The sequence below is a fragment of the Cibotium barometz genome, chromosome 1 (assembly GCF_041138505.1).
Source record: "Cibotium barometz isolate CiBa-2024 chromosome 1, ASM4113850v1, whole genome shotgun sequence".
In the NCBI taxonomy this organism is placed as follows: Eukaryota; Viridiplantae; Streptophyta; class Polypodiopsida; order Cyatheales; family Cibotiaceae; genus Cibotium; species Cibotium barometz.
The window spans coordinates 30,645,678-30,789,856 of NC_141046.1; positions in this window are offsets into that span (position 1 = coordinate 30,645,678).

The window sequence follows — 144,179 nt, forward strand, 5'->3', positions numbered from 1 at the left end:
GGAGAATCTTCTATTGTAAGATCAATAATGAGTTGCTTTGGTGTGCTTACTGTAGTGTTTCTTGACTCTTCTATTATTGGAACAACAAGGTATTTTGTTGTTTATATCTTTATCAAAGATATAACATGGTTTCCCTCGAGTAGGTCTAGCTGTTTGGTGTGCTTACTGTAGTGTTTCTTGACTCTTCTATTATTGGAACAACAAGGTATTTTGTTGTTTATATCTTTATCAAAGATATAACATGGTTTCTCTCGAGTGGGTCTAGCTGACTGGATAGATACAAAATGATCTACACCATCATCTTGTGGTTTGATTGCAAAAGTTTTCAATCCAAAATGAGGACATAACATTCCAAGAAAATCATCAGGTTTAGTAATATAAAAAGGTCCCTGCACAGTTCTAACATTAGGATCACTCTCTAAACCTGCTACAAAAAATGTGAAAAGTTGTGTTCTTCATGTTAATAAAGAAAAACACAGACTAAAAGAAGATAGGCAAGAAATAGATCTCTATTTGCAAAGTACTATATCTCACAAAACAACTCACAAACACACAACAAACTAATGAAAACAAATTCAAATTTTAAATGCTAAATCCATACATATTATAATAAATTTAAAAATATATTTATTTTTTTAAAAATATTTTTTTTTGATAATTATAAAAACATTCTTCAATCATTATAAATAGTGTCATTAATATACAAAATCTAAAATTTACTCTCAATAATAATATTTAATAATAAATGTTTACATAACTAACTCTCATAAATAAATTTTTGCTTAGCTATCTTGGATTTTCTTGAGTACATGTATTTTGTACGTCGTGGTCATATGTTTTGATTAAAATCATAATTCTTAGATGTGGGTAGCCCATTATTATACTTAATACTTAAAATTTTGAGTAATGATGTCTCCTCGTTTACGATCATTCTTACTGAATGCTATATGAAGCCTACTTCTATAAGAGTTTGATTTTTATTGGTTTAGATGCAACTATCTTCTAAATACATGAACTTACTATAGAAATCACACTTGCTACTTAGGAAATCATGTAATAAGTATTAAGAAGTGTCCACTCTTCACTCTTTAAGTGAGGTGTCCTTTCTCTCTCTCTCTCTCTCTCTCTCTCTCTCTCCTCACCCTTCTCCTCTCATTTTCCCTCGTCCTCTCTCACTGAATTAATCTCTCTCTCTCTCTCTCTCTCTCTCTCTCTCTCACACACACACACACACACACAATGTAGGATTCCTCCCTTCAGCTTTTGAGGTGTAAAGGTGTAAGAACCTCCCCTTCTGTTCTTGTAATTATTTCCCTCTCTGAAATAGAAGAAAGATCTTGTTTTACCCTATTTTGGCCTAGAGAGAGAAAATATCTAGAGAGAGATAATCCAAAATTAAGGTATCTTTGGATATAAAAATCCTCCTAGTGTCTAAAATGGATTCCCCTAAAATAGAAGTTCAAAATGAACTTTCCAAGGTGCATTAGGAATTAATTGAAAATGGTATAAGGGACCTTAGCCTAAGGGTCTACATTTTTAGAAATTTTTGGATTATGGTCCAATTAAGGTTCCAATGGATCAATTGGATTAATCCAAGTGTTGGGATGAGATAAATCCAAAGAATAAAAGAAAATACCCAAAAAGAGTAAATGGTTACATAAGATGAAGAGTTGACTGAGTACAAGGTTTATTAGTTAAAAAATATGAGATATTAATAAAAAAATGAGATATTTTGAAACAATGATGTATTTTTGACACCTTAGTAAGGAAAGGGAAAATATTGAGGTAGGCACCTATTTCACATGTGTGGAAGGGTTTTTAATTCAAAAAAATTGTGATATTTTTATCTCTCCTCTCTCTTGGATCCAACCAAGTCAAAAGAGAGCCAAACTGGTCCAAATCTTGTCCAAATTGAGTCAAACTGAACCTGAAAAATTCTAGAACCCAGCTGGACTTGGTTAGTGGCCTCCCTCACCTATGAATAGACCCTTAGTAATTTGTAATAAAATATGGAAGCTATACCATGCCAGTATTATACTAAAATAATCACTTTTTCTATTATCCCTTAAATTTTTCTCTCTTGGGAGCTTGGAGCTCTCTCTCTCTCTCTCTACAACAACTCTTGGAGTTGCTCTTCTCCTCTTGGTGGACCAATTGATTGGTCGGGGGCTTCATTGCAATTAGAGAATCAAGCCAAACGTGGAGGTAAAATCAAATTTTATGGTTTTTCTCAATAACTTTCTTCGTCTCAACCCCTCTCAAGCTTGAGAAGCTTTCAAAATGATTGTTTTAATTCAAATCAAGCTTTCCCTTAAAGTATTAATGCTTAATTAAGAGAAAGTTAATCTTTATGCTTATTTGTAATGCTTTCTTTAAGTAAATCTCTCTCTAAAAGAATAGCCATCTTTATGGCTAAATCCTTTGAAAAAGGATGCTTCTCAAATGATAGTCTCTTAATTCAAAGCTAAACTCTAGGCTTGATAAGCTAGAGATTAAGAAAATGATACTTTCATGATTTTGTGCTATTAAAATAATGGTAAAATTTTTTAGATTATTAATGAAAATGATACTTTCATGATTTTGTGCTATTAAAATAATGGTAAATTTTTTTAGATTATTTATGAGTAGTTAAAAACTACTCTAATTAATTCTAAATGAGAAATGGATTATCCTAACAAATCAAAAAAAGAGGAATGTTGAAATTAGATCAATCTAGTGGGATAATCATAGTTATGTTTAATTTTATGGTGGTTGAAATTATGATTTAAATTCATAGTTTGATTTTAAGCATAAAAGACAAACTACTATCATATTTTCATTACAAGCTTTTATTCTTTAGAAAGAAAGTTCAGAATTATTAGTAATAGCAGTGAAGCTATGGTAAATTTTTTAAAAATAATACATATATTATTTTTATGCATAATGCTAAAAGAGGACTTCCTACCATATTCTAGGATTGGACATCTTATGCAAAAAGAATGATTTTCATCATATTCACGAGAAATATTTTTTTTGTAATTATGCATAATTAGTTGATTATGAGAAAAGAGTAAATTTTGGTAAATTTATTTTTATGCAAAAAGAGGAATTCCCATGATATTTGAGATCCAAGTAATTAAATGGTAAAAGAGGAATGTGACGGGATGTAAATGGATGCGATGTGATTAGATGAGATGTGTGTGATAAGAGGAGATGTAAACATGATGTGATAAGATGTAAATATGATGTGATAAGATATGAATGGGTTGTGATAAGATGTGAATGCGATGTGATAAGATGTGAATGTGATGTGATGTAGTGTGAGTGGATGTGGATGAGATGTGATGTGATGTGATGTAAACGGATGTGGATGTGGATGTGATGAGATGTGATGTGATGTGATATGATGTAAATGGATGTGGATGTGATGAGATGTGATGTGATGTAAATGGATGTGGATGTGAATGTGATATGTGATGTAATGTAAATGGATGTGGATGTGAATGTGATGAGATGTGAATGGGTGTGATATGATGTAAATGGATGAGAATGAGATGTGAAGTGATAGATGTGCATGTGAATGAATGGATGAGAATGAGATGTGATGATATGTGAATGGGTGTGATATGATGTAAATGGATGAGAATGAGATATGAAGTGATAGATGTGCATGTGAATGAATGGATGGATGTGGATAGATGTGAATGTGAATGAATGGATGGATGGGGATGGAATGAATGTGATGTGATAAGGATAGATATGGATGGAATGTATGTGATGTGATGTAGATGCAATGAATGTGATGAGATGTGAGTGGATGTGATGAGATGTGAGTGCATGTGATGAGATGTGAATGGGTGTGATGGATGTGAATGGGTGTGATGAGATGTGAATGGATGCGATGAGATGTGATGAGATGTGAATGGATGCGATGAGATGTGAATGGATGAGATGTGAATGGATGCGATGAGATGTGATGAGATGTGAATGGATGAGATGTGATGTGAATGTGTGATGTGGATCTGGGTAGGTGTGAATGGATGTAATATGATGTGAATATGATATGATGAGATGTAAATGGATGTGAATATGATGTGATGAGATGTGAATGGATAAGACGTGATGTGGATGGATGTGATGTGATGTGATGTGGATGGATGTGATGTGATGAGATGTAGATCTGAATGAATATAAATGGATGTGATATAATGTGAATGGATGGATGAGATGTAAGGTGGATGAATGTAATGTGATGTGGATCTAGGTAGATGTGAATGGATGAGATGTGATGTGAATGGATGTGGATCTGAATGAATATAAATGGATGTGATGTGATGTGATGTGGATCGGGGTAGATATAAATGGATGAGATGTGATGAGGATGGATGTGACGTGATGTGATGAGGATCTGAATAGATGTAAATGGATGTGATGAGATGTGATATGGATGAATGTGATGTGATGTGGATAGATGTGATGAGATGTAATATGATGTGGATGAATGTGATGTGATGTGGATAGATGTAAATGGATGTGATGTGGATGAATGTGATGTGATGTGGATAGATGTGATGAGATGTGATGTGGATGAATGTGATGAGATGTGATGTGGATGAATGTGATGAGATGTAATATGATGTGGATGAGAATGGATGAACAATGATGGGAATAGATATAACTGGATGAGGAATAAGCAAAGTGAATTGATTTAGAAGAATGTGGAATAACGAGAAATGATGTGGAACAATGTGGAAAGATGAGAGTTCGTTAGAAACTGGAATTATGACGTGTTTTTAAATGATTGTTTTATGTTAAGAATGCTGGGGAAGAAATTTGACCATCTTGTGAATGAGGTCGTGGAGACCTAAGTGATAAAGTTGCAACACTTGACGGAGAGTCAATGGAGGATGTCTCACGTAGCAAGGTCGGCCGAGGTCTTGACCAGCCTCGATTTGATTTAAATGGTGAGCTTTCGGTACGGTGGATGAGGGACCAAGGAAGCGGCCTATGAGTGAAGCGCTAGTTGACCTGCGAGATGAAGGAGCCTAGAGGGTGCTGACCATACGGTGCTCGGGCTCTGGGTCGCCGAAGATACCCACGCGTGCGTCAAGGAAGAAAATGGAACAAGGAGTTAGAGTTGTTTTTTGAACGCGGGCATGGATCTGGTTGATTGGCCTTGCTGGTCCTCAATGGATGAGTCCATGGCTCTTTTATATGGATCTGGTTGATCTTGCTGATCTTCAATGGAGAGTCCATTTAGAATTTCTTATGTGATTATATTTCCATGTACTGTGAGCTAGGAACTATCGAAAAGCCCCCTGAGTGAGCAGGTGGTGAGCGTTTTGGTTGTTGCCAATGATGCCATACGTACGCTGGGAAAGAAATGAATGTAATACTTGATTATATTTCTAGGTACTCAGAGCTAGGAACTATCGAGAAGGCCCCTGATGAGTGAGCAGAAGGTGAGCATTCTTGTAAGATTCCTCCCTCCAGCTTTTGAGGTGTAAAGGTGTAAGAACCTCCCCTTCTGTTTTTGTAATTATTTCCCTCTCTGAAATAGAAGAAAGATCTTGTTTTACCCTGTTTTGGCCTAGAGAGAGAAAAACTCTAGAGAGAGATAATCCTAAATTAAGATATCTTTGGATATAAAAATCCTCCTAGTGTCTAAAATGGATTCTCCTAAAACAGAAATTCAAAAATAACTTTCCAATGCGCATTTGGAATTAATTGAAAATGTGTATAAAGAACCTTAGCCCAAGGGTCTACATTTTTAAAATTTTTTGGATTATGGTCCAATTAAGGTTCCAATGGGCCGATTGGATTAATCCAAGTGTTGGGATGAGATAAATCCAAAGAATAAAAGAAAATACCAAAAAATGAGTAAATGCTCACATAAGATAAAGAGTTGACTGAGTACAAGGTTTATTAGTTAAAAACTATGAGATATTACTAACAAAATGAGATATTTTGGAATAATGATGCATTTTTGACACCTTGGTAAGGAGAGGGGGACTCTTGAGGTAGGCGCCTAATTCACACATGTGGATGAGTTTTTAATTCAAAAAAATTGTGATATTTTTATCTCTCCTCTCTCCTGGATCAAACCAAATAAAAAAGGGAGCCAAACTGGTCCAAATCTTGTCCAAACTGAACCTGAAAAATTCTAGAACCCAGTTGGACTTGGTTAGTGGCCTCCCTCACCTATAAATAGATCCTTAGTCTTTTGTAAAAAAATTTGAGACCTATACCATGCCAGTATTACATTAAAATAATGATATTTTCTATTATCTCTTAAAAATCCTTTACTTTTGGAGAGCTTGGAGCTTCTCTCTCTCTTCAACAATCCTTGGAGCTTTCTTCTCAACATATTAAACCAATTGATTGGTTGAGGGCTTCCTTCTAAGATAAAGAAGCAAGTGAAATTTAGAGGAAAGAAGTAATTTCATGGTTTTCATTAATATTCTCAATGATTTCACTTCTCAACCCCTCTCAAGCTTGAGAAGTTTCTAATTAGTTGTTTTTAATGCAAATCGAGCTTTCTGTAAGAGTTTTAATGATTAATCATAAAAATATTAATCTTTATACTTAATTAGAATGCTTTTTATGTATAGCTCTCTCTCCCAAAAGAATAGTGATTCCTATGACTAATTCTTTAGCAAATGAATGCTTCTCATTGATAAATTCTTAATTCAAAATCAATCTCTAAGCTTGTAAAGTGAGAGGTTAAGAAAATGATTTTTAATGCTTTTATGATAATAAAATTATGGTAAATTCTTATAAGTAGTTAAAAAACTACTTTAAGTGATTCTAAATGTACAAGAGATATTCCTATCATTTTGGGAAAAGAAGAATAGTAGAAATAGCCTAATCTAGTAGATTACTCATAATTAAGATTATGATTATGGCTAAATTTATGTTTTAATTCCATAAATTGGATTTAAGTTTATGGATAGATCTTCTATCATATATTGCAATGTCTTATTCTTTTTAGAAAAAATTAAAAATTATCAGTAATAGTATCGAAGCTATGGTAAAATTTTTAGAAAATAATACATATCTTATTTTTATGCATAATGCTAAAAGAGGACTTCCTACCATATTCTAGGATTGAATATCCTATGCTAAAAGTGATTTTCATCATATTCATGGGAAACTAATTTTTAGTGTTTAAGAATTAATAATTAATTAAAGAAAAGAGAAATTTTTGGTAATTTTATTTTTATGCAAAAAGGAAAATTCCCATGATAATGGAGATCCATGTAATTCAATGGAAAAAGAGAAATTTTGGCATATTAAAATAATGAATATTTTTATTGAAAGAGGAATTTTAAATAAATTTATTTTATGTATGAGAAAATTTAAATGATAAAAGAGGAATTCCCATGACATTTGGAATTCAATCATTTAAATGGTAAAAGTGGAATTCTGGACATATTTGAAATAATGGATATTTTTATTAAAGAAAAGAGAAATTTTAGATAAATTTATTTTATGATAAAAGAGGAATTTTCATGACATTTGAAATTCAATCAATTAAATGCAAAAAGAGGAATTTTTTAGAATAATTCAAATTATGAGTATTTATCCGAAGAAAGGTCCTTTCCTCGGAACTCAATCCCCTGGAATTCAACTTCAGAAGTTCCACCCTTGAACAAGGAAGTGAAATGCTATAACTGTCAAGGATTTGGACATCACAGTATGGATTGCCTAACTCCTTTTGGATCAAGGTTTTCGGGGCGAAAAAATCTGTTAGAAAACATGGGAGCTCAAGGATGGATTGAGCACATGATTAGAGCAAGGATTAAGAACTAGGAAGCAAGACTATGCTTAAGCATGGCTAGATTAGCTAAAGACAAATCATATGAGCATAATGACAATGTGAATAAGGTAAAAACTAAAGTATCTTCTTCATCATTAGATGAGGAGCCTTTAAATAGGCTGAAATATAAAAGGATTAAGGAGGAGATTAGGATCTAATCCTAATCAAGATGCTTATCACTTGCCTAGAAGTGAGCACCCAAAGCCTAGAGTAGAGAGCAAGAAGTAGAGATTCTCCACTAAGGCATATAAAAAAGCTGAAAATAGGACCATCCAAAAAGGAGCTACTAACTCTTAGAGAAATAATATGCTAAGGTCCAAATCTAAAGCCAAGCTACTAAACCTTAGAGAAATAATCTACTAAGGTCCACTACTAAAGCCATGTAGAGGGGCTATAAATTCCAATAGCCTCCCTGGACCTCAACATGGCCTGAAAATATGGCAAGAGCGTCCAAGAAGTGTGAAAAGGAATACCAAAATACCCTCCCATGTTCCAAACACTAACTATGGGACTAACCAAAAAGATTTCCCCTCCCAGGAGGCAAATGTCTAAAACATTATATGAGCTACATCATGTGGTGCTTAGAGGTAACCATACAAAAGTCCCACTACTACTACTAAGAAAGTTACATGAGCTACATCATGTGGTGCTCAGAGGTAACATACATCAAAAAAGACTTCAAAAAGCCCAATCAGAATCAATAGAAGCAAAATTTGCTTCTTCTTCCTTTGTCAAAACTTCTTTTTCCTCAACCAAGTGTGCTTTATCCTTCTTTTTAAAGCAAAAATTCTCTGAATGACCTTTAAGACCACAAAAACTGCATATCATCTTCAACCTGCATGTGTCAACTTTGTGTCCTGACTTTCCACAATGGGAGTAGGATACTTTTGATTTGCCTACTACCATTGCATTGTCAACTTGAAAGAGACCTTCTTTGCCCATCTTTCTTTCCTCATCCAGGATAGAAGATTCTACCTTTTTCAAGGTTAGATCTGGTACATTTTTTAAAGTTGCTGTAAGTGGAAGGTAAACTTTTAAGCAAAACAGCAATGACTATTTCATCTTTCAAAACTTCTCCTTCACCGGCAAGCTGAGAGAGAAGGCTTTTAGCCTTATTGAGGTGAGTTGAGAAACTTTCATTAGCTTGCATCATTATCCCAAAAAATTCTATCATGAGGTTCATTAAGGTGCCTTTCCCTTTGGCTCCAAATAACTCCTCCAATGTATCCCATGCTACTTTGGAGGTGTTGCATGCACTAATATGATGAATGAAATTATCATCCATACTAAGCACTAGAAGGGCAAGTGCCTTTTCATCTTTAGTTATCCATTCTGCTTTCTCATCTTCTTTGTCTCTACCGTTTGGACATTTGTTCTTACCATTGACAATATTCCAAAGTCTCTTCTTTATGAGAAGGAATTTTGCCTTGACTGACCAAGTAAAGAAATTAGTGCCATCAAACCTAGTAAGCCCTTTATCCTTGTGTTCTGACATACCAAAAAACGACTCACATGAAGAAGGCATGTTGAGCTTACAAAAAAAATAGAATCCTAATCAAGATGCTTATCACTTGCCTAGAAGTGAGCACCCAAAGCCTAGAGTAGAGAGAAAGAAGTAGAAATTCTCCACTAAGGCATATAAAAAAGCTGAAAATAGGACCATCCAAAAAGGAGCTACTAACCCTTAGAGAAATAATATGCTAAGGTTTAAATCTAAAGCCAAGCTACTAAACCTTAGAGAAATAATCTACTAAGGTCCACTACTAAAGCCATGTAGAGGGGCCATAAATTCTAATAAAATCAGGGACCAAGATTCCAGACTCCAGCTCCTTCCTTCTAGAGTAATCAGGTTCCTTTTCAAAATTAGGGAAATCCCAGAGGTAACCAACCCTCAGTTTCAATCCAAAGTCATGCAAGACCTCTGCCTCAAAATAGGGGAAGTCAAAGAGAGATGTTCCCAAATCGGCCATCCACTTTCAAGGCAGTAACGTTGGAAGTGATTGAAAAAGAAGAAGATGAAAGAGATTATACTCCACCTTGCGAGATGATAACATCTCGCGTTTTTTAAGTGGGGTAGGATGTAAGATTCCTCCCTCCAGCTTTTGAGGTGTAAAGGTGTAAGAACCTCCCCTTCTGTTCTTGTAATTACTCCCCTCTCTGAAATAGAAGAAAGATCTTGTTTTACCCTGTTTTGGCCTAGAGAGAGCAAAAGTCTAGAGAGAGATAATCCTAAATTAAGATTTCTTTGGATATAAAAATCCTCCTAGTGTGTAAAATGGATTCACCTGAAGAAACAGAAATTCAGAAAGAACTTTCCAATGTGCATTTGGAATTAATTGAAAATGTGTATAAAGGACCTTAGCCTAGGGGTCTACATTTTCAGAAATTTTTGGATTATGGTCCAATTAAGGTTCCAATGGGCCAATTGGATTAATCCAAGTGTTGGGATGAGATAAATCCAAAGAATAAAAGAAAATACCCAAAAATGAGTAAATGCTCACATAAGATAAAGAGTTGACTGAGTACAAGGTTTATTAGTTAAAACTATGAGATATTACTAAAAAAAATGAGATATTTTGGAATAATGATGCATTTTTGACACCTTGGTAAGGAGAGGGGGACTCTTGAGGTAGGCGCCTAATTCACACATGTGGATGAGTTTTTAATTCAAAAAAATTGTGATATGTTTATCTCTCCTCTCTCCTGGATCAAACCAAATAAAAAAGGGAGCCAAATTGGTTCAAATCTTGTCCAAATTGAGTCAAACTGAACCTGAAAAATTCTAGAACCCAGTTGGACTTGGTTAGTGGCCTCCCTCACCTATAAATAGATCCTTAGTCTTTTGTAAAAGAATCTGTGAACTATACCATGCTAGTATTATACTAAAATAATGATATTTTCTATTATCCCTTAAAAATTCTCTACTTTTAAAGAGCTTGGAACTTCTCTTTCTTTTCAACAATCCTTGGAGCTTTCTTCTCAACATACTAAACCAATTGATTGGTTGGGGGCTTCCTTCTAAGATAAATAAGCAAGCCAAATCTAGAGGGAAGAAGTAATTTCATGGTTTTTATTAATATTCTCAATGATTTCACTTCTCAACCCCTCTCAAGCTTGAGAAGTTTCTAATTAGTTGTTTCTAATGAAAATCAAGCTTTCTGTAAGAGTTTTAATGATTAATCACAAAAAGGTTAATCTTTATGCTTAATTAGAATACTTTTTATGTATAGCTCTCTCTCCCAAAAGAATAGTCATTCCTATGACTAATTCTTTAGCAAATATGCTTATCATTGATAAGTTCTTAATTCAAAATCAATCTCTAAGCTTGTAAAGCTAGAGGTTAAGAAAATGGTTTTTTATGCTTTTATGATAAAATTATGGTAAATTCTTATAAGTAGTTAAAAAACTACTTTAAGTGATTCTAAATGTAAAAGAGATATTCCTATCATTTTGGGAAAAGAAGAATAGTAGAAATAGCCTAATCTAGTAGATTAATCATAATTAAGATTATGATTATGGCTAAATTTATGTTTTAATTTCATAAATTAGATTTAAGTTTATGGATAGATCTTCTATCATAATTATATTTCAATGTCTTATTCTTTTTAGAAAAAATTAAAAATTATCAGTAATAGCACCGAAGCTATGGTAAAATTTTTAGAAAATAATACATATCTTATTTTTATGCATAATGTTGAAAGAGGACTTCCTACCATATTCTAGGATTGAATATCCTATGCTAAAAGAATGATTTTCATCATATTCATGGATGGGAAACTAATTTTTAGTGTTTATGCATACACAATTAATTAAAGAAAAGAGAAATTTTTGGTAATTTTATTTTTATGCAAAAAGAGGGATTCCCATGATAATGGAGATCCATGTAATCAAATGGAAAAAGAGAACTTTTGGTATTATAAATTAATGAATATTTTTATTTAAAGAGAAATTTTAAATAAATTTATTTTATGTATGAGAAAATTTAAATGATAAAAGAGGAATTCCCATGACATTTGGAATTCAATCATTTAAATGGTAAAAGTGGAATTCTTGACATATTTGAAATAATGGATATTTTTATTAAAGAAAAGAGAAATGTAAGATAAATTTATTTTATGATAAAAGAGGAATTCCCATGACATTTGAAATTCAATCAATTAAATGCAAAAAGAGGAATTCCCATGATATTTGAGATCCAAGAAATTAAATAGAAAAAGAGGAATTTTTAGCATAATTCAAATTATGAGTATTTATCAAAAGTGGAATTTTGAGCATTAGTGGGAAATATGGGTAGAATTTATTTTTGTAAATCCCATGAATCTTTTAGAATATTGAATATACTTCACTTGAGAAATTTAAGAAAGAATATGAAAATATCTGTCGAGAAAAAGTACCTTTAGCTAGGCCAAGCAATTGGCAGAAACTTAGAAAAGTCCCATCGGTATCGAAAATAGAAAATGTTACTAAATGTGAATAAGATGTGAATGCAATGTGAATAAGATGTGAATGCGATGTGATAAGATGTGATGTGATGTAAATGGATGTGGATATGGATGTGATAAGATGTGGTGTGATGTAAATGAATGTGGATGGGATGTGAGGTGATGTAAATGGATGTGGATATGAATGAAGAGATGAGAATGAGAATGAGATGTGAGGATATGTGAAAGGATGTGATGTGATGTAAATGGATGTGGATGTTGATGTGATAAGATGTGATGTGATATAAATGGATGTGGATGTGGATGTGGATGAGATTTGATGTGATGTAAATGGATGTGGATGTGGATGTGATAAGATGTGATGTGTTATAAATGGATGTGGATGTGGATGTGGATGAGATGTGATGTGATGTAAAGGGATGTGGATGTGGATGTGATGTGATATAAATGGATGTGGATGTGGATGTGGATGAGATGTGATGTGATGTAAAGGGATGTGGATGTGAATGTGATGAGATGTGGATGAAATGTATTGTGATGTGAATATATGTGGATGTGAATGTTAATAGATGTGAATGAGATGTGATGATATGTATGGGTGTGATGTGATGTAAATGGATAAGAATAAGATGTGAAGTGATAGATGTGAATGTGAATGAATGGATGGATGTGGATAGACGTGCATGTGAATGACTAGATGGATGTGGATGAATGAGATGGGAAAGCTACTTCCGTTGCTAGCACCCTAGAATTCGATGCGCAGAGGGGGCAGGGATCTTTCACACACACACACACACACACCTCGAATTGTTATTTTTAACCATTTAAACGAAAAAAACCTTTAAAAAAACTAATTCTCCTTTTTCAAGGAAAATAAAAATATTTTTTAAATTTTAAAGAAGATAAAAATAATATTTTTTATTAATAAATTAATGAGAAGGTACACTCTTCGCACCAAGCCGGTCGCCTTTGCCTTTCTCACTAAGGTCGCCTTTAAAGAAGATAAAAATAATATTTTTTATTAATAAATTAATGAGAAGGGACACTCTTCGCACCAAGCTGGTCGCCTTTGCCTTTCTCACTAAGGTCGCCTTTAGTGAGAAGAGCAACCCCTTAGTGATGAGAAGGGTGATGAGGGTGGAGAAGAGGGTTGGGTTATTGTCTTGGTTTAATTAACAAGGTCGATGGGCCAAGCACACTTAGGAAGTTGGTGGCAAAGAGGTGCCGTGACATCAAAGCAAGAGACAACAGCAAGCGAGAGAGAGAGAGAGAGAGAGAGAGAGAGAGAGAGAGAGAGAGAGGTGGCGGTCACACTTCTCACTAAGGGTGATGTTACCCTTAGTGACCCTCACTAAGGGCGACTCTCTCTCTCTCTCTCTCTCTCTCTCTCTCCACCGCCTCACTTCCTCCTCCTCCTCTCTTGTGTCTCTCTCGTGCCCCTCCCCTCCTCCCCCCTCCTTCTTTCTTTCGCCTCGTTCTCGCTCTCTTTCAAATGCTTTCCCCCTGCTCGGGGGGGGAGGGCGGTTACTCATAAATATGTAAGCGTAGCATGTGGGTTCAATAGAAGGGATTTTTAAAATCCTCTTTTTACACATTTTTTACATACATATAAGGGTACCATTTAAAGGGGGTATTGAGAGGTTGCATAGAAAAAGGGCATGTTTTATTCATGAAAAGTTCACAGATAAGGGATTTTTAAAGTAGGTCTTGAACACACGTGATACATATGGTTTGCATATAGTGAACCCCCCGAGCCCCCCCCTCTCTCTCTCTCGAACACCTCTCTTTTTCCCCCCTCTCTCTCTAATGCCTCTTCTCTCTCTCTCTCTCTCTCTCTCTCTCTTACGCCTCCCCTCTCTCTCTAATGCCTCTCATATTCTCTCTTTTTCTCTTTCTCTTTCTCTCTTTTCTCTTTCTCTTTCTCTTTTTCTCTTTCTCTTTCTTTCTTTTTTTTTTTGGGGGTTTTTTTTTGTTTTTTTGTTTTTCTTCTTTGCTCTTTTCTATTTCTTGTATTTCTTGTATACTTTTCTCTATTTTTATCCAAAACCCTAAAAATTTGTTTCTTTTTTTTAAAATCTATTTTTATTGTAAAAGTTTATTTTGTTTCTCTATTTATATCTCTTTCTTTTTTAGTTTTGTTTGTCTTCTTTACCTTTTTTTTATCTCTCTATTATTGTTTACTTTGTTTTCTTGTTCTCTTTCCTTCCTCTTCCAACCTCCTTCCTTCCAGTCTTATTTAGCAATCTTTTACTTTTATCTCTCTCCTCTTGCTTGTCTACTTTCCTACATGGTGTTTCCCCAACTTGAAAAAGCGACACAAGCATTCTCAACATTCAAAGGAATAAAAGTAGCTCCTAGCACCATGTTGCATGTAAACCCCACTTTCGATACCATCCATGGATTTCTTTTGTCGCCCGAGTATGTTGGTATGTCGATTGAAGACATCGAAGTGGGAAAAGGGCCCCTTCCTTTTCCCCTTGAAGATGGTGATATCCTCATGTTAAATCAAACCAAAGTCTACGTCATTGTATGGCCAGTAAAGAGATTGCGTAAGTGTTGTTATATCTCTCTCACCCCTTTGCAATTATGCTCTTTTTTATAGTTTTATTGAGATTAATTTATCATGTATATGTCAATGTGTTTAGATTGATCCACATTCAATAGAAACCCAACCTGTAATTAAATCTCTAAAGCACGCACAATGCTTAAAGAGCACATTGTCCAGACAAGTAAGCCAAGAAGTAATAAGTAGGAAGAAGAGGAGGAAAACAATGCAAGAAGAAGAAGATGATGATTGGGATCCTCCACGAAGAAATCCAAGTCGATCTTCTAATTCTACAAAAAAAGGTGCTTCTTCAAAATCCATGAAAGAAACAAAGGAAGTTGGAGAGGTGGAAGAGGGAATTGAAAAAGAATCAAGATCACTACATGGTCACACATGCAACTCGTTTGCAGACTAGAACTCTTGTAGGACAATTTAAACAAAGTAAGATAATTTTTATCCACCTTTTACCAAATCTTGCATAAGGTATTTTTTTGATTGGTAAGAACAACCTGTGTGTGTACATTACAGGTGAAGAAATCTACTCCTTTGCCACTTATTCCCTTGTGTAGACTTGTGTAGGTTCCTCCCTTCCAAAATAGGGGAAACACTTAAGATAGTCTACTAAGTCTTAACTTGGAGAAACTTTCCTACTCGTTGATACCTTGACCATGCAAAGATTCAAGGATACGATTTGTAAGTAAGACCTAGTCCTATCCCACAGGGGGAGCATGGTCTTCTAAAAATTAAATCACCCATAGGGTAATTGATCATTATTTGGGCAACTACTAATCTTGATTCCCACTTTTTTCCTCATCCAAGCACCTTATCCAAGCAAGGCATAGCCGTTGGTCTAGTCTTCTAGAATATAGAGTTGCCTGAGAACCTATTTATCTAACAGAGGGCTTTCACTTAATCTGTTTGAAAGCTACCTGACTAATTAGGTCCATCCATCTATAGGATGGTGCCGTCGGGGCAATCCATCCTCCCACTTTCCACTCTACTCACGCGGTAATTTGTTTTCTAATTAATTCTACCAGACTGTTTGACATAAATAAACATGTTCCTTAATTAGGGCCATTTCACAAGGTTCGTTAAAACAATCTCTTTCCATAATATAATAATGCTAAAGACAAGATATATATATATATAAAGTTTACACAAGAATCAATTTCATACAAGCCAAACCGGCTCTCTTATTCTTTTCCTTTATACTGCTAATGATCTAGAATTCAGCCTTCCAGCCTCTACAGACTGGGAAAACCCTACGGGACCATACACCTCGTCATTGGTAGCTGGAGAGAACTCAAGCCGACAAACTGTCACTCCCTCAGGCTCCGTCGCTCGATCCTCCCGCCCCTCAGAGGGATGTCTACGCGCTAGGGTGGGCTTATTCACTGCACTAGCATGGGCCCTCAAAACTAGATAGCATCACAATTACTTGCCTCAATTAGCAAACCTCATTCTCCCAATGGTATGAGGGATACCATGGGCCGACTCCGGGCCTTGCTAAACAACCTCGCTCGGCTACACAAGCACAGAAATGGAGTTAGTGTGTCGAAGCAAGGAGAAAATACTTGTACTCTTTTTCTTAAAAATAGCAATTTCAATACTAACTATCGATTACAAAATACAACATCATTTCAAATAATAGCTTCATAGAATTTCTAACATTTTTCAATGGAAAAATTTACATCTTCTTTCTTGATTTATTGATATTAATATTAAAGAATAATTTAAAACTCCTTTTAAATGATGACCAAGTTAACCTAGCCACCATTCCCTTGTGGAGCTTGTAAAAATAGGAGTGTTGGAGCCACATTAGGAGCATTTTCTCTAGTCTCATCGTTGTGTGTGTCTCCCGAGGTGACATTTTGGCATTTCTAAGATGGGGCCATCTTGATCGCCACCTCATAGTGCTTGACACTGCGATTGCAGTGCTTAAGTCGGATCTTGATTCCGAGATCGTTTGCTCACTCTACGAGCAAAACATCGCAGTGTGTAAACCTCCTCTAAGCTCAAAAACCTCTTGTCCTAAAGAGCAAAAACGTTTTGCTTCAAGGGTTTGAGGGCTATAAGTCCTTTCACACGGGGGATGGGGGAGAGAAGAGTTAAGGACACCGTCTCCTCACAAGGGTGGGGTGACTAAAAAAGGGCTTATCTGAGAGATGCTGATTAGGGGGTGCTATGAGGAAGGCAATGAGGGCTATAAGGCATGACTGCAGGTATAGTAAGTACAGTCAGGCACGGTTGTAGGTACAACGAGTACAGTCGGGCAACAGATTCTACATAGTATGTAGGCCAATGCTAGGGTTGTAGCTACTGCATAGTCTTGCACAAAGTGGCAGTATGGACTTGCAGTACGACCTCCTGTGGGGTGTGGGGTGTAGCCTAGGGGTGTACTCTACGCAATGTGCTGCTAGCCATGGAGTACACGGGGGTTTATATAGGTGTAGGGTACGGTTGTGGGTACATAGCAAAGTAGGGGGGTGAAGGGACAGTGTACCATCAAAGTGCACCGGTCTCACTGGTTTGCATGAGCCTGGGGAAAGGTACGGTGGTGGTGCACATACAAAGGTGTGGTACGCATGTACCGTTTTGGCCAGAGGCAACATGGACGTCCACATGGCAGTACGTGTGGACCATATAATGGGTGGTCGGCCTTTGGTCCTTACGCAGCGAGTGTACGAGCGCCCTGGTGAGTGTGTACGATCTTTTTGGATGGGGTCTCTAAATTTGGTGTCTCGGCCTCGATTTGCATGCCGGAGCACCTGGGGAGCGATTTGTTTTCAATCAAAAATGTCCAAGATATTCCCCTAGTTGTTCAAGTGCAGACCATTCGTCAATCGGACATCCGGTCATGCATTTATTAAGGTTTAAAGGTCGTCGTTTTTTAAACTAAAATAACTAAAATTCGCGTATAAGCTTGATCCGGTGTCCATTTTGGATGCTATAAAATCCTATATTAGGGTAAAATTGCATGCATATTCTAAAATTTGACTCAAAATTTGAAGATTCTAAGTGGAAATGGTTTATTTAATAAAATCACTAATTTTTACACCACAGAAACTCATAAATTCATCTATTACGGGGATATTTTTTAATTAATGAAGATGGGCATGTTACATCCTTCCTCCCTTAAAGAAATCAAGATGTCGCCATCTTGTCATGAATTGGGGGTAATCCTTTAAGAGTGTAGCTTCATCTTCTCAAGTTGCATCCTCTTTAGGGTAGTCTTTCCACTGTACTAAATGTTCTACAAGAGTTTTATTACAGAGTTGCCTTTCTCTAGAATCAATGATCCTATGCGGCTGTAATTTACAACTTGATCATCATCAAGAATATGATCGAGACTGGGTACATAAGGCTTTAACAAACTTACATGAAATACATTGTGGACTTTGATATGGGCTGGGAGATGGAGTTTATAGGCACTTTTACCTAGACACTTGATAACTGTATAGGGACCACAATACCTTGGGATGAGCTTCTTATATTTCCCAAGTGACAAAGAACTACGTTTGGGTCGCACTCATAGAAGAACTTTGTCTCCTTCCTTGAAGATCCTTTCAGACCTCTTGGTGTCACCATAATGCTTTTGCCGATCTTGAGTAGCTTTAATATCCTTTTGGATTGCCTTGGTCTGTTCCTCTATCTCTTCGAGTATTTTCCTAGATGCCTCAACTCTTATGGTTGGATCAAAGAAATTTAGAGGAGAAAAGCATTCTTGCCCCCATAGAGTGCTTTGAATGGTAACATTCCTACGCTCTGATGATAAAATTATTGTACGCAAATTCTGCCAGAGGAAGGCATTGAATCCATCTTCTTGGTTCCCGTCCACAATATGTTATGAGAATGTCTTCAATTACCTGATTGACTCTCTCAGTCTGCTGGCCATTGGTCTCTAGATGATAAGCTGTGCTAAAGCAAAGTTGAGACCATGAAGTTTGAAGACTTCCTTGATGAATAATCGAGCAACATCAAAAGCTTTGAAGGTCTTCTTTGCTAGTATAAGATGAGCTACTTTGGTAAGCAAGTCCACTACTACCAAAATGGAGTCATATCCTCCTTGTACAATGGGGAGACTTGTGACAAAATCCATACTAATGCATTCCCACTTCATTTGGGGAATATCCAAGGGTTGAAGTTTCCCAGGCATCTTGACCCTTTCAGCTTTGATCCTTTGGCATAAGAGACATTGCTTCAAGTACTAAAGGACGTCATTTTTCAGGCTTGCCCAATGAAAGCTCCTCCTTACGGCATTTAATGTTTTCGCATAACTTGGGTGCCCTATAGGCGGCGGGACTATCATGAGCTTCATGGAGGATTAATTTCTTTAAAGCAGGATCCTTATTGATACATAGCCTGTGATTGAAGTAGAGGTTTCCTTCACGAGTGTAGTATCCCTTGATTAGATTCTTCTCCTTCTGTGAATTTTCCCCTTCTTCTACTAACTTCACCATCCTTTAATAATCTGGATCATGAGATGAGACTTCTTTTACTTTGACCAGTATGGGATCATTTGGCATCGAAATTTCACCTAAGAAAGATTTGCCGGCTAAGTGTATCTGCTACCACATTATCTTTCCCATGGCAGAATTTGATGTCAAAGTCATATTCTTGTAAGATTTCAATCCATCTCCTTTGCCACATGTTGAGGTTAGGCTGGGTGAAGATCCACTTTAGACTTTTGTGGTCAGTTTACAAGCTGGAATTTACTTCCCAAGAGATAATGTCTCTATAATTTGAGGCAATGAACAACTGCTAAGAGCTCCAAATCATGGGTGGCATAATTTTCTTCATATTGCTTCAGCTTGCAGGGAAAGTATAAGCAACTTGTCTTCCTTCTTGGCCTAAGACACCACCAAGTGCTAGACTACCGGCATCAGTAACCACTTCAAATTCCTTGGTGAAATCAGGAAGTTTTAGGATTGGGGTAGAAGTAATAATGGCCTTGAGCTGATCAAAATTGTTTTGATGTATTGGCAGCCACACTATTTTGCAATCCTTCTTAAGAAGATCCGTCAAGGGTGCAGCTACCACGGCATAATCTTTGATGAAAATCCTGTACCATCCTGTGATTCCCAAAAACCCACAAGCTTCACAAACTGATTTAGGGGGTGGCCACTTCAGTATCTCTTTAACCTTGGCAGGATCTACTCAGATACCATCTTTGGAGAGACGATGAATCCAAGATACTCAATTTGATGAGTAAAGAAGGTACATTTGCTCTTTTTAGCATAGAGTTTATGTCTGCGCAGCAATTGTAGAACCCTACTGTGAGACCCCCGCCCCCTTTGAGATGCCCCCTCCGAGGGCGCAGGCAGCGAAAGCAGCATCAGCCTCTCGCGTGGAGCCAGGATCCACACTTGGGGCCTCGCCCACGGATATCCGGACAAGAGACTAGCCCGATGGTTCCTCCGAAACCAAACCCAGAAAAACTTCCCTCGCCGAAGGCACGAGCAATTCCACCAGGAAAAACATTCTAACGGGAGAATTGATCTATCGAGTCAAAGTCTTAACTAACCAAACTGATCCGACCAAACCCGAAAGTCACATGGTCAGATCAAGGAAGAGACTTACGCTTGGTCCATAGAATCACTGCTTTTTTCCTCCTTTAGCGAGGCACAGCCGGCCGGCTGATTCCCTCCCACAAAACAAGGGCCTTCCTAGGACTGATTCTAACTAACGTAACTTAATCGTAACTATTTATATCGTAGGAATCCCCCAATCCAGCCTAACCCCAATTGTCCTATGGGTTACTGTATTGGTCGGTTTCCTTTATAAAAATTTGGTTCTGTTTTGCCCAAGTACCGAGGAAAAGAGTTCCTAGGCCCCCTAGCCGGCGTTTCAAGCAAAATTCAAGGTAGTCATACCACTTACATACCCGATATGAAATTGTCATTTTAACAGATTTAGTTGTCTTTAAAACAATCTTTCAATGAAATCATAGTATTATTGATCATAATCCTCCAAAATATTGAGTCCATTGTTTTACAAAATATATCATCCGGACTCTCCATTGAAGACCAGCTGTGCAACCAACGAGATCCAATATCAAAATTCAGTTCACAAAAATAATTCCTTTTAGTTCATCTGTATTTTCCTTGACGTACGCATGGGTGTCCTAGCAACTGCGAGCCTGTGCATCACCTGGTCAGAACCATCTAGGGTCCTACTAAAGGTGTCCTAGCACTTCACTCAGGGACCGCTTCATCAATCCTCGCCCATCATATCGGAAGCGCACCATTTTAACCATATCAAGGCTGGTCAAGACCTCGACAGGCTTCACTGCAAGCAACGTCCCTCGATGACTCCCCGCCGCCAGCTGTTGCAACGAGTCTCTCCTTAGTTAAACACATACCAAATGCTTCCTCCAGCATTCTGGCGTAAAACAGTCGTATAAAAGAAAACAGAGGTTCTATGCAAGTAGAATTCCCAGTTGGAGATTGGTTCCACAAAACCCTTTTTTCTTAATCTAGATTTTCTTAACGAGAATCATTGATCTCTCAGGGTAATCTACCCATCATTTGACTGAATTTCCAACTAGATTCTTGGTGATTTTGGTTAAGGGAAAACTATGCTAATTCAACGGCAGTCTATTCTTTGCGTCAAGAATTGGAATTGGTTTTTGCTTGATTCAGATTCGAGAGATGGGCAAGTAGTTTACTGGCCGCCCCTCTCACAGTCGTGGTCTAGCCAAAATTATTCGGTTTACTTCTAACTTTGATTCCTAAGGATTTTCTTTAGATAAAAATCTAATGAACTTCTAATCGTAAGGAAAATTCCAACTTTATGAATTTCATTCCTTCCTAACCATAATAGATTAAGAAATGATTCTATATGAGAATATCGGGTTTTTTATAAAAATACTCTTCTTCCATTAATCTAATTTTGGGTAAATATCAATTTGGTGATTTATCCACCTAAAATATCTAAGAATATTCTTTCTACCAATTTAATTATCAACCCTAAGTTTCTAGGTGAAATTATGGTGAAAATTTCTCTTTTGTCACCAAAATTTAATTTAAACCTTTCTCTACTTAAAATACCATAGTTATCAACCCTAAGTTTCTAGGTGAAATTATGGTGAAAATTCCTCTTTTGTCACCAAAATTTAATTTAAACCTTTCTCTACTTAAAATATCATAAAAATTATTCTTTTAATTAAATGCAATTATCTATTTTTTTGAATATACTTAAAATTCCTCTTTTTGCATTTAAATGATTGAATTCCAAATGTCATGGGAATTACTCTTTTATCATAAAATAAATTTATCTAAAATTTCTCTTTTTTAATAAAAATATCCATTATTTCAAATATGCCAAAAATTCCTCTTTTTGTATTTACATGACTGAATTCCAAATGTCATGGGAATTCCTCTTTTATCATTTCAAAATTTCTTATGGATAAAATAAATTTACCAAAAATTTCTCTTTTCTTTTAATTAAATATTTATTCATAAATACTAAAAATTTATTTCCCATGAATATCATGAAAATCATTCTTTTTGGATAGGATGTCCAATCCTAGAATATGGTAGGAAGTCCTCTTTTAGCATTATGCATAAAAATAAGATATGTATTATTTTTTGAAAAGTTTATCATAGCTTCACTTGCTATTACTGATAATTTTTAATTTTTTCTTAAAAGAATAAAACATTGTAATGAAAATATGATAGAAGATCTATTTTTAAGCTTAAATCTAAACTATGGATTTAAATCATAATTTAACCATAATTATAAACTTAATTATGATTATCCCATTAGATTAAGCTAATTCCATTATTTCTGTTTTTCCAAAATTGATAGGATAATCTATTTCTCATTTAGAATCAATCAAAGTAGTTTTTAACTACTTATAAATAATCTAAAAGAATTAACCATTATTTGTTAACACAAAATCATAAAAATATCATTTTTTAATTCTCTAGCTTAACAAGCCTAGAGTTTGGTTTTTGAATAAGAAATTATCAAAGAAAAGTATTCTTTTGCTAAAGAATTAGTCATAGAAATGACTATTCTTTTTGAGAGAGAGATATACATAAGAAAGCATTCTAAATAAGCATAAAGATTAACTTTTTCTTGATTACACATTAAGATTCTTAGGGAAAGCTTGATTTGAATTTCAAAAAACCATTTAGAAAACTTCTAAAGCTTGAGAGGGGTTGAGAAGAGAAGTCATTTGAGAAAATTAACAAAAAACCATAAAATTCATTCTTACCTCAAGGATTAGCTTGCTTCTTTTTCTAGAAGTGAAGCCCCCAACCAATCAATTGGTTTAGCAAGTGGAGAAGAGAGCTCCAAGAGTTGTTGAAGAGAGAGAGAAGCTCCAAGCTCCCCAAAAGTAGAGGAATTTTAAGGGATAATAGAAAATATGATTATTTTAATGTAATACTCGCATGGTATAGCTCATAGATGAGAATACAAAAGAATGAGGGTCTATTTATAGGTGAGGGAGGCCACTCACTGAGTCCAACTAGGTTCTAGAATTTTCTAGCTTTAGTTTGACTCAATTTGGACAAGATTTGGACGAGTTTGGGTCCCCTTTTGATCCAGTTTGATCCAGGAGAGAGGAGAGATAAAAATATCACAATTTTTTTGAATTAAAAACCCTCCCACACATGTGAAGGAGACGCCTACCTCAAAGGTCCCCCTCTCCTTACCAAGGTGTCAAAAATTCATCATTTTTCTAAAGTATCTCATTGTTTTAGTAATATCTCTTAATTTTTAACTAATAAACCTTGTACTCAGTCAAGTCTTCATCTTATGTGAGCATTTACTCATTTTTGGGTATTTTCTTTTATTCTTTGGATTTATCTCATCCCAACACTTGGATTAATCCTATTGGCCCATAGGAGCCTTAATTGGACCATAATTCAATTTTTTTTGAAAATCTAGACCCTTAGGTAAGGTCCCTTATATCATTTTTAATTAATTCCTAATGCACATTGGAGAATTTATTTTGAACTTCTGTTTCAGGGAAATATATTTTAGATATTAGGATAATTTTTATATCTAAAATTATATCAATATTGAATTACCTCTCTCTAGGAAAAAACAAGAAAAAATAATATTTTCTTGTATTCTGAAATAGGGAATGATTACAAGGGATTGAGGTAAAAGCTTATTCATTATTCAGGCTGAGGAGGAATCTTACACCTATGCACATGCTCCTCATGCTCTTCCACTGACTTGCATTAGGCACTTGAAGGTTGCAGGAGCATTGGTTAACCCGAATGACATAACAATAAACTCATAGTGGCCATAACGGATTGAAGGTTTTCTTGGGTATATCTACTTCCTTGACTCTGATCTGATAGTAGATCTGATAGTAACCAGACCACAAATCTTATTTTGAGAAAACCTTGGCCCCATGAAGCTTGTCAAGAAGCTCGTTGATGCAAGGGATATGATACTTATTCTTGATAGTGACTTGATTTAGCCCTTAATAATCTATGCAGAGGCAAAGAGTGTCGTCCTTCTTCTTTTGGAAAAGAACAGGGGCTCCCCAAGGAGAGCTACTGGGGCGTACAAATCCTTGCTCAATGAGTCGGGAAAGTTGCTCCTTAAGTTCAATGGCTTCAGGGAGGGATATTTTATAGGGCGTTTTAAAGATGGGTTGAGCTCCAAGGTTCACCTTGATTTCATGATGGACTTCTCGAGGAGGCGGTAGCCCTGTAAGCTTGTCAGGAAAGATGTTAGAGAATTCTTGGAGCCAAGAGGGTTCTGTCTCCTTACTAGGCTCAACGGTTTTATTGAGATTGACTAGGAAAACTTGCTGTCCCTTATGTGCTTCCTTGAGAAGATGCGATGAGGGCCAAGCCGTCCTGTCACCCCTCAGGTACTGACGCTTGTACCAAACCCTCTCGCTCTTCGGAGGGGACGTCTCCTCATGAGGTGGGGGTTAAGTCACCGCACTAGCCTGGACCCACAGAACTAGGCAGCATATATACATCACCCTGGTGGTGAAATCCAATTCCCAGTGGCATAGGAGGGGATTGGGCCGACTCCCGGCCTCGCTATATCCTCCACCCGGCTACACAGGCAAGCACGGAGTTAGCTAAGGGGGGGAGAAGCTGTACCTGCATGTTAGCAATAAACCAGCAGTATATCCAATAAAAGAGACATAGCCTTTATTCAATGAATTCACACATTAACAAAAAACATCGTTTCGAAAAGACAATGATTCAAAAGCAAGATTTTTTTTTCTAGAACTTCACTTAAGAGTAACCATAAGGTACTTTAAGCCATCTATACTAGGGGTTTAACCTTGGTTCCTTTCATACTATTTCGAATCTTTGCATTAAGCTTCATAAGAGAGAATTTTACTTAAACTTGTTAAATGACCAACCTGGTTATCGTTTTCGTGCCTATTCGCTTCAAGAGGGGCGAAGTCGATTGCAGGGACGCGATTCGCTTCATTCCCTCCTTGGGCAGCGCGTGGTTCTTCAATTCGGCGACGTTTTGGCGCCATAGGAGCACTAGAGTTTTAAGAGGATAGAGAGAGAACGGGGTGAATATAAGAGGTTGGGAACTTGGAGAGAAAAGAGATAATTCTACTGGCTCAAACGGATTCGAAAACGGAGTCCGTTTGGGATAGGAAAAGCTTGTTGGGCTTATGGGTAGGAACGACCTCTTAGCCTAAGTTTAAGTCGCCGCATATGGGGGGGGGGGAATTGAGAGGGTGTCCTTAACTTGGAGAGCTCTTGAGAAGAGTGTACGTCTAGGGAGGCCTAGGGAAGAGTAAGGCAAGGGTTGGGGGAGAAGCACACTTTAAGTCTATTCACACGGGGGGGGAGAAGAGTGTAGGACATGTCCTAGAGCTTGAGGGAGGGCTTGCGCGTAGGGCCTTGCTGGGGGCTTGTCTGGAGAAGGGGGCTGGGAGGGTCCTTTTATAGGTGCTGGAGGGTGGATGTTCGGGTGCGGGAAGGTGACACCTGGGTGGTGTAGGTGTCCGGGAGAGAGTGTGGGCGTGAGACACTTGGGGGTGGAGGTGTCTCGAGGAGAGAGAAAGTGTGACACATGGGGGGGTGGAGGTGTCCCCAAGAGAGAGAGAGCGCGACACCTGTGGATAGAGGGTTCTGGGAGGAGGGGGTACGTGTAGGGGTGTGCTGGAGGGTGCGTCTAGGTCGTGTACACGCTTGGGTGTCCCGGGTGGATTGTCGGTTTTTTTCACGGGCGGCGCCCGTGAAGGTGGGGCCCACGCCGGCCGGCCGCCGTCATCCCGAGGGGTCAAATTTTTTTTTGACGAAAATGTCCGGCCTTGCCCCGTGACCATGGGGGCGTGTTCCGTTCATTGATTAGACGCCTGGATAGTTACTATTTTAGGTCGGAAGTTCGCAGATTAAAGGCTTAAAAGCTTAATTAAACCCATTTCGGGTACCCGTTTTTTGTTCAGAAAAAACTATTTTAAGTGTAAAATTACGCGTAGATTCCAAATTTGGATTCAAAATTACAAATTTCTAAGCAAAAATGGCTCATTTTCCAAAAATAGAAGTTTTTTGATCGTAAAAATGACAAACTAAGTTATATTTTTCAACTCTGAAGCAAGTACATTGTTATTTACAATGGGTATGTTACATCCTTCCCTACTAAAAGAACTCGAGATGCCCTCATCTCGACACGAATTCTGGGTAATTCTTTTGGAGGGTTGACTCTTCCTCCCAAGTGGCATCCTCCTCAGGGTAATCTTTCCATTCCACTAAATGTTCCCTAAGGATTCTTTTGCGAAGCACTCTTTCTCTAGAGTCGATGATTCTACTAGGTCTCATTTCAAGGACTCCCTGAGTTGGCATTACAACTTGTTCATCATCAAGAACATGATTAGGATGAGGCACATATGGCTTTAGTAAGCTTACATGGAATACATCATGGATTTTGAGGTGGGTTGGAAGCCGAAGTTTGTAGGCATGTTTTCCCAAACATTTGATGACTTCATAAGGCCCACAATACCTTGGACTCAGCTTCCTAAATTTTCCAAGAGATAAAGAACTTCTCTTTGGCCGCACTCGAAGAAAAACTCTGTCTCCTTGCTGAAAAATTCTTTCAGATCTTTTGGTATCAGCATAATGCTTCTGTCGATCCTGGGCGGCTTTAATATCCTTTTACGAATAGCTTTGGTTTGTTCTTCCATTTCTTCAAGCATTATCCTGGAGGCTTCAACCTTTAGTGTGGGGTCAGAGAAATTTAAGGGAGACAAACATTCCTGACCATAAAGAGCTTTGAATGGTGACATCCCTATGCTTTGGTGATAGGATGTATTGTAAGAGAATTCCACTAGAGGGAGATACTGAATCCACTTCTTTGGTTCACGCCCACAATAGGCTCTCAGGATGTCTTCTATAACTTGATTAACTCTCTCAGTTTGACTATCTGTTTCTGGGTGGTAAGCTGTACTGAAACAAAGTTGTGTTCCAATAGCCTGGAATAATGATGTCCAGAACTTTGAAGTGAAGTCAGAGTCCCGGTCACACTGACTATTCTTTTTGGCAATCCATGAAGCCTAAAGATTTCCTTGATGAAAAGGCGGGCAATATCAGAAGATTTAAATGTCTTCTTTACTGGGATAATATGGGTCACTTTGGTAAGCATATCCACAACTACTAAAATAGAATCATACCCTCCTTGTGTTGTGGGAAGACTTGTGACAAAATCCATACTGATACATTCCCACTTCATCTGAGGAATGTCCAGAGGTTGGAGTTTCCCGGGCATTTTGATTCTTTCAGCTTTAATCCTTTGACATGAAAGGCATTGTCTGATGTATTGAAGGATATCTCTCTTCATTCCAGGCCAAAAGTAACTTCTCCTTAAGGCATTCAAGGTTTTTGCATAACCTGGGTGTCCTGCTCTACGGGGCTATCATGAGCTTCATACAAGATCATCTTCTTCAGTGCAAGATCTTTGGGAATACATAACCTATGCATGAAGTAGAGGCATTCATCATCGAGGGTGTATCCCTTGATCAATATATTTTCCTTTTCTGTGGGTGCCTCCTTGTGAACTAGGCTTACTAGCTTTTGGTAATCAGGGTCATGAAGTGAAACCTACTTTACCTTCTCTAGGATGGGGTTATTTGGCATAGAGATTGCACTTAGGAAGGACTTGCGACTGAGGGCATCTGCTACAACATTATCCTTTCCAGGATAAAATTTGATATCAAAATCAAACTCTTGCAGAATCTCAATCCACCTCCTTTGCCTCATGTTGAGATTGGGCTGGGTGAAGATCCACTTTAAACTCTGGTGGTCAGTTACAAGCAGAAACTTATGGCCTAGGAGATAGTGTCTCCATAACTTGAAACAATGAACAACTGCAAGGAGTTCCAAATCATGGGTGGCATAATTGACTTCATAGGATTTAAGCTTACGAGAAGTGTAAGCCACAGGCCTTCCTTCTTGAATTAAGGCACCACCAACCACTAGCATCAGTGACAACCTCAAACTCTTTGGTGAAGTCAGGGAGCTTCAGAAGTGGTGCTGAGGTGAGGATAGTCTTAAGTTGGCTAAAATTGATTTGGTGAATTGGTAACCATACTATCTTACATTCCTTCTTGAGGAGATTAGTTAAGGGTGCGGCTATCTTGGCATAATCCTTGATGAAGATCCTATACCATCCTGTGATGCCTAGAAACCCACGGATTTCTTTGACTGTCCTAGGGGGTGGCCATTCCAATATATCCTTGACTTTGGCAGGGTCTACTAAGATGCCCTTTGAGGAGACAATGAACCCTAGATATTCAATTTGGGAAGTGAAGAAGGTACATTTGCTTTTCTTGGCATAGAGCTTATGTTCGCGCAGTATTTGCAATACTTTGCGTACATGCTCCTCATGTTCCTCTTTTGACTGAGAATAGACCAAGATGTCATCAAAGAAGACAAGGACAAATTCATCCAAGTAGGGTCGGAAGATATCCTGCATCAGGCGGTTGAAGGTGGCGGGAGCATTGGTTAATCCGAATGGCATAACTGTAAATTCATAGTGGCCATAGCGGGTATTGAAAGCGGTTTTGGAGATATCTGATTCCTTGATCCTAATTTGATAGTAGCCAGACCTTAAATCCATCTTGGAGAAAACTTTGGATCCATAAAGTTTGTCAAGAAGTTCGTCGATGCGAGGAATGGAGTATTTGTTTTTGACAGTGACCTTGTTTAGGCCTCGGTAGTCAATACAAAGACGAAGCATGCCATCCTTCTTTCTCTGGAAAAGAACAGGCGCTCCCCATGGGGAATTACTAGGGCGAATGAATCCTTGCTCAATGAGCTGCCTAAGTTGTTCCTTGAGCTCTATGGCTTCAGGAAGAGACATTTTGTAAGGTCTCCTTGAAACTGATTCAGCCCGAGGGATTAACTCAATCCCATGATCTACTTCTCGAGATGGGGGTAGTTTTGTAAGTTCCTCTGGAAAGATATCTGAAAACTCCTGGAGCCAAGAGGGTTCTAAATCTGGGTTGCTTTCTTCTACCTTGTTGAGTTTTACAAGGAAGATCTGTTGGCCCTTGCGCACTCCCTTAAGAAGGCGATTAGCTTTGACCAAATGAAATTTGGGTTTACCTGTTTTTCCCTGGGCTGATACTACCTGTCGTTGACTATTCTTAAAGGTGATGCTTCCTTCAGCACAGTGAATGTCAGCATTGTTTGCAATTAACCAGTCCATACCAAGGATTCCATCATAAATCCCTAATGGTAAGCTTCTGAAATACCCATGGGTTGATTCACCACCTAATTCAAATTCAAGATCTCCCACACAATGTCGGGATACTTCTTCTTTTCCACTGGCTAACTCAACAATCATTGCTTGGGCTGGTTTTTGATCTAACTGTAACTTACGCAAGCATTTTGGAGAAAGAAATGAATGCGTACTACCACAATCAATCAAGAGCTGGAAAGATCTACCTTGATAAGTAGCCGGAGCTTGGATAACAGAAAACTGCTGATTAGGTCCTTGATGTTCTATAGCTGCATGAATGGTGGCTTGCTCTTCTTCTTCCATCTCTAAAGTCGGTTCACCAATCATAGAGCAGACACGGGCAGTCACTCCACGACCTCTACCACGTCCACCACCACCTCGTCCAGCCTGGCGGTTATTAGGAATCCCACGACCTTGAACTACCCGGCCGCCTTGTGGAGCAGCAGTGACACTAGGATTGAGAGAGGGTCTTACAAGTTTGGGGCATTCATTCCGGAAGTGGCCAACTTCATTGCAATAAAAGCACCTTTGGTCCCCATAAGATTCTGAAGTGGAATTAGCATAACTGCGGGGGATAAAATTATTGGGGTACTGACCAATAGTGTTGTGGCGGAAATTCGATTGGTAATTCCTCTGAAGGCGCCCCCTTGGGTTAGACTCAGGATAGACTCTCTTCTTTGCTTGACCACTCTTTACTTCTTTAGCCAGAGGTTTGGCTCGGGTAAGAGCATCTTGCAAGGTAGTTGGCCTCATTGCTTCAAGGCGAGAATCCAAAGGTTCATTCAGCCCTTGGCAAAATCGGGCCACTTGTTGAGTGATCGACATAGGTGGAGCATATTTGCCAAGTGTGACAAATTTTGAGTAGTATTCCTCCAAGGTTAAGCTAAGCTGCTTGAGGCTGAAGAACTCGTTCATCTTAATAGATTCATGAGATGGGGGAAGATAGCGGCCCTTCACAGCTTGCTTAATGTCACTCCAGGTTTGGGTATCTTCAGTGACGCCCTTATCTCGGCACCATTGCTTCCACCAAAGTTTGGCGTCCCCGGTAAGACGGAATCTGGCAAGCATGGATTAATTCCCAATTCCTGTACCAGCAGCCGAAAAGTAATCGTCCATGGCTTCTATCCAAACTTCTGCATCCCTTTCAATCTTTGAACCTGCCCCATTAAATGAGGGAGGTTGCATTTGTTTGAGGAGAAGCTTCTTCTCCTGTGTATCTGTATATAATGCATGGGAGCAAGAAGTTGACGATCCTGGTTATCAATATGAAGCTAAATTTAGAATCATGTCAATTAGGCGGTTTAATACACATAAGACAATGAGTGTGAAAATCAAAACCTTTTATTCCAAGCTTTAATATTTACAAGTAAACCAAGCCATTTACAAGGATTGGACTAAATCCAATCTTATTTATTTACATGGTAGTCCTCTAGGGAACCTAATAAAGATCTACGGTGGTAGCATTGAAAAAGTAGGGGGGTTCTCCCATGGTTTCAAGAACTCGATAAGTCTCTGGCAGGGGAGGTAAACCTCATCTAGAAAGACGGGTAACGGCTACTCTATCAGGGGATACAACTTGAGTCACCCTATCATAAACCCATCGATTCTGCAACATGCGATTCCCATTGATAGTGACATAGGTGTTACGAGGAGTGCCAATAAACCAGAACAGGCGAACCATCCGCAACATCTCGGCATATCGGATCCACCTCAAGTCGTTGCTGAGATTGCCGACGTGCTCAGCTCGAATGATGAAATAGGTAGATCGACGATGCCAATACTCAGCTCTGTTCCATCCCCTTTCGATGCGTGTAAAGAGGAAGGGTTAGCTTGTCTACAATGTGCATCATAGTGTCACGGAACTCAAATTCGGAAGAGCGACAAGCAGTCAATGAACATGCATTGGAATACTAGGAAGCGAGAATAGGGATCCATCTCGTCCTCCTGCGTCCAGCCGTAACTAGATTAGTTTAACAAGAATTCCTAGAGCAACAAGAGAATACAATATAAAATCTCCCAAGTCTAAACCTGCTCTGATACCACGTGTAAGGACCCCGACCCGTAAGGCGGGGGAATCCTTTTGATAGTCGGTTAAGTCTCGTGTTATTTTTCGATTGACGACACCTCGATCTCGTAGAAATACGAGGTTACGAGCAAACGGACGGACCTAACTCTATCTCGCAGGGGAAGCGTAGCCATCCTAAAGGAAATTCTAATCCCCAGCACGAAATGTGCGTGGAGATGGAACAAGACCCACACTTGGTTCAAGGAAGCCAACGCCTTTTTCCCCCGTATTTCATGAGGCACGGCCGCTGGCTCGGTCCCCTAAAACAAGTCTTGTTCGTGACTCTACTATTCCCTAAGTATCGTAAGTTACGACTAGTAGAAAGCTACCCGATTGATCGGGTCCACCCATCCTTAGAATGGTACCGTCAGGGCATCCATTCTCCGACTTTCCACACACTCACCCGTTCAATTTTTTTCTAATTAAGTCCTACCACACTATGAAACACTTAAAAACAAATTCCTTTGTTGATTAATTACACTTGATTCCTTAAAAGAAATCTTCCTTAGCACAACATTGAAATCAACAAACATACTTACAGTGAAAAATATTTACAAAGACCCTGGAACCGGGCCGATATTCCAATCCAAACTTCCATGTCCAAACCATAACCATAACCATAACCACAATCCAATTACAACCACAACCACAACCACAACCACACCGATGATCTAGAATTTGATCTTCCAGCCTCAACCAGCTGGGTAAACCTCACGGACCGTCTCCCCTCGTCGTCAGCCAGCCGATGAGGGCCAAGCCGTCCTGTCACCCCCTCAGGTACTGACGCTTGTACCAAACCCTCTCGCTCTTCGGAGGGGACGTCTCCTCATGAGGTGGGGGTTAAGTCACCGCACTAGCCTGGACCCACAGAACTAGGCAGCATATATACATCACCCTGGTGGTGAAATCCAATTCCCAGTGGCATAGGAGGGGATTGGGCCAACTCCCGGCCTCGCTATATCCTCCACCCGGCTACACAGGCAAGCACGGAGTTAGCTAAGGGGGGGAGAAGCTGTACCTGCATGTTAGCAATAAACCAGCAGTATATCCAATAAAAAGAGACATAGTCTTTATTCAATGAATTCACACATTAACAAAAAACATCATTTCGGAAAGACAATGATTCAAAAGCAAGATTATTTTTCTATAACTTTACTTAAGAGTAACCATAAGGTACTTTAGGCCATCTATACTAGGGGTTTAACCTTGGTTCCTTTCCTACTATTTCGAATCTTTGCATTAAGCTTCATAAGAGAGAATTTTACTTAAACTTGTTAAATGACCAACCTGGTTATCGTTTTCGTGCCTATTCGCTTCAAGAGGGGCGAAGTCGATTGCAGGGACGCGATTCGCTTCATTCCCTCCTTGGGCAGCGCGTGGTTCTTCAATTCGGCGACGTTTCGGCGCCATAGGAGCACTAGAGTTTTAAGAGGATAGAGAGAGAACGGGGTGAATATAAGAGGTTGGAACTTGGAGAGAAAAGAGAGAATTCTACTGGTTCAAACGGATTCGAAAACGGAGTCCGTTCGGGATAGGAAAAGCTTGTTGGGCTTATGGGTAGGAACGACCTCTTAGCCTAAGTTTAAGTCGCCGCATATTGGGGGGGGGAATTGAGAGGGTGTCCTTAACTTGGAGAGCTCTTGAGAAGAGTGTACGTCTAGGGAGGCCTAGGGAAGAGTAAGGCAAGGGTTGGGGGAGAAGCACACTTTAAGTCTATTCACACGGGGGGGGAGAAGAGTGTAGGACATGTCCTAGAGCTTGAGGGAGGGCTTGCGCGTAGGGCCTTGCTGGGGGCTTGTCTGGAGAAGGGGGCTGGGAGGGTCCTTTTATAGGTGCTGGAGGGTGGACGTCCGAGTGCGAGAAGGTGACACCTGGGTGGTGTAGGTGTCCGAGAGAGAGTGTGGGCGTGAGACACCTGGGGGTGGAGGTGTCTCGAGGAGAGAGAAAGTGTGACACATGGGGGTGGAGGTGTCCCCAAGAGAGAGAGAGCGCGACACCTGTGGATAGAGGGTTCTGGGAGGAGGGGGTACGTGTAGGGGTGTGCTAGAGGGTGCGTCTAGGTCGTGTACACGCTTGGGTGTCCCGGGTGGATTGTCGGTTTTTTCCACGGGCGGTGCCCGTGGTGGGGCCCACGCCGGCCGCCCGCCGTTGTCCCGAGGGGTCAAATCTTTTTTTTTTGACAGAAATGTCTGGCCTTGCCCCGTGACCATGGGGGCGTGTTCCGTTCGTTGATTAGATGCATGGATAGTTACTATTTTAGGTCGGAAGTTCGCAGATTAAAGGCTTAAAAGCTTAATTAAACCCATTCCGGGTACCCGTTTTTTGTTTCAGAAAAAACTATTTTAAGCGTAAAATTACGCGTAGATTTCAAATTTGGATTCAAAATTATAAATTTCTAAGCAAAAATGTCTCATTTTCCAAAAATAGAAGTTTTTTGATCGTAAAAATGACAAACTAAGTTATATTTTTCAACTCTGAAGCAAGTACATTGTTATTTACAATGGGTATGTTACAAATACCTCGGTGACATACAGAGGTTGAGCACACTCTTTTTACCTGATCGGAGCGTGATGATGTAGTTGGTTCAACTACTCCGTAGCCTTGAAGTTTTATTGAAGTTGCTCCCAGGGCGCAAATTCCTTTAAGCCCATATTTTCTAGCCATTGGGCATGCATATCCACCTCCTTGTATAAGTTGGATGAGAGGTACTCAAACTCCACCATCTTCTCATCTTCGAGTGTGCTGGGGGGTTGAGGGACAGATCATGGGGGTAAAAGCAAAGTTTAGTAGCAGATAAGTTGAGACTGCAGCTTAGCAAGGAATTTTTACACAAACGTGACTTGAGACTTAGGCCTTTGATGGGGAGCCGTTGTGATGCACACGTCCCCTAGGTACAGCCTTATTCTGCATCTCCACGATTTTTCCAAATCCCTTTCAGAATCTAACCATGAGCACTTCTGCACTATTTACGAGGCCATCAATGGCTGGGCTAAGAATAGGAAACAGTGACTCAACACATTTCCCTTTCCATCCATGCACCCTTTTTTTGGGACAACAACCTCAATTTTTCCAACCCCATGTTGCTACTTGCTCCTCGATCTCTGTGCACACTGCAATCATATTTACATGTGTAATGCCTATTTTTTTATTTTGTTCTTTTCTTATTTTTATTTTCTCTAGAAATCCTATCCTGATTTCTGATCCTGAATGACTGGACTCGGATTCTGCTTGTTGGAAATTCTCCCGATTTGGATCAGCACACACTTTCCCTTGTGGACACACTTTTCTTGGTATTCTTCCATAAAAAGGCTTCAACCTATACCCATTCACTATTTTCCTTAGACTTTCACCATCCAAACTTGCCAACTCAAAGATTCATGTTCCCCATTTTTCTAATAATTTTGAATGGCCGTCCATCTCAGTTTCAATTTTCCTAGTTGGGGTCCCATTCTTGATGAGAAAAGTAGGACTCTATCTCCTTCTTTAAAGATCTTAGATTTTGTCTTCATGTCCACCTAGAGCTTTCTCTTGTTCTGCACAATTTTGGTTGTCCATGCACTATGTATTCTCCTTTTATCCAGCTTAAGGAGTTGCTCAATCTTGTGCATGTCTGATTCTTCTGGAAAGAGCCTTTCTGATACTACTATCCTGAGGCTCTGTGTGAGGAACTTCATGGGCACTACTACTTCCAATCCATACACCATGTTGAAAGGTGTAAGTCTTGTTGCATTCTTGTAAGCTATTCGGAATGCCCATAATGCTAAGTGCAACTTTGTGTCCCAGTCGGTCCTATTCTCATTCTTCTAGGGGAAATATTGGGTTGTGAGGAATTCTATCTATATCATTTGGTTGCCCCTGTCTCTAACACATATTGTAGTCCTTTTCGACCTTGTGTATGTCTTTTAATGTAGTCAGACACCACAATCCTACCTCGAACACTTTTCGCCCTATGACTTCTCTAAAAAAGTTCCCTCCTCTTATTCCTTGGTATGCTTTTGCTAGCATAGCCTATTGTTCATGTTTGGGGATGCATCTTCTCAATATTTGATTAATGTCCATCTTGTAGAGCTATCGTACTACCACCATGAATGACTTGCTCTAGAAGGTGTGTTTTTTTCTCTGATCTTTAGAGACATGTGCTCTAGAAAGGACAAGTCTGATAGGAACCGCAGCATCTCATCATACCAGTAGTAGCTGAGTTTTTCTCTGTCTATAAAGAAGAGTTGTGCATCTGAGAAGTCATCTTCCACCCCCTCTGGATCTTCTTCTGACTCTAATCTTGACAAGAAATATGCCACCACTACATGCTCGTTTCCAGGGGTGTGCCTTATGGTGAACTCAAACTCTTGTAACACAAGCATCCATCTGGCTACTTTTCTTGCTAGGTCTAGTTTGTTCACTAGGTACAAGAGTGCTCTGTGATCTACATGAAATTCAAACATCTTTCCCACAACAGATACTGCTTAAACTTCTTGATTGAGTAGATCATCCCCCGAATGACTCCTTTTCTATGGTGGATTAGTTCCTTTCTAGCTTAAGATTCTCGAATGCCGCCTGCTAGGATCCTAACCAGATATATTTTACATCTTTCACTGCCATCAAACTTTACAAGAGTACCGCCACATTTGCGAGGAACCTCATGAATCTGCTATGCCACTTTATTAGTCCCAAGAATCTGATTAGTCCCACTTGGTTAGTCCCAGCTGGCAAGTTCTTTGGTATTCTTGGACGGCTATACAGCTTTACAATAATTGCGACCTTGGCTGGATCTATTGCTATCCGTTCTCGAGATACTATGTGGCATAACAGGGATCCACTTGTTACAACAACAAAAGCTCACTTGGCTGGATTAAGGCTCACTCTGGCTTTCCTGCACTTCTCCATGCACATCGCCCGAGTTCAGAAAACAACTCTAACTCCTTGTTCCATTTTCTTCCTCGACACAGGGGTGGGTATCTTTGGCGACCCAGAGCCCAAGCACTGTATGGTCAGAACACTCTAGGATTCTTCGTAGGTCACCTAGCGCTTCACTCATAGGCCGCTTCCTTGGTCCCTCATCCACTGTATACCAGAAGCTCACCATTTAAATCGAACCGAGGCTGGTCAAGACCTCGGTTGACCTTGCTATCTACGGGAGACGTCCTCTGTTGACTCTCCGTCAGCTGTTGCAACTTTATCACTTAGGTCTCCACGACCTCATTCACAAGATGGTCAAAATGCTTCCCCAACATTCTTGACATAAAACAGTCATTTAAAAACAGGTCAAAAATATAGTTTCTAACGAACTCTCATCTTTCCACATTGGTCCACATCATTTCTCGTTATTCCACATTCTTCTACATCAATTCACATTGCTTAATCCACATCCAATCATATGTATTCCTATCGTCCTTCATCCATTCTCATCTAGTCACATCATATTACATCTCATCACATCTATCCTCATCACATCTCATCCTTTCACATCTACCCATATCCATATTACATCACATCCAATCCATTCACATTGTATCTCACCCGTTCACATCACATCTCATCCATTCACATCTCATTCATCCACATCTATCCCACATCACATCACATCCATTCATCCACATCTATCCCACATCACATCACATCCATTCACATCACATCTCATCCATTCACATCTATCCATATCCATATCACATCACATCACATCCATTCACATTGCATCTCATCCATTCAGATCTATCCCGATTCACATCACATCACATCACATCTATTCACATCTATTTACATCACATCACATTCACATCCATTCACATCTATTTTCATCACATCACATGTCATCCATTCACATCTCATCGTATCCATTCACATCCATCTCATTCATTACATCCACATCACATCATATACATCCCATCTACATTACATCATGTCCACATCTCATTCTGATCCATTTACATCATCACATCCACATCACATCATATACATCCCATCCACATTACATCACGTCCACATCTCATTCTGATCCATTTACATCATCACATCACTTCCTTTCACATATCATCACATCTCAATCTCATCTCATCACATTCACATCCACATCCATTTACATCACATCACATCCCATCCACATCTCTTCACATCCACATTGTTGGAATTAGGGTTGCAGGAAAGCACACAAAGCTTGGAGAAGAAGAAGCAAGAATGCACACAACACAAAGTGTATTAGATTGTGTCAATGTATAAAAGATAAGTTAGCCCTAGAATGATGTGCGTATATACAAGCCGAGGGAAAAAACCTCCTAAAGAGGGAAAAAGTGCCCCTGTGGTCCTAAGTGTGTTCACACATATCACTGCCTATATATATGGCAACAAATCCCCCCTGGGAGTGATGGTGTGAACGAGAGCTGGCACTCATGTATAGGGGAGTGCCATGCCCGAAGTAGATCAATCCACAAAGGGGAGCAAGCCCAAAGCTTTGCGGAAAGCTTCGAACTTCTCACGAGGAAGCGCCTTTGTGAAAAGATCGGCGAGGTTGTCCTGTGTTGGCACATAGGCCAAGCTGATCTCTCCTGCTGAGAGTCTCTCCCTGACATAGTGATAATGCACCTCAATGTGCTTTGTGCGAGCATGAAAAACTGGGTTTCTCGCAACTGCCAATGTGCTCTGACTGTCAGTGAAGATAGAGGTGGCAGACTCCTGTCTAACACCCAAGTCAACCATAAGCCGTCTGAGCCACACACACTCAATCGTAGCTGTGAAAGCTGCCCTGTACTCAGCTTCACAACTGGAAGTGGCCACAGTAGGTTGCTTCTTGCTCAACCAAGATATGCATGAGCTACCGAGCATGAAACAAAAACCACTTGTGGACACTCTTGTGTCATAGCAACCAGCCCAATCTGAGTCCGAAAAAGCATGCAAATCTGGCGGCAACGATCCCCCCTTGGGATAAAACAACCCAAGATGCATGGTGCCACTCAAGTAGCGAAAGATGCGTTTAACTGCCTTCCAATGCTGAGACCCTGGGCTATGCATAAACCTGCTCACCTGCTGTGAGACTGCAAATTGAATGTCCGGCCTCATAATGCATACATAAATGAGGCAACCAACAGCTGTTTATCTGATAGAGTGTGACATCAAAGTGATCTCCAGCATCACGAAGACTCAACTTCAAACTTGTCTCCATTGGAGTAGCAATAGGCTTGCAGTCTTCAAGGCCAAATCTCCACAACAATGTCTCAATATACTTTGTTTGACACAAAGCAATACCTCCATCACACTGCTTAAACTGTATCCCCAAATAATGATGCAAACGCCCCAAATCTGACATCTCAAAAGAGGCATTCAAATCAGCCTTAAAATTAACAATATGACTCTCATTTGGTCCTGTGAGCAGCATGTCATCGACATAGAGAGCAATGATTAGATGTACATCATCCACACGTTTAGCATACAAAGTGCTTTCTGTTGGACTATTTTGAAAACCATGTGCAGTCAAATATGCATGTATCTTTTCATACCAAGCTCGTGGAGCTTGCTTTAAACCATATAAAGCCTTTTTCAACCTGCACACTTTGTTTTCCTGCCCTCTTTGAACAAAACCACGAGGCTGCGATACATACACCTCCTCATGCAAATCTCCATTCAAGAACGCAGTCTTTATGTCCAACTGATGTACATTCCAACCATTATGAGCTGCCAATGCACAAATGCTACGAATGGTCGTCATACGACAAGTGGGAGCAAAGGTCTCATCAAAATCAATGCCCTTTTCTTGAGCATAACCCTGTGCAACAAGTCTAGCTTTATAGCGATCAACACTGCCATCTGGCTTTCGTTTCAACTTAAAAACCCACTTACATCCAATGGCCTTTTTACCAATAGGCAAATCACACAAAAACCATGTGCCATTCTTCATTATAGCATCATATTCACTTTGCATTGCACCCAACCAATTTTCTGATTTTTGTGCCTCATCAAATGAAAGAGGTTCTTCCTCTTCACACATACTAGACACAGCCAAAGCATAACAATCTGATGCATAAGAAGCATGCTGAAAACCTAAACGAGTCCGACTAGACATAGGTGCATCAATTTTACCATCACGCAAGGTTTGCACCAGCCATTTAGGCATACCTCTAGCCTGCTCATTTTCAGCCCTATCCTCATAGATTACATCCTGTAAATCTGCATCAGAAATAGGCTGATCTATGATGTTGTTTGAAATCTGCATAGGCTGAATATTTGCCTCATTAGGACTTACATTTGAATTTCCACTTGTAAACAGAGGCAACAACGTATCAAATACATCCCGTGAGCTCACACCTGTCTCTTTGGTACATGATAACAAAGGCTGCACAACATCTTCCACAAAAACAACATCTCGACTAATCAAGATACGCTTTGACTGCGGATGATACAATCTGTAACCCTTGCTTTCAGCACTGTAACCAACAAAAATGCATTTGACAGCCTTATCATCCAATTTTCTGCGTTGTTGCATAGGCATTAAAGCATAGGGCAAGCAACCAAAGACACGCAAGTGACCAATAGAAGGCTTCCTGCCATGCCAAGCTTCGTATGGAGTAATAGACTGCAAGGCCTTAATGGGACACCTGTTGAGTACATATGCAGCACACATGACAGCCTCAAGCCAAAATGCATGTGGCAAAGCTTGGCTCTTGACCATACATCGTGCCATCTCCATAAGTGACCTATTTTTTCTCTCAGCAACACCATTTTGCTGAGGGGTATACGGCACTGTACATTGGTGTTTTATCCCACGACTAGCCAGAAATGCATCAAACTCTTTAGACATGTACTCCCCCCCTTGATCAGAACGGAGGGTGCCCACATTACAATTGGATACATTTTCAACCATAAGCAAAAACTGTTTGAAGCACAAAAACAGTTTGGACTTTGCCTTCAGTGGATATACCCATGCATGCCTTAAGTAATCATCAATGAAAGTCACGAAGTACAAGTGTTTACCAAATGACGGAGTTTGCATAGACCCACATACATCACTATGTACAAGTTGCAATTTGCGAGTGGCCCGCACAGAACCATCCTTTGGAAACGCAAAACGCTGCATTTTGCCCAAAATACAGCCTTCACAAACATGTTTCAATGGTGCCTCAAGAGGGAGCAATGAAGCAACCATATCAAATTTCTGCAAACGCAGCAAACTAGCAAAGTTTAGATGACCAAAACGAGCATGCCATAGTTTTGCATCTGAAACTACCTTTTCATCAGAAACTGCATTTGCTGAATCTTCCACACACTTGTCATAAGAATTGAGCCTATACAGCCCACGAAACAAGGTGCCAGATACAATAATCGTATCACCAGAAGTCAAATCATGAATAGTACATCTGTCATCCATAAATTTGACTACAAGTCCAAGTCTAGCAAGCGTAGAGATAGACAATAGATTCTTCTTTATCCCTGGCACATAGAAAGCATCTGAAAGTGTGAAAGCGCTGCCATTTGCAGCAGTAAGCATAATTTTACCAATGCCCTTCACTGGGTAAGAAGCATTATTGGCACATGTGACAGTATTCCCATTAGGGACAGCCTCAAGAGAAGTGAACATATCACGATGCGAGGTAATGTGCTTTGTAGCACCACTGTCAAAATACCATACATGAGAGTCAACACAAACTACCAAACATGCATCATGTACAGATGGGTCATACTGGCAATACACGCCAAACGCCCATTCTGTATCTTGCACAACATTTGCAGAATCTGCATTTGTAGAAGCATCCGCTATTGTGGCTGCATTTGACTCTTTCTTCTTTGCCTCTTTAGCCTTTAGCTTAGGGCAATGAAATATCATACCTCTATCTTGATGTCCCATATACCATCAAGAGGTATAACTCCAATCCAATAGCATGTAGCTATAGTGTGAAATGGTAGGTGAGTAGTTATGATGCTCTACACAAGAGAGCATAACATAACCTAGCCTCAAGCTAACATCAAGAGATCATAGCCTAAGCCTCAAGATAACATAGCCTTGGCCTCCAAGCCCCCGCTTGAGTGTGCCCCATGCCCCTATTATATAGGAGGGTCCTCAAGTGACTCTTGACTCTCCATTTCCCATGTGTGACCTTGGATGCCTAAACCTAACCTTAACCCTTAAGGTTAGTCCTAGCCCATGCTCCACTAGAGCTTGTTCCCATGCTCACAAGCCTAATGTGGGTTAGCCTCCTAGTATATGCACACATAATGTGCATATAGCATAAGGAGCCTGTGAACTCTTTTCCCTGGTACCCGGGGCAAAACATAACCAAATTCCTAAAGGGATCCTATCACTACAGTGGTTGGGCGGTTGGCTAACCCATGGGATTGGATGGGGTTAGTAGGCTGGACTGATGGATCCCTAAAATGAGACTCAATTATGTTAAATGACGATAGTTGAAGTAAATCTCGGTGAATTGTGTACCTAATTTGTCATGTCGAAAATGTTATGGCACTCTAACTTTTTTAACAAATTTACTTCGTTCTTCACATCAGAGTACAGTTACCTTTGGCACTCTATAAGTTTGGCATAATAGTGCATCCAGCTACAAGACTGCAGCTGGATGCACCATTATGCCCAAAAAAATTTAATACAAATCGCGTCGAAATAACCATCGAAAGTGTCTTGCATCCATCAAAAGCGTCAAAAGTCTTCTACATCCGTCAAAATAGTAGTCAAAATTTCAATCGAAATCAGGGTCAAAATGTTAGTCGAAATAATAGTCGGAATGTCAATCGAAAAATGATAGGCGGAATGTCAGTTGAAATCAGTGTCGTCAAGAAATACGTCAAAAAGCATGGAAAACATTATTATTTTGACCCGTATTTCGACGTTTTTTTCGACGCATATTTCGACGTTTCGGGGATTTTAAGCTTAGTTCTAAAGCATTGAAAAAAGCGTGGATACTAGCCCCGCCTCTTGTAGTGGAAGGAGTGATATGTGGAATTAATCTAGTGGTATGGGACATCAAATTCATTTCATGTAATTGCACCATACACATTTATGTCATCTATCTTTTACTATCTTATGTGTGTATGTGGAATGTGCCTTTGTAGTATGGGACACTTAGACTCATTTCACATATGTTCATTTGATTGGTTCATTGCATATTTGCATTATGTGTTGATCTAGTTTTCCACACCAATCATAAATCCATCCTCTCATGGATTTACGCAGCTAAGGATAGTTGCAACCCCACTAGCAAGAGGGAATGTTATGAGAATTATTCTTGTTTAATGGGAATTATATTTTTTATTTTATATGGGGGAAGCGCATGTGTGCCCTGCCTATTGGTACATGTAATTTGATTTTATGGTTTATTATATCTCAGGAAGACATTGGGATTAATTGATGTGTTCAATTAATTAATTAACTAACATGGACTGTGTCTATGAGTACAGGTACTGAGATGAGCAAGGGTATTGATTTAGGTGTTGCACTATACGAGGGTACTGATTGAGGTGTTACACTATAAGAGGGTACCAATTCAAGTGTCGTATGGATCGTGGATTGAGTGGTGGTGTGAAGATGGAGATCATTTGTTGAGTATATATACTCCTTGTTCCAATATCTTCCTCGACGTAGGAGTGGGTATCTTTGGCAACCCAGAGCCCGAGCACCGTATAGTCAGCACCCTCTAGGATCCTTTGTAGGTCACCTAGCGCTTCACTCATAAGTTGCTTCCTTGGTCCCTCATCCACCGTACTGGAAACTCACCATTTAAATTGAACCGAGGCTGGTCAAGACCTCAAGCAACCTAGCTACGCGAGACGTCCTCCGTTGACTCTCCATCAGAGCTGTTGCAACTTTATCAGTTAGGTCTCCACGACCTCATTCACAAGACAGTCAAAATGCTTCCTCAGCATTCTTGACATCAAACAGTCATTTAAAAATAGGCTATAAATATAGTTTCTATAACGAACTCTAGTCTTTCCACATTGCTCCACATCAATCCACATTACTTAATTAACATTCATTTCATATGAATTCCCATTCTCATCACATCATTTTCCATCTCATCACATCTTTCTTCATTTATCCTCATCAGATCATCTCATCCACTCGCATCTACCCATATCCACATCTCATCACATCATATTTATTCACATCACATATCATCCATTCACATCTATCCCAATTTACATCACATCTCATCACATCCATTTCACATCACATCTCATTCATTCACATCCTAATTCACATGACATCACATCTTATTCATTCACATCCCGATTCACATCACATCACATCTATTCATGTCCATCACATTCATTTACATCACATCCATGTACATCCATCACATCACATTCATTCATATCCATCACATTCATTCTCATCACCATCCCATCCCATACATTCTATCCACATTACATCACATCACACCTATCCACATCATGTCTCATTCATACAGATCTCATCTCATTCATCCACATCCATGGAATTGTTCACATGTACGACTATCCACATCTATCCATACACATCCACATCCACATCCATTCTTTCACATACACATCCACATCCCTTTATATCACATCACATCCTTTCACATACACATCAACATCCATTCTTTCACATACACATCCACATCCATTCTTTCACATACACATTCACATCCCTTCTTTCGCATATATATCCACATACACATCCACATCCATTTTTTCACATACACATACACATCCACATCCATTCTTTCACATACACATCCACATCCCTTCTTTCACATACATATCCACATCCATTCTTTTACATACACATCCACATCCATTCTTTCACATACACATACACATCCACATCCACTCTTTCACATACACATCTACATCCATTTTTTAACATACACATCCACATCCACATCCATGTACTTCTCATCTCACCCTTTCACATATCCTCTCATCTCATCCTCATCATCTCATCATTCTCATCCACATCCATTTACTTCACATCTCATCCCCATTCATTTTCATCACACCACATCCTATCACATCCCATTCACATCTTATTACATCTTATTTTCATCTAATCACATCCATTCACATCCTATCGCATCCCATTTACATCTTATCACATCTTATTTTCATCTAATCACATCCCATTCACATCGTATCGCATCCCATTTACATCTTATCACATCCATTCACATCCTATTGCATCCCATTTACATCTTATCACATCCATTCACATCTTATCGCATCCCATTTACATCTTATCACATCCTATTCCCATTTAGTAATTTTTACTACTTTGACACCAATAATGGGACTTTTTCTAAATTTCTGCCAATTGCTTGGCCTAGATAAAGGTTCTTTTTCTCGACGACTCTTTCCATATTATTTCTCAATTTCTCAAATGAATTATATTCAATATTCCTCTTTTGGAATAGAAGAATTCATGGGATGTACAAAAATCAATTCTACCCATATTTCCACTTTTGATAAATAATCATAAATTGAATTATACTAAAAATTTCTCTTTTTCTCATTTAATTTCTTGGACCTCAATTATCATGGGAATTCCTCTTTTTGCATTTGATTATTTGCATTCCAATATCATGGGAATTCCTCTTTTATCATCAAATATTTCTCATAAAGTAAATTCATCAAAAATAAAATATCCATTAATTCAATATGCTAGGAATTTCTCTTTTTCCATCTAAATGATTGAATTCCAAATGTCATAGGAATTTCTCTTTTACCATTTAAATATTTCTCATAGATAAAATAAATTTATCTAAAATCCATCTTTGAATTTAAATAAAGTATCCAATAATTCCAATATGCTAGGAATTTCTCTTTTCCCATCTAAATGATTGAATTCCAAATGTCATAGGAATTTCTCTTTTACCATTTAAATATTTCTCATAGATAAAATAAATTCATCTAAAATTCATCTTTGAATTTAAATAAAATATCTAATAATTTCAATATGCTAGGAATTTCACTTTTCCCATCTAAATGATTGAATTCTAAATGTCATAGGAATTCATCTTTTACCATTTAAATATTTCTCAAAGATAAAATAAATTTATCTAAAATTTATCTTTAAATTTAAATAAAATATCTAATAATTCCAATATGCTAGGAATTTCTCTTTTTCCATCTAAATGATTGAATTACAAATGTCATAGGAATTCCTCTTTTATCATTAAATATAATTACCATAATTTTTATATTTCTTAATTATTTAATTACACATAAACTTAACAATTAGTTTTCCATTGAATGTGACAAAAATAACCTAGGATATTCAATCCTAGAATATGATAGGAAGTCCTATTTTCATGTTATGGATAAGAATGAATTATGCATCAATTTCTTAAAAATTTTACCATAGCTCCGCTCTGCTGGTGCTATTACTGATAATTTTTATTTTTTATGAAAAGAATAAGACATAGTAAAATAATTATGATAATATAAATATCTTTTAGCATTGAATGTAATTTATGGATTTATCCCATAATATTACCATTATTTTCAAGCATATAAGTATAAAAATCATTTTCTTAAACCTCTAGCTTCACAAGCCTAGAGTTTGATTTGTGAATAGTGAATTTCTTTATGAGAAGCATTAATTGAATATAGAATAGGTCATAGGAATGACCATTCTTTGGGGGAGAGAGAGATATGCTTAAAAATTATTTTAATTTAAGCATAAATGAAAACTTTATGTGTTTAATCACTAAAATCCATTAGAGAGCTTCAATTGCATTAAAGAGCCATTCAATTAAATACTTCTCAAGCTTGAGAGGGGTTGAGAAGTGAGAAACATTTAAAGATTAAGAAAAAGACCATAAATCACACTTTACCTCTTATTTTGTTTGATTCTTTAGTCTAAGGAGAGACCCCCAACCAATCAATTGGTTTAGTATGTTGATGAAGACTCCAAAGAAGGTTGAAGAGAGAGAAACTCCATTCTCTCCAAATTGTTTAGAGGATTTTTAGAGGATAATAGAAAATATCATTATTTCAGCATAATACTGGCATGGTATAGTTCACATATTTTTTTACGAAGGGCTAAGGGTCTATTTATAGGGAGGCCTCTAACCAAGTCCAACTAGTTTCTAGAATTTTTGAGGTTCAGTTTGGTTGAATTTGGACAAGATTTGGACCAGTTTGGCTCCCTTTTTTATTTGGTTTGTTCCAGGAGAGAGGAGAGAAAAATATCTTATTATTTTTGAGTTTAAAAATCCTCCACACATGTGAAATAGGTGCCTCCTTAACGAGCCCCCTTCTCCTTACCAAGGTGTCAAAAATGTATCATTATACCCAAAATATCTCATTTTTTAAGTAATATTCATAGTTTTTTACTAATAAACCTTGTACTCAGTCAACTCTTCATCTTACGTGGGAATTTACTCATTTTTGGGTATTTTTCTTTTATAAATTGGATTTATCTCCTCCCCACACTTGGATTGATCCTATTGGTCCCCACATACGAACCTTAATTGGACCATAATCCAAAAAAGTTCTGAAAATCTAGACCCTTAGGCTAAGGTCCTTTATACCTGTTTTCAATTAATTCCAATTGCACATTCGAAAGTTCTTTTTGAATTTCTGTCTCAAGGGAAACCATTTTAAACACTAGGAGGATTTTTATATCTAAAAATATCTTAATTTTGGATTACCTCCCTCTAGACATTTTCTCTCTCTAGGCCAAAACAGAGTAAAACAGAATCTTTCTTTTATTTCAGAGAGGGGAATAATTATAAGATTAGAAGGGGAGGTTCTTACACCTGTACAGCTCAACAGCTGGAGATCTTACATCCTACCCTACTTAAAAAACATGAGATGTCCTCATCTCGCAAACTAGAGGACATGTAAGATTCCTCCCCAGCCCCTCAAGATGTCCAGTTTCTTCCCTTGTAATCAATCCCCTTTTCAGAATAATAAAAGATCTTGTTTCTACCCGTTTTGGCCTAGAGAGAGAAAATATTCTAGAGAGAGATAATTCAGTTTTTAGATATCTTTGGATGGAAAAATATCCCTTCTTATTAAAATAAATTCCCTCGAAACAGAAGTTTAAAAAGAAATTCCTGAGGTGCATTAGAAATAAATTATAATATGCACAAAAGACCTTAGCCTAATGGCCCCTATTTTCAAAAAATTTTGGATTAAGGTCCAAAGAAAGGTTTGACAGGCCAATAAGATTAATCCAAATGTAGGGAGGAGATAAATTGAATAATAAAAGAAAAACCCCCCAAAAATGAGTAAATGCCACATAAGATGAAGAGTGGACTAAGGACCAAAGAAAAGAATTAAAAAACTGAATTTTGTGGGGATCTCCCCTCATGAAGTAGGCGCCTTTTTCTTATCATTACCCCCAATTTTTAATCAATAAAATGAGATATTTTCATCTCTTGTGTTTTAAATCTAGATCCAAAAAATAAGCTGAACTGACCCAAAAATGGTTAAAAATTGACCAAACTGATCTTGAAAATTCTAGAATCAGTTTTCTTGGTTAGAGGCTCACTTTTTCCTATAAATATAAGCCTCCCCCTTTTGTAAAAGCTTAATGGTGTTTATGCACTGTTACTCTACTGTCCTAAGCCATCTATATTGAATTTTTTAATAATTCAATTATTTTTGGCCTAATCCTCTCCAAAGTAAATTGGTGGCCACTATTGCTTCAAACAAGACTAGAACCCTCAATCCCTAAAGCCAAAGGAGAGCTTACAAGCTCCATGTAAGCTAATTTTCTTACTTTGTTTATGAATTTTAATGAAATATCCATGGTTTTCTTGATTTTTATGTTTTGCAAATGGTTGAATTAAATTCAACCATTTTTATGTTTTGCAAATGGTTGAATTAAATTCAAATGCTATGCCTTGATGAAAAGGCCATCCCCTTCTCTTCTTTACATTCCAACCTTTCTTAATCCTAGGAAGATTAACTAAATGATTAATTAAACTCTTCTTATTGTTTACTCTCTTGAATTTAGAACATTGTCTAGACTAGAGTTCTATAATTCTAAATTGGGTTAATTAAGTTAAAAGAAGAAAGATAAAAATGAGAAATGGTCAGCCATACAAAGGAGGTTATGGTAAAATTTTCTAGAATTTTGTGAAAAAGAAAGTTTGTTTTTATGTTATTTCAAAAGAGTAATTCCCACCATTTTTGCATCTAAAAGAAATATTCTAATTACTCCATGTACATATTCACCTATGAATATGCATGGATATCACATTAATTTTATTAAATTTGATTTCTATGCATAGAAAGATGCAAAAAGGAAGTTTTTTATTACAAAAGTATTTTTCTTATTAAATTTGATTTCAATGCATAGAAAGATGCATAAAGGAAATTTTGTTATTATAAAAGTGTTATTCTTATTAAATTTGATTTCTATGCATAGAAAGATGCATAAAGAAATTTGTTTTTATTACAAAAGTGTTATTCTTATTAAATTTGATTTCTATGCATATAGGAAGATACATAACGAAATTTTTTTATTATAAAAGTGTTATTCTTATTAAATTTGATTTTTATGCATAGAAAGATGCATAAAGGAAATTTTTTAATTACAAAAGTGTTATTCTTATTAAATTTGATTTTTATGCATAGAAAGATGCATAAAGAAATTATTTTTATTTTAAAAGTGTTTTTCTGATTAGATTTGATTTTATGCAAAAAAAGATGCATAAAAGGATTTTTTAAGTGTTATTACCATTGAAGTTGATTTTTATGGATAAATAGATGCATAAAGAAATTTTATATCGAAATTAGAATTCTCTTAAATTCTATGTTCAAATTCTATGAGTATTTGATAAATGAATAATTAAATACTCTAAGAGAGAAATTTCTATCGTTTTATATTCACACGGAGAAAATTCACGAAATCTATCGAGATCGAAATATTCAGATAAATGATTAATTTATTTCTCATTGAAATTCGTAACTAATTTAGAAATTAGTTAAGTGAATATTCAAAGAAAGAGGTTCACTAAAATAGTAACTGAATTATCAAACCTTTTCGAGAAAAGATAGTTTAAGAGATATCTTTTCCGACTCGAACCTTGAATTAGACTATGACCAAGACCAACTCTTTCGTTAGTTTCAAGGAAAGAAGGTGTGACCAGTTTAGAAAAATACACTTAAAACTCCCGCCAAATCTGAAACTAAGTTTGAGACCCTTCGAATTGATATGTGGATCAAGGTTATAGAATTCGAGGAATTTTGGTATGAAATTCAGAATTCCGATCAAGACATTTTGGGGATACTGATTCAAGAAATACTCCTTATATTCAAAAGAAAATCAAACTGAAAACTTGCATAGAAACTGTTTTCTTAAAGGACTATCTTACGCTAGAATGCTGGAGGGAGCATTTGGTATATGTTTTTCTAAGGAAAGTTTGGTTGCAACATTTGGAGGAGACTGTTCAAAGGACGGCTCACACGACAAAGCCTACCGAGGTCTTGACCAGCCTCGGTATGGTTGAAAAATGGTGCGCTTCTGGTACAATGGGCGAGGGCCGATGAAGCCGTCCCTAAGTGAAGTGCCAGGACACCTAAGGAGGATCTTGGAGGGTTTTGACCAGGAGATGCATAAGCTCGTAGTGCCTATGACACCCATGCGTATGTCGTGGAAGATATGTATGATGGACGAAATGATTATTGTAATCTATTATTGGATCTTGTTTTGCTGACCAGTTGGTCTCAACAGAGAGTTCAGAGTGATACTGTTTTTTGAGAAACAAGGGACCGGATGGAATTTCTGAGTTATGACATCTGTAACCAATAACTATTTGTCAATGGATTATTTTATATGTTAAAGTTTTAAAGAGGAGTGTGTGCGTATCTGTATTCGAAACCAAAAGTTAAGAAAGGCATTCAATTATGGGTGGGTGAGTAATTGTCTGGTTCTACTAATTCCAGTGGTTGGGTGGTGGCTAACCCATGGGACTAGAATCAGTGGAGTTTTAATAATTAAATTTAAAATAATAGGAATATGCTTAGAATTTGAGTAGTAAGATAAAAGCCTGAAGAATTTATCAAATGAGTAGATCAATGGCTGTGTGTCTGACTTTGATTAGGAAAAAAGCATTGATTTCCTCAAATGATTAGATCAACGGCTGTGCCTGAAATGCCAGTCCCTAAAGCCATTGAACTCAAGGAATAGCTTAGGTAGCTGTTAGAACAAGGGTTTGTAAGACCCAATGTTTCACCTTGGGGAGCGCCAGTTCTCTTTCAAAAAAAGAAGGATGGAACGTTAAGACTCTGTGTGGATTACAGAGGTCTCAATCAGCTACAGTCAAGAATAAGTATCCTATCCCCATAATTGATGAGCTTCTGGACAGGCTAAATGGAGCCCAAATCTTCACAAAGATAGATCTCAAATAAGGGTATTACCATATCAGGATTAATGATCAAGATATCCCGAAGACAGCCATCAATACTCGCTATGGGCACTATGAATTTACTGTCATGCCGTTTGGATTGACAAATGCCCGAGCTACATTCAATCACCTAATGCAGGACATTCTCAGCGAATACTTCGATGATTTTGTTCTTGTTTTCTTTGATGATATTCTGATTTATTCAAAGAATGCAGCTGACCATGAAGCTCACGTCTGTAAAGCTCTTGAGATTCTAAGGAAGCACCAACTCTTGCAAAAAAGAGCAAATGCACTTTCTCTGTCGACCATGTTGAATACTTGGGCTTTCTGGTATCCAAAGACAGAATTTCTCCAGATTCTACAAAAGTCCAAGCAGTCACATAGACTGGCATGAACCAAAGATAGTGAAAGAAGTCAGGGGATTCTTGGAATTAACTGGTTGGTATAGAATTTTTATACCTAAGTATGCTCTCATAGCTTCCCCTCTGACTAATCTTCTCAAGAAGAATACCCCGTTTCAATGGTCTGCCAGGTGTTAGAGCGCTTTTGATCAGCTGAAGACCACCTTGGTAGCCAATCTCGTTCTGAAGTTGCCGAATTTCTCTCTACCCTTTGAGGTAGTAAACTAATGCCAGTGGTTTTGCCCTGGGAGGTGCGCTCATTCAGGAAGGTCATGCTATGCTATCCACGACCTAGAGCTACTTTCAGTAGTCTATGCCCTGAAGTTGTGGTGGAGACATAACCTACTGGGTCAAAGATTCACTTTGATGACAGATCATCAGAGCTTAAAGTGGATCTTCACTCAGAAGGATCTCAACATGCGCCAAAGAAGGTGGATGCAGACCCTGCAAGAATTTGATTTTGAAATCAAGTACCGCCCAGGCAAAGAAAATGTGGTAGCAGATGCCCTTAGCAGAAAAGCCTCCTTGCTTGCAATCACAGTGGTGTCAAATCCATTGATTAATGAAGCAAGAGAGAAGATCATGCAGGATAGATTCTTTGGCCCTATTGCTACCCTACTTATGCAGGAAAATAAAACTCCTCTCAAGAGTTGAACCGAGTTCAAGGGTACAGGCTGGATGAAGGAATTATATATTATAATAGCAGGCTATGCATTCCCAATGATGAGGGAACTAAGGGTCGAATTCTGAATGAAGCCCATGATAGCCTTATAGCAGGACATCTAGGTTTCATCAAGACCTATATGTTTGTAAAGAAAAGCTTCTTTTGGCTTGGACTAAAAAAGTATGTACTTTATCATGTACGTCAATGCCTGATATGTCAGAAAGTCAAAGCCGAAAGAGTAAAAATGCCTGGGAAGTTACATCCATTAGACATCCCCCAGATGAAGTGGGAATGTATCAGTATGGATTTTATTACTGGACTACCTTCAGTGCAATCAGGTTACAACTCCATCTTCGTGGTAGTTGACAGAGACTCATTTGATTCCAGTAAAAGAAACCTACACTGCATTGGATGTGGCCAGAGTGTTCCTCAAGGAAATCTTCAAATTGCATGGCCTACCCAGGAGAATAGTAAGTGATCGAGATCCCAAATTCAAGTCAAGATTCTAGACTCCATTCTTCGAAGCAATAGGAACTTTCTTGGATCTCAACATAGCTTACCACCCCCGAGACCGATGGTCAAACAGAAAGGGTGAACCAAGTAATTGAAGATATACTTCGGTCAGGCTGTGGCAGCAAGGAACCCAAGAAGTGGCTAAGCTATCTGCACCTAGTCGAATTCGCCTACAATGCTTCTTATCACCAAAGTATTGAGATGAGCCCTTTCAAAGCTCTGTATGGACAAGATTGCCTAACACCATTAACTTGGTCCGACCCATTGATTAGGGTCGAGATGTCCAGACAGATGCTTGACGACATGGAGCAGCAGATGCAGTGCGCAAGGATATAAAAGCTACCTAGGATAGACAGAAGCAGTATGCAGATAAGAAGAGGTCAAGCAGAAAATTCGAAGAAGCAGATATGGTCTTCATTCAAGTACGCCCCAAAAGAAGTTCTCTATCTCTAGGGAAGTACAAGAAGTTATCCCCCAGATATTGTGGGCCATATTTGATTACAAAGAAAGTAGGTGACTTAGCCTATGGACTTCTTCTGCCTCCTCATCTCAAAGTACATAATGTATTTCATGTCAGCCTACTTAAGAAGTATGTACCAAGCCCGAATCATGTGCTTAATGATGAACTCTTAACTTCTTCAACCCAAGGGCAGATGGAACTCCAACCTGAAGAAATCCTTTTGATGTTCGAGAGATGGAACTCCAACCTGAAGAAATCCTTTTGATGTTCGAGAGAAGGTTCTCAGGAACAGAATTCTGAGAGAATTATTAGTCAAATGGAAGTTCTATCTTTTTGAAGACGCCACCTGGGAGAAAGAAGCCAGGCTGATGTGGAATTATTCCCGGTTTTTGCGAGATGAGAACATCTCACGTTTTTCAAGTGGTGGGAGAGGATGTAATATTCCTCCCCATCCCCTCAAGATGTCTAGTTTCTTCCCCTGTAATCAATCCCCTTTTCGAAATAATAAAAGATCTTGTTTCTACCTGTTTTTACCTAGAGAGAGAAAATATTCTAGAGAGAGATAATTCAATTTTTAGATATATTTGGATGGAAAAATATCCCTTCTTATTAAAATAAATTCCCCCGAAATAGAAGTTTAAAAAGAAATTCCTAAGGTGCATTAGAAATAAATTATGATGTGCACAAAAGACCTTAGTGTAGGGTCCCTGTTTTTAGAAAATTTTGGATTAAGGTCCAAACAAAGGTTTGATAGGCCAATGAGATTAATCCAAATGTAGGGAGGAGATAAATTGAAGAATAAAAGAAAAACCCCCCAAAAATGAGTAAATGCTCACACAAGGTGAAGATTGGACTAAGGACCAAAGAAAAGAATTAAAAAACTGAATTTTGACACCTCAGCGTGGGGATCTCCCCTCATGAAGTAGGCACCTTTTTCTCATCACTACCCCCAATTTTTAATCAATAAAATGAGATATTTTCATCTCTCCTCTCTCCTGTTTCAAATCTAGATCCAAAAAGTAAGCTAAAAACTGACCCAAAAATAGTCAAAATTGACCAAACTGATCTGAAAAATTCTAGAATCAGTTTGCTTGGCTAGAGGCTCAAATTTTCCAATAAATATAAGCCTCCCCCTTTTGTAAAAGCTTAATGGTGTTTATGCACTGTTACTTTACTCTTATCCTGAGCCATCCACATTGAATTTTTTACTAATTCAATTGTTTTTAGCCTAATCCTCTCCAAAGTGAATTGGTGGCCACTATTGCTTCAAACAAGAGTAGAACCCTAAATCCCTCAAGCCAAAGGAGAGCTTACAAGCTCCATGTAAGCTAATTTTCTTACTTTGTTTACGAATTTTAATGAAATATCTATGGTTTTCTTGATTTTTTATATTTTGCAAATGATTGAATTAAATTCGAATGCTATGCCTTGATGAAAAGGCCACCCCCTTCTCTTCTTTACATTCTAATCTTTCTTAATCCTAGAAAGATTAACTAAGTGATTAATTAAACTCTTCTTATTGTTTACTCTCTTGAATTTAAAAAATTCTGTAGATTAGAGTTCTATAATTCTAAATTGGGTTAATTAAGTTAAGTGAAGAAAGATAAAAATGAGAAATGGTCAGCCATACAAAGGAGGTTATGGCAAAATTTTCTAGAATTTTGGAAAAAAGAAAGTTTGTTTTTATGTTATTCCAAAAGAGTAATTCCCACCATTTTTGCATCTAAAAGAAATATTCTAATTACTCCATGTACATATTCACCTATGAATATGCATGGATATCACTGATATCAATTATTAAATTTGATTTTTTATGCACAGAAAGATGCATAAAAGAAAATTTTTTATTATAAAAGTGTTATTCTTATTAAATTTGATTTCTATGCATAGCAAGATGCATAAAGGAATTTTTTTATTACAAAAGTGTTATTCTTAGTAAATTTGATTTCTATGAATAGAAAAATGCATAAAGGAATTTTTTAATTATAAAAGTGTTATTCTTATTAAATTTGATTTCTCTGCATATAAAGATGCATAAAGGAATTTTTTTATTACAAAAGTGTTATTCTTATTAAATTTGATTTCTATGCATAGAAAGATGCATAAAGGAAATGTTTTTATTATAAATGTGTTATTCCTATTAAATTTGATTTTTATGCATAGAAAGATGCATAAAGAAATTTTTTTATTACAAAAGTGTTATTCTTATGAAATTTGATTTTTATGCATAGAAAGATACATAAAGAAATTATTTTTATTTTAAAAGTGTTTTTCCTATTAGATTTGATTTTATGCATAAATAGATGGATAAAAAGGATTTTTTAAGTGTTATTCCCATTGAAGTTGATTTTTATGCATAAATAGATGCATAAAGAATTTTTATATCAAAATTAGAATTCTTTTAAATTCTATGTTCAAATTTTATGAGTATTTGATAAATAAATAATTAAATACTCAGAGAGAAATTTCTATCGTTTTATATTTACACAGATTGTAAAAAGAAAATTCAAGAAATCTATTGAGATCGAAATATTTAGATAAATGATTAATTTATTCCTCATTGGAATTCGTAACTAATTTAGAAATCAATTAAGCGAATATTCAAAGAATGAAATTCAGTAAAATAGTAACTGAATAATCAAACCTTTTCGAGAAACATAGTTCAGGAAAAATTTTATCCGACTCGAACCTTGAATCAGACTATGACCAAGACCAACTCTTTCGTCAGTTTCGAGGAAAGAAGGTGTGACCAGTTTAGAAAAATACACTCAAAACTCCCGCCAAATCTGAAACTAAGTTTGAGACCCTTCGAATTGATCCGTGGATCAATTTTATAGAATTCGAGAAATTCTGGTATGAAATTCAGAATTCCGATCAAGAAGTTTTGGGGATATTGATTCAAGAAATACTCCTTGTATTCAAAAGAAAATCAAACTGAAAACTTGCATAGAAACCCTATTTTCTTAAAGGACTGTCTTACGCCAGAATCCTAGAGAGAGCATTTGGTATATGTTTTTCCAAGGGAAGTTCGGTTGCAACAGCTGGCGGGGACTGTTCAAAGGACGGCTCACGTGGCAAAGCCTGTTGACCAGCCTTGGTATGGTTGAAAAATGGTGTGCTTTTGGTACGATGGGCGAGGGCCGACGAAGCGGAGTGCGAGGATCCTGGAGGGTTCTGACCAGGAGATGCACGGGCTTGCGGTGCTTATGACACCCATGCGTATGTCATGGAAGATATGTATGATGGTGGACAAAATGATTATTGTAGTCTATTACTGGAATTTGTTTTGCTGACCAGTTGGTCTCAACGGAGAGTCCAGAGTGATACTATTTTTTGAGAAACAAGGGATTGGATGGAATTTCAGAGTTATGACATCTGTAACCAATAATTGTTTGTCAATGGATTATTTTATCTGTTAAAGTTTTAAAGAGAAGTGTGTGCATATCTATATTCGAAAGCAAAAGTTAAGAAAGGCATTCAATTATGGGTGGGTGAGTAATTGTCTGTTCTACCGATTCCAGTGGTTGGGTTGGTGGCTAACCCATGGGCCGGATAGGCTAGAAATAGTGGAGTTTTAATAATTAAATTGAAATAATAGGAATACGCTTAGAATTCGAGTAATTAAATAAAAGCCTAAAGAATTTCTCAAATGAGTAGATCAATGGCTGTGCCTCACTTTGGTTAGGAAAAAGCGTTAATTTCCTCAAATGATTAGATCAACGGTTGTGCCTGATTTTGGTTAGGAAAAAAAAGCGTTGATTTCTTCAAATTAAGTCAGTGATAGTTTTCCTTCTATCTGGTTTAATAAGGTGAAGGACAGTTTAGTCTCTTGACCCCGTTAGAAAATTCGTTAAGAAAATCAAAAAGGTGGAATCATCTCCATTTTTCGGGCAAGGAAAATTGAATGTTTTCACTTGTTAAGATTATATTGAAATGAACTTTATAAATTGAATGTTTTCACTTGTTAAGATTATATTGAAATGAACTTCATAAATTAAAAACTCATAAATTAAAATGTATTTTTAGATAGATACCCCAATTTGTCTAGCATTCCTGGACTCTCCCAGGATATGATCGCCTTTGCCTTCGAAAATCTCATCAACTCCGCTACAACCCGAGGAAGCAGAGTGAGACTTGCTCGTCACATTGAGGATCTATACTTTCCTGATCCAGTAGAGCGACCTCAGCATATGTGGTTCTCTGGAGGGCAAAGTATTCGCGTCAATACCAATCAACAAAAGAGACTCAGATAGAATATCTCGATAGACATGATCTTGATAAGGCTAGGAGTTGTTCATTATGTACAACTCTATCATCACTCACCCCAGAGTTTTAGAATTTCTTACCGTATTTTTAGACTTCTTAGCCGCTTTATTCCTAGGAGAAGAATTACATCACCATTATCAGTGATGAATCGTGTATATCATAGCATGTCTCCATCGCAGTATCGCCTTTTTATGCATACACGATTGAGGCGGTGACTTTTGGAGCGCCGAGATACTCTATGTATATATCAAAAACTTTTTATATATACATACACGATTGAGGCGGTGACTTTTGGAGCGCCGAGATACTCTATGTATATATCAAAAACTTTTGATAATAAATGATGTTTTCCAAAAGATTCCAAATCGTTTTCGTGGTTATGAATAGTGGTTAATAAAATTATCAGAGTGAATCTTGTTTTCAAGAATTATGATGGAATATTTAATTGTTTAAGAAATAAATCTCAAAAATTAAATAGTCATAAATCTGATGACAAAGTTAAGTTGACAAAAATATCTTTTTGTCAGAATCATGAGGCACGCGGGTCGTGGTAGGTAGCCGGATCCTCTTACTGATGATGAAGAGTTAGATCCAGAGGTTTGTAAAGCCCTGCACCAATCCCAACTTGGTCCCTTCAAGGGTGAAGGGAAACAGTTAGGAGAAGTAGTGGAAAAATGGATCGAGGCAATGGAAGAGTATTTTGATTTAACCGGTTATAACGAGAAGAGCAAGATGGCTCTCACGAGATTGAAAATTGTTGAAACGACCAAGGTCGCATGGAGGAACCATTGCGAGACAAACCATCTCGACCGAAATACCCAGACGTTGTCAGATCTTAAAGCTTACCTCAGGAAGAGGTTCTGTCCTCCGGGCTTCCTGGAAACCAAAATGAATGAGTTCTTGGAACTGAAGCAGGATAGCCAGACGATTGAAGAATACCATCACGCATTTGCTCTTCTCCTCAAATACTCTCCACTTTTGGATGAAGAGCAAGTGATGGCCAGATTCATTGGAGGGATGAACGAGCCATTGGACACTTTAGTGAAAAATGCCAAACCAGTCTCAATGACAGAAGCTGTCAGAATGGCAAAGGACTTTGCCAAAGCATTTGTTTGTTAAGGTCGTCCCGCTGAAGCCTGCACCCTCAAACTTTAAAAGGTTCCAAACCCCGGGAAGTGCTTCAAACTTTCCACCCCCAAAGAGGCAGCAAGGCCCTAATTAGAATCAAGATGCTGGGAAATTCAGAAGTGAAGGAAGACCCTTCCCTCAGAACACTTTCTCAGGAGCCCCACCTCTTTCAGGATTCAGAGGGATGAGCTTAGAAGTGAGAACATGTATTTTGGGTGTCAGGGTTTGGGTCATCAGCTTAAAGACTGCCCGACTCCTGCATCCCATTTTACATCTTATCACATCCATTCACATCTTATCGCATCCCATTTACATCTTTTCACATCCTATTCCCATTTAGTAATTTTTACTAATTTGACACCAATAATGGGACTTTTTCTAAATTTCTACCAATTGCTTGACCTAGATAAAGGTTCTTTTTCTCGATGACTCTTTCCATATTATTTCTCAATTTCTCAAATGAATTATATTCAATATTCCTCTTTTGGAATAGAAGAATTCATGGGATGTACAAAAATCAATTCTATCCATATTTCCACTTTTGATAAATAATCATAAATTGAATTATACTAAAAATTTCTATTTTTCTCATTTAATTTCTTGGATCTCAATTATCATGGGAATTCCTCTTTTTGCATTTGATTATTTGCATTCCAATATCATGGGAATTCCTCTTTTATCATCAAATATTTCTCATAAAGTAAATTCATCAAAAATAAAATATCCATTAATTCAATATGCTAGGAATTTCTCTTTTCCCATCTAAATGATTGAATTCCAAATGTCATAGGAATTCCTTATTTACCATTTAAATATTTCTCATAGATAAAATAAATTTATCTAAAATTTATCTTTGAATTTAAATAAAGTATCCAATAATTCCAATATGCTAGGAATTTCTCTTTTCCCATCTAAATGATTGAATTCCAAATGTCATAGGAATTTCTCTTTTACCATTTAAATATTTCTCATAGATAAAATAAATTTATCTAAAATTCATCTTTGAATTTAAATAAAATATCTAATAATTCCAATATGCTAGGAATTTCACTTTTCCCATCTAAATGATTGAATTCTAAATGTCATAGGAATTCATCTTTTACCATTTAAATATTTCTCAAAGATAAAATAAATTTATCTAAAATTTATCTTTAAATTTAAATAAAATATCCAATAATTTCAATATGGTAGGAATTTCTCTTTTCCCATCTAAATGATTAAATTCCAAATGTCATAGGAATTCCTCTTTTATCATTAAATATAATTACCATAATTTTTACATTTCTTAATTATTTAATTACACATAAACTTAACAATTAGTTTTCCATTGAATGTATTCCTTTAACCTAGGATATTCAATCTTAGAATATGATAGGAAGTCCTATTTTCATGTTATGGAGGATAAGAATGAATTATGCATCAATTTCTTAAAAATTTTACCATAGCTCCACTCTACTGGTGCTGTTACTGATAATTTATAATTTTTATGAAAAGAATAAGACATAGTAAAATAATTATGATAATATAAATATCTTTTAGCATTGAATGTAATTTATGGATTTATCCCATAATATTACCATTATTTTCAAGCATATAAGTATAAAAATCATTTTCTTAAACCTCTAGCTTCACAAGCCTAGAGTTTGATTTGTGAATAGTGAATTTCTTTATGAGAAGCATTAATTGAATATAGAATAGGTCATAGGAATGACCATTCTTTGGGTGAGAGAGAGATATGCTTATAAAATATTTTAATTTAAGCATAAATGAAAACTTTATGTGTTTAATCACTAAAATCCATTAGAGAGCTTCAATTGCATTAAAGAGCCATTCAATTAAATACTTCTCAAGCTTGAGAGGGGTTGAGAAGTGAGAAACATTTAAAGATTAAGAAAAAGACCATAAATCACACTTTACCTCTTATTTTGCTTGATTCTTTAGTCTAAGGAGAGACCCCCAACCAATCAATTGGTTTAGTATGTTGATGAAGACTCCAAAGAAGGTTGAAGAGAGAGAAACTCCATTCTATTGTTTAGAGGATTTTTAGAGGATAATAGAAAATATCATTATTTCAGTATAATACTGCATGGTATAGTTCACATATTTTTTTACAAAGGGCTAAGGGTCTATTTATAGGGAGGCCTCTAACCAAGTCCAACTAGTTTCTAGAATTTTTGAGGTTCAGTTTGGTTGAATTTGGACAAGATTTGGACCAGTTTGGCTCCCTTTTTTATTTGGTTTGTTCCAGGAGAGAGGAGAGAAAAATATCTTATTATTTTTGAGTTTAAAAATCCTCCACACATGTGAAATAGGTGCCTCCTTAACGAGTCCTCTTCTCGTTACCAAGGTGTCAAAAATGTATCATTATACCCAAAATATCTCATTTTTTAAGTAATATTCATAGTTTTTTACTAATAAACCTTGTACTCAGTAACCTCTTCATCTTATGTGGGAATTTACTCATTTTTGGGTATTTTTTTTATAAATTGGATTTATCTCCTCCCCACACTTGGATTGATCCTATTGGTCCCCACATACGAACCTTAATTGGACCATAATCCAAAAAAATTTCTGAAAATCTAGACCCTTAGGCTAAGGTCCTTTATACCTATTTTCAATTAATTCCAATTGCACATTCGAAAGTTCTTTTTGAATTTCTGTCTCAAGGGAAACCATTGTAAACACTAGGAGGATTTTTATATCCAAAAATATCTTAATTTTGGATTACCTCCCTCTAGACATTTTCTCTCTCTAGGCCAAAAAAACAGAGTAAAACAGAATCTTTCTTTTATTTCAGAGAGGGGAATAATTATAAGATTAGAAGGGGAGGTTCTTACACCTGTACAGCTCAAAAGCTGGAGGGAGGAATCTTACATCCTACCCTACTTAAAAAACATGAGATGTCCTCATCTCGCAAACTAGAGGACATGTAAGATTCCTCCCCAGCCCCTCAAGATGTCCAGTTTCTTCCCTTGTAATCAATCCCCTTTTCAGAATAATAACAGATCTTGTTTCTACCCGCCGTTTTGGCCTAGAGAGAGAAAATATTCTAGAGAGAGATAATTCAGTTTTTAGATATCTTTGGATGGAAAAATATCCCTTCTTATTAAAATAAATTTCCCCGAAACAGAAGTTTAAAAAGAAATTCCTGAGGTGCATTAGAAATAAATTATAATATGCACAAAAGACAGCCTAATGGCCCCTATTTTCAGAAAATTTTGGATTAAGGTCCAAAGAAAGGTTTGACAGGCCAATAAGATTAATCCAAATGTAGGGAGGAGATAAATTGAATAATAAAAGAAAAACCCCCCAAAAATGAGTAAATGCCACATAAGATGAAGAGTGGACTAAGGACCAAAGAAAAGAATTAAAAAACTGAATTTTGTGGGGATCTCCCCTCATGAAGTAGGCGCCTTTTTCTCATCATTACCCCCAATTTTTAATCAATAAAATGAGATTATTTCATCTCTTGTGTTTTAAATCTAGATCCAAAAAATAAGCTGAACTGACCCAAAAATGGTCAAAAATTGACCAAACTGATCTTGAAAATTCTAGAATTAGGTTTCTTGGTTAGAGGCTCACTTTTTCCTATAAATATAAGCCTCCCCCTTTTGTAAAAGCTTAATGGTGTTTATGCACTGTTACTCTACTGTCCTAAGCCATCTATATTGAATTTTTTAATAATTCAATTATTTTTGGCCTAATCCTCTCCAAAGTAAATTGGTGGCCACTATTGCTTCAAACAAGACTAGAACCCTCAATCCCTAAAGCCAAAGGAGAGCTTACAAGCTCCATGTAAGCTAATTTTCTTACTTTGTTTATGAATTTTAATGAAATATCCATGGTTTTCTTGATTTTTATGTTTTGCAAATGGTTGAATTAAATTCAAATGCTATGCCTTGATGAAAAGGCCACCCCCTTCTCTTCTTTACATTCCAACCTTTCTTAATCCTAGGAAGATTAACTAAATGATTAATTAAACTCTTCTTATTGTTTACTCTCTTGAATTTAGAACATTGTCTAGACTAGAGTTCTATAATTCTAAATTGGGTTAATTAAGTTAAGTGAAGAAAGATAAAAATGAGAAATGGTCAGCCATACAAAGGAGGTTATGGTAAAATTTTCTAGAATTTTGTGAAAAAGGAAGTTTATTTTTATGTTATTCCAAAAGAGTAATTTTCACCATTTTTGCATCTAAAAGAAATATTCTAATTACTCCATGTACATATTCACCTATGAATATGCATGGATATCACATTAATTTTATTAAATTTGATTTCTATGCATAGAAAGATGCAAAAAGGAAGTTTTTTATTACAAAAGTATTTTTCTTATTAAATTTGATTTCTATGCATAGAAAGATGCATAAAGGAAATTTTGTTATTATAAAAGTGTTATTCTTATTAAATTTGATTTCTATGCATAGAAAGATGCATAAAGAAATTTGTTTTTATAACAAAAGTGTTATTCTTATTAAATTTGATTTCTATGCATATAGGAAGATACATAACAAAATTTTTTTATTGTAAAAGTGTTATTCTTATTAAATTTGATTTTTATGCATAGAAAGATGCATAAAGGAAATTTTTTAATTACAAAAGTGTTATTCTTATTAAATTTGATTTTTATGCATAGAAAGATGCATAAAGAAATTATTTTTATTTTAAAAGTGTTTTTCTGATTAGATTTGATTTTATGCAAAAAAAGATGCATAAAAGGATTTTTTAAGTGTTATTCCCATTGAAGTTGATTTTTATGGATAAATAGATGCATAAAGAAATTTTATATCAAAATTAGAATTCTCTTAAATTCTATGTTCAAATTCTATGAGTATTTGATAAATGAATAATTAAATACTCTAAGAGAGAAATTTCTATCGTTTTATATTCACACGGAGAAAATTCACGAAATCTATCGAGATCGAAATATTCAGATAAATGATTAATTTATTTCTCATTGGAATTCGTAACTAATTTAGAAATTAGTTAAGTGAATATTCAAAGAAAGAGGTTCACTAAAATAGTAACTGAATTATCAAACCTTTTCGAGAAAAGATAGTTTAAGAGATATCTTTTCCGACTCGAACCTTGAATTAGACTATGACCAAGACCAACTCTTTCGTCAGTTTCAAGGAAAGAAGGTGTGACCAGTTTAGAAAAATACATTTAAAACTCCCGCCAAATCTGAAACTAAGTTTGAGACCCTTCGAATTGATATGTGGATCAAGGTTATAGAATTCGAGGAATTTTGGTATGAAATTCAGAATTCCGATCAAGACATTTTGGGGATACTGATTCAAGAAATACTCCTTATATTCAAAAGAAAATCAAACTGAAAACTTGCATAGAAACTGTTTTCTTAAAGGACTGTCTTACGCTAGAATGCTGGAGGGAGCATTTGGTATATGTTTTTCTAAGGAAATTTTGGTTGCAACATTTGGAGGAGACTGTTCAAAGGACGGCTCACGCGACAAAGCCTACCGAGGTCTTGACCAGCCTCGGTATGGTTGAAAAATGGTGCGCTTCTGGTACAATGGGCGAGGGCCGATGAAGCCGTCCCTAAGTGAAGTGCCAGGACACCTAAGGAGGATCCTGGAGGGTTCTGACCAGGAGATGCATAAGCTCGCAGTGCCTATGACACCCATGCGTATGTCGTGGAAGATATGTATGATGGACGAAATGATTATTGTAATCTATTACTGGATCTTGTTTTGCTGACCAGTTGGTCTCAACAGAGAGTTCAGAGTGATACTGTTTTTTGAGAAACAAGGGACCGGATGGAATTTCTGAGTTATGACATCTGTAACCAATAACTATTTGTCAATGGATTATTTTATATGTTAAAGTTTTAAAGAGGAGTGTGTGCGTATCTGTATTCGAAACCAAAAGTTAAGAAAGGCATTCAATTATGGGTGGGTGAGTAATTGTCTGGTTCTACTAATTCCAGTGGTTGGGTGGTGGCTAAGGTGGTGGCTAACCCATGGGACTAGAATCAGTGGAGTTTTAATAATTAAATTTAAAATAATAGAAATATGCTTAGAATTTGAGTAGTAAGATAAAAGCCTGAAGAATTTCTCAAATGAGTAGATCAATGGCTGTGTGTCTGACTTTGATTAGGAAAAAAGCATTGATTTCCTCAAATGATTAGATCAACGGCTGTGCCTGAAATGCCAGTCCCTAAAGCCATTGAACTCAAGGAATAGCTTAGGTAGCTGTTAGAACAAGGGTTTGTAAGACCCAATGTTTCACCTTGGGGAGCGCCAGTTCTCTTTCAAAAAAAGAAGGATGGAACGTTAAGACTCTGTGTGGATTACAGAGGTCTCAATCAGCTACAGTCAAGAATAAGTATCCTATCCCCATAATTGATGAGCTTCTGGACAGGCTAAATGGAGCCCAAATCTTCACAAAGATAGATCTCAAATAAGGGTATTACCATATCAGGATTAATGATCAAGATATCCCGAAGACAGCCATCAATACTCGCTATGGGCACTATGAATTTACTGTCATGCCGTTTGGATTGACAAATGCCCGAGCTACATTCAATCACCTAATGCAGGACATTCTCAGAGAATACTTCGATGATTTTGTTCTTGTTTTCTTTGATGATATTCTGATTTATTCAAAGAATGCAGCTGACCATGAAGCTCACGTCTGTAAAGTTCTTGAGATTCTAAGGAAGCACCAACTCTTGAAAAAAAGAGCAAATGCACTTTCTCTGTCGACCATGTTGAATACTTGGGCTTTCTGGTATCCAAAGATAGAATTTCTCCAGATTCTACAAAAGTCCAAGCAGTCACATAGACTGGCATGAACCAAAGATAGTGAAAGAAGTCAGGGGATTCTTGGAATTAACTGGTTGGTATAGAATTTTTATACCTAAGTATGCTCTCATAGCTTCCCCTCTGACTAATCTTCTCAAGAAGAATACCCCGTTTCAATGGTCTGCCAGGTGTTAGAGCGCTTTTGATCAGCTGAAGACCACCTTGGTAGCCAATCTCGTTCTAAAGTTGCCGAATTTCTCTCTACCCTTTGAGGTAGTAAACTAATGCCAGTGGTTTTGCCCTGGGAGGTGCGCTCATTCAGGAAGGTCATGCTATGCTATCCACGACCTAGAGCTACTTTCAGTAGTCTATGCCCTGAAGTTGTGGTGGAGACATAACCTACTGGGTCAAAGATTCACTTTGATGACAGATCATCAGAGCTTAAAGTGGATCTTCACTCAGAAGGATCTCAACATGCGCCAAAGAAGGTGGATGCAGACCCTGCAAGAATTTGATTTTGAAATCAAGTACCGCCCAGGCAAAGAAAATGTGGTAGCAGATGCCCTCAGCAGAAAAGCCTCCTTGCTTGCAATCACAGTGGTGTCAAATCCATTGATTAATGAAGCAAGAGAGAAGATCATGCAGGATAGATTCTTTGGCCCTATTGCTACCCTACTTATGCAGGAAAATAAAACTCCTCTCAAGAGTTGAACCGAGTTCAAGGGTACAGGCTGGATGAAGGAATTATGTATTATAATAGCAGGCTATGCATTCCCAATGATGAGGGAACTAAGGGTCGAATTCTGAATGAAGCCCATGATAGCCTTATAGCAGGACATCTAGGTTTCATCAAGACCTATATGTTTGTAAAGAAAAGCTTCTTTTGGCTTGGACTAAAAAAGTATGTACTTTATCATGTACGTCAATGCCTGATATGTCAGAAAGTCAAAGCCGAAAGAGTAAAAATGCCTGGGAAGTTACATCCATTAGACATCCCCCAGATGAAGTGGGAATGTATCAGTATGGATTTTATTACTGGACTACCTTCAGTGCAATCAGGTTACAACTCCATCTTCGTGGTAGTTGACAGAGACTCATTTGATTCCAGTAAAAGAAACCTACACTGCATTGGATGTGGCCAGAGTGTTCCTCAAGGAAATCTTCAAATTGCATGGCCTACCCAGGAGAATAGTAAGTGATCGAGATCCCAAATTCAAGTCAAGATTCTAGACTCCATTCTTCGAAGCAATAGGAACTTTCTTGGATCTCAGCATAGCTTACCACCCCCGAGACCGATGGTCAAACAGAAAGGGTGAACCAAGTAATTGAAGATATACTTTGGTCAGGCTGTGGCAGCAGGGAACCCAAGAAGTGGCTAAGCTATCTGCACCTAGTCGAATTCGCCTACAATGCTTCTTATCACCAAAGTATTGAGATGAGCCCTTTCAAAGCTCTGCATGGACAAGATTGCCTAACACCATTAACTTGGTCCGACCCATTGATTAGGGTCGAGATGTCCAGACAGATGCTTGACGACATGGAGCAGCAGATGCAGTGCGCAAGGATATAAAAGCTACCTAGGATAGACAGAAGCAGTATGCAGATAAGAAGAGGTCAGGCAGAAAATTCGAAGAAGCAGATATGGTCTTCATTCAAGTACGCCCCAAAAGAAGTTCTCTATCTCTAGGGAAGTACAAGAAGTTATCCCCCAGATACTGTGGGCCATATCTGATTACAAAGAAAGTAGGTGACTTAGCCTATGGACTTCTTCTGCCTCCTCATCTCAAAGTACATAATGTATTTCATGTCAGCCTACTTAAGAAGTATGTACCAAGCCCGAATCATGTGCTTAATGATGAACTCTTAACTTCTTCAACCCAAGGGCAGATGGAACTCCAACCTAAAGAAATCCTTTTGATGTTCGAGAGATGGAACTCCAACCTGAAGAAATCCTTTTGATGTTCGAGAGAAGGTTCTCAGGAACAGAATTCTGAGAGAATTATTAGTCAAATGGAAGTTCTATCTTTTTGAAGACGCCACCTGGGAGAAAGAAGCCAAGCTGATGTGGAATTATTCCCGGTTTTTGCGAGATGAGAACATCTCACGTTTTTCAAGTGGGAGAGGATGTAATATTCCTCCCCATCCCCTCAAGATGTCTAGTTTCTTCCCCTGTAATCAATCCCCTTTTCGAAATAATAAAAGATCTTGTTTCTACCAGTTTTTACCTAGAGAGAGAAAATATTCTAGAGAGAGATAATTCAGTTTTTAGATATATTTGGATGGAAAAATATCCCTTCTTATTAAAATAACTTCCCCCGAAATAGAAGTTTAAAAAGAAATTCCTAAGGTGCATTAGAAATAAATTATGACGTGCACAAAAGACCTTAGTGTAGGGCCCCTGTTTTTAGAAAATTTTGGATTAAGGTCCAAACAAACGTTTGATAGGCCAATGAGATTAATCCAAATGTAGGGAGGAGATAAATTGAAGAATAAAAGAAAAACCCCCCAAAAATGAGTAAATGCTCACACAAGGTGAAGATTGGACTAAGGACCAAAGAAAAGAATTAAAAAACTGAATTTTGACACCTCAGCGTGGGGATCTCCCCTCATGAAGTAGGCACCTTTTTCTCATCACTACCCCCAATTTTTAATCAATAAAATGAGATATTTTCATCTCTCCTCTCTCCTGTTTCAAATCTAGATCCAAAAAGTAAGCTAAAAACTGACCCAAAAATAGTCAAAATTGACCAAACTGATCTGAAAAATTCTAGAATCAGTTTGCTTGGCTAGAGGCTCAAATTTTCCAATAAATATAAGCCTCCCCCTTTTGTAAAATCTTAATGGTGTTTATGCACTGTTACTTTACTCTTATCCTGAGCCATCCACATTGAATTTTTTAATAATTCAATTGTTTTTAGCCTAATCCTCTCCAAAGTGAATTGGTGGCCACTATTGCTTCAAACAAGAGTAGAACCCTAAATCCCTCAAGCCAAAGGAGAGCTTACAAGCTCCATGTAAGCTAATTTTCTTACTTCGTTTACGAATTTTAATGAAATATCTATGGTTTTCTTGATTTTTTATATTTTGCAAATGATTGAATTAAATTCAAATGCTATGCCTTGATGAAAAGGCCACCCCCTTCTCTTCTTTACATTCTAATCTTTCTTAATCCTAGAAAGATTAACTAAGTGATTAATTAAACTCTTCTTATTGTTTACTCTCTTGAATTTAAAAAAATTCTGTAGATTAGAGTTCTATAATTCTAAATTGGGTTAATTAAGTTAAGTGAAGAAAGATAAAAATGAGAAATGGTCAGCCATACAAAGGAGGTTATGGCAAAATTTTCCAGAATTTTGGAAAAAAGAAAGTTTGTTTTTATGTTATTCCAAAAGAGTAATTCCCACCATTTTTGCATCTAAAAGAAATATTCTAATTACTCCATGTACATATTCACCTATGAATATGCATGGATATCACTGATATCAATTATTAAATTTGATTTTTTATGCACAGAAAGATGCATAAAAGAAAATTTTTTATTATAAAAGTGTTATTCTTATTAAATTTGATTTCTATGCATAGCAAGATGCATAAAGGAATTTTTTTATTACAAAAGTGTTATTCTTAGTAAATTTGATTTCTATGAATAGAAAAATGCATAAAGGAATTTTTTAATTATAAAAGTGTTATTCTTATTAAATTTGATTTCTCTGCATATAAAGATGCATAAAGGAATTTTTTATTACAAAAATGTTATTCTTATTAAATTTGATTTCTATGCATAGAAAGATGCATAAAGAAAATGTTTTTATTATAAATGTGTTATTCCTATTAAATTTGATTTTTATGCATAGAAAGATGCATAAAGAAATTTTTTTATTACAAAAGTGTTATTCTTATGAAATTTGATTTTTATGCATAGAAAGATACATAAAGAAATTATTTTTATTTTAAAAGTGTTTTTCCTATTAGATTTGATTTTATGCATAAATAGATGGATAAAAAGGATTTTTTAAGTGTTATTCCCATTGAAGTTGATTTTTATGCATAAATAGATGCATAAAGAATTTTTATATCAAAATTAGAATTCTTTTAAATTCTATGTTCAAATTCTATGAGTATTTGATAAATAAATAATTAAATACTCAAAGAGAAATTTCTATCGTTTTATATTTACACGGATTGTAAAAAGAAAATTCAAGAAATCTATTGAGATCGAAATATTTAGATAAATGATTAATTTATTCCTCATTGGAATTCGTAACTAATTTAGAAATCAATTAAGCGAATATTCAAAGAAGGAAATTCAATAAAATAGCAACTGAATAATCAAACCTTTTCGAGAAAGATAGTTCAGGAAAAATTTTATCCGACTCGAACCTTGAATCAGACTATGACCAAGACCAACTCTTTCGTCAGTTTCGAGGAAAGAAGGTGTGACCAGTTTAGAAAAATACACTCAAAACTCCCGCCAAATCTGAAACTAAGTTTGAGACCCTTCGAATTGATCCGTGGATCAATTTTATAGAATTCGAGAAATTCTGGTATGAAATTCAGAATTCCGATCAAGAAGTTTTGGGGATATTGATTCAAGAAATACTCCTTGTATTCAAAAGAAAATCAAACTGAAAACTTGCATAGAAACCCTATTTTCTTAAAGGACTGTCTTACGCCAGAATCCTAGAGAGAGCATTTGGTATATGTTTTTCCAAGGGAAGTTCGGTTGCAACAGCTGGCGGGACTGTTCAAAGGACGGCTCACGTGGCAAAGCCTGTTGACCAGCCTTGGTATGGTTGAAAAATGGTGTGCTTTTGGTACGATGGGCGAGGGCCGACGAAGCGGAGTACGAGGATCCTGGAGGGTTCTGACCAGGAGATGCACGGGCTTGCGGTGCTTATGACACCCATGCGTATGTCATGGAAGATATGTATGATGGTGGACAAAATGATTATTGTAGTCTATTACTGGAATTTGTTTTGCTGACCAGTTGGTCTCAACGGAGAGTCCAGAGTGATACTATTTTTTGAGAAACAAGGGACTGGATGGAATTTCAGAGTTATGACATCTGTAACCAATAATTGTTTGTCAATGGATTATTTTATCTGTTAAAGTTTTAAAGAGGAGTGTGTGCATATCTATATTCGAAAGCAAAAGTTAAGAAAGGCATTCAATTATGGGTGGGTGAGTAATTGTCTGTTCTACCGATTCCAGTGGTTGGGTTGGTGGCTAACCCATGGGCCGGATAGGCTAGAAATAGTGGAGTTTTAATAATTAAATTGAAATAATAGGAATACGCTTAGAATTTGAGTAATTAAATAAAAGCCTAAAGAATTTCTCAAATGAGTAGATCAATGGCTGTGCCTCACTTTGGTTAGGAAAAAGCGTTAATTTCCTCAAATGATTAGATCAACGATTGTGCTTGATTTTGGTTAGGAAAAAAAAGCGTTGATTTCTTCAAATTAAGTCAGTGATAGTTTTCCTTCTATCTGGTTTAATAAGGTGAAGGACAGTTTAGTCTCTTGACCCCGTTAGAAAATTCGTTAAGAAAATCAAAAAGGTGGAATCATCTCCATTTTTCGGGCAAGGAAAATTGAATGTTTTCACTTGTTAAGATTATATTGAAATGAACTTCATAAATTGAATGTTTTCACTTGTTAAGATTATATTGAAATGAACTTCATAAATTAAAAACTCATAAATTGAAATGTATTTTTAGATAGATACCCCAATTTGTCTAGCATTCCTGGACTCTCCCAGGATATGATCGCCTTTGCCTTCGAAAATCTCATCAACTCCGCTACAACCCGAGGAAGCAGAGTGAGACTTGCTCGTCACATTGAGGATCTATACTTTCCTGATCCAGTAGAGCGACCTCAGCATATGTGGTTCTCTGGAGGGCAAAGTATTCGCGTCAATACCAATCAACAAAAGAGACTCAGATAGAATATCTCGATAGACATGATCTTGATAAGGCTAGGAGTTGTTCATTATGTACAACTCTATCATCACTCACCCCAGAGTTTTAGAATTTCTTACCGTATTTTTAGACTTCTTAGCCGCTTTATTCCTAGGAGAAGAATTACATCACCATTATCAGTGATGAATCGTGTATATCATAGCATGTCTCCATCGCAGTATCGCCTTTTTATGCATACACGATTGAGGCGGTGACTTTTGGAGCGCCGAGATACTCTATGTATATATCAAAAACTTTTGATAATAAATGATGTTTTCCAAAAGATTCCAAATCGTTTTCGTGGTTATGAATAGTGGTTAATAAAATTATCAGAGTGAATCTTGTTTTCAAGAATTATGATGGAATATTTAATTGTTTAAGAAATAAATCTCAAAAATTAAATAGTCATAAATCTGATGACAAAGTTAAGTTGACAAAAATATCTTTTTGTCAGAATCATGAGGCACGCGGGTCGTGGTAGGTAGCCGGATCCTCTTACTGATGATGAAGAGTTAGATCCAGAGGTTTGTAAAGCCCTGCACCAATCCCAACTTGGTCCCTTCAAGGGTGAAGGGAAACAGTTAGGAGAAGTAGTGGAAAAATGGATCGAGGCAATGGAAGAGTATTTTGATTTAACCGGTTATAACGAGAAGAGCAAGATGGCTCTCACGAGATTGAAAATTGTTGAAACGACCAAGGTCGCATGGAGGAACCATTGCGAGACAAACCATCTCGACCGAAATACCCAGACGTTGTCAGATCTTAAAGCTTACCTCAGGAAGAGGTTCTGTCCTCCGGGCTTCCTGGAAACCAAAATGAATGAGTTCTTGGAACTGAAGCAGGATAGCCAGATGATTGAAGAATACCATCACGCATTTGCCCTTCTCCTCAAATACTCTCCACTTTTGGATGAAGAGCAAGTGATGGCCAGATTCATTGGAGGGATGAACGAGCCATTGGACACTTTAGTGAAAAATGCCAAACCAGTCTCAATGACAGAAGCTGTCAGAATGGCAAAGGACTTTGCCAAAGCATTTGTTTGTTAAGGTCGTCCCGCTGAAGCCTGCACCCTCAAACTTTAAAAGGTTCCAAACCCCGGGAAGTGCTTCAAACTTTCCACCCCCAAAGAGGCAGCAAGGCCCTAATTAGAATCAAGATGCTGGGAAATTCAGAAGTGAAGGAAGACCCTTCCCTCAGAACACTTTCTCAGGAGTCCCACCTCTTTCAGGATTCAGAGGGATGAGCTTAGAAGTGAGAACATGTATTTTGGGTGTCAGGGTTTCGGTCATCAGCTTAAAGACTGCCCGACTCCTGCATCCCATTTTACATCTTATCACATCCATTCACATCTTATCGCATCCCATTTACATCTTTTCACATCCTATTCCCATTTAGTAATTTTTACTACTTTGACACCAATAATGGGACTTTTTCTAAATTTCTGCCAATTGCTTGACCTAGATAAAGGTTCTTTTTCTCGACGACTCTTTCCATATTATTTCTCAATTTCTCAAATGAATTATATTCAATATTCCTCTTTTGGAATAAAAGAATTCATGGGATGTACAAAAATCAATTCTATCCATATTTCCACTTTTGATAAATAATCATAAATTGAATTATACTAAAAATTTCTATTTTTCTCATTTAATTTCTTGGACCTCAATTATCATGGGAATTCCTCTTTTTGCATTTGATTATTTGCATTCCAATATCATGGGAATTCCTCTTTTATCATCAAATATTTCTCATAAAGTAAATTCATCAAAAATAAAATATCCATTAATTCAATATGCTAGGAAGTTCTCTTTTCCCATCTAAATGATTGAATTCCAAATGTCATAGGAATTCTTCTTTTACCATTTAAATATTTCTCATAGATAAAATAAATTTATCTAAAATTTATCTTTGAATTTAAATAAAGTATCCAATAATTCCAATATGCTAGGAATTACTCTTTTCCCATCTAAATGATTGAATTCCAAATGTCATAGGAATTTCTCTTTTACCATTTAAATATTTCTCATAGATAAAAGAAAATTTATCTAAAATTCATCTTTGAATTTAAATAAAATATCTAATAATTCCAATATGCTAGGAATTTCACTTTTCCCATCTAAATGATTGAATTCTAAATGTCATAGGAATTCATCTTTTACCATTTAAATATTTCTCAAAGATAAAATAAATTTATCTAAAATTTATCTTTAAATTTAAATAAAATATCCAATAATTTCAATATGGTAGGAATTTCTCTTTTCCCATCTAAATGATTAAATTCCAAATGTCATAGGAATTCCTCTTTTATCATTAAATATAATTACCATAATTTTTACATTTCTTAATTATTTAATTACACATAAACTTAACAATTAGTTTTCCATTGAATGTATTCCTTTAACCTAGGATATTCAATCTTAGAATATGATAGGAAGTCCTATTTTCATGTTATGGAGGATAAGAATGAATTATGCATCAATTTCTTAAAAATTTTACCATAGCTCCACTCTACTGGTGCTGTTACTGATAATTTGTAATTTTTATTAAAAGAATAAGACATAGTAAAATAATTATGATAATATAAATATCTTTTAGCATTGAATGTAATTTATGGATTTATCCCATAATATTACCATTATTTTCAAGCATATAAGTATAAAAATCATTTTCTTAAACCTCTAGCTTCACAAGCCTAGAGTTTGATTTGTGAATAGTGAATTTCTTTATGAGAAGCATTAATTGAATATAGAATAGGTCATAGGAATGACCATTCTTTGGGGGAGAGAGAGATATGCTTATAAAATATTTTAATTTAAGCATAAATGAAAACTTTATGTGTTTAATCACTAAAATCCATTAGAGAGCTTCAATTGCATTAAAGAGCCATTCAATTAAATACTTCTCAAGCTTGAGAGGGGTTGAGAAGTGAGAAACATTTAAAGATTAAGAAAAAGACCATAAATCACACTTTACCTCTTATTTTGCTTGATTCTTTAGTCTAAGGAGAGACCCCCAACCAATCAATTGGTTTAGTATGTTGATGAAGACTCCAAAGAAGGTTGAAGAGAGAGAAACTCCATTCTATTGTTTAGAGGATTTTTAGAGGATAATAGAAAATATCATTATTTCAGTATAATACTGGCATGGTATAGTTCACATATTTTTTTACAAAGGGCTAAGGATCTATTTATAGGGAGGCCTCTAACCAAGTCCAACTAGTTTCTAGAATTTTTGAGGTTCAGTTTGGTTGAATTTGGACAAGATTTGGACCAGTTTGGCTCCCTTTTTTATTTGGTTTGTTCCAGGAGAGAGGAGAGAAAAATATCTTATTATTTTTGAGTTTAAAAATCCTCCACACATGTGAAATAGGTGCCTCCTTAACGAGCCCCCTTCTCGTTACCAAGGTGTCAAAAATGTATCATTATACCCAAAATATCTCATTTTTTAAGTAATATTCATAGTTTTTTACTAATAAACCTTGTACTCAGTCAACTCTTCATCTTATGTGGGAATTTACTCATTTTTGGGTATTTTTTTTTATAAATTGGATTTATCTCCTCCCCACACTTGGATTGATCCTATTGGTCCCCACATACGAACCTTAATTGGACCATATCCAAAAACATTTCTGAAAATCTAGACCCTTAGGCTAAGGTCCTTTATACCTATTTTCAATTAATTCCAATTGCACATTCGAAAGTTCTTTTTGAATTTCTGTCTCAAGGGAAACCATTTTAAACACTAGGAGGATTTTTATATCCAAAAATATCTTAATTTTGGATTACCTCCCTCTAGACATTTTCTCTCTCTAGGCCAAAACAGAGTAAAACATAATCTTTCTTTTATTTCAGAGAGGGGAATAATTATAAGATTAGAAGGGGAGGTTCTTACACCTGTACAGCTCAAAAGCTGGAGGGAGGAATCTTACATCCTACCCTACTTAAAAAACATGAGATGTCCTCATCTCGCAAACTAGAGGACATGTAAGATTCCTCCCCAGCCCCTCAAGATGTCCAGTTTCTTCCCTTGTAATCAATCCCCTTTTCAGAATAATAAAAGATCTTGTTTCTACCCGTCGTTTTGGCCTAGAGAGAGAAAATATTCTAGAGAGAGATAATTCAGTTTTTAGATATCTTTGGATGGAAAAATATCCCTTCTTATTAAAATAAATTCCCCCGAAACAGAAGTTTAAAAAGAAATTCCTGAGGTGCATTAGAAATAAATTATAATATGCACAAAAGACCTTAGCCTAATGGCCCCTATTTTTAGAAAATTTTGGATTAAGGTCCAAAGAAAGGTTTGACAGGCCAATAAGATTAATCGAAATGTAGGGAGGAGATAAATTGAATAATAAAAGAAAAACCCCCCAAAAATGAGTAAATGCCACATAAGATGAAGAGTGGACTAAGGACCAAAGAAAAGAATTAAAAAACTGAATTTTGTGGGGATCTCCCCTCATGAAGTAGGCGCCTTTTTCTCATCATTACCCCCAATTTTTAATCAATAAAATGAGATTATTTCATCTCTTGTGTTTTAAATCTAGATCCAAAAAATAAGCTGAACTGACCCAAAAATGGTCAAAAATTGACCAAACTGATCTTGAAAATTCTAGAATCAGTTTTCTTGGTTAGAGGCTCACTTTTTCCTATAAATATAAGCCTCCCCCTTTTGTAAAAGCTTAATGGTGTTTATGCACTGTTACTCTACTGTCCTAAGCCATCTATATTGAATTTTTTAATAATTCAATTATTTTTGGCCTAATCCTCTCCAAAGTAAATTGGTGGCCACTATTGCTTCAAACAAGACTAGAACCCTCAATCCCTAAAGCCAAAGGAGAGCTTACAAGCTCCATGTAAGCTAATTTTCTTACTTTGTTTATGAATTTTAATGAAATATCCATGGTTTTCTTGATTTTTATGTTTTGCAAATGGTTGAATTAAATTCAAATGCTATGCCTTGATGAAAAGGCCACCCCCTTCTCTTCTTTACATTCCAACCTTTCTTAATCCTAGGAAGATTAACTAAATGATTAATTAAACTCTTCTTATTGTTTACTCTCTTGAATTTAGAACATTGTCTAGACTAGAGTTCTATAATTCTAAATTGGGTTAATTAAGTTAAGTGAAGAAAGATAAAAATGAGAAATGGTCAGCCATACAAAGGAGGTTATGGTAAAATTTTCTAGAATTTTGTGAAAAAGAAAGTTTGTTTTTATGTTATTCCAAAAGAGTAATTCCCACCATTTTTGCATCTAAAAGAAATATTCTAATTACTCCATGTACATATTCACCTATGAATATGCATGGATATCACATTAATTTTATTAAATTTGATTTCTATGCATAGAAAGATGCAAAAAGGAAGTTTTTTATTACAAAAGTGTTATTCCTATTAAATTTGATTTCTATGCATAGAAAGATGCATAAAGAAAATTTTGTTATTATAAAAGTGTTATTCTTATTAAATTTGATTTCTATGCATAGAAAGATGCATAAAGAAATTTGTTTTTATTACAAAAGGGTTATTCTTATTAAATTTGATTTCTATGCATATAGGAAGATGCATAACGAAAATTTTTTATTATAAAAGTGTTATTCTTATTAAATTTGATTTTTATGCATAGAAAGATGCATAAAGGAAATTTTTTAATTACAAAAGTGTTATTCTTATTAAATTTGATTTTTATGCATAGAAAGATGCATAAAGAAATTATTTTTATTTTAAAAGTGTTTTTCTGATTAGATTTGATTTTATGCAAAAAAAGATGCATAAAAGGATTTTTTAAGTGTTATTCCCATTGAAGTTGATTTTTATGGATAAATAGATGCATAAAGAAATTTTATATCAAAATTAGAATTCTCTGAAATTCTATGTTCAAATTCTATGAGTATTTGATAAATGAATAATTAAATACTCTAAGAGAGAAATTTCTATCGTTTTATATTCACACGGAGAAAATTCACGAAATCTATCGAGATCGAAATATTCAGATAAATGATTAATTTATTTCTCATTGGAATTCGTAACTAATTTAGAAATTAGTTAAGTGAATATTCAAAGAAAGAGGTTCACTAAAATAGTAACTGAATTATCAAACCTTTTCGAGAAAAGATAGTTTAAGAGATATCTTTTCCGACTCGGACCTTGAATTAGACTATGACCAAGACCAACTCTTTCATCAGTTTCAAGGAAAGAAGGTGTGACCAGTTTAGAAAAATACACTTAAAACTCTCGCCAAATCAGAAACTAAGTTTGAGACCCTTCGAATTGATCTGTGGATCAAGGTTATAGAATTCGAGGAATTTTGGTATGAAATTCAGAATTCCGATCAAGACATTTTGGGGATACTGATTCAAGAAATACTCCTTATATTCAAAAGAAAATCAAACTGAAAACTTGCATAGAAACTGTTTTCTTAAAGGACTGTCTTACGCTAGAATGCTGGAGGGAGCATTTGGTATATGTTTTTCTAAGGAAAGTTTGGTTGCAACATTTGGAGGAGACTGTTCAAAGGACGGCTCACACGGCAAAGCCTACCGAGGTCTTGACCAGCCTCGATATGGTTGAAAAATGGTGCGCTTCTGGTACAATGGGCGAGGGCCGATGAAGCCATCCCTAAGTGAAGTGCCAGGACACCTAAGGAGGATCCTGGAGGGTTTTGACCAGGAGATGCATAAGCTCGCAGTGCCTATGACACCCATGCGTATGTCGTGGAAGATATGTATGATGGACGAAATGATTATTGTAATCTATTACTGGATCTTGTTTTGCTGACCAGTTGGTCTCAACAGAGAGTTCAGAGTGATACTGTTTTTTGAGAAACAAGGGACCGGATGAAATTTCTGAGTTATGACATCTGTAACCAATAACTATTTGTCAATGGATTATTTTATATGTTAAAGTTTTAAAGAGGAGTGTGTGCGTATCTCCCCCTTTTGTAAAAGCTTAATGGTGTTTATGCACTGTTACTCTACTGTCCTAAGCCATCTATATTGAATTTTTTAATAATTCAATTATTTTTGGCCTAATCCTCTCCAAAGTAAATTGGTGGCCACTATTGCTTCAAACAAGACTAGAACCCTCAATCCCTAAAGCCAAAGGAGAGCTTACAAGCTCCATGTAAGCTAATTTTCTTACTTTGTTTATGAATTTTAATGAAATATCCATGGTTTTCTTGATTTTTATGTTTTGCAAATGGTTGAATTAAATTCAACCATTTTTATGTTTTGCAAATTGTTGAATTAAATTCAAATGCTATGCCTTGATGAAAAGGCCACCCCCTTCTCTTCTTTACATTCCAACCTTTCTTAATCCTAGGAAGATTAACTAAATGATTAATTAAACTCTTCTTATTGTTTACTCTCTTGAATTTAGAACATTGTCTAGACTAGAGTTCTATAATTCTAAATTGGGTTAATTAAGTTAAGTGAAGAAAGATAAAAATGAGAAATGGTCAGCCATACAAAGGAGGTTATGGTAAAATTTTCTAGAATTTTGTGAAAAAGAAAGTTTGTTTTTATGTTATTCCAAAAGAGTAATTCCCACCATTTTTGCATCTAAAAGAAATATTCTAATTACTCCATGTACATATTCACCTATGAATATGCATGGATATCACATTAATTTTATTAAATTTGATTTCTATGCATAGAAAGATGCAAAAAGGAAGTTTTTTATTACAAAAGTATTTTTCTTATTAAATTTGATTTCTATGCATAGAAAGATGCATAAAGGAAATTTTGTTATTATAAAAGTGTTATTCTTATTAAATTTGATTTCTATGCATAGAAAGATGCATAAAGAAATTTGTTTTTATTACAAAAGTGTTATTCTTATTAAATTTGATTTCTATGCATATAGGAAGATGCATAACGAATTTTTTTTATTATAAAAGTGTTATTCTTATTAAATTTGATTTTTATGCATAGAAAGATGCATAAAGGAAATTTTTTAATTACAAAAGTGTTATTCTTATTAAATTTGATTTTTATGCAAGAAAGATGCATAAAGAAATTATTTTTATTTTAAAAGTGTTTTTCTGATTAGATTTGATTTTATGCAAAAAAAGATGCATAAAAGGATTTTTTAAGTGTTATTCCCATTGAAGTTGATTTTTATGGATAAATAGATGCATAAAGAAATTTTATATCAAAATTAGAATTCTCTGAAATTCTATGTTCAAATTCTATGAGTATTTGATAAATGAATAATTAAATACTCTAAGAGAGAAATTTCTATCGTTTTATATTCACACGGAGAAAATTCACGAAATCTATCGAGATCGAAATATTCAGATAAATGATTAATTTATTTCTCATTGGAATTCGTAACTAATTTAGAAATTAGTTAAGTGAATATTCAAAGAAAGAGGTTCACTAAAATAGTAACTGAATTATCAAACCTTTTCGAGAAAAGATAGTTTAAGAGATATCTTTTCCGACTCGGACCTTGAATTAGACTATGACCAAGACCAACTCTTTCGTCAGTTTCAAGGAAAGAAGGTGTGACCAGTTTAGAAAAATACACTTAAAACTCTCGCCAAATCAGAAACTAAGTTTGAGACCCTTCGAATTGATCTGTGGATCAAGGTTATAGAATTCGAGGAATTTTGGTATGAAATTCAGAATTCCGATCAAGACATTTTGGGGATACTGATTCAAGAAATACTCCTTATATTCAAAAGAAAATCAAACTGAAAACTTGCATAGAAACTGTTTTCTTAAAGGACTGTCTTACGCTAGAATGCTGGAGGGAGCATTTGGTATATGTTTTTCTAAGGAAAGTTTGGTTGCAACATTTGGAGGAGACTGTTCAAAGGACGGCTCACACGGCAAAGCCTACCGAGGTCTTGACCAGCCTCGATATGGTTGAAAAATGGTGCGCTTCTGGTACAATGGGCGAGGGCCGATGAAGCCATCCCTAAGTGAAGTGCCAGGACACCTAAGGAGGATCCTGGAGGGTTCTGACCAGGAGATGCATAAGCTCGCAGTGCCTATGACACCCATGCGTATGTCGTGGAAGATATGTATGATGGACGAAATGATTATTGTAATCTATTACTGGATCTTGTTTTGCTGACCAGTTGGTCTCAACAGAGAGTTCAGAGTGATACTGTTTTTTGAGAAACAAGGGACCGGATGAAATTTCTGAGTTATGACATCTGTAACCAATAACTATTTGTCAATGGATTATTTTATATGTTAAAGTTTTAAAGAGGAGTGTGTGCGTATCTCCCCCTTTTGTAAAAGCTTAATGGTGTTTATGCACTGTTACTCTACTGTCCTAAGCCATCTATATTGAATTTTTTAATAATTCAATTATTTTTGGCCTAATCCTCTCCAAAGTAAATTGGTGGCCACTATTGCTTCAAACAAGACTAGAACCCTCAATCCCTAAAGCCAAAGGAGAGCTTACAAGCTCCATGTAAGCTAATTTTCTTACTTTGTTTATGAATTTTAATGAAATATCCATGGTTTTCTTGATTTTTATGTTTTGCAAATGGTTGAATTAAATTCAACCATTTTTATGTTTTGCAAATTGTTGAATTAAATTCAAATGCTATGCCTTGATGAAAAGGCCACCCCCTTCTCTTCTTTACATTCCAACCTTTCTTAATCCTAGGAAGATTAACTAAATGATTAATTAAACTCTTCTTATTGTTTACTCTCTTGAATTTAGAACATTGTCTAGACTAGAGTTCTATAATTCTAAATTGGGTTAATTAAGTTAAGTGAAGAAAGATAAAAATGAGAAATGGTCAGCCATACAAAGGAGGTTATGGTAAAATTTTCTAGAATTTTGTGAAAAAGAAAGTTTGTTTTTATGTTATTCCAAAAGAGTAATTCCCACCATTTTTGCATCTAAAAGAAATATTCTAATTACTCCATGTACATATTCACCTATGAATATGCATGGATATCACATTAATTTTATTAAATTTGATTTCTATGCATAGAAAGATGCAAAAAGGAAGTTTTTTATTACAAAAGTATTTTTCTTATTAAATTTGATTTCTATGCATAGAAAGATGCATAAAGGAAATTTTGTTATTATAAAAGTGTTATTCTTATTAAATTTGATTTCTATGCATAGAAAGATGCATAAAGAAATTTGTTTTTATTACAAAAGTGTTATTCTTATTAAATTTGATTTCTATGCATATAGGAAGATGCATAACGAAAATTTTTTATTATAAAAGTGTTATTCTTATTAAATTTGATTTTTATGCATAGAAAGATGCATAAAGGAAATTTTTTAATTACAAAAGTGTTATTCTTATTAAATTTGATTTTTATGCATAGAAAGATGCATAAAGAAATTATTTTTATTTTAAAAGTGTTTTTCTGATTAGATTTGATTTTATGCAAAAAAAGATGCATAAAAGGATTTTTTAAGTGTTATTCCCATTGAAGTTGATTTTTATGGATAAATAGATGCATAAAGAAATTTTATATCAAAATTAGAATTCTCTGAAATTCTATGTTCAAATTCTATGAGTATTTGATAAATGAATAATTAAATACTCTAAGAGAGAAATTTCTATCGTTTTATATTCACACGGAGAAAATTCACGAAATCTATCGAGATCGAAATATTCAGATAAATGATTAATTTATTTCTCATTGGAATTCGTAACTAATTTAGAAATTAGTTAAGTGAATATTCAAAGAAAGAGGTTCACTAAAATAGTAACTGAATTATCAAACCTTTTCGAGAAAAGATAGTTTAAGAGATATCTTTTTCGACTCGGACCTTGAATTAGACTATGACCAAGACCAACTCTTTCGTTAGTTTCAAGGAAAGAAGGTGTGACCAGTTTAGAAAAATACACTTAAAACTCTCGCCAAATCAGAAACTAAGTTTGAGACCCTTCGAATTGATCTGTGGATCAAGGTTATAGAATTCGAGGAATTTTGGTATGAAATTCAGAATTCCGATCAAGACATTTTGGGGATACTGATTCAAGAAATACTCCTTATATTCAAAAGAAAATCAAACTGAAAACTTGCATAGAAACTGTTTTCTTAAAGGACTGTCTTACGCTAGAATGCTGGAGGGAGCATTTGGTATATGTTTTTCTAAGGAAAGTTTGGTTGCAACATTTGGAGGAGACTGTTCAAAGGACGGCTCACACGGCAAAGCCTACCGAGGTCTTGACCAGCCTCGATATGGTTGAAAAATGGTGCGCTTCTGGTACAATGGGCGAGGGCCGATGAAGCCATCCCTAAGTGAAGTGCCAGGACACCTAAGGAGGATCCTGGAGGGTTCTGACCAGGAGATGCATAAGCTCGCAGTGCCTATGACACCCATGCGTATGTCGTGGAAGATATGTATGATGGACGAAATGATTATTGTAATCTATTACTGGATCTTGTTTTGCTGACCAGTTGGTCTCAACAGAGAGTTCAGAGTGATACTGTTTTTTGAGAAACAAGGGACCGGATGAAATTTCTGAGTTATGACATCTGTAACCAATAACTATTTGTCAATGGATTATTTTATATGTTAAAGTTTTAAAGAGGAGTGTGTGCGTATCTCCCCCTTTTGTAAAAGCTTAATGGTGTTTATGCACTGTTACTCTACTGTCCTAAGCCATCTATATTGAATTTTTTAATAATTCAATTATTTTTGGCCTAATCCTCTCCAAAGTAAATTGGTGGCCACTATTGCTTCAAACAAGACTAGAACCCTCAATCCCTAAAGCCAAAGGAGAGCTTACAAGCTCCATGTAAGCTAATTTTCTTACTTTGTTTATGAATTTTAATGAAATATCCATGGTTTTCTTGATTTTTATGTTTTGCAAATGGTTGAATTAAATTCAACCATTTTTATGTTTTGCAAATTGTTGAATTAAATTCAAATGCTATGCCTTGATGAAAAGGCCACCCCCTTCTCTTCTTTACATTCCAACCTTTCTTAATCCTAGGAAGATTAACTAAATGATTAATTAAACTCTTCTTATTGTTTACTCTCTTGAATTTAGAACATTGTCTAGACTAGAGTTCTATAATTCTAAATTGGGTTAATTAAGTTAAGTGAAGAAAGATAAAAATGAGAAATGGTCAGCCATACAAAGGAGGTTATGGTAAAATTTTCTAGAATTTTGTGAAAAAGAAAGTTTGTTTTTATGTTATTCCAAAAGAGTAATTCCCACCATTTTTGCATCTAAAAGAAATATTCTAATTACTCCATGTACATATTCACCTATGAATATGCATGGATATCACATTAATTATTAAATTTGATTTCTATGCATAGAAAGATGCAAAAAGGAAGTTTTTTATTACAAAAGTGTTATTCTTATTAAATTTGATTTCTATGCATAGAAAGATGCATAAAGAAAATTTTGTTATTATAAAAGTGTTATTCTTATTAAATTTGATTTCTATGCATAGAAAGATGCATAAAGAAATTTGTTTTTATTACAAAAGTGTTATTCTTATTAAATTTGATTTCTATGCATATAGGAAGATGCATAACGAAATTTATTTATTATAAAAGTGTTATTCTTATTAAATTTGATTTTTATGCATAGAAAGATGCATAAAGGAAGTTTTTTAATTACAAAAGTGTTATTCTTATTAAATTTGATTTTTATGCATAGAAAGATGCATAAAGAAATTATTTTTATTTTAAAAGTGTTTTTCCAATTAGATTTGATTTTATGCAAAAAAAGATGCATAAAAGGATTTTTTTAAGTGTTATTCCCATTGAAGTTGATTTTTATGGATAAATAGATTCATATAGAAATTTTATATCAAAATTAGAATTCTCTAAAATTCTATGTTCAAATTCTATGAGTATTTGATAAATGAATAATTAAATACTCTAAGAGAGAAATTTCTATCGTTTTATATTCACACGGAGAAAATTCACGAAATCTATCGAGATCGAAATATTCAGATAAATGATTAATTTATTTCTCATTGGAATTCGTAACTAATTTAGAAATTAGTTAAGTGAATATTCAAAGAAAGAGGTTCACTAAAATAGTAACTGAATTATCAAACCTTTTCGAGAAAAGATAGTTTAAGAGATATCTTTTCCGACTCGAACCTTGAATTAGACTATGACCAAGACCAAACTCTTTCGTCAGTTTCGAGGAAAGAAGGTGTGACCAGTTTAGAAAAATACACTTAAAACTCCCGCCAAATCTGAAACTAAGTTTGAGACCCTTCAAATTGATCTGTGGATCAAGGTTATAGAATTCGAGGAATTTTGGTATGAAATTTAGAATTCCGATCAAGACATTTTGGGGATACTGATTCAAGAAATACTCCTTATATTCAAAAGAAAATCAAACTGAAAACTTGCATAGAAACTATTTTCTTAAAGGACTGTCTTACGCTAGAATGCTGGAGGGAGCATTTGGTATATGTTTTTCTAAGGAAAGTTTGGTTGCAACATTTGGAGGAGACTGTTCAAAGGACAGCTCACACGGCAAAGCCTACCGAGGTCTTGACCAGCCTCGGTATGGTTGAAAAATGGTGCGCTTCTGGTACAATGGGTGAGGGCCGACGAAGCTGTCCCTAAGTGAAGTGCCAGAACACCTAAGGAGGATCCTAGAGGGTTCTGACAGGAGATGCATAAGCTCGCAGTGCCTATGACACCCATGCATATGTCGTGGAAGATATGTATGATGGATGAAATGATTATTGTAATCTATTACTGAATCTTGTTTTGCTGACCAGTTGGTCTCAACAAAGAGTTCAGAGTGATACTGTTTTTTGAGAAATAAGGGACCGGATGGAATTTCTGAGTTATGACATCTGTAACCAATAACTATTTGTCAATGGATTATTTTATATGTTAAAGTTTTAAAGAGGAGTGTGTGCGTATCTGTATTCGAAACCAAAAGTTAAGAAAGGCATTCAATTATGGGTGGGTGAGTAATTGTCTGGTTCTACTAATTCCAGTGGTTGGGTGGTGGCTAACCCATGGGGCTAGAATCAGTGGAGTTTTAATAATTAAATTGAAATAATAGGAATATGTTTAGAATTTGAGTAGTAAGATAAAAGCCTAAAGAATTTCTCAAATGAGTAGATCAATGGCTGTGTGTCTGACTTCGATTAGGAAAAAAGCATTGATTTTCTCAAATGATTAGATCAACGACTGTGCCTGATTGCGGTTAGGAAAAAAAGCGTTGATTTCTTCAAACTAATTCAGTGATAGTTTTCCTTCTATCTGGTTTAATCAGGTGAAGGATAGTTTAGTCTCTTGACCTCGTTAGAGAATTCGTTAAGAAAATCAAAAAGGTGGAATCGTCCCCGTTTTTCGAGCAAGGAAAATTGAATGTTTTCACTTGTTAAGATTATATTGAAATGAACTTCATAAATTGAAAACTCATAAATTGAACTGGATTTTTAGATAGATACCTCAAATTTGTCTAGCATTCCTAAACTCTCCGTGAGTTAGGATATGATCGCCTTTGCCTTCGAAAATCTCATCAACTCTGCTACAACCCGAGGAAGCAGAGTGAGGCTCGCTCGTCACTTTGAGGATCTATACTTTTGTGAGATCGAGTAGAGCAACGTGACCATATGTGGTTCTCTAGAGAGAAAAGTATTCACGTCAATAACAATCAACGACAAAGACTCAGACATAATATCTCGCTAGCCATGATCTTGATAAGGCTAGGAGTTGTTCATTATGTACAACTCTATAATCACTCACCCCAGAATTTTAGAATTTATTGCCGTATTTTTAGACTTCTTAGCTGCTTTATTCCTAGGAGAAGAATTATAGCACCATTATCAGTGATGAATCGTGTATATCATAGCATGTCTCCATCGCAGTATCGCCTTTTTATGCATACACAATTGAGGCGGTGACTTTTGGAGCCAAGACGCTCTATGTATATATCAAAAACTTTTGATAATAAATGATGTTTTGCAAAAGATTTCAAATTGTTTTCGTGGTTGTGAATAGTGGTTGATAAAATTATCAGAGTGAATCTTGTTTTCAAGAATTATGATGGAATATTTAATTATTTAAGAAATAAATCTCAAAAATTAAATAGTCATAAATCTGATGATGACAAAGTTAAGTTGACAAAAATATCCCTTTGTCAGAATCATGAGGCGCTCGGGCCATGGTAGGCAGCTGGATCCTCTTACAACCGATGATGAAGAGTTAGATCCAGACGTTCGTAAAGCCTTGCACCGATCCTAACCTGGTCCCTTCAAGGGTGAAGGGGAGCAGTTAGGAGAAGTAGTGGAAAAATGATTCGAGGCAATGGAAGAGTATTTTGATGTAGCCAGTTATAACGAGAAGAGAAAGATGGCTCTCTCCAGATTGAAAATTGTGGAAACGGCTAGGGTTGCATGGAGGAACCATTGCGAGACAAACCGTCTCGACCGAAATACCCAGACCTAGTCAGATTTTAAAGCTTACCTCTCAGGAAGAGGTTCTGTCCTCCGAGCTTCTGGCCAAATTCATTCGAGGGATGAACGAGCCATTGGACACTTTAGTGAAAAATGCCAAACCAGTCTCAATGGCAGAAGCTGTCAGAATGGCAAAGGACTTTGCCAAAGCATTTGTTGTTAAGGTCCTGCCGAAGCCTGCACCCTCAAACTTTAAAAGTTTCTAAACCCCGAGAAGTGCTTCAAACTTTCCACCCCCAAAGAGGCAGCAAGGTCCTAACTAGAATCAAGATGCTGGGAAATTCAGAAGTGAAGGAAGACCCTTCCCTCAGACACTTTCTCAGGAGCCCCACCTCTTTCAAGGATTCAGAGGGATGAGCTTAGAAGTGAGAATAGGTGTTTTGGGTGTCAGGGTTTTGGTCACCAACTTAAAGACTGCCCGAATCCTGCCATGTCAAGAGGACAGGGAAGTTAAGGACCCAGAGTGCAGAGACCAGCCCCTTCGTATCAATCAAATCAGGGTCCGCCGTCTCGCCAAAATTAGGGCAATCCTAGGAGGACTCCAGCTCACAACCATCTGCCTCTATTCAGAGTAATCTCAGAACTCCCTCCCAGAACTCGAGTAACTAAAGAGAAAGAGTTCCATCCCAATCTGCAGCAGCCAGAGCAGTTACGATAGCAGAAGTAGTGGAAGAGGAAAGAGGTCAGATTTATGCCGCGATTGAAAACCGAGGGCCAAATCGTCAATTCTCTGTCATCCATGCTCCACCTGAGTATAAGGGTAAGCCATTTAAGATTTTGATTGATTCAGGTAGTACTCATTCATTTATTTCCCCAGGATGCATGCGTAAGCTAATCTTAGAACAGAAATCAAGGAAACCTATGCAAGTTGAATTGGCCAGTGGGAAGATTCTTTTCACTCACCATGAGTCAGATCGTATTCAGTTTAATCTAGATGGGAATGTAACGGACTTCCAGTTTAGGGTCTTACCTTTGGGAGTTTTCGACGGAATCCTTGGAATGGATTGGCTCCACAAAAATGAAGCTGACATTCACTGTCACAATGGAGCCATTTCCTTCCGTGACCTTCACAGGAACAAAGTTCAAGGAACTGGAATTTTTGGATCCCTAGATCCGTAATTAGTAAAAGCTTCTAGGTTACTGAAAGGACTTAGAAAGAAGCAGCTCATTTATGTTGTCCAAATAAATCCGGTAGACACAAAGTTAAAAGCTAAAGAACCAGAATGGTTAAGTGAGTATGATGATTTATTCCCAGCAGAGCTAACTGAGATGCCTCCGATTCGGGAAGTCGATCATGAGATAGAATTGACCCCCGGAGCTCAGCCAAGTAGCCCAGTGCACGTACAAAATGCCAGTCCCTAAAGCCATTGAACTCAAGGAATAGCTTAGGTAGCTGTTAGAACAAGGGTTTGTAAGACCCAATGTTTCACCTTGGGGAGTGCCAGTTCTCTTTCAAAAAAAGAAGGATGGAACGTTAAGACTCTGTGTGGATTACAGAGGTCTCAATCAGCTACAATCAAGAATAAGTATCCTATCCCCATAATTGATGAGCTTCTGGACAGGCTAAATGGAGCCCAAATCTTCACAAAGATAGATCTCAAATAAGGGTATTACCATATCAGGATTAATGATCAAGATATCCCGAAGACAGCCATCAATACTCGCTATGGGCACTATGAATTTACTGTCATGCCGTTTGGATTGACAAATGCCCGAGCTACATTCAATCACCTAATGCAGGACATTCTCAGAGAATACTTCGATGATTTTGTTCTTGTTTTCTTTGATGATATTCTGATTTATTCAAAGAATGCAGCTGACCATGAAGCTCACGTCTGTAAAGTTCTTGAGATTCTAAGGAAGCACCAACTCTTGCAAAAAAGAGCAAATGCACTTTCTCTGTCGACCATGTTGAATACTTGGGCTTTCTGGTATCCAAAGACAAAATTTCTCCAGATTCTACAAAAGTCCAAGCAGTCACATAGACTGGCATAAACCCAAGATAGTGAAAGAAGTCAGGGGATTCTTGGGATTAACTGGTTGGTATAGAATTCTTGGGATTAACTGGTTGGTATAGAATTTTTATACCTAAGTATACTCTCATAGCTTCTCCCCTGACTAATCTTCTCAAGAAGAATACCCCGTTTCAATGGTCTGCCAGGTGTTAGAGCGCTTTTGATAAGCTGAAGACCACCTTGGTAGCCGATCTCGTTCTGAAGTTGCCGAATTTCTCTCTACCCTTTGAGGTAGTAACTAATGCCAGTGGTTTTGCCCTGGGAGGTGCGCTCATTCAGGAAGGTCATGCTATGCTGTCCACGACCTAGAGCTACTTTCAGTAGTCTATGCCCTGAAGTTGTGGAGACATTACCTACTGGGTCAAAGATTCACTTTGATGACAGATCATCAGAGCTTAAAGTGGATCTTCACTCAGAAAGGATCTCAACATGCGCCAAAGAAGGTGGATGCAGACCCTGCAAGAATTTGATTTTAAAATCAAGTACCGCCCAGGCAAAGAAAATGTGGTAGCAGATGCCCTCAGCAGAAAAGCCTCCTTGCTTGCAATCATCAGTGGTGTCAAATCCATTGATTAATGAAGCAAGAGAGAAGATCATGTAGGATAGATTCTTTGGCCCTATTGCTACCCTACTTATGCAGGAAAGTAAAACTCCTCTCAGGAGTTGAACCGAGTTCAAGGGTACAGCCTGGATGAAGGAATTATGTATTATAATAGCAGGCTATGCATTCCCAATGATGAGGGAACTAAGGGTTGAATTCTGAATGAAGCCCATGATAGCCTTATAGCAGGACATCTAGGTTTCATCAAGACCTACATGTTTGTAAAGAAAAGCTTCTTTTGGCTTGGACTAAAAAAGGATGTACTTTATCATGTACGTCAATGCCTGATATGTCAGAAAGTCAAAGCCGAAAGAGTAAAAATGCCTGGGAAGTTACATCCATTAGACATCCCCCAGATGAAGTGGGAATGTATCAGTATGGATTTTATTACTGGACTACCTTCAGTGCAATCAGGTTATAATTCCATCTTCGTGGTAGTTGACAGAGACTAGCCAAAGTTGCCCATTTGATTCCAGTAAAAGAAACCTACACTGCAGTGGATGTGGCTAGAGTGTTCCTCAAGGAAATCTTCAAATTGCATGGCCTACCCAGGAGAATAGTAAGTGATCGAGATCCCAAATTCAAGTCAAGATTCTAGACTGCATTCTTCGAAGCAGTAGGAACTTTCTTGGATCTCAGCATAGCTTACCACCCCGAGACCGATGGTCAAACAGAAAGGGTGAACCAAGTAATTGAAGATATACTTTGGTCAGGCTCTGGAAAGGAACCCAAGAAGTGGCTAAGCTATCTGCGAATTCGCCTACAATGCTTCTTATCACCAAAGTATCGGGATGAGCCCTTTCAAAGCTCTGTATGGACCTAGTCGAATTCGCCTACAATGCTTCTTGTCACCAAAGTATCGGGATGAGCCCTTTCAAAGCTCTGTATGGACAAGACTGCCTAACACCATTAACTTGGTCAGACCCATTGATTAGGGCCGAGATGTCCAGACAGATGCTTGACGACATGGAGCAGCAGATGCAGGGCGCAAGGATATAAAAGCGACCTAGGATAGACAGAAGCAGTATGCAGATAAGAAGAGGTTAGGCAGAAAATTCGAAGAAGCAGATATGGTCTTCATTCGAGTACGCCCCAAAAGAAGTTCTCTATCTCTAGGGAAGTACAAGAAGTTATCCCCCAGATACTGTGGGCCATATCTGATTACAAAGAAAGTAGGTGACTTAGCCTATGAACTTCTTCTGCCTCCTCATCTCAAAGTACATAATGTATTTCATGTCAGCCTACTTAAGAAGTATGTACCAAGCCCGAATCATGTGCTTAATGATGAACTCTTAACTTCTTCAACCCAAGGGCAGATGGAACTCCAACCTGAAGAAATCCTTTTGATGTTCGAGAGAAGGTTCTCAGGAACAGAATTCTGAGAGAATTATTAGTCAAATGGAAGTTCTATCTTTTTGAAGACGCCACCTGGGAGAAAGAAGCCAAACTGATGTGGAATTATCCCCAGTTTTTGCGAGATGAGAACATCTCACGTTTTTCAAGTGGGAGAGGATGTAAGATTCCTCCCCATTCCCTCAAGATGTCTAGTTTCTTCCCCTGTAATCAATCCCCTTTTCGGAATAATAAAAGATCTTGTTTCTACCTGTTTTTACCTAGAGAGAGATAATTCAGTTTTTAGATATATTTGGATGGAAAAATATCCCTTCTTATTAAAATAAATTTCCCCGAAACAGAAGTTTAAAAAGAAATTCCTAAGGTGCATTAGAAATAAATTATGATGTGCACAAAAGACCTTAGTGTAGGGCCCCTGTTTTTAGAAAATTTTGGATTAAGGTCCAAACAAAGGTTTGATAGGCCAATGAGATTAATCCAACTGTAGGGAGGAGATAAATTGAAGAATAAAATAAAAATCCCCCAAAAATGAGTAAATGCTCACACAAGGTGAAGATTGGACTAAGGACCAAAGAAAAGAATTAAAAAACTGAATTTTGACACCTCAACGTGGGGATCTCCCCTCATGAAGTAGGCACCTTTTTCTCATCATTACCCCCAATTTTTAATCAATAAAATGAGATATTTTCATCTCTCCTCTCTCCTGTTTCAAATCTAGATCCAAAAAGTAAGCTAAAAACTGACCCAAAAATAGTCAAAAATGACCAAACTGATCTGAAAAATTCTAGAATCAGTTTGCTTGGCTAGAGGCTCAAATTTTCCAATAAATATAAGCCTCCTCCTTTTGTAAAAGCTTAATGGTGTTTATGCACTGTTACTCTACTCTTATCCTAAGCCATCCACATTGAATTTTTTAATAATTCAATTGTTTTTAGCCTAATCCTCTCCAAAGTGAATTGGTGGCCACTATTGCTTCAAACAAGAGTAGAACCCTAAATCCCTCAAGCCAAAGGAGATCTTACAAGCTCCATGTAATCTAATTTTCTTACTTTGTTTACGAATTTTAATGAAATATCTATGGTTTTCTTGATTTTTTATGTTTTGCAAATGATTGAATGTTATGAGAATATATTTTAAGTCCTCTAGAAAAATATTATTTATCCCCTCTTGAGTAATTGGGGGACGCCTAGATTACTCTTGCATCATGCCGGCTAGGTTAATATCGTGGGTGATACCACTATAAATATTAATACGTGCGGTATATGACGTATGTTTGAGGCCACCTATGATTATTTCAGTTAGGTTTGTATATGGCAGGGTGATTCCTAGGGTACTTACGCCTGGTAGTCATGAGTTGGTGATGATTTGTGCCTGTTTAATATTTGTGGGATTAATTTAATAATTAATTGGGCTTATATTTTCAGGTGATGAAGACTATGGGAATTGAAGAGTTTACTTTGGAAGAAATGTCTTGGTTCATCACATTTCATTTTTGGCAAGCATAGTAGCTTGTAACCTTATCAAATGATTTTTCCATTTTGAACTTTAGGAAAGATACATTTATTTATGTGGAATTTATTAAAGCCTATGGCTTTACCCTAGTCCCAATTTGACACTCTATTTTTGTTAAAGAAGAGTGCCGTGCTCTCTAAAAAAGCACATCTTGTATATTTTGGGGGCTATGGCCTAATTTTGGTGAAAAGAAAGCTAATAAAGAAATACTCTTGTGTGGGGAGAGGCCACGCACAAGAGGGGGGAAGATTGCACCCAATATGGTCTATGAGCTAAGTATTTTTAATTTTGTTTTAAGTGTTTAAATTCCAATTGCTTTGATTTAGTTGAAGCTTACAAGCAATGGTTTTTATGATTGAATTAATTCTCTACTCTTCCACAATCAATTCCTAGAATAAGATTCCGGTTGCAGTGGTATCGAGCTTGGGCTAGGAGATTTGTGGAGAAGGTAGGAAAGGGCTTCAACTTCTCAAAAATCAAGAAAGTGCAGGAATTTATCTAGTGGACAGAAGGGTGTTTTGCAGGTCTTTACCCAAAGGTCAAAGATTCAAAACTAGATCTACTTTCAAACCCACTCACCACCCTGCAAAACCATCCCTCTTTATCAAAAAGTGGTTTTTCCAAATACTCAGTGAAATCAAAATCTGACCGTATGGATGAAATCCTCATAGCCAAAAACCTCACGGGTATCTCTCAGAAATCAGAAAGCTTCAAGCATGAGCAAATCTATAATGGACGGAGGAGGTAAATCAGTGTAAAAGCCATTCAAAAATAAAATCACACAAAGAATTCCAAGAAGGAGGCGCACGGTGGCAGCCTGTCGGCGCAAAACGGCCTGTGGGAGAGATTAAAAAAATAATAATCAAAAGATCCCATAAGCTTAAACACTTCCTAATCCAAAAGTTAATCTACTCTTACTTTTCCCAATCCCCATATAAGTCACATCACTCCTTTTTGAACCTTTACTTCTCCTATTTTCAAATTTGAAGAGAAATTTCAAAGGTTTCCAATTCTGAAAATTTCTAGGTGCAGAAAAGTGATTTACAGGTTTTAAAAGGCTTGAAAATTGCCTAGAAAAGGCCAGAAAATTCCGAAATCGCTTCTGAAAAATTTCAGTAAATATTACAGAGATTGGGCAAGGTTTACAGGACTGTTTCAATAGGTTTCAAAGTGCAGAAAAATTATTTCATCAACAATTCGACTAGCCCAAGACTCTTGAATCACGCGGAATCGTTCGGGATTTGTTTGAGGCGACGAGAATTCAATTCAGCCATTGAATAACATCTTTGTTCAGCTTCAACCAAGATCAAATTGCGGGAGAAAAACAAGATAAGTACTTATTTTTGCTTTATTTATTTACATCAAATAAAGTAAAATTTTATTTATCTACATCATTTGCACAAGCACTATGGCAGATTTGCCTATCTGGCCATCAATTCAAGAGCAACTCCTTTCTTTACAACATCAAATTGTAGAAGAAAGAGAGAAGCGTATTGAATTGGAAAGACAGCTCACGAGTCGTAGACGCAAGCGTGACTCTTCGCTATCTTTTGATGATGAAGATGACACTATTCAAAGGGCTGTAAATGCTACATTGCAAGCACAAAGGTCACAAAAAGAATCCAAGATTAGTCGGAAAGCTTTCACATTTCAAAATTATGATGGAAAGAAGGATGCTAGGGTCATTTTAGCTTGGCTTAGTCAACTAGATGACTATTTTTCTGGAGAAAAATTTTCAGAGAGTGATAAGATTAAATGTGCAATCAATCATTTGGTAGACAGTGCAGCTTTATGGTGGAGTGTAGTAAAGCAAGGTCGTGACAAGCCAGACTCTTGGAAAAGATTTCAACGGGGAAAGCACTTTTTACCCTCTCAATTCAAGTTCAAAGTTAGGCACCAATGGGACACTTTGCATCAATTGGAAAAGGAAACTATGTCACAGTATGTAGAAAAGTTCTGGAATACTTTATTACAGGTGCACGTTGTGGATAGAGTCAGCGAGAAGGACCAAAAAAGGAAGCTCATATCGAGCCTTAGATCTACCATTAGGGCCGATGTGAATATGTTTCGACCTCATTCACTATCTTCTGCAATATCTTTGGCAACTAATTCAGAACGTAAAAATGGTTTTCCTAAAGAGATTAAAGCACATGAGGGTACTTCTTCTAAACCATTTACTAAATCTTTTTATGCTTCAAAGAAGATGTATAAATCAGGTTATGACAAAGGCAAGGACGAGGCTAAAGGCAACATGAGTACCAATAAGAAAGTCAATGGTGGAAAACCGGACATCTCCTATCAAATGTTTCAAGTGCCACAAAGAAGGTCACATAGCACCGAATTGTCCGGAGCATACCAAGAATTCAGCACCACCAGCAGCAGCTCGAGTCAACATGATTGAAGAAGACGACAATGAAAAAGAATCATTCAAGCAAGAGGGTAATTCCGATCCAGATTACTCAGAACAAGAAGGTAAACCTCATGTTCATTCTTTGCTTAAAATAAAAGGAACGATAAATGGACATGAAGTTCTTATTTTGCATGATGATGGTAGTACACATGATTTTATTTCTGAAAAGGTACTTAAAGCATTAAATCTTCATTCTTTACCTACGCACTATAAAGTCAAAGAAACATTTACTGGAACAAAGTATAATTGCATGCAAGAGGTGAAAAGTCCAACCTTTAACAGAAAAAAGGGATTTCTTAGTTGCACCTTTACAAGGGGTAGATATAATTTTGGGTATACCTTGGAGACACAAGTACAATCCTATTATAGACTACGACACTCATAGCATTTCTCTAAGGAGGGACAATGAAAATATTATCCTCCAGTGTCAAATGAGTCCTTTGTTAAGTCACACTCAAGCAAAGAGAGCTCTAAGAAAAAGAGATAAGACTTATATGGTATGGGTTAACCAGCTTGATGCTGAGTCTGACACATCCAAAAGACCAAAGTTTGATCTTTTTATCTCCAAATTTAGTGACTGTTTCATGGAAGATCTGCCTCCAGGATTACCTAAGTCTAGGCCTGACTAGAAATTCTCCGCCTTGTAAAGCTCCCTATTATAGAGTCAACAATTTAGAGCAAAGAGAAATCCAAAGCCAAATAGAAGACTTGCTAGAGAGAGGCCTTATTCGACCTAGTAGTTCACCTTTTGGAGCTCCAGTACTTCTTGTTAAGAAGAAGAATGGAACTTACCGGTGTGTAGACTATCGTGCATTGAATAAGATTACTGTCAAGAACAGATATCCTATTCCTAGGGTAGATGATCTTCTTGACAAGCTTAGAGGATCAAAGGTCTTTAGCAAGATTGATCTAAAGTCTGGGTATCATCAAGTCCGTATGACAATCTGACATTTTCAAGACAGTTTTTAGAACCCAAACTGGTCATTTTTATGAGTTTTTGGTTATGCCATTTGGTTTGACCAATGCTCCAGCTACTTTCAGCCGTATGATGAATCGCATATTCCTTAAGTTTCAAAGTTTTGTTATAGTGTTCTTTGATGACATTCTTGTTTTTAGCAAGGATCGACAAGAGCATGAACAACACTTGGAACAAGTGTTCAACCTTTTGAGAGAAAATGAATTGTATGTCAATCTTGAAAAGAGTTCTTTCTTTCAAGAGGAGATTGAATACTTAGGTCATATAGTGTCGGCTGAAGGGATTCATGTAGATCCTAAGAAAATTGAGTGTATTGCTTCTTGGCCTACACCTAGAAACATACATGGTCTTAGATCTTTTCTTGGCCTATGTAGTTATTATAGGAAGTTCGTCAAGAATTTTGCTTGTATTGCTCATCCTTTGACTGAACTCCTTAAGAAAGCTACAAATTTCAATTGGACTAAAAAGCAAGATAAATCTTTTGCAACACTCAAGAATGCTTTAACACAAGCACCAGTTCTAACACTACCTGATTTTCAAAGACCATTCTTTATAGTAGTGACTGATGCTAGTGGCAAAGGATTTGGAGCTGTTCTTATGCAAGACAACCATCCTATTGCTTATCAAAGTAGAAAGCTTAAGCCTGCAGAGCAAAATTATAGCACTTATGACAAGGAATTAGCAGCAGTAGTGCATGCTTTGAAAATCTGGAAGCATTACCTAATGGGCTCTGAATTTCTTATCAAGACAGACCAACAAAGCATTAGGCATTTGCTTACGCAACCTCTTATTTCAGATAGGCATATCAAATGGGCAGCTTTCATTCAAAGTTTCCAACCTATGATTCAATATCAACCTGGAAAAGAAAATGTTGTTGCCGATGCTTTGAGTCGAAGACCAAATATCAACAACATTTCCATTATTGAAAGTGAACCATTTGTACTTATGAAAGAAACTTACGAAGTTGATCCAGATTTTTCTCAAATATGGATCAAATTGCGTGAAAACAATTGGACACCTCACGGAAGTTATTCTCATAATGATGGCTATCTTTTCTTTGAGAAAAGATTGTGTGTTACTCAACCTTATAGACAACTTGTCTTGGAAGAGATGCACCAACCACCATTTGTGGGACCGACATAGAGGAGTTTCTGCAACACTTCAAGTAGTTTCTCGAGAATTCTATTGGCCTCATTTGAAGAATGATGTAGCTAAATTTGTAGCTGAATGTAACATTTGCCAAACAATTAAAAGCTACAAAGGCAAAGCTTTAGGATTGCTTATGCCTCTACCTATTCCTGATAGACCATGGGAACAAGTGTCTATGGACTTCATTACTGGCTTCCCTACTACTACTTCCAGTCACCATGACATGATTTGGACAATAGTGGATAGATTTAGTAAGCAAGCCTATTTCATTCCATGTAAAAAGACACTAACTTCTCAGCAAGCCGCAAACATATTTGTTAAGCAAATTTTTGTTCATCATGGATTACCCAAAGTGATAGTTTCTGATAGAGATTCTAAATTTTGTAGTCATTTTTGGGTTGCTCTTTTCTCAAACTTAGGCACTAAGTTAGATTTTTCCACGGCTTTCCATCCGGAATCGAATGGACAAACCGAAGTTACAAATAGCACTATCATAGATATGCTTAGAGCCTATGTTTCCCAGCAACCTAGTGCATGGGATAAGTACATACACCTAGTCCAATTTGCTTATAATAATACTCCTCATACTGCTACTGGTCGAGCACCATTTGAGATTATCTATGGAAGAGCATTGCCTATTCCGGCTACTAGACTCTCTCATAAGATTGAAGCAGCCGACCAATATGTTAGAGACTTTGATCGCATTCTATCTGAAGTGCGTGATTGTATTCAAAGAGCTCAAGAGAAGTATACATCTCAAGCAAATAGGAAGCGCAAAGATTTTTCATTTCAAGAAGGTGACTATGTACTTTTGAGAATTGAAAAATATCGATTAAAGAGTGTGGAAAAATTCCCTGCAGTGAAGCTAGCACCTAGATATTATGGGCCATTTAAAATCCTTCAAAAGATTAATGATGTGGCTTATAGACTAGAGCTTCCATCTAATTGGAATATCCACAATTCTTTTCATATCCATCTCTTGAAACCTTTTCGAGGAACACTTCCTACTCATCCAACATATGAGGAACCACCTCTTATTGAAGGAGAGGAAGAAGTCTTAGTTCTTGATGCTATCATTGACCAAGAGATAACAACAATAAGAACAGGTAATCAATACTTCAAGTATCTTTTGACTTTTAAGAATCATCCACAAGAAGATGCTAAATGGATGCCTGAGAAATTTTTTCGAGTTTACCCTGAAATTCTTCATTCTTTTCAAACCCAGCAAATCCGCAATTGAGGACAACTGCAAACTCAAGCAAGAGGGATGTTATGAGAATATATTTTAAGTCCTCTAGAAAAATATTATTTATCCCCTCTTGAGTAATTTGGGGACGCCTAGATTACTCTTGCGTCATGCCGGCTAGGTTAATATCGTGGGTGATACCACTATAAATATTAATACGTGCGGTATATGACATATGTTTGAGGCCACCTATGATTATTTCAGTTAGGTTTGTATGGTAGGGTGATTCCTGGGGTACTTACGCCTGGTAGTCATGAGTTGGTGATGATTTGTGCCTGTTTAATATTTGTAGAATTAATTTAATAATTAATTGGGCTTATATTTTCAGGTGATGAAGACTATGGGAATTGAAGAGTTTACTTTGGAAGAAATGTCTTGGTTCATCACATTTCATTTTTGGCAAGCATAGTAGCTTGTAACCTTATCAAATGATTTTTCCATTTTGAACTTTAGGAAAGATACATTTATTTATGTGGAATTTATTAAAGCCTATGGCTTTACCCTAGTCCCAATTTGACACTCTATTTTTGTTAAAGAAGAGTGCCGTGCTCTCTAAAAAAGCACATCTTGTATATTTTGGGGGCTATGGCCTAATTTTGGTGAAAAGAAAGCTAATAAAGAAATACTCTTGTGTGGGGAGAGGCCACGCACAAGAGGGGGGAAGATTGCACCCAATATGATCTATGAGCTAAGTATTTTTAATTTTGTTTTAAGTGTTTAAATTCCAATTGCTTTGATTTAGTTGAAGCTTACAAGCAATGGGTTTTATGATTGAATTAATTCTCTACTCTTCCACAATCAATTCCTAGAATAAGATTTCGGTTGCATTGAATTAAATTCAAATGCTATGCCTTGATGAAAAGGCCACCCCCTTCTCTTCTTTACATTCTAATCTTTCTTAATCCTAGAAAGATTAACTAAGTGATTAATTAAACTCTTCTTATTGTTTACTCTCTTGAATTTAAAAAATTCTGTAGATTAGAGTTCTATAATTCTAAATTGGGTTAATTAAGTTAAGTGAAGAAAGATAAAAATGAGAAATGGTCAGCCATACAAAGGAGGTTATGGCAAAATTTTCCAGAATTTTGAGAAAAAGAAAGTTTGTTTTTATGTTATTCCAAAAGAGTAATTCCCACCATTTTTGCATCTAAAAGAAATATTCTAATTACTCCATGTACATATTCACCTATGAATATGCATGGATATCACTGATATCAATTATTAAATTTGATTTTTATGCATAGAAAGATGCATAAAAGAAATTTTTTTATTATAAAAGTGTTATTCTTATTAAATTTGATTTCTATGCATAGCAAGATGCATAAAGGAAATTTTTTATTACAAAAGTGCTATTCTTATTAAATTTGATTTCTATGAATAGAAAAATGCATAAAGAAATTTTTTTTATTATTATAAAAGTGTTATTCTTATTAAATTTGATTTCTCTGCATATAAATATGCATAAAGAAATTTTTTTATTACAAAAGTGTTATTCTTATTAAATTTGATTTCTATGCATAGAAAGATGCATAAAGGAAATGTTTTTATTATAAATGTGTTATTCCTATTAAATTTGATTTTTAAGCATAGAAAGATGCATAAAGAAATTTTTTTATTACAAAAGTATTATTCTTATGAAATTTGATTTTTATGCATAGAAAGATGCATAAAGAAATTATTTTTATTTTAAAAGTGTTTTTCCTATTAGATTTGATTTTATGCATAAATAGATGGATAAAAAGGATTTTTTTAAGTGTTATTCCCATTGAAGTTGATTTTTATGCATAAATAGATGCATAAAGAATTTTTATATCAAAATTAAAATTCTTTTAAATTCTATGTTCAAATTCTATGAGTATTTGATAAATAAATAATTAAATACTCAGAGAGAAATTTCTATCGTTTTATATTCACACGGATTGCAAAAAGAAAATTCAAGAAATCTATCGAGATCGAAATATTTAGATAAATGATTAATTTATTCCTCATTGGAATTCGTAACTAATTTAGAAATCAATTAAGCGAATATTCAAAGAAGAAAATTCAGTAAAATAGTAACTGAATTATCAAACCTTTTCGAGAAAGATAGTTTAGGAAAAATTTTATCCGACTCGAACCTTGAATCAAACTATGACCAAGACCAACTCTTTCGTCAGTTTTGAGGAAAGAAGGTGTGACCAGTTTAGAAAAATACACTCAAAACTCCCGCCAAATCTGAAACTAAGTTTGAGACCCTTCGAATTGATCCGTGGATCAATTTTATAGAATTCGAGGAATTCTGGTATGAAATTCAGAATTCCGATCAAGAAGTTTTGGGGATATTGATTCAAGAAATACTCCTTGTATTCAAAAGAAAATCAAACTGAAAACTTGCATAGAAACCCTATTTTCTTAAAGGACTGTCTTACGCCAGATCCTAGAGAGAGCATTTGGTATATGTTTTTCTAAGGGAAGTTCGGTTGCAACTGCTGGCGAGACGAGGACTGTTCAAAGGACGGCTCACGTGGCAAAGCCTGTTGACCAGCCTTGGTATGGTTGAAAAATGGTGTGCTTTTGGTACGATGGGCGAGGGCCGACGAAGCGGTCCGTGAGTGAGTGCGAGGATCCTGGAGGGTTCTGACCAGGAGATGCACGGGCTCACGGTGCTTATGACACCCATGCGTATGTCATGGAAGATATGTATGATGGTGGACGAAATGATTATTGTAGTCTATTACTGGAATTTGTTTTGCTGACTAGTTGGTCTCAATGGAAAGTCCAGAGTGATACTGTTTTTTGAGAAATAAGGGACTGGATGGAATTTCAGAGTTATGACATCTGTAACCAATAATTGTTTGTCAATGGATTAAATTTTATATGTTAAAGTTTTAAAGAGGAGTGTGTGCATATCTATATTCGAAAGCAAAAGTTAATAAAGGCATTCAATTATGGGTGGGTGAGTAATTGTCTGCTCTATCGATTCCAATCGGTGGGTTGGTGTAGCTAACCCATGGGCCGGATAGGCTAGAAATAGTGGAGTTTTAATAATTAAATTGAAATAATAGGAATACGCTTAGAATTCAAGTAGTTAAATAAAAGCCTGAAGAATTTCTCAAATGAGTAGATCAATGGCTGTGCCTCACTTTGGTTAGGAAAAAGCGTTGATTTCCTCAAATGATTAGATCAACGGTTGTGCCTGATTTTGGTTAGGAAAAAAAAAGCGTTGATTTCTTCAAATTAAGTCAGTGATAGTTTTCCTTCTATCTGGTTTAATAAGGTGAAGGATAGTTTAGTCTCTTGACCCTGTTAGAAAATTCATTAAGAAAATCAAAAAGGTGGAATCATCCCCATTTTTTGGGCAAGGAAAATTGAATGTTTTCACTTGTTAAGATTATATTGAAATGAACTTCATAAATTGAAAACTCATAAATTGAAATGGATTTTTAGATAGATACCCCAATTTGTCTAGCATTCCTGGACTCTCCTAGGATATGATCGCCTTTGCCTTTGAAAATCTCATCAACTCCGCTACAACCCGAGGAAGCAAAGTGAGACTTGCTCGTCACATTGAGGATCTATACTTTCCGGATCCAGTAGAGCGACGTCAGCATATGTGGTTCTTTGGAGGGCGAAGTATTCGCGTCAATACCAATCAACAAAAGAGACTCAGATAGAATATCTCGATAGACATGATCTTGATAAGGCTAGTTGTTCATTATGTACAACTCTATCATCACTCACCCCAGAGTTTTAGAATTTCTTGCCGTATTTTTAGACTTCTTAGCCGCTTCCTAGGAGAAGAATTACATCACCATTATCAATGATGAATCGTGTATATCATAGCATGTCTCCATTGCAGTATCGCCTTTTTATGCATACGCGATTGAGGTAGTGACTTTTGGAGCCAAGATACTCTATGTATATATCAAAAACTTTTGATAATAAATGATGTTTTTCAAAAGATTCCAAATTGTTTTCGTGGTTATGAATAGTGGTTAATAAAATTATCAGAGTGAATCTTGTTTTCAAGAATTATGATGGAATATTTAATTGTTTAAGAAATAAATCTCAAAAATTAAATAGTCATAAATCTGATGACAAAGTTAAGTTGACAAAAATATATTTTTGTCAGAATCATGAGGCGCGCGGGCCGTGGTAGGTAGCCGGATCCTCTTACCGATGATGAAGAGTTAGATCCAGAGCTTTGTAAAGCCGTGCACCAATCCCAACCTGGTCCCTTCAAGGGTGAAGGGAAACAGTTAGGAGAAGTAGTGGAAAAATGGATCGAGGCAATGGAAGAGTATTTTGATTTAACCGGTTATAACGAGAAGAGCAAGATGGCTCTCACGAGATTGAAAATTGTTGAAACGACCAAGGTCGCATGGAGGAACCATTGCGAGACAAACCATCTCGACCGAAATACCCAGACGTTTTCAAATCTTAAAGCTTACCTCAGGAAGAGGTTCTGTCCTCCGGGCTTCCTGGAAACCAAAATGAATGAGTTCTTGGAACTGAAGCAGGATAGCCAGACGATTGAAGAATACCATCACGCATTTGCCCTTCTCCTCAAATACTCTCCACTTTTGGATGAAGAGCAAGTGATGGCCAGATTCATTGGAGGGATGAACGAGCCATTGGACACTTTAGTGAAAAATGCCAAACCAGTCTCAATGACAGAAGCTGTCAGAATGGCAAAGGACTTTGCCAAAGCATTTGTTGTTAAGGTCGTCACCCTCAAACTTTAAAAGGTTCCAAACCCCGGGAAGTGCTTTAAACTTTCCACCCCCAAAGAGGTAGCAAGGCCCTAATTAGAATCAAGATGCTGGGAAATTCAGAAGTGAAGGAAGACCCTTCCCTCAGAACACTTTCTCAGGAGTCCCACCTCTTTCAGGATTCAGAGGGATGAGCTTAGAAGTGAGAACATGTATTTTGGGTGTCAGGGTTTCGGTCATCAGCTTAAAGACTGCCCGACTCCTGCCACCATGTCAAGAGGAGGACAGGGAAGTCAAGGACCCAAAGTGCAGAGACCAGCCCCTTCATATTAGTCAACCGTCTCGCCGAAATCAGGGCAATCCTAGGAGGACTCCAGCTCATCAATCATCTGCCTCTGTTCAGAGTAATCTCAGAACTCCCTCCTAGAATTGGGGTAACCAAAGAGAAAGAGTTCCACCCCTTCTATTGGTGTTTCAGTAGATGGTGATGATAAGGTGGAAGTCTGTCTACGTGGTCTCGGACCACAATACAAGGCATTCAAGACATCTATTCAGACTTGGGAAAACATTCCCAATTTCACAGATTTGGTGTCTATGTTGATTATAGAAGAGAAGAGCTTGGGTGAAGACCAATAGTCTTCACAAAACACCACTCACATTAGTCCCAAACAGCTTCTTTTTCAGTAGCATACCAGTTGCTCATCTCATAAAAAACAACATCCCTGCTTACCCTCAACTCACGTGTAGTAGGGTTATAACACCTGTATCCCTTTTGCTCAAGGGAATACCGAATAAACACACATTTTTTAGCTTTTGGATCTAGCTTGGTTCTCAGCTCATCTGGCACATGCACATATGCAATGCATCCAAAGACTTTTAGATGAGACAAATTAGGTTTTCTGCTAGTAAACCTCTCCTCTGGAGTTACATCATGTATGGCTATAGTTGGAGTCCTATTCATGATGTAAACTGCTGTAAAAACAGCCTCATCCCAATAGATATGTGGCATATTCTTCTCTCCCACCATCAATGCTCGTGCAATCTCAGCAATGTGCCTGTTTTTTCTACACAACCACAACATCCAATGTGACTAGTGATTCTCAGCATTTTGTAATATATGACTCTCATAGGCTATCACATGTCCTTCCTGCATGAGAACTGCCCCAATGTTGTTCCCACATGCATCACACTGGACAACAAAAGCCTTTCCGAGATCCGGTAATACCAATACGAGATCCATAAACACTATTAACCTTTTACAAAGCGGAGGCTTCTATTTATAGGAAAAAGTGAGCCTCTAAACAAGGAAACTAATTCTAGAATTTTTCAAATCAGTTTGGTCACTTTTTGACCATTTTTTGGTCAGTTTAGCTTACTTTTTGGATCTAGTTGAAACAGGAGAGTGGAGAGATAAAAATATCTCATTATCTGTGAGTTTAAAACTCATCCACACATGTGAAATAGGCTCCTCCTTCATGAGGGAAATTCCCCACACTGAGGTGTCAAAAATGCATCATTTCCTCTAAATATCTCTTCTTTTTTAACTAATAACCTTGTCCTTAGTCAATTCTTCATCTTATATGAGTATTTACTCATTTTTTGGGGGTTTTTCTTTTAATTTTCAATTTATCTCCTATAATACTCACCAACATCTTAACTTATGTGAGTCTACCTTGTATGGAATTCTAAAGCTATACTCTAATAGAACCTTAATCCAAAAATTTTAGAAAATGTGGACCCTCAGGCTAAGGTCCTTTTTACCTATTTTCAATTTATTCCAATTGCACACTGGAAAGTTCTTTTTGAATTTCTGTTTCAGGGAGAATCATTTTAATAAGAAGGGATATTTTTCCATCCAAAGATATCTAGAAACTAAATTATCTCTCTCTAGAATATTTTCTCTCTCTAGGCCAAAACAGATAGAAACAAGATCTGTTATTATTCTGAGAAACTGGACATCTTGAGGGGCTGGGGGAGGAATCTTACATCCTACCCCACTAGAAAAATGCGAGATGTCCTCATCTCGCAGGTGGAGTATGATCTCTTTCATCATCTTCTTCTTCTTCAATCACTTCCAGCGTTACTGCCTTGGAAGTGGACGGCCGATTTGAGAACAACTCTCTTTGACTTCCCCTATTCTGAGATAGAGGTATTGCATTACTTTGGTTTGAAACTACTGGTTGGTTAGAGGGTCTACCTCCCCTAGGATTTCCCTGATTTTGGCGGATAGAAACCTGATTGCTCTGGAAGGAAGGAGCTATAGTCTGGAATCTTGATCCTTGATTCCCCTGCCCTGAAAACCTTGATCTAAAAGGAGTTGGATAATCCATACTGCGATGTCCAAATCCTTGACAGTTATAGCATTTCACTCCCTTGTTCAAGGGTGGAACTTCTGAAGTTGCATTCCAGGGGATTGAGTTTCGAGAAAAGGACATTTCTTCCATTCTGGAACTTCCCATATCCTGGGCTTGACCCTGATATCTCTTAGGCAGTGGAAGGTTGGAATCACCTTTTGGAACTAAAAACCTTTTGAAAGGTGATGGTGCTGGCTTTGGTGGAACCTTGACATTAAAGGCCTTGGAGAAATCCTTCGCCATCCGCACTACTTCGGCCATGGAATCTGGCTTGGTGTTCTTCACCAAAATATTCAAAGGTTCATTCAGTCCCTGAATGAACCTGGCCATCAGCTCTTCTTCACTTTAGTGGTGGTGAGTATTTAAGGAGGAGAGCGAACGCTTTGGTGATATACTTCAATAGTTCTACTCCCCTGGGTTAGCTCTAAGAATTCGTTCATCTTTGTTTCCAAAAAGTCGGGAGGACAGAACCTCGTCCTTAGGTAAATCTTGAGAGACGGTTTGTCTCGTAGTGGTTTCTCCATGCCACTCTGGCTATTTCTACTATCTTCAGCCTTGCAAGAGCCATTTTGCTCTTCTCATTGTACCCAGTGACATCAAAGTACTCTTCCATTGCTTCGATCCACTTCTCCACAGCCTCGCCCAAGTTTTTCCCTTCACCCTTGAAAGGACCAGGCTGCGAACTATGAAGAGTTTTACGAACATCCAAGTTGAGCTCTTCCTCATCGAGTTGGGGGTTATCATTTCTACCAAAACGACCTCGATCCATGTTCTTACTATCAATACGAAAAATCTTGTTAAGTCCCTTTATTCATGATTCAAATCCAATTTTTGATTCAACTGATTATGGGGTTCTTTAGACAAGTTGGCTCCCCACAGAATCATGGGATAAAGGTACTTGCATTATCAGATAACAATTCATTTAGAACATATCATTCATATCTTTAACACAATAATGGTCTATTAGACCGAAATTTCTATCTGAACAGTTCTCCATGGGGGATTTCAATTTTATAGATTTTTAATTTGTCATCCCTTAACTTGATCCACTAGTAGCAATTTGTCAGCACAATCCACTAATCTCATAGTGATTTGCTGAAGTCATTATCGTCATTCTAGTTACGAACATCAACACAGGGACTCGTCCCATTCATCCTCATTGTGGTTTTGCTCAGTTTATCGCTTTTCAATCAAAAATTCAGGAATCGTCATTTTTCAATGAGAATCCAAATCAACTCATCAGTTCTCAATCAGAATTTTAAATCATATCAACCATATTTTAGCTTATAATTTAAAGATTTTAGATTTAGTCGTATATACTGCTAGTAAAGAGCTACAGTTATACCCTCGGTATATACGGGTAGTCACGGTCCTTTTGGAACTATAAGGTAAATACCATCATGTTTAGGCCTCAAGCAAGTCAGGGATTCCATATAATTGCAGTACTTCCATCTGAAGACCCAATTATCAATTTAGGATTTTCATTCTGAATATCAATTTGTATGAGTTTCATCACACAACTCCAACCTTTTACTGCTACTTCATAAATTTAAGGCATTCTTGGTTTCTCGGTTGATCCACTTTAGCCAAAATTGCTCTGATACCAGGTTTGAGATCCCTGTCCCCACCGCGCAACGAATTCAGGGGTGTTAGCACAGCGGGAGTAGCACTTCTTACGCGGGTGAGGGTCCCACACTCGGGGCCTCGCCCACGGATATCCAGCCAAGAGACTAATCCATCGGTTCTTCCAAAACCGAACCCAAAAAAACTTCCCTTGCCCGGAAAGCACGGGCGAGTCCTCCAGGAAAAAGTTTTCTCTAACGTAGTCAAAAGCCTTAACTAACTGAACTAATCTGACCAAACCCGTAGTATCAAAGTCAGATCAAGGAAAAGATTGCACTTGGATCATAGAGACCAACGCTTTTTTCCTCATTGAGAGGCACAACCATTGATTCTTTTCCATAGAACAATTTTTATCCGTGATTTACTTCATCTATCGTACCATAACAGAATTGAGTCTCATGTTAGGGATCCATCAGTCCAGCCTAACCCCATCCGGTCCAACCACTGTAGTGATGCAATCCAATTAGGATTTTGGTTAGGTTTTGTCCCGGGTACCAGGGAAAAGACTTCCTAGGCCCCCTAGCCGGATATTCATGCAAACTTAAAACTAGTCACAGCACTTACACACCCAATATGAAATTGCCTTTTTCACAGAATCAGCTATCTTTAAAAACAATCAACTATCTTTAAAAACAATCATTTAATGAAACCATTGTGTCACTGATCATAATCCTCAAAATCTTTGGTTGTTGAATCCTTATCTCCAATCATTCCTTCATCGGTGTACCTATGGCATCATTGGCAACCAGAACGCTCACCACCTCTCCACTCAGGTGCCTTTTCGATAGTTCTTAGCTTATAGTAATCGGCAATATACTCACATATCAAAATGGAATCTCCGTTGAAGATCGGCAAGATCAACGAACGGATTTATATAAAAGAGCCATGGACTCATCCGTTGAGGACCAGCAAGGTCAATCAACCAGATCCATGCCCAAATTCAGAAAACAACTCTTACTCCTTGTTCCAATATCTTCCACGACGCACGTGTGGGTATCGTCGGTGACCCACAGCCCGAGCACCCTATGGTCAGCACCCTCTAGGATCCTTCGTAGGTGACCTAGCGCTTCACTCATAGGCCGCTTCCTTGGTCCCTCATCCACCGTACTGGAGGCTCACCATTTTAATCGAACTGAGGTTGGTCAACGACCTTGCTACACGAGACATCCTCCGTTGACTCTCCGTCAGCTGTTGCAACTTTATCAGCTCGGTCTCCATGACCTTAATCAAAAGACGGTCAAAACGCTTCCCCAACATTCTTGACATAAAACAGTCATCTAAAAACAGGCCAAAAATACAGTTTCTATAAACGAACTCTCGTCTTTCCACATTAATCAACATTACTAATCCACATTCATTTCATATAAATTTCCATTCTCATCCAATCACATCATTTTCCATGTCATCACTTCTTTCCTCAAATATCCTCATCAGATCTCATCCACTCGCATTTACCCATATCCACTTCTCATCACATCACATTCAGTCATATCTCATCCATTCATATTTGCCCGATTCGCATCACATCATCACATCACATTCATTCACATCTCAATTCACATGACATCGCATCCATTCTCATCCCATATGATTCATTCACATCTCCATTCACATGACATCACATCCATTCACATCCCATATCATTCATTCACATCCCGATTCACATGACATCACATCCGTTCACATCCCATATCATTCATTCACATCTCGATTCACATGACATCACATCCGTTCACATCCCATATCATTCATTCACATCCCGATTCACATGACATCACATCCGTTCACATCCCATATCATTCATTCACATCCCATATTATTCATTCACATACCGATTCACATGAGATTACATCACATCTCATTCATTCACATCTATCACATCACCTCCATCCATTCACATCCATCACATCACATTCAATTCATATCCATCACATTCACATCCACATATATTCTTTCACATACATCCACATATCATTTCAAAGGGTCTCAACTTAGTTCCAGATTTGATAGGGTTTTTGAGAGTATTTTTCTAAGTTGGTCACACCTTCTTTCCTTAAAAGAGTTTGGTCTTGATTCAAGGTTCGAGTTTGATAAGATTTTTCCTGAACTAGCTTCCTCGGAATGGCTTGATAATCCATTTACTATTTTACCAAATTTCTTTCTTTGGAAATTCACTTAACTGATTTCTAAATTAATTACGAATTCCAATGAGGAATAAATTTATCATTTATCTGAATATTTCAATCTCGATAGAACTCTTTTGAATTAAAAATAAATTCCTTTATGCATCTTTCTATGCATAGAAATTAATTCTAATGAAAATAACACTTTTATAATAAAAATATTTCCAATTTGCATCTTTCTATGCATAGAATGAAAATACCACTTTTAGAATACACAAACGGAGGGGATTACTCTTTTAGAATAACATAAAGATAAAACTTATTTCCACAAAATTTAAGAAAATTTTACCATAACCTCCTTTGTATGGCTGAGAATTTCTCAATTTTTACATTCTAAATCTACTCCCCAAGATGAATTTAGCACTATAATTTAATCAATTCTCATTTTTTTAAGAGTAAACAACACGAAAAGTTTAACTCTATTTATTTGATTACACATCTTGGATAAAGAAGGGTTGAATTCACAATGAAGAGAAGGGGGAAGCCTTTTCATCAAGGCATAACATCCAATTTCACATTAGAAAAAGCAAGAATTTAGAAAACCATAGAATAGAATTAAAAAAATAGAATTTCTAACTTACATGGAGTTTTGTGAGCTTTCTTTTGGCTTAAGGGATTGAGGGTTCTACTCTTTCTTGGATCAAGAGTGGCCACCAATTCTTTGTAGAGGAATTAGTCAAAAACGAGTGAATTATCAATGAATTCAATGTTTTTGTCTTTGGGGAGGAGTAGAGTACAATGCATAAACACTATTAACCTTTTACAAAGGGGAGGCTTCTATTTATAGGAAAAAGTGAGCCTCTAACCAAGCAAACTGATTCTAGAATTTTCCAAATTAGTTTGGTCATTTTTTGACCATTTTTAGGTCAATTTAGGTTACTTTTTGGATCTTCTTGAATCTGGAGAGAGGAGAGATGAAAATATCTCATCATTTGTGAGTTAAAAACTCATCCACACGTGAAATAGGTGCCTCTTTCATGAGGGGAATTCCCCACACTGTGTCAAAAATGCATCATTTCCTCTAAATATCTCTTCTTTTTTAACTAATAACCTTGTCCTTAGTCAACTCTTCATCTTATGTGAGTATTTACTCATTTTTTTGGGGGATTTTCTTTTATTCTTCAATTTATCTCCTCCCTACATTTGGATTAATCTTATTGGTCCATAGGAACCTTAATCCAAAATTTTTAGAAAATCTGGACCCTCAGGCTAAGGTCCTTTCTTTTTGAATTTTTGTTTCAGGGGAAATCATTTTAATAAGAAGGGATATTTTGCCATCCAAAGATATTTAGAAACTGAATTATCTCTCTCTAGAACATTTTCTCTCTCTAGGCCAAAACAAATAGAAACAAGATCTGTTATTATTCTAAAAAGGGCATTGATTACAGAGGGAGAAACTAGACATCTTGAGGGGCTGGGAGAGGAATCTTACAGGATGGAATTTTTGAGTTATGACATCTGTAACCAACAATAACTGTTTGTTAATGGATTATTTTATAAGTTTAAAGTTTTAAAGAGGAGTGTGTGCGTATTTGTATTCGAAAGTAAAAGTTAAGAAAGGCATTCAATTACGCGTGGGTGAGTAATTATTTGGTTCTACCAATTCCAGTGGTTGGGTGGTGGTGGTGGCTAACCCATGGGCCGGATAGGGTTAGTAGGCTTTGGAATCACTCAAGTTTTATTAATTAAATTAAAATAATAGGAATACGCTTTGACTTCGAGTAGTTAAATAAAAACCTGAAAAATTTCTCAAATGAGTAGATCAATGGCTGTGTCTGACTTCGGTTAGGAAAAAAGCGTTGATTTCCTCAAATGATTAGATCAACGGCTGTGCCTGATTTTGGTTTTGAAAAAAGCATTGATTTCTTCAAATTAAGTCAGTGATAGTTTTTCCTTTTATTTGGTTTAATCAGGTGAAGGATAGTTTAATCTCTTGAACCCGTTAGAAAATTCGTTAAGAAAATCAAAAAGGTAAAATCGTCCCTCTTTTTCGGGCAAGGAAAATTTTCCCGGTTTCGGTTTCGGAATGACCACCAGATTAGTCTCATGTCCAGACATTCGCGTGCGAGGCCCCGAGTGGGAAACTCTGCCCTGCGCAAGAGGAAGCTACTTCCACTGCTAGCAACCAGGAATCCAGTGCACGGAGGGGGCAGAAGGGTATCACAGCTACTATCAGAGCGCTGTTGTAAAGTTACGAAACAGCAGCAGAAATTGCTTAAAATTTTAAAGTAAATTTGGGAAATAATGTTTTCACTTATTAAGATTATATTTGAAATGAACTTCATAAATTGAAAACTCATAGATTGAACTGGATTTTTAGATGGATACCCCAAATCTAACAAGCATTCCTGGACTCTCCCAGAGTCAGAATATGATCGCCTTTGCCTTTGAAAATCTCATCAATACTCCGCTACAACCTGAGAAAGCAGAGTGAGACTCGCTCGTCACTTTGAGGATCTATACTTTCCTGATCCATTCCTGATCCAGTAGAGCGACGTCAGCATATGTGGTTCTCTGGAGGGCGAAGTATTCACGTCAATACCAATCAACGTCAGAGACTCAGACCGAATATCTTGCTAGCCCCATGATCTTGATAAGGCTAGGAGTTGTTCATTATGTACAACTCTATAATCATTCACCCCAAAATTTTCAAATTTCTTACCGTATTTTTAGACTTCTTAGCTGCTTTATTCCTAAGAGAAGAATTACAGAATCGTGTATATCATAGCATGTATCAAATTCAAATGCTATGCCTTTGATAAAAAGGCCACCCCTTCTCTTCTTTACATTCTAGCCTTTCTTAATATCCTAGAAAGATTAACTAAGGGTTTAATTATTATTTACTCTCTTGAATCTAGAAAATTGTGTAGATTAAAGTTCTATAATTCTAAAATGGGGTTAATTAAATTAAGTTAAGATATAAGGCTAGGAGTTGTTCATTATGTACAACTCTATAATCATTCACCCCGAAATTTTCAAATTTCTTACCGTATTTTTAGACTTCTTAGCTGCTTTATTCCTAGGAGAAGAATTACAGAATCATGTATATCATAGCATGTATCAAATTCAAATGCTATGCCTTTGATAAAAAGGCCACCCCTTCTCTTCTTTACATTCTAGCCTTTCTTAATATCCTAGAAAGATTAACTAAGGGTTTAATTATTGTTTACTCTCTTGAATCTAGAAAATTGTGTAGATTAAAGTTCTATAATTCTAAAATGGGGTTAGTTAAATTAAGTTAAGATAGATAAAAATGAGAAATGCTCAGCCATACAAAGGAGGTTATGGCAAAATTTTCTAGAATTTTGTGAAAAAGAAAGTTTGTTTTTATGTTATTCCAAAAGAGTAATTCCCACCAAGAAAGAAATTCAATAAAATAGTAACTAAATTATCAAACCTTTTCGAGAGAGAGAGTTCAGGAAAAATCTTATCCGACTCAAACCTTGAATCAGACTATGACCAAGACAAAACTCTTTTGTCAGTTTCGAGGAAAGAAGGTGTGACTAGTTTAGAAAAATACACTCAAACTCTCGCCAAATCTGAAACTAAGTTTGAGACCCTTCGAATTGATCTGTGGATCAAGGTTATAGAATTCGAGGAATTCTGGTATGAAATTTAGAATTACGATCAAGAAGTTTTGGGATACTGATTCAAGAAATACTCCTTGTATTCAAAAGAAAATCAAATTGAAAACTTGCATAGAAACCCTGTTTTCTTAAAGGACTGTCTTATGCCAGAATGCTATTGGGAGAATTTGGTATATGATTTTCTAAGGGAAGTTCGGTTGCAACAGTTGGCGGGGGAGTGTTCAAAGGACGGCTCACGTGGCAAAGCCTCTAGCCTCGAGCCTCTAGCCTCGGTATGGTTGAAAAATGGTGCACTTCCGGTACGATGGGCAAGGGCCGACGAAGCGGTCCCTGAGTGAAGTGCCAGGACACCTAAGGAGGATCCTGGAGGGTTCTGACCAGGCGATGCACGGGCTCGCGGTGCCTAGAACACCCATGCGTATGTCATGGAAGATATGTATGATGGACGAAATCATAATTGTAATCTGTTTTACTGGATCTCATCTGACCAGTTAGTGTCCAGAGTGATACTGTTTTTTGAGAAACAAGGGACTGGATGGAATTTTTGAGTTATGGCATCTGTAACCAATAATTGTTTGTCAATGGATTATTTAATAAGTTAAAGTTTTAAAGAGGAGTGTGTGCATATTTGTATTCGAAAGCAAAAGTTAAGAAAGGCATTAAATTATGGGTGGGTGAGTAATTGTCTGGTTCTACCAATTTCAGTGGTTGGGTGGTGGCTAAAACCCATGTCGGTAGGCTTGAATCAGTGGAGTTTTAATAATTAAATTAAAATAATAGGAATACGCTTAGATTTCGAGTAGTTAAATAAAAACCTGAAGAATTTCTCAAATGAATAGATCAATGGCTATGTCTGACTTCGGTTAGGAAAAAAGCGTTGATTTTCTCAAATGATTAGATCAACGGTTGTGCCTGATTTCAGCTATAGGAAAAAAATTGTTGATTTCTTCAAATTAAGTCATTGATAGTTTTTCCTTTTATCTGGTTTAATCAGGTGAAGGATAGTTTAATCTCTTGAACCCGTTAGAAAATTCGTTAAGAAAATCAAAAAGGTGGAATCATCCCCATTTTCCGGGCAAGGGAAATTTTCCTGGTTTTGGTTTCGGAATGACCACCAGATTAGTCTCGTGTGTCTGGACATTTGAGGGCAAGGCCCCAAGTGGGAAACCCTGCCCTGCACAAGAGGAAGCTACTTCCGCTGCTAGCAACCGAGATCCGGTGTGCAGAGGAGGCAGAGGGGTCTCACAACGGAGTGAGCTTCATGGTCAGCTGCATTCTTTGAGTAAATCAGAATATTATCAAAGAAAACAAGAACAAAATCATCCAAGTATTCTCTGAGAATGTCTTGCAGCATTAGGCGATTGAATGTAGCTGGGGCATTTGTCAATCCAAACAGCATGACAATAAATTCATAGTGCCCATAGCAAGTATTGATGGCTGTCTTCACGATATCTTGATCATTAATCCTGATCTGGTAATACCCTGATTTGAGATCTATCTTTGTGAAGATCTCGGCTCCATTTAGCTTGTCCAGAAGCTCATCAATTCTGGGGATAGGATACTTATTCTTAACTATCAGTTGATTGAGACCTCTGTAATCCACACAAAGTCTTAACGTTCCATCCTTGTTTTTCTGAAAGAGAGCTGGCGCTCCCCAAGGTGAAACACTGGGTCTTACAAACCCTTGTTCTAACAGCTGCCTAAGCTGTTCCTTGAGTTCAATGGCTTCAAGGACTAGCATTTTGTACATGTCCTGGGCTACTGTTCGGGGGTCAATTCTATCTCATGATCTACTTCCCGAATCGGAGGCATCTTAGTTAGCTCAGCTGGGAATAAATCATCAGACTCACTTAACTATTGTGGTTCTTTATCCTTTAACTTTGTGTCTACCGGATTCATTTTGACAACATAAATGAGCTGCTTCATTCTAAGTCCTTTCAGTAACCTAGAAGCTTTTACTAATTTGCAGATCTAGGGATCCAGAAACTCAAGTTCCTTGAATTTTTTCCCGTGAAGGTCACGGAAGGAAATGGTTCCATTGTGATAGTGAATGTCAGCTTGATTTTTGTGGAGCCAATCCATTCCAAGGATTCTGTTGAAAACTCCCAAAGTAAGATTCTGAAAACTGGCAATCAGTTACATTCCCATCTAGATTAAACTGAATACGATCTGTCTCTCATGGTGAGTGAAAAGAATCTTCTCACTGGCCAATTCAACTTGCATAGGTTTCCCTGATTTCTGTTCTAAGACTAGCTTACACAAGCATCCTGGGGAAATAAATGAATGAGTACTGCCTGAATCAATCAAAAGCTTAAATGGCTCACCCTTATACTCACCTGGAGTATGGATGACAGAGAATTGATGATTTGGTCCTTGGTTCTCAATCGTGGCATAAATCTGACCTCTTTCCTCTTCCACTACTTTTGCTATCGTAACTGCTCTGGCTGCTGCAGATTGGGGCGGAACTCTTTCTCTTTGGTTACCCCAATTCTGGGAGGGGGTTGTGAGATAGATGGTTGATGAGCTAGAGTCCTCTTAGGGTTGCCTTGATTTTGGCAAGACAGACCCTGATTTGATTGATATACGAAGGGGCTGGTCTCTGCACTCTAGGTCCTTGACTTCCCTGTCCTCTTGACATGGCAGGAGTCAGGCAATCTTTAAGTTGGTGACCAAAACCCGGACACCCAAAACACCTGTTCTCACTTCTAAGCTCATCCCTCTGAATCTTGGAAAGAGGTGGGGCTCCTGAGAAAGTGTTGTGAGGGAAGGGTCTTCCTTCACTTCTGAATTTCCCAGCATCTTGATTCTGATTAGGGCCTTGTTGCCTCTTTGGGAGGGTGGAAAGTTTGAAGCACTTCCCGGAGTTTGGAACCTTTTAAAGTTTGAGGGTGCAGGCTTCGGTGCGGGACCTTAACAACAAATGCTTTGGCAGTCCTTTGCCATTCTGATAGCTTCTGCCATTGAGACTAGTTTGGCATTTTTCACTAAAGTGTCCAATGGCTCGTTCATCCCTCGAATGAATCTAGCCACATCAGCTGCTCTTCATCCAAAAGTGGAGAATATTTGAGGAGAACGGCAAATGCCTGATGGTATTCTTCAATTGTCCAGCTATCCTACTTTAGTTCCAAGAACTCTTTCATTTTGGTTTCCAGGAAGCTCGGAGGAAGAACCTCTTCCTGAGGTAAGCTTTAAGATTTGACTAGGTCTGGGTATTTCAATCGAGACGGTTTATCTTGCAATGGTTCCTCCATGCGACCCTGGCCGTTTCCACAATTTTCAATCTGGCGAGAGTCATCTTGCTCTTCTTGTTATAACCGGTTACATCAAAATACTCTTCCATTTCCTTGATCCATTTTTCCACTACTTCTCCTAACTATTCCCCTTCACCCTTGAAGAGACGAGGTTGGGATCGGTGCAAGGCTTTACAAATGAAAGATCCCTGTCCCCACCGCACAAAGAATTCAAGGGTGCTAGCAGCGGAAGTAGCACTTCTTGAGCGGGAAAGGGTCCCTCACTCGGGGCCTCTCCCATGGATATCCAAACAAGAGACTAATCCATCGGTTCTTCCAAAACCGAACCCGAAAAAAACTTCCCTTGCTCTGAAAGCACGGACGATACCTCCAAGATAATTTTACTCTGACGTAGTCAAAAGCCTTAACTAACTGAATTGATATGACCAAACCCAAAAGTCCTATAGTCAGATTAAGGAAAAGATTGGACTTGAGTCATAGAGGCCAATGCTTTTTTCCTCATTAAGAGGCATAGCCGTTGCTTCTTTTCCATAGAATAATTTTTATCCAAGATTTACTGAACATCTATCATACCATAATAGAATTGAGTCTTATTTTAGGGATCCATCAGTCCAGCCTAACCCCATCTAGTCCCGTGGGTTAGCCAACTGCCCAACAGTGCAGTGATGGGATCCATTAAAAAATTTGGTTAGGTTTTGTCTCGGGTACCAGGGAAAAGAGTTCCCAGGCCCCCTAGTCGAATATTCATGCAAACTTAAAACTAGTCACACCACTTACACACCCAATATGAAATTACCTTTTTTCACATAATCAACTGTCTTTAAAACAATCATTTAATGAAACCATAGTGTCACTGATCATAATCCTCCAAAATATCCGGTTGAATCCTAATTTCCAATTTTTCCTTCATCGGTGTACCTATGGCATCATTGGCAACCAGAACGCTCACCACCAGTTCACTCAGGGGCCTTTTTGATAGTTCTTAGCTCATAGTAACTGGCAATATTTTCACTTATAAAAATCAAAATGGAATCTCTATTGAAGATCAGCAAGATCAACCAACAGATCCATATAAAAGAGCCATGGACTCATCCGTTGAGGACCAGCAAGGTCAATCAACTAGATCCATGTCCCAATTTAGAAAACAACTCTTACTCCTTGTTCCAATATCTTCCACGATGCACGTGTGGGTATCTTCGATAACCCAGAGCCCGAGCACCGTATGGTCAGCACCCTCTAGGATCCTTCGCAGGTCTTCACTCATAGGCTGCTTCCTTGGTCCCTCATCCACTGTATCGGAAGCTCACCATTTAAATCAAATTGAGGCTGGTCAAGACCTCGACCAACCTTGCTATGCGAGACGTCCTCCATTGACTCTCCATCAGCTGTTGCAGCTTTATCAGATTAGGTCTCCTCGACCTCATTCATAAGACAATCAAAATTCTTCCCCAATATTCTTGACATAAAATAGTCATTTTAAAAACAGGTCACAAATACAGTTTTTATAGCAAACTCTCATCTTTCCACATTGTTCCACATCAATCCACTTGATTTAAATCACATCCATTTCATATGTATTCTCATTCTCATCCAATCACATCATTTTTATCTCATCACATCTTTCCTCATTTATCCTTACCAGATCTCATCCACTCGCATCTACCCATCTCCACATCTCATCACATCACATTCATTCACATCTCATCCATTCATAATTACCCCGATCCATATCACATCCATTTCACCTCATCTCATTCATTCACATCTTTCTCGATTCACATGACATCACATCTCATTTGTTCACATCCTTATTCACATCACCATCCCATCACATACATAACATCACATCACATCTATCCACATCATATCTCATTCATACATATCTCATCTCATTCATACACATCCATCCAATCGTTCACCTATACGACTACCCACATCTATTCGTACATTCATATCTATCACTTCACATCCACATATATTCATGTCACATCACATCTCTTTACATCACATCACATTCTTTCACATACACATCCACTCACATTCTTTCACATACACATCCACATCCATTCTTTCACATACATATCCACATCCATTCTTTCATATACATCCACATCCATTCTTCACATACATAACCACATCTATTGTTTCACATACACATTCGCATCCATTCTTCACATATACATTCACAACCATTCTTCACATACATAATCACATCCATTCTTTCACATACACATTCGCATCCATTCTTCACATATACATTCACATCCATTCTTCACATACATAACCACATCTATTCTTTCACATACACATTCGCATCCATTCTTCACATATACATTCACATCCATTCTTCACTTATACATTCACATCCATTCTTCACATACATAACCACATCCATTCTTTCACATACACATTTGCACCCATTCTTCACATATACATTCACATCCATTCTTCACATACATAACCACATTCATTCTTTCACATACACATTCGCACCCATTCTTCACATATACATTCACATCCATTCTTCAATTATACATTCACATCCATTTTCATCACATATCATTCATTTACCTCGTGATTCACATGACATCACAACTCATCCATTCATTCACATCTATCTGATTCTCGTCACATCTCATTATATCTATTCATAGAATTTAAGAGAATTCTAATTTTTATATAAAGATTCTTTACACATCTATTTATGCAGTTCATCTTCGAGCTCTTCCACATGCCTACTATGTGTTGGTAGGGCTATGCACCTTGCTCTGCTGAAAATTTAAGGTCCCCCGTTTGCCATGATTCTGAGACCATGGTTGTCCCCTCCTTATGCTTCCCAATCTGTAAAAATATAGAAAGTTACACAATAACCAGAAAGTGTAAGGGTTAATTCTAGACATGTAGTGGAATCAGATATATCTTTCTTCTCATCAACTTGAAACTTGACTCTTCCACATTGTCAAAGCCCATGATGCTAAAGTGTTGACATAGGTCTGCTAGGCTCCAATGCTTGCTTGCTGCCACTCGCTCAATCAATCCATTTTGCATCATCACAGCTACCTCAATAGGCATAATTTCTTCTTCTAAGGCTTGAAGTGGGATCCATGTCTCGTGCTTTTGCATCCATCTTTGGTAGTGCAGACGCATGTACAAAATAGAGCGTGCCTTCAAGAACCTAAAAGACACTGTAGAATCTAATACATTGCACTTGTACACATCACCTTGATTTGACCCCTAATTAACCTCCCAACCCACTCCTAGTAATCCTTGAATGAGGTCAGACCGTACCTCCTTACAAATATACATTGTTTTTGTTTGGTGCAGTGGCATGGAATTGAACATGTGCACAAAAACATGTAAAGGACAAAACTAATTTAGCCCTACTGACCTAGATGCCTTTGAAAACTTGAGTGATGTCTTGATACACTTACCATCTTAAACTTTAAGCATAAGATGGTCCAAGCATCAGGTTTGGGCCATTCGGGATTGTTAAGAGGGGGGTTGGGGATCTCTTTTAACTTGCCAAATAAACCTGGTTTTTTATCTAAAAAATATGAGTGAGAAAAGAAAAAGATATTGTTCTTTACAAGATCACTTGGGCTTTAAGATACAAACATTGCCTCTCCAATGGATGCATGCATATCATAGAAAACTCCAGTGAGGCTTTGGAGTGGTTGTTCCTCAACATAATTAGAGGAAAAAATATCTGAAAAGAGACATAAGAAAATGGAGAATCATAAGAAAGTTTAAAATAAAAAATCCAATATTAGCATGTTGTTAAAGCTGTGTTTATGTTACACTGACAATTTGAAGGAAACCTTGGTCGTTGGCCTTGAATGTACAGGTCTCCAAGGGTATACACATGTTGCACTATGGCAACCAGTCCTTTCTTCTTAGTATGCTTGGAGCCTTGTAGCTGTCCCTTCCAATGATGTAGCATATTCCCTAGCTAAAGCACTCGATGTGGTCCCTTAGAGCTTGGCTGCATGTAGACCCAAGCCCCAACCCAGAATCTTGTTGGAGCCCAAACTCTATTCTCATCTCTTGTGTTATGCAGCACAAGCTCTTCCACCTTCTCTCCCCTAGGTCTTCTCACATTACTGGAAGAGGCCATGGTGGTAAGAAAAGAGAAGAAGGGAAAAGAAAAGCTTGTTTTACAACAGAGGAGTGGAGAGGAGAGAAAGTTCAGGGTTTTCAGTGCAGCAATGGAAAGCTTAAAAGAGGGTTAGAGTTTGAGAATAGGCTTCGTGAACCTAGAGTAGACTAAAGAGGGATAGAGTTTCTGCAACAATGGAGAGGGAGGGAGCTTGAGAGAGAGAGAGAGAGGGAGGGAGATTGAGAGGGAGGGAGCTTGAGAAGGAGAGAGAGCTTGAGAGGGATGGAGTTTCTGCAGCAACATGAAGAGCTTAGAAAAGGAAGAAAGAGGGAGAGGGAGCTTGAGACTGAGGGAGCTTGACAAGGAGGGAGAGCTTGAGAGGTATGGAGTTTTGCAGCAATGGAGAGATTAGAAGAGGAAGAAAGAGGTTCAAAATGAGATTTCCAAACCTAGAGTATGTTGGGGGGAAGTTTGAGAGGGAAAACACACTTTTGGGAAAAAATTCAAAATTTTTAATTTTTAGGGTTTTTAATCTGTGCAATTATAGGTGGGGGGGACCTCTAAGTTTGGGCCCAAGAAGTAGGAGGACAAGAGTAGTAATTAGGTCCCATTAGCAAACCAAAGCCTAGGCCCCCTAGGGTTAAAGAAGTCAAAAATGTGCACCCAGCCCTCTTCCTATTGGTCCATTTCTAATCAAAAGTTAATCCAAGAGGCTCTCTTTGGGTTCAAAAAATTCCTAATAACCCAAAGGGATCTCAACACATGCGTGAAAGGAGATAGATGCAGACCCTGCAGGAATTCGATTTTGAAATCAAGTATCGGCCAGGGAAAGAAAATGTGGTGGCGAATGCGCTCAGCAGAAAAGCCTCCTTGCTTGCAATTACAGTGGTCTCAAATCCATTAATCAGTGAAGCAAGGAAGAGAATCATGTAGAACAAATTCTTTGCCCCTATTGCTACTCTTCTGATGCAGGAAAGCAAGACTCCCCTCCGGAAATGAGTCGAGTTCTTAGGTACAAATTGGATGAAGGATGCATGTATTATAATAATCGGCTATGCATTCCCAATGATGGAGGGAATAAAGGGAAGGATTCTGAGAGAAGCCCATGATAGCCTGATAGCTGGACATCCAGGGTCTATAAAAACCTATATATCTTTGAAGAAAAGCTTCTTTTGGCTAGGACTCTTGATCATGTGCGACAATGCCTAATGTGTCAGAGAATCAAGGCAGAGAGAGTCAAGACATTCCACAGATGAATTGAGAAACTGCATCCTCTAGACATTCCACAGATGAATTGAGAATGTATCAGTATGGGCTTTGCCAGGGAAACTGCATCCTCTAGACATTCCACAAATGAATTGAGAATGTATCAGTATGGGCTTTGTCACTGGATTACCTTCAGTGCAATCAGGTTACTCCATTTTTGTGCTAGTTAACCAGAGTTGCCCATCTGATTCCAATGAAAGAAACATACATTGCAGTGGATGTTGCCAGAGTTTTCCTTAAAGAAATATTCAGATTGCATGGCTTACCCAAGAGGATAGTAAGTGATAGAGATCCCAAGTTCACATCGAAATTCTGGATTGCATTCTTTGAAGTAGTAGGAACTTTCTTGGATCTGAGTACAACCTATCACCCCAAAACAGATGGCCATACTGAAAGAGTGAATCAAGTTAGAAGATATCCTTCGGCGCTGTGACAGGAACCCAAGAAGTGGTTAAGCCATTTGTATCTGGTTGAATCTGCTTACAATGCTTCTTATCATCGAAGCATTGGGATGAGCCCTTTCAAAGCTCTATATGGACAAGATTGCCTTACACCATTGACTTGGTCCGACCCATTGATCAGAGTCGAGATGTCTAGACAAATGCTTGATGACATGGACCAACAAATGCAATCAATCCATAAAGATATTAAGAAGGCAGCCCAAGATAGGCAAAAGCAGTATGTAGATAAAAAGAGATCAAAGAGAGAGTTTGAAGAATCAGATATGGTCTTTATTCGAGTACGACCGAAAAGAAGTTCTTTATCTTTAGGAAGTATAAGAAGCTCTCTCCTAGATACTGTGGACCATATGCTGTTATAAAGAAAGTAGGTGATCTAACTTATAAACTTCTTCTATCTCTCAAGGTACATAATGTATTCCACGTTAGTTTACTGAAGAAATATGTATCTAGCCCGACTTATGTGCTTGATGATGAACAATTGATTTCTCCAACTCAAGGCCAGATGATACTCTAGCCTCAAGAAATCCTTGACGTTCGGGAGAAGGTTCTCAGGAGAAGAGTCCTCAGAGAATTTTTAGTCAAGTGGAAGTTCTTCCCTCTAGAAGACGCAACCTAGGAGAAAGAAGAAGAGATGGAAAAAGATTACCCCCACTTTGCGAGATGAGGACATCTCGCATTCTTCAAGTGGGAGAGGATGTAAGATTCCTCCTCAGCCTGAATAATGAAAAAGCTTTTATCTCAATCCCATGTAATCATTCCCTATCTTGAGAATGCAAGAAAATATTATTTTTCCTTGTTTTTGCCTAGAGAGAAGAAAATTTTTTGAGAGAGGTAATTCAATATTGACATATTTTTAGATATAAAAATTATCCTAATATGTAAAATATATTTACCTAAAATAGAAGTTCAAAAATAAATTCTCCAATGTGCATTAGGAATCAATTAAAAATTATATAAGGGACCTTAGCCTAAGGGTCTAGATTTTGAGAAATTTTTGGATTACGGTCCAATTAAGGTTCCCATGGGCCAATAGGATTAATCCAAGTATTGGAATGAGATAAATCCAATGAATAAAAGAAAATACCCAAAAATGAGTAAATGCTCACATAAGATGAACAGTTGACTAAGTACAAGGTTTATTGTCTAACAATTAAGATGGATTACTAAAAAAATAAGATATTTTGAAAAAATGATGAATTTTTGACACCTTGGTAATAAGGAGAGGGGGACCTTTGAGGTAGGCACCTCCTTCACATGTGTGGGAGGGTTTTTTGAGGTAGGCACCTCCTTCACATGTGTGGGAGGGTTTTTAATTCAAAAAAATTGCGATATTTTTATCTCTCCTGGATCAAACTCGATCAAAAGGGGAGCCAAAACTGGTCCAAATCTTGTCCAAATGTAGTCAAACTGAAGGTGGAAAATTCTAGAACCTAGTTGGACTCAGTTAGTGGCCTCCCTTACCTAAAAATAGACCCTCATTATTTTGTATTATCATCTGTGAGCTATACCATGCTAGTATTACATTAAAATAATCATATTTTCTATTATCCCTTAAAAATCCTCTACTTTTGGGGAGCTTGGAGCTTCTCTCTCTCCTCAACAACTCTTCGAGCTCTCTTCTCCACTTGCTAAACCAATTGATTGGTTGGGGGCTTCACTTCTAGAAAAAGAAGCAAGCTAATCCTTGAGGTAAGAATGAATTTTATGGTTTTTTGTTAAATTTTCTCAAATGACTTCTCTTCTCAACCCTTCTCAAGCTTGAGAAGTTTTCTAATTGATTGTTTTAAATTCAAATCAAGCTTTCCCTAAGAATTTTAATGTGTAATCAAGAAAAAGTTAATCTTTATGCTTATTTAGAATGCTTTCTTATGTATATCTCTCTCTCAAAAAGAATAGTCATTTCTATGTCTAATTCTTTAGCAAAAGAATGCTTCTCATTAGATAAATTCTTAATTCAAAACCAGACTCTAAGCTTGTTAAACTAGAGAATAAGAAAATGGTATTTTTATGCTTTTATGTTAACAAAATAATGATTAATTATTTTATATTAATTATAAGTAGTTAAAAACTACTTTAATTGATTCTAAATGAGAAAGAGATAATCCTATCAATTTGGGAAAAGAGAAAAAATGGAAATAGCTTAATCTAGTGGAATAATCATAATTAAGTTTATGATTATGGTTAAATTTATGATTTAAATTCATAGTTTATATTTAAGCTTAAGAATAGATTCTCTATCATAATTGCATCGCAATGTTTTATTCTTTTAAGAAAATTAAAAATTATCAGTAATAGATGAAGCTATGATAAAATTTTCAGAAAATAATACATATCTTATTTTTATGCATAATGCTAAAAGAGGACTTCCTACCATATTCTAGGATTGGATATCCTATGCAAAAAGAATGATTTTCATCATATTCATGTGAAATAAATTTTAGTATTTATGCATAAATATTTAATTAAAAGAAAAGAGAAAATTTTAATAAATTTATTTTTATGCGAAAAGAGGAATTCCCATAATAAATGAGATCCAAGTAATTAAATAGTAAACGAGGAGTTTTTGGCATATTTAAAATAATTGATATTTTTATTTAATTTTAAAAAAAGAAATTTTAGATAAATTTATTTTATGCACAAAAAAATTTTAAATGATAAAAGAGCAATTCCCATGACATTTGGAATTCAATCATTTAAATGCAAAAAGAGGGATTTGAAGCATATTCAAAAAAATAGATATTTGTATTTAATTTAAAAGAAGAAAAATTTTGATATTTTAAGTAGAGAAAGATTTAAATTAAATTTTGGTGACAAAAGAGGAATTTTCACCATAATTCCACTTAGAACTTTAGGGTTGATAATTAAATTGGTAGAAAGAATATTCTTAGATATTTTAGGTGGATAAATCACCAAATTGAGATTTACCAAAAATTAGATTAATGGAAGAAGAGTATTTTTATAAAAACCTGATATTCTCATATAGAACCAATTCTTGATCTATTATGGAATGAAATTCATACAGTTGGAATTTTCCTTACAGTTAGAAGTTCGGTAGATTTTGATGTGAAGAAAATCCTTGCGAATAGTTAGAAGTAAACTGAATAATTTTAGTTAGACCACAACTGCGAGAGGGGCGGCCACCAATAAACTACTTGCCCATCTCTCGAATCTGAATCAAGCAAAAATCTTGTGACCAATTCTAATTCTTGCAAAAAGATAGACTACCGTTGAATTAGCATAGTTTTCTCTTAACCAAAATCACCAAGAATCTAGTTGAAAATTCAATCAAATGCTGGGTAGATTACCCTGATGAGAGATCATTGATTCTCATTAAGAAAGTCTGGATTAAGGGAAAAGGGTTTTGTGGAACCAATCTCGAACCGAGAATTCTACTTGCACAGAATCTCTGTTTTCTTTTAAAGGACTGTTTTACGCCAGAATGTGAGGAAGCATTTGGTATGGGTTTAACTAAGGAGAGACTCGTTGTGCAGAGCAGCTGGCAGGGAGTCCTCGAGGGACGTCGCTCGCGGCAAAACCTGCCAAGGTCTTGACTAGCCTCGGTATGGTTAAAATGGTGTGCTTTCAGTATACGATGGGCGAGGACCGACGAAGTGGTCTCCCTGAGTGAAGTGATAGGACACGTAAGTAGGATCCTAGAGGGTTCTAACCAGGTAATGCACGGGCTCGTGGTTACTAGGACACCTATGTGTACATCAAGGAAGATACGGATGAACCGAAAGAACGACTTTTGTGAATGGAATTTTGATATTGGATCTCGTTGGTTGATCAACTGGTCTTCAACAGAGAGTTCGGATGATATATTTTGTAAAACAATGGACTCAATATTTTGGAGGATTATGATCAGTAATACTATGATTTCATTGAAAGATTGTTTTAAAGACAACCAAATCTATTATAAAATGGCAATTTAAGTGGTATGTCTACTTTGAATTTTGCTTGAAACGCTGGCTAGGGGGCCTCAGAACTCTTTTCCTTGGTACCCAGGCAAAATAGAACCAAATTTTTATAAAGGAATCCCACCAATACAGTGGTTGGGTGGTTGGGGTTATGCTGCATCAGGGGATTTTTGCGATACAAATAGTTACGATTAAGTTACATTAGTTATATTAGAATAAGTTCTAGGAAAACCCTTGTTCTGTGCGACGGGGGCTGTGCCTCGCTAAAGGAGGAAAAAAGTGGTGATTCTATGGACCAAGTGCAAGTATCTTCCTTGATCTGACCATGTGACTTTTGGGTTGGGTCGGATCAGTTTGGTTAGTTAAGACTTTGACTCGTTAGACCAATTCTACCATTAGATGATTTTCTTGGTGGAATCGCCCGTGCCTTCCGGGCGAGGGAAGTTTTTCGGGTTCAGTTTCGGAGGAAGGTTTCGGAGGAACCGCTGGGCTAGTCTCTTGTCCGGATATCTGTGGTTGAGGCCCTGAGTGTGGATCCATGCCCCACGCGAGAGACTGATGCTTCTTCCGTTGCCATCGCCTTTGGAGGGGGCATCGCGAAGGGAGCGGGGGTCTCACAAGAAGTTCATCTAGTTTGTTTTATAACATTACTTAATCTTGTGAGATATGGAAAGATGATGAAGAGGAAATAGGCGACAAGGATGAGGAGGAGGAGGAGTAGAGACCCCAGCCTATTGTGTTTAATGTTGTGTAATTCCATAGTCAATGTAGCTCGCCTGTTATTTTGGATGTAACTCAACTTTTATAGTGTTTGGGATTTAAGACAATAACGATTTCAGGAGTTACTATGTTTGAAATGTATTTTCATATGTCGATATGTCTATTTGTACAAATTAGAACTATCTTCAATATATTGAATTATTTTTATTGGGGCATTAAAAAATAAATAAATTAATTCAATATATTGAAGATAGTTTTGATTTGTGCAAATAGACATATCGACATATGAAAATAATTTGAAACACTAACGTTTTTATCTAATTCATAGTGAAAATAGCGACGCTAACGGTTTTTATCGTCACTGAGCAACAAAAATAGCGACGCTCAGCGGGCAGTGGAAATAGCAGCGCTAATGTTCTTTATCAGTGTCGTGAGTGAGCGGTAAAAATAGTGACGCTGATTTTTTTTATTAGCACTGCTATGAGCAGCAAAAATAGTGACACTAACATTTTTATCAGCGCCGCTGAGCGGCAAAAATAGCGATGCTGATGTTTTTATCAATGCCATTGATTTTTTTATAGCGTCGTTGAGTGGCAAAAATAGCGTGGGATATAGCGGCGATTATAACGTAGGATATAGTAGTCGTTATAGCGTCAAAAAAATAGCGACATTTATAGCGGTGATTACAACAACGCTTACATCCTAACACTTCTCCAGATCATTTTATAAAAGCCATGCTATGACCTCCACAAACCCCTCTTTTTATTGTAGTGTGTGTGTGCATGTGCAAGGATGGCGCTATAAAACCCTTCTTAAATTTAGAAAGTGAATCTTGGAGACACCATCATTTGTGGACCCCTCTCTCTAGTTATGACATTGTTCTCTCTCTCTCTCTCTCTCTCTCTCTCTCTCTCTCTCTCTCTCTCTCTCTCTCATGTGAGCCTGCCTTTTCTCTTTCCTCCGTTCTTCTTCATGTGTTGGTATCTTTATTTTTTTCACTATGGAGCTATTTGGATATTATTGTTAAGCCCCAGAACTCTCTCTCTCTCTCTCTCTCTCTCTCTCTAAAACTCTCTCTATCTCTCATGTGAGCCTGCCTTTTCTCTTTCCTTTGTTTTTCTTCATGTGTTTTTCTCTTTACTGTTTGCACTATGGAGCTAATTGGAGATATTTGTTAGGCTCCAGAACTCTATCTCTGTCTCTCTAAAACTCTCTCTATGTCTCTTTCCCTCTTTATGGATAGATTCTGAGTTCTTTATTTTTTGAATAAATATTTCAGGTTACACTAATGAGAATGTGTATGCATAGGTTATGTGGTGAATATTTGTTAAGAAGTCACACGACATATGAGGGAATACTCGGCTTCAAAGAAAACGAAGCAAAGAAGAGAAGAAAATGCAATGCAAATGAAAGATCCCTGCCCTCTCTGCGCGCCTCGAATTCTGGGGTGCTAGCAGTGGAGGTAGCAACTTCTTACGCAAGGTAGAGATTCCCACTTGGGGCCTCGCCCATGAATGTCTGGACAAGAGACTACTTCCTTGGTTCTTCCAAAACCGAACCTAGAAAAAACTTCGCTCGCCCAGAAGGCATAGGCGATTCTTCCAGGAAAATTTATTCTAACGTAGTCAAGAGCCTTAATTACCCTTTTGCATTCCGACCGAACCTACGGGTCACGTGGTCGGATCAAGGGAGGAGCTTGCACTTGGATCATAGAGCCCAACGCTTTTTTCCCCGTCAAGAGGCACAGCCGTTGATTCTTTTCCATAGAAGAAGGATTATCCGTGATTTACTTCAACTATTGTAAGTTGAACAGAATTGAATTTTATTATAGGAATCCATCAGTCTCGCCTAACCCTATCTAATCCCATGGGTTAGCCATCCACCCAACCACTGTATTGATAGGATCCATTATAAAAATTTGGTTATGTTTTGTCTCGGGTACCAGGGAAAAGAGTTCCCAAGCCCCCTAGCCGGCGCTCAAGCAATTTACAAAATAGACACACCACTTACGCACCCAATATGAAATTGCCTTTTTCATAGATTTAGCTGTCAAACCACAATGTTTCCCATCAGGATCCTCAGTATTTTATTTCCCATTCCAATTTCCAATCATTTCTTCCTCGGTGTACCTATGGCATCATTGGCAACTAGAACGCTCACCACCTATTCACACACCCTTTTCAATAGTCCCTAGCCCATAGTACCTAGGAATATAATTACATAAAATCTATATGGACTCTCCGTTGAGGATCAGCTAGATCAAACAACAAGATCCATGTAAAAGAGCCATGAACTCCTCCGTTGAAGAACATCAAGGCCAATCAACCAGATCCATGCCTATGTTCAAAAAAAAAACTCCAACTCATTTTCTTCCCCCGACGCATGCGTGGGTATCCTGGGTGACCCAAAGCCCGAGCACCGTATGGTCAGCACCCTCTAGGCTCCTTCGCAGGTCACCTTTCGCAGGTCACCTAGCACGTCACTCATAGGCTGCTTCCTTGATCCCTCATCCACCATACCGGAAGCTCACCATTTTAATCGAACCGAGGCTGGTCAAGACCTCGGCCGACCTTGCCACGCGCGAGACGTCCTTCATCGACTCTCCTTTAGAGCTGTTGCAACCTTTTCACTTAGGTCCTCACACGACCTTATTCAACAAGATAGTCAAAATGCTTCCCGAGCAGCATTCTTGACATAAAACAATCTTTAAAAATAGATTTCATATACAAACACAGTTTCCAACAAACTCCCATTATTCCACGTCATTTATGATTATTCCACATTCTTCTATATCAATTCACATCGCATTATTCCACATCGTCCTACATCCATTCACATCGTCCTACATCCATTCACATCATTCCATATCCAATCACATCCATTCACATCATTCCATATCCAATCATATCCAATCACATCCATATCCATCACATCCATTCACATCATCCTACATCCATTCACATCATTCCACATCCATTCAAATCATATCACATCCATTCATATCATTCCATATCCAATCACATCCATTCACATCGTCCTACATCCATTCACATCATTTACATCGTCCTACATCCATTCAAATCATATCACATCCATTCATATCATTCCATATCCAATCACATCCATTCACATCGTCCTACATCCATTCACATCATTCCATATCCATTCACATCATATCACATCCACATTCTTCTACATCAATTCACATCGCATTATTCCACATCCATTCATATCCATTCACATCCATTCATATCCATTCACATCGTCCTACATCCATTCACATCATTCCATATCCAATCACATCCATTCACATCATCCTCCATTCATTCACATCGTTCCACCTCCATTCAAATCATCACATCCATTCATATCATTCCATATCCAATCACATCCATTCACATCGTCCTACATCCATTCACATCATTCCATATCCATTCACATCATATCACACCCATTTACATCCATTCACATCATATCGCATCCATTCATATCCATTCACATCATATCACATCCATTCACACCATATCACATCCATTCACATCCATTCATTCAGGTTGAAAGTACAGTTACTCAACTTTCGATACTGACACAACTTTTCTGAGTCTCCGCAACAACTACTTGGCTTAAGTTAAAGGCAACTTTTTTCTCGATTCCATTATATCTAAATTTTCGTTCACTTTTTGGATCTTTGATCCTCTAAAGGATTCCAAATTCCTTTCCCATGGAATCTAGGTATAGGTTAGTCATAAGTATTCACATTTATCTAACTAAGCGTGTTTCTGGTCATTTTTCTAGAAAATCCTTTTCCCATTCAAAATGTACTCCAAGATTCTATTTTTCAAGAATCTAGATGTATAGTTCAAAATTCCAAAAGTTAAATATGTTCAAAATTCCTTTTTCTGATTAAGAATTATCCATGTTTTCTCTTGATGTATTCATATGAATATTTTCACATTCTTTCTCAATTTTCTCAAGATAAAATATGCTCAATATTCTTCTTTTTGAATAAAAGGTTTATGGGATTTACAAAATCAATTATACTCATATTTCCTCTTTCAGTATAAACACTAATCCATTTATCTAAATGAATCGTTTCCATAATTCTCATAAATTGAATGATTCTAGAAAATTTATGCATAACCTTTATTTTTTTGAAAATTGAATAATGCTCAAAACTTCACTTTTAGCATAAAATTTATCATGCATAAATTCATTCTCTAATGATATAAAATTTTCCATAACTTCCCCATATTTTCTAAGAAATGATAATACTCAAAATTCCACTTTTAAATAAATAAAAATATCCATATTTGAAAATATGCCAAAAAATCCTCTTTTAATATTCAGAATGTTTATACCTAGAATATCGTGGAAATTCCTCTTTTTGCATCTAAAGTTTTATGCATGTAAAAAAAATATAACAAAAATTCATCTTTTCTCTATTTAAACAATTATGCATAAATACTATAAAAGTATTTTTCATAAATATAACAAAAATCATGCTTTTAGCATCAAAATGTTTATGCCTAGAATATGATGGAAATTCCTCTTGTTACATTATTAAATTTATGCATAGGATTCTTTTTTTTTCTGGAAAATTTTGCTATAGCTTTGCTACAATTTCAGAGAACGTTCAATTTTCTAATCTTAAATAAATACTCATAATTGAAATGTGATAGGAACTCCTCTTTTAAACGAAAATTGTATTATGCATAGATAGCATAATTATATTTAAACCTTTTGATTATTCTTAAAATACACATTCATCATTACTAAATGAAAATACTTACAAAAATATTAGCATAACTCTCTTTCAATCTTAAAATGAATTAATATGATTTTTTTGAATCATAAACAAGCTTAAAAGAATTAATCATCCTTTTTAACTAGATTAAAATGATAAAAATATTTAATCTTCTTCCCTAGCTTATCAAGCCTAGAGTTTCGATTAAGATAATGAGATATTCATTAAAATCCATTCTTCTAGCAAGGATCTAACCATAAAGATGATTAAACTTTCGAAAGGAGAGATTTACTAATAAAAAAACATTATAATTAAGCATAGAGATTAGCATTAAACCATTTAAACATTATGAATCATTAAAAAGCTTGATTTCAAGAAAAAACCATTGATTAAAAATCTTTCCAAGCATTAGAGGGGTTGTGAAGAAGATTATCATTAAGAAAGATAGAAAAACACCATGGATTAAGACTCACCCTTTATTTTTGGCTTGATTCTTTTAAAAATAAGTGAAGCCCACAAGGAAAACTTGGCCACCAAGATGGGGAGGGTAAGCTCCAAGAGAGGATGGAGATTTGTGAAGCTCCAAAGCTTCTCAAAGTAGAGGTAAAATAGAGGGATGATAAAATAACACTAAAATGAAGATAATACTGGCATGTAAATACATAAAGATGAAAATACAAAGGAATGAGGTTATACTAATAGGTGAGGTAGGCCACTAACCAAGTCCAACTGGGTTCTAGAGATTTCCAGCTTCTGTTTGATCCAGTTTGGACAAGATTTAGACCAGTTTGGCTCACTTTTTGATCCAGTTTGCAGGAGGAAAGAGGAGAGATAAAAAATATCTCATTTTTTTGAATTAAAAATTCAAGGTAATGATGATAAAAAGGAGCCTCCTTCATGAGCCCCCTTCCCCACTCTTGAGGTGTCAAAATTTGATTTTTTTACTAATAAACCTAGTACTTAGTCAACTCTTCATCTTATGTGAACATTTACTCATTTTTGGGAGATTTTCTTTTATTCTTTGTATTTTTGTCATCCCCACACTTGGATTAATACTATTGGCTCTTTAGAACCTTATTTGGACCTTAATAAAAAATTTCTGAAAATGTGAACCCTTAGGCTAAGGTCTCTTATACACATATCAATTAATTTCTAATGCACATTGGAAAATTCTTTTTGAACTTCTATTTTAGGGGAATTCAACTTAAATATAAGGATAAACTTTGTATCCAAAAATATCTCAATTTTATATTCTCTTTGTTGCATTCTGAAATAGTGGATGATTACAGAAGCTGAAGGGGAGGTTTTTACACCTTTACATCCCAAAAGATGGAGGGAGAAACCTTACAACAGAGTTTGGGAGAGAATATTCAGTGGTTGATGAAACTGAAAGAAAGGATTTTTGTAGACTTGTAGCTAAGTTTTGGCACAAGAAGACATAGGGTATGAACATAAACTCCTTCATTTAAATTATAATCAAATACAACCTACAACATTGGATGTTGAAAGAGTTCTCATCTTTAACATTTTCAATACATTGACCCAAGTGAAGGTGCCTCGCTCTCTCGACAGATGAGAATTTCCTAAAGAGATCATCTTTAATGATGCTATTTAATGTTAATGTGGGGGAGAGAGAGATCTTGAGTTCCTTGCAAGAAAAACACACACACACACACACATACACGAGAGTGCAAGACACAAGAGAGGGGTGGATGGCTGAATTTTCTTCTATCTTCTTCTCTTCTCTTCAACCATATACAAAATGGTCAGGTCTATAGTGTGAACCCGACTATATGAGCTAGCGCTAACTATGCCTTAACTCTATACTTACTATCACAAAGCTTTTCATCCACTGGTAGCATATTGACCATAATCTCACCAACTATTCTAGTAGTATAAGTGTGGAAGTTGTCACCCATGCGAGTCATCAATGTCTGCACAGCAGTAGCACTAGTTGAGCTCAATATCTCAACACTACTGAATGGTGATGGTGACACATAAAAGAATGTCATCTATTCCAAATTTAAAAAGGCGTTGAGTATCCATAGGAGAAACCTCATTGTAGCAACTTCTTACTTGCTCGCCAAAGAGGATGATGAAGTCTTTCCCTTTTATACATGCCAAAGATAGCAACCTGAAAATAACATCATCAGAGCCAAGATTAGAGACCTTGTCTTTGTTTTCTAGGCATCTGGGCACTCGAGAATCCCCAAACAAAAAAGATATATGTCGAAAGCGGATAGGCAGAAGAACTTTTGTAAAGCATCCGATACATCTTCTTGATGATTCGTAAGTTTTGTACATGCCACTCTTTTTTATTTCATTTAACTTCAAGCACTACTAATCCCAATAATGTGATTGCATTTTTGTTCTATCATGTACCTTGTAGAAATGTCAAGTCCTTTTTAGTACTGGAAAATACCTTGCAGTAGTGAGGTGAAGTACTTTCTCGGGGAATTCACTTTCCAAAGAAAGAGGACATCACCTACGTGCATGAAGCTCATAAAAATCCCCTATTTAAGTTTTTCTAAAAAATAAACTATACCCCTATCTATGCATATGAGTCCCAATTATGAAATTCAAGTACCCTCTGTTTAAGGTTTAAAAATCAAATAGTAGATATTGATGTTTTACATGTGACAAGTTATAGCCCATGTAAGTAGCATATGGATGTAAGTGCTAGAAGCATAAAGACCTACATAAATTGTTCCATGTGTGGTTCGCTTAAAAGACTAGTAAGCTAATCAAGTTTTCAAACTTCACCACTAGATCACATATTGTAAACTACAAGTAGAAACGAAACCCCTACTTTCATTCTCCCCTTCTCCCTTCTCCCTTGTCCCTCCCCCCTGCCACCATAAAACCCCCTCACCCTCTAACTTATAAGACCTCCTTCCAAAAACACCCTCCCTTAGACTTACCTATACCATAAGATATGGCTTGTGAATCCCCTGGGAGTCCTTTTGAGTACTGTCAAGAACTTCCAAAGAGTATAAAAACTTGACAATGCTGACAAGATACTTAATTGTACCTTGAGCACTATTAAATACTCTAAAAGATACTTAATTATACCTTTAATATTAATTACTCTAAAATATTTTAATTATACCTTTAACACTACTAAGTACTAAAAGATACTCAACTATGTCTTCAATGCTATTAAGTACTCCAAAAGATACTTAATTGTACCTCCAGTACTATTAAGTTCTCTTAAAAATACTTAATTCTACCTTCAACAGTATTAAATAATCTAAAAGATATTTAATAGTACCTTCAAAACTATTAAGTATTGTAAAAGAGTATACTAAAAAAATCCAAAGTACTTTAAAGTACCTTTGAGTACTGTTAGGTACTTTAAAAGAGTACTACCAAATCATTTTTTCTACTATCAAAGTACATTTTTTCTACCTTTAGTACACTCCCAACATGAGTGATAGCATGCTGGGAATCATCACCTGTCTCCACATAGCCTTTCACATCCATTCAGGGATTTTATATTCACGTGATCACAAGATTTTTTTTGTTAATAACACTTGTGAACATGTTATTCACATGTTCACATGTTTTCATGTTCTCAAAATAGCAGGTTACCAGTGACCTGGTAACCTGCTGAAGCTCGCCGGGCTTTTTGTTTTCCCGACGGACCCGCCGGGAAAATCCATTTTCCCGGCGGGAAAAAAAGTTAAAAAAAATGGTCAAAATATTTTCATGTTCACAGTCATTCCTACCATTTTTGGGCCTTCTGGACTCATTTATGATGTCAAAAGTTCAAAATTCTTTGTACAAAAAAAGTTATCTCTAAATTTATCACCTTAAGCTCGATTACCATCAATTAGATCTTATTATACTTCCAATTGAGTCTAATTGACATCAATTAATATCCAATTGAGTCCAATTGGTATCAATTAAGTCTAATTGGGTGTCAATTGATCGATTGGGCTCAATTGACATCAATTGACACCCCATTGGACTCAATTGGGCTTAATTGGACTTAATTGGATTCAATCAATTGACACCCAATTGGACACAAATGGGCTTAATTGGACTCAATTGACATCGATTAACACCCAATTGATGTCAATTGAGCTCAATTGACATCAATCCTAGTCAATTGATATCCAATTGATGCCAATTGAGCCGAATTGACACCAATTGCACTCAATTGGTACCCAATTGATGTCAATTGAGTCCTCAATTAACATCAATTAACACCCAATTGAGTCCAATTGACATCAACTAATACCCGATTGAGTCAAATTGATATCAATTAAGTATAATTGGGTGTCAATTAATCAATTCGACTCAACTGATATCAATTGACATCCAATTAGACTCAATTGACATCAATTGGGTACCAATTGAGTCCAAGTGACACCCAATTGATATCAATTGCATCCAATTAGGCTTAATTGACATCAATTCACACCTAATTGATGTCAATTGAGTCCAATCCGGTTCAATTCACACCCAATTGATGTCAATTGAGCTTAATTGACATCCAATTGATGTTAATTGGACTCAATTGATATCAATTAACACCCAATTGATGTCAATTGAGCTCAATTGATATCAATCATTGACACCCAATTGATGTCAATTGAGCCGAATTGAGCTTAATTGATATTAATTACACTCAATTGGCACCCAATTGATATCAATTGAGTCCGATGAGACTCAATTAACATCAATTAATACTTAATTAAGTCTAATTGATATCAATTAATACCTAATTGAGTCAAATTGATATCAATTAAGTCTAATTGGGTGTCAATTGATCAATTGGGCTCAATTGATACCAATTGACATCCAATTGGACTTAATTGACATCAATTGGGTGCCAATTGAGTCCAAGTGACACCCAATTGATATCCATTGCATCCAATTGGGCTCAATTGACATCAATTCATACCTAATTAATGTCAATTGAGTCCAATCACGTTCAATTCACACCCAATTGATGTCAATTGGGCTCAATTGACACCCAATTAACTCAGCCCAATTGATATCAATTGAGTCTAATTCAAACCCAATTGAGTCTAATTACATCTAATTGGACTCAAGTGACATCAATTAACACCCAATTGATGTCAATTAAACTCAATTAACATTAATTAACACCCAATTGATATCAATTCAGCTCAATTGACATCAATCGTAGTTAATTGACACCCAATTGATGTTAATTGAGCCAAATTAGGCTTAATTGACATCAATTGCACTCCCAATTGATGTCAATTGAGACTCAATTAACATCAATTAACATCCAATTGAGTTCAATTGACATCAAATTTCAATTAATACCCAATTGAGTCAAATTGATATCAATTAAGTCTAATTGGGTGTCAATTGATTAATTGGACTCAATTGATATCGATTGACATCCAAGTGGACTCAATTGACATCAATTGGGTGCCAATTGAGTCCAATTGACACCAAATTGATATCAATTGCATCCAACTGGGGTCAATTGACATCAATTCACACCTAATTGATGTTAATTGAGTCCAATTAGGTTCAATTTACACCCAATTGATGTGAATTGGGCTCAATTGACACCCAATTGATATCAATTTGGCTTAATTGATACCTAATTGATATTAATTAGACTCGATTGACATTAATTAACACCCAATTGATGTCAATTGAGCTCAATTGACATCAATTGTAGTCAATTGATACCCAATTGATGTCAATTAAGCCAAATTGGGCTTAATGGACATCAATTACACTCAATTAGCACCTAATTGATGTCAATTGAGTCTAATTGAGCTCAATTAACATCAATTAGCACCTAATTGAGTCTAATTGATATCAATTAATACCTAATTGAGTCAAATTGATATCAATTAAGTCTAATTGGGTGTCAATTGATCAATTGGGCTCAATTGATATCAATTGACATCCACTTGGACTCAATTGACATTAATTGGGTGCCAATTGAGTCTAATTGACACCCAAGTGATATCAATTGCATCGAATTGGGCTCAATTGACATCAATTCACACCTAATTGATATCAATTGAGCCCAATTGATATTAATTGAGTCTAATTCACACCCAATTGAGTCCAATTACATCTAATTGGACTCGATTGACATCAATAAATACCCAATTGATGTCAATTAAACTCAATTAACATCAATAAACACCCAATTGATATCAATTGACTCCAATTGGGTTTAATTGACACCCAATTGATGTCAATTAAGTCCAAATAGATACAATTAGGCTCAATTGACACCTAACTGATGTCAATTGAGTCCAATTGGATTCAATTGAGTCCAATTGGGTTAAATTGGATCCAATTAGGCTTAATTGATGTCAATTGAATTAAATTGGATGTAATTTACCCAATTGATGTCAATTGAGTTCAATTGGATGCAATTAGGCTCAATTGACACCTAATTGATGTCAATTGAGTTCAATTCATACCCAATTATTGTTAATTGTGTCCAATTGAGCTCAATTATCACCCAATTGATGTCAATTAGGCTCAATTAACATCAGTTAACACCCTTTTGAGTCCAATTGATATCAATTGAGTCCAATTGGGTGTCAATTGCCCAATTGATCAATTAATACCCAATTAGACTTAATTGATGTCAATTGGACTCAATTCATTCAATTTAGCATCAATTATAATCAATTGACACCCAATTGATATTAATTGACATCAATTAAGTGTTAATTGATGTCAATTGAGCCCACGTGACATCAATTGTGTGTCAATTGAATCCAATTGATGTCAATTGAGCCCAATTGACATCAATTGTGTGTCAATTGATACACAATTAGCTTCAATTGGGCTCAATTGACATCAATTGACACCCAATTGATGTCAATTAGGCTCCATTGACACCCAATTAGACTCAATTTGACTCAATTGACATCAATTGACACCCAATTAGAGTTAATTTAGCTTAATTAAGTCTAATTAGACTCAATTAGACTCAATTTGGCTCAATTGATATCAATTGACACCCAATTAGACTCAATTTTACTCAATTGACATCAATTGACACCTAATTGATGTGAACTGATGTGAATTGAGCTCAATTGCATCGAATTAGGCTCAATTGACATCAATTGACACCCAATTAATATCAATTGAGAGCAATTGATGTGAGTCAATTGAGCTCAATTGCATGAAATTAGGTTTAATTGACACCCAATTAATATCAATTGAGTGCAATTGAGCCCAATTCAGCTCAGTTGTAATCAATTGACACCAATTGATGTCAGTTGCATCCAATTTGGCTCAATTGAAACCCAACTGATGTCAATTGAGTCCAATTGATGTTAATTGGCACCCAATTGATGTCAATAAGGTTCAATTGATGTGATGTCATTTACGTCCAATTGAGCTCAATTGACACCCAAATTATCCAATTAAAGTCAATTAGACTTAATTGACTTCAATTGTGTTAATTGGATATTAATTGATATCAATTAACACCCAATTGCTATCAATTGAGTCTAATTCGGTTCAATTGACACTCAATTTACATCCAATTGGGCGTGAATTGAGCTCAATTGTATCATATTAGGCTCAATTGACATCAATTGACACACAATCGATCACACAATTGAGTACAATTGAGCCCAATTGATATCAATTGTGATCAATTGACACCCGATTGATGTTAATTGCATCCTATTGGGCTCAATTGAGCACAATAGGATGCAATTAACACCCAATTGAGTGTCAATTGAGTGCAATTGAGCCCAATTGAGCTCAATTGATATCAATTGACACCTAATTGATGTTAACTGAGCTCAATTGAGCTTAATTGACATTAATTGTAATAAATTAACACCCAATTGAAGTCAATTGGGCTTAATTAATATCAATTAACATCCAATTATTATCAATTGAGTCCAATTCGACTCAATTGATACTTAGTTTACACCCAATTTATGCAAATTGGGTGTAAATTGGGCTCAATTGCATCGAATTAGGCACAATTGACATCAATTGACACCCAATTAATATCAATTGAGTGTAAATCAAGTGTAATTGAGTCCAATTGGGCTCAATTGAGTGCAATGATGTCATGGACAATTGAGTCAATTGATGTAAGTATAGTTAGATTTAATTTGTGTGTCAATTGAACTTAAGGCCAGCAAATTATACAAAACTTTTTTTGTGCCAAGAATTTTGAACTTTTGACATCATAAATGAGTCCAGAAGGCCCAAAAATGGTAAGAATGACTGTGAACATGATTTTTTTATTTTTTTATTTTTTTATTTATTATTTATTATTTATTTTTTTAATTTGTCCGCCGGGAAAATGGGTTTTCCCAGCGGGCCTGCCGGGAAATGACATTTTTCCGACGGGATTACTGGCAAAGAAGGTTTTTGCAGGTCATAAAAAATGCCCGTGAATATACATTGTGATCACAAGAATTTTTATGTTAACAACAGGTTTTGTTAACGTGATCACGAAATTGTGAAGACATTAATGAAATCCCTGCATCCATTGGTTTCATATGTTCAAACCATTCGCCACGACAAGTCATATGGTTTGATTCTCCAGAGTCCATATACCAAGTGTCATCAGTGTCACCATGTGTCATCATAGATCCCACTACGTGCTTCATGGCAAACAAGTGATTTGCACTGCCATCATGACTGCTTGATGCAAAATTTCCACCATTTGCATAATTTCTACCATGTTATGCAATATTTCCACATGTTGTGCTCTACCCCCTCTCAAATCATTTTGTTTGCGGTAACAGTCACATGCCATATGACCAAGCTTTCCACAGTAATAGCATTCCACATTTTGCATAGATGCTTGTTGGCCTTGCCAACGTTCTCTTCCATGAGAATTACCTCTGCCTCTCTGAGGTGTACATCCCATGACCACCTCTAGCACCATATGAAGGCTGAAACTGCCATCCACGAGCGAACATTACCACGACCTTGTGATGCAAATCTCCCCCTGCCTCTAAATCCCCTTTGTGAATAGAAAGCCTGATTCCTACCATGATCATCATGGCTAGTAGATGCATCATGAAAAGAGTCACTGAGTTTGATTTCCTCAACAAGTAAGAGTGAAACCAACTCATCAAAATCTGGTAAACCTGTACTCTGAGCAGAGATAGATGTATTAAAAGACTTGTACTCCTTGCCCCCAAGACCACGCAAGGCAATGTCTACCAAATCATCATCAAGCATGGGGGCATTGTTGCCAATCCATGCATTGATAGTTGCCAATGCATCTGCATACTTCTTTATCTCTTGTACATAATCATTAATACTCCTTCCTTTACACTTCACATTATGAATCTGTTTTCTCAACTGAGACTTACACACACTAGTATCTGTATCAAATAGCTTTACCAAAGTATCCCATGCATCCTTGGGATTCTCAGCATCATGTATATGTATGAGTATAGCATCCGAGATACATATAGACAAGTAATGCAAAACTTTGTATGCTCTCTCTGACCATTGCTTATGAGCTACAACTTGTTGTTGTGTAGGTTCTCGGGGTAGATCCCTGGCTCTGGCTCCGCACCTGTAACAAGATTCCAAAATCCTTTTCCTTTCAGAAAGCTTTTAATCATGTACTTCCATGCCTCAAAGTTCTTTTTATCCAACTTCTCACCCACAATATGTACTGGGTTGTCTGACATATTTGCTCAATGCAAATGCACCTTCTTCTACACACATCCAATTCTGTAAATGAGCCTTCCTTAGCTAAACCACACTCTAATAAGTGTCCCAGATACTCCAAAGTACTCAGCCAACTTCACTGTTGATGTAGAAAATCACACTGATTGCATTCAAATTGAACTGGCATACGTAGTCCAAAATACCTTGTTTTGGCACGCTTTCCAAGGCTTCCAAATTCTTCAAATTGTAATATATTGGTTCAATCAAGTGTGGATAGCATGCATGACACTCGAGCAAGCTTAATATTGCATATTAACACCAACCAAGGTGCAGACATACCAGAAATATCAAATATCCTTCTCTGTTTTGAGAAAAACCAGTAAAACCAGTAGGAAAAGTGCTCTAATTTCTTCAAATCTTATCCAAATTGAGGGACCAAGCATTCATTAGCTTAGCAATAATGTCTGCTAACTCCATGTAAAAGGAATTAGACCAATTATAAAAGTTGAGAGAGTAATTAGTCGATTAATCTTTATGCAATAGGCTATGTATAAGCCTATTGCATAAGGGCTATGCATAGCCTATTTTATAATCCTTATGCAATAGCCTTATGCATAACCTATTGCATAAGCCCTTATGCATAGCAATAGGCTTATGCATAACCTATTGCATAAGCCCTTATGCAATAGGCTTATGCATAAGCCCTTATGCATAGCAATAGCCTTATGCATAACCTATTGCATAAGCCCTTATGCAATAGGCTTATGCATAAGCCTTATGAAATAGCCCTTATGTAATAGGTTTATGCATAATCCTTATGCATAGGCTTATTAAATAGGCTTATGTATAAGGCTTATGCAGTAGTTTTATGCATAGGGCTTATGCAATAGGTCTATGCAATATAGCCTATTGTTTGCAATAGTCTTATGCATAAGTCTATTGCATAATATGTTAAATGAACTAATTTTTTGATTTATTCTAATAATTGTTTGTAGGTCTATTCAAGTGAACAACCACCAAGGGGGATTAGGCCACGGGGGATAGCTCATACAAATTCTTAAAGAAGAGGTAAGCCCTCTTTTTCCATTCTTTGTTTATGCTTCTTCTCTTCAAGTTTTTGCACCCTTGGGTTTCAAGGATTAGGGTTAGGTCAATAGGCTATGCATAAGCGCTATGCATACCCTATGTATAAGTGCTATGCACATGCTATGCATGGAGTATGCATAGCCTTTGCATAGCGCTTATGCATAGCCAATGCATAGCGCCTAGATGCATAACCTATTGAACTAACCCTAATCCCCATAACCCAAGGGTGCAAAAACTTGAAGAGAAGAAGCATAAACATAGAATGGAAAAAGAGGGCTTACCTCATAGACTATGCATACCCTATGCATAGGCTATGCATAGTGTTATGGGGCATTTATAGGCCATCTAGAATGCTTTTTATGTCAAGTTAGGAATGGTTATCTACGCATAGGTGCTTATAGTGGACGTGGAGCCCTCAATCTTCTCACTATCCTTCTCTTGTAAAAGAGGAGTTGCCTTTGGCTTTAATAGTGGCGAGCGTGTGGAAAGTCCTCAGAACCTATCATCCAAAAGGGGCAGTGTCCACCTTGCTTGTCTAAACAGTATTGTAGGAGGTCTAAATAATGTTTTGGTATCACATGTTGCCTTTTTTATCTAATCTTTAAACATGGATTTTGTTAGAGAAATCGTGTCTTGTTGCCTCATGCATGTTTGTATAGGCAATGTTGATCAACCCCTCACAAGACCCTAATGTGGCAAATCTTATATCTACACATAAATGAATGATATGGGTAGCAAGCTTGATGTTAATTTCCTCAAACACAGGTATGGTTCCATCAAACCTTTTCACATACACAAAGTTAATTTTTTATGTGTTCTATAAGTCTTATTTTTTAATCTTATATGCAGGCAGGCTTATAATCGGGCTAGTCGACGCGCGGCGATGGGGGAAATCTACCCCACTTGACTAGTTGGTGCATGCCACGCCTTTGATAGGCACAAGGCCAAGTGCTGTAGGTCCATCATGATATGGTTGTGATGAGCCCATACCACCTTCCTCGACTAAACCCACCCCGCTTCCTCATGTCCATCTTCACTACGATGATGACGTAGTAGGGAGTCTAGGGGGCTAGCATACATGCTAGTGGGGGGGGAGCAGGTTGCTTTTGCCTCGACAAAAGTAGCAGCACGTCTTCTGATGCGTCTCCCTAGTAGGGAGGCTCTTTATTTAGACATTATGAGCCAGCCCCAAGGAGACCCATTCCACCATTCGATCCACGCACCCTACCATACAACGTGGATGTTGATCGTGCCCTTATGAGATGGATGCATGAGGAAAGCAAGTCATGAACCGCATGCATGTCCTTGAAAATCTAGATTTCATGAACTCCTTCAAAAAGTGGAAAGCACAAGATGAACTTTTAAAGCAATACATCATTCATGTACTTAAGTCGGAGTTCCTTGTTCCACATGCAGGTCTTTTCTTCTCCGAGGAGTGAATGAAGAGACGAATCAAGCTTTTGCTCTCTAATAGGAGAGAAAATATCAAGAGAGAAGCAAAGAATAATTTGGAGAATCTCAAGATTTGTATGACCCAGGAGTGAGACACGCACGTAGCTTCATTGAGAAATCACCCACGTGCTTTTCAACAACAAGGGGGTGGCGAGTGCTTCCTGACTACGAAAGCGAGGGGCTTCACACTTGGCTTAAGAGAAAAGTCCTCCTTCATTGCTCGTTTCATAAGTACCGTTTTTAGTAATCATTTCTTCTCCTCTTTCATTTTGTTTTGTACTATATTATTTTCTTTAACTATTTGTATATTTTCTTACTTGTTTTTTGTAAAGGGAGGTTGTTGGGCGTGCCCCAACAAAGGAGGAGTACGACTATGGATATAGAGTCCCCCGTCCGTAATTTTGGATGAGTCCATTTTGGGGACTCAAGCAGATGAGGTAAGTGAGCCGAAACTCTTCTCTTTTCTACATCTAATTGTATTTTATTTCCCTTTCTTACCTTGTGCTTGATGACATGTATGTAGGATGAAGGGGAAGAGGAAGAGGAGGATCCTGATTATGAGCATGAAGCAATAGAAGGAAGTGAAGAGGACGATTATGATGATCACTCAGAATTCGATGAGGATTCTAGTTAGCCGCCTCTTCATTGTAGACATTTTTTGTATATATGGCCAAAGGCCCAACACTTTGTGAAATAAAATAAATTTTGGGCTCAATTTCATTCTTCACAATCTATGTGTTTCTTATGTTTGTGTTTGTGTCATAAAACTAAAACTGTGACTCTGTTTTAATTTTAAAAAAAGAGTTAGGATAGACTCCCCAGTTTGACCCAGCTCTTTTTTTACTACACAATGCTTACGCTGCTGATGAGCAGCGTAAATAACAGTGAAATATCACTGTGAACAATGAAATGTCGCTCTGTTGAGAGCAAAATTTTGCTGCTATTTTTGCTACTAAGTAGCAAACCCATTGTGTAGCATTTCTAGCAGCGAAAATAGCAGCATTTCTAGCAACGAAAATAGCCCGACATCTACCTACCCTTCTAGTTTAAAAAAAATGTTATTATTTTTGCTGCTACATGCTCATTATGTTGTAGTGAATCCAGAATTCAAAGAAGAAATAGAAGAACAACTTTCAACACAACCCCTCTAATGCTTGAAATAGAAGAGGACGAATATAGAGGCTACATCTATTGACCAAGATGTAGATGGAGAGGTATTTCTAGAAATAGATGTATTCGGAGCCATGGATCTAGTTGAGGATAAGAGAGTCGATGATGAGCTATAACATCTTATTTCAATTTTATTTACCAAGAAATACTTGGTTTTTGTCAATCATTTCTTTTTTTGCACACTTAATTTTTTTAAGAAGTCCAAAATAAAAAAATAAAAAAATTTAGTTTTCGATACACTTTTCGACATTTATTCTGACCTTTATTCTACATTGTTTTTGACGCTTATTTTGACATTCAGCTTCGA